At 37.1% G+C, this 144,179-nt stretch overlaps 2 protein-coding genes and 1 pseudogene across 12 annotated transcripts; 2 read left to right on the top strand and 1 right to left on the bottom strand.

Moving 5' to 3' along the window:
- Positions 1-39,308: 39,308 nt before the first annotated feature.
- On the top strand, positions 39,309-81,484 carry MNS1 (meiosis specific nuclear structural 1). Of its 2 annotated transcripts, XM_027570242.1 has the most exons (11): positions 39,309-39,406; positions 40,221-40,442; positions 52,951-53,078; positions 62,600-62,702; positions 65,141-65,370; positions 66,152-66,368; positions 66,468-66,575; positions 72,075-72,332; positions 78,398-78,523; positions 79,837-79,944; positions 81,363-81,484. In XM_027570242.1, the coding sequence occupies exons 1-10, from the start codon at positions 39,404-39,406 to the stop codon at positions 79,927-79,929; spliced, it is 1,488 nt and encodes a 495-aa protein (XP_027426043.1). In that variant the 5' UTR covers positions 39,309-39,403; the 3' UTR covers positions 79,930-79,944; positions 81,363-81,484. The 2 variants fall into 2 exon arrangements, with proteins under 2 accessions (XP_027426043.1, XP_027426042.1); XM_027570241.2 differs by lacking the exon at positions 81,363-81,484 and having other exon boundaries at positions 79,837-80,865.
- On the bottom strand, positions 56,579-143,309 carry TEX9 (testis expressed 9). 10 transcript variants are annotated; one of them, XR_004820128.1, is made up of 14 exons: positions 143,265-143,309; positions 143,070-143,161; positions 135,218-135,281; positions 133,366-133,445; positions 127,288-127,333; positions 126,231-126,313; positions 124,579-124,757; positions 121,065-121,147; positions 120,481-120,654; positions 108,280-108,414; positions 81,285-81,419; positions 80,879-80,990; positions 60,083-60,214; positions 56,579-57,145 (listed from the first exon to the last, which is right to left on the bottom strand). XR_004820128.1 is itself a non-coding variant. In XM_035727973.1 (13 exons), the coding sequence occupies exons 1-12, from the start codon at positions 143,289-143,291 to the stop codon at positions 80,913-80,915; spliced, it is 1,176 nt and encodes a 391-aa protein (XP_035583866.1). In that variant the 5' UTR covers positions 143,292-143,309; the 3' UTR covers positions 56,581-57,145; positions 80,879-80,912. The 10 variants fall into 10 exon arrangements, 8 of the variants coding, with proteins under 8 accessions (XP_035583866.1, XP_027426044.1, XP_035583864.1 ...); XM_035727973.1 differs by lacking the exon at positions 60,083-60,214 and having other exon boundaries at positions 56,581-57,145; XM_027570243.2 differs by lacking the exons at positions 56,579-57,145; positions 60,083-60,214 and adding an exon at positions 72,361-73,069.
- On the top strand, positions 83,656-84,666 carry LOC113909140 (annotated as a pseudogene).
- Positions 143,310-144,179: the final 870 nt, after the last annotated feature.

Below are 144,179 nucleotides of genomic sequence, written 5' to 3'. Positions count from 1 at the left end.
GACAAACTCAGTGTTATTGCCTGAAGATTGTTTTATGGATTTTAGTTTCTTACTTCCCACGAGAGAGTTCAAATGGCCACAGCCGCCGGGCCTATCAAAGTGTAGCTGTAGACATCTGCACAGTGTTTCCTGATGTTCTTGATATTCCCTATGCTTATGTAAATATAATATGACTGACCTTTGGCCCAAACAGTTTAACTTTATGTGGAGAGCATATTGGGGATAGTGGAGGTGAGAAGTGTGAGTTTCATGATGAAAACTCATGCATAGAGGTGAAAATGTGTCTTTTGGGGAGATACTTTGTCAATGAAAATGAAGAAATAGACCAAAGAGAAGAAAAAATTATACCCACCCACAAAGATTGCCCAGGTAAGAATTTCACAATAAGAATGGAAGAACTGTGGAAGACAGGAAATAAATTTGAGAAATGGATAGTGCATCTTTGGTACCATCCTATGCCCATTCAGCAAGCATTTCCTCTACTGCTCTATGTCCTCTCCTGGCTCTCTGTGTTTGGCCCAGGGACACCTTCTCTAACCTCCCCTTCCTATCTGCTATACCCTTAGTCCTCATTAGAATGTACTTCTGGATCTCTGGCCTAGGTGATGGTATTGCTAATGTGATGCCCTCATAATGGGTATAAATATGTTGGCTCTGCAAGCCACTGTCTTTAAAGTCTAAAACAAGGGTTTGGGGGCACCTGGGTGGCTCAGTCATTAAGCATCTGCCTTCGGCTCAGGTCATGATCCCAGGGTCCTGGGATTGAGCCCCGCATCGGGCTCCCTGCTCTGCGGGGAAGCCTGCTTCTCCCTCTCCCACTCCCCCTGCTTGTGTTCCCTCTCTCACTGTCTCTCTTTCTGTCAAATAAATAAATAAATAAATCTTTAAAAAAGTAAAAAAATAAAACAAGGGTTTGGGTAGCCTGGGGCTTGACTGATTCTAATGGAGAGAACATCAGTCTTGAAAGTAGGACATTGGGGAAGACCATTATGGACTGGAAGCTGCGCTGAGAGACCAGAGTCCCTCGAGTCATACCTGCTTCATCTAAGCAATGAGCCAGCTCAAAACATTCATATTAGAATATCAAGTTTAAGTTTGATGAAGATAAAGATGCAAGACTGAGGGAAGGTGGTGAGCATATAAAAAAATATGATCAGAATCTATAATGCACTTGGGGCTTCGAATAATTTTTCCCATTAGTTAATTTATTTTTTCATGGGCAGCGACTGGGGACAGACTAACTTGCCAAGTACTCACTGTGCACCAGGAACTGGACAGAAGCTTTGTAAATATCGTCCCAGTTAATCTTTCCCACAAACCTGCAAAATAGGTAGTGAATCAAAATTCTAGGCTGGAACTCAACAAGGATATATTCCCAAAGCTGCTGTAGGAACTGACATTAGGATTGGTTCTTAAGGAAATCTGTGAATATCTTTCAAAAAGGTGACTTCCCTGAACCCACATGTCTTGGATGAGGTCTGAGACGAGGAGTGAGTGCGGCCACACCTTTCACATGCCCAGTGCACAAGCCAGCTTGCATCCACCTCACGATTCTTCAAAAAGCTTAGTCGTGCTCTTGGTTTTGCCCTAAGTCTTAAGTTCATATGTCTTGTCACATCAGTGAAAAAAAAAGGCTGATGGGAATCTCAGCGGTCCAGTAAGGGAAAATCAAAAGGTCAGAGATGCAAGGAAGGGCCCTTACCCAGTGTCCTTACCCAGGGCCCGCTGCTGTTTATAGTGGTAGGGCTGAATCCTGCAAAAAGGAGGGGGGCAGCGGCAGGATCATTGACATAACTCGGAATTCCTTACATCTTTAGCTTCACAGTCCATCCTCTCTCACTGCTCTAGTCTCCACAACATGACACATTGGTGTTTTCCCAACGCCTCTTGAATAAGAGCTTCTCTGGACACAGATGGATACTTATTAAAAATCTCTACAAATTCTCATGACTGAGTATGCTCTCATTTATTCAATTAACAGTTATAGGAAGGCTGTATATTCTAGGCATGTTCTGGGTGCCAAAATAAGACAGAGTCATGTCCTCAAGGAGCTTGCGATTTAATCCAGGAGAGAGATATGTGGACAAGTAATTGCAGTGCCATGTGATGAGTGCCCTGATAGCTGTATATATGGGGGAAGAGCAGGTGAAGGAGGAGAAAGGTCAAGGAAGGTGTTCGTAGAGGGGGCCATGTTGAATGAGGAGGAGTTTGTGACTAGATACTTGGGGAAAAAAACACCCAAGCAGTGGCAGTAGCAGGTGCAAAGACCCAGGAGAATGAAACAGTCTAGTGCCTTCTTAGGGGACAAATGGATAGAAAAGTTCAACGGGGTTGAAGGAGGAAGGCAGTCAGACGGTGAAAATATTTGAATGTATTGCTGAAGACCTTGGGTTTTATTTGTAAGTTATGGGGAGATTGAGGAATTCCTGACACCTTGAAGCAATGAAGATTTGTCTCAGGCCAGGTCAGGGCTCTGCCCCCTCCCATTCTTTCTTTTTAGGACCCCCTTCTCCTCAGGTGCCAAGGGCTGAGTTAATCACACTTCTGGTTCATGACACTCTTGCTGTTGACATGGGTCTGTGCACAGCCCCTGTTTATTTCGTTATATTTTATTTTTATTTTATTTCATTTTCCCCCTTCAACCATGATTCCCACACACCCGTTCCTTCCTCCCCACAGATGACAATCCGCTCTGATGGATTTGGCAGATGTCCTCAGATATTTATGCATGCTTATAACTTACGCTGTGCTCCTTTGTAGGTGTATGTGTTAATTCACACAAAGGGTGTTGTGATGTAACTTTTTCTCATTCAACACTGTGTTTTATGTTCCATCTCGTGGTTCTATGTATATTTAATTTATAGCTTCTTACTCCTGTATAATATCCCATAGAATCTATTCACATTTTCTGATCCTTTCCCCTAAAGTTGAACAATTCGTGGTTCACTGCTCTTTTGAAAAGACAATGCCCCAATAAACATCCTTGAATATATCCCCTTATGGATCTGGGTAGGATTTTCTTTAGGATATGTAATCAAGACTGGAGTTATGAATATGAGCTTTATAAATCCTTGGTTTACCAATTACTGGCAGATTGCTCTCCAGAACAGCTATATAGTTTACACTCCCACTCATAATACATGAAAATACATGTCCCTTCATCCTCACCAAATATGGTATTTTCTGACTTTTCAAACTTATGTATATCATATGGCATCTCATTTTAATATCTATTTCTCTGCTAATGTGGTTCAGTGATTTGATAACTTCAGATTTCTCTTTATGTGAATTTTTCATTTATATTCTTTATTTTTCTGCCGGGTTTTCTTTCTTTTTCTTATTTGTTTGTAGGTATTCCTTGTGTATTAAGATATAAATCCCTTGGCTTGTTTAATCATTGCAAACATCTTTTCCCAGGGTGTCACTTGTTAATTTTATCCATAGTATTCTTCATTGAACAGAAATACTCAATTTTGATAAAGTCAAAACCATAAAGTTTTTTTTTCTTACCTTATGACATATACCTTTTAGATCTTGTTTAAGAAATTCACTCCAACCCCCAAGTAGGCAAAGATACTCTTTTACATTTTCTTCTTTTGGCTGTATAATTTTAATCTTTTATATTTAGGACTTGTTGATCGGAAATTCACTTTTGTGTATGGTGTAAGGGAGGGATCTACATTTGTTTTTCTCCAAATATCAAGAAAGTTACCCCAACTCTATCTACTAAAGAATCCGTTTCTTCCCACTGACATGAGATGTCACCTTTTTCATTTATCAAGTACCCATATGTCAGTGAGTGTATTTTGGAGGACTCTATTTTGTTTCATTGTTCTCTTTCCCTATTTCTACACCATTACCACAGTGCTTTAGGATAGCTCTTATTTCTAACAGGGTAAATGCCTTGCATTTATGAATTAATTTGGGGAGCGCTGTTATTTTAAAACAAGTAAGTCATTTCATCCATTAACATAAAAAATCTCTACATTTATTCAGATTCTTTTTAATACCCTTTTAAGGGTATAAAGCTTTAGATTTTTCTCCATAGAAGTCTTATGCATGCTTTATTATTTCATTCTTAGACTTTATATAGTTGTTGTTGTTAGTGTGAGTTGTGTCATTTGCAAATTATATTTTCTCTGTAATTGTTAGTGTAATGAAAGTGCCAGCTCTCTTGTTCTGACAGGTTGTTGATTCTGAAGATTTTCCATGTAGGTAATCATACTGTAGCAAATAATTATACAAGAAAGTCTCTTCCCTTTCAATACTTTTACTTCTACTTTCTTTTTCTTTGTTATTCCACTGGCCACAACTTCCAATATTATACTGCACAATAGTGGTGATAACTATTTTCTTGCCTTGTTTTTTAATCTCACAATGGCTGCATTTAAAGTTTCTCTTGTAAGTATGGTGTTTGCTGTAGGTGGCAATGCAGAGCCTTAACACATTTCAGAAGTTCCCTTCTGTTCTTAGTTATCTGAGAGTTTGTATTTTGATATTACAAATAGTTGTTGAATTGTTTCAAATTCTTTTTAGGCTTCTATGAGATAGCTGTATAATTTTTTCCTTTTTAGTTCATCAATATGGTGATTTATATGACAGATTTTCTGTTATAAAACCATTCTCCATTCCTAGGATAAATCTTATTTTATTATATTATTTTTAAAAAACACTGCTAGGTTTAGTTAGCTATTTTTTTTTAGGATTCTATATCTATTTTCACAATGAAATGGGTATAATTTTCTTCTATTACTATATTTTGTATTGTAATCCAGGTTATACTGACTTCATAAAGTAAATTGAGTAACTTTCTCACTTTTTCTACTTTCTGTAACAGCTTGCATATGGTAGGAATCATATATTTCTAAGAATCTGGGAGAATTTACTTGTATAATTGTCTGGGGTTGGAGGATTTTTATTCTTTTTATGCAAAGGTGAATTCTTTCATTATTTTTCTGATTTGAGTAGTGGTTTTAGTCTAGTCACATTTTAGATTTCATCTTGCATCAATTTTGGCATTTGTATACTTTTATAGACATTTATTCATTTTGCCTAGGTTTTCAAATACATTGGTATGTGTGTATATGTGTGTATGTAATTTTAAATTTCTAATTTCTTTCTGCATTTTGCTTATTTGTAATTTCTCTCTCTCATTTTTTTTCTTCTTTATCATTCTTGCCTGAAGCTTGTCTATTTTATTGATCTTAAAAAAATTCAAGTCTTGTGTTAGCTAAATTTCTCTATTTTGGAGGGTTGCTATTGTTCAGTATTTTATTGATTTCTCATGTTTATGACTTCCTTCCTTCATATTTCTTTGGGCTTTCTCAGTTGTTCATTTCCAACTTGCTGAGGTAAGCACTTAACTCATTAGTTTTAAGTCTTTCTTGTTTTCTGATAGATATAAGCTTATTAAATCTATACATTTCTTTCTAAGTAGTTATTTTAACTGGTATATTTTTAAAACCATTTAATTTTAAGGGTTTTTTTTGTTTCAAGTTTTTATTTAAATTCCAGTTAGTCAACATATAGTGTAATATTAGTTTCAGAGGTACAATTTAGTGATTCATCACTTACATATAACACCCAGTGCTCATCACAAGTGCCCTTCTCAATACCCATCACTCATTTAGCCCTCCAGCAACCACCTCCCCTCCAGCAACCCTCAGTTTGTTCTCTATTCTTAAGAGTCTGTTTTATGGTTTGCCCCCCTCTCTCTTTTATTAAGTTTCCTTTTTTTAAGTTTATTTATTTAAGTAATGTCTATGTAGACCCACTGTGGGCCTCAAACTCATGACCCTAAGATCAAGAGTCACACACTCTTCTGACTGAGCCAGCCAGGCACCCCTAAGTTTCCTTTTTAAATAAAGGATTTGGTACATCTTTTCGTTTTCAGACATGTACATTTAAAAAATTTTTTTCTTATTACTGATTTCTTTCTATACTGACTTTTTTTGCATAGAGTCAGGTAATATTGTTTATTTAATTCTTTAGAATTTCTTGTGGCTTCCTCTGTGTCCTATTACATTGTTATTGGTATATATATGTTTCATATGGATTTGAAAAAGAAGTAGTATATTCTCTTTTAAAGATCATAGGTACATGATAGATAGGTAGATAGACTCAAGTTCTTAGTTTTATTATTTAAATCTTCTTTACATTTGATTTTTTAAAAATCTGAACAAAAGTTCGCCATATGGACTTAAAATCTCTTAATCCAGAATTGTCAGTAAAGGAAGATTGGGCATGAGTTGAGTGATGGGGGAGAGAATTGTTTTCCTTCTGTATCCAATATGACTATATTGTGCTGATAACTTATTCTTATAGAGATATGTATTTTATTTACAGTTGTGAGACAAGTAGAAGCAGAGAATGAAGGAGGAAAATGCTTGAGGTTTGGCTGAATGCCTCCTCCCAGTGGAAGGAAAATTAAAGAAAATTTGTCCAGTTTAGGCCCAGTGGATGGCCTATAACCCAGAGAAAGGTAATGTGTATATGTACATGTAAGTGGGAGTATGTGTGCGTGCGTGTGTGTGTGTGTGTGTGTACATGCACGCATACAGTTCATAAATTGCCACACTTGGGCACCAAACTGCTTTGCTTTGGGACATCTTGGATGGTGGAAAAACACAAAGAAGAGAGAAGACTTTACTATCACCTCCAAACTGCTGCTTCCTGAACAAAACAAGAAAGCTCTCTACTGTGGTTGGCAAGAATAAGTAATTTTATTGGAATCACTTTTTTTATAGTTTTTGATTTGTGTGAGTAAATCTCAAATTTACCAGAAATGTAGATGGGGATTCCACATTAATGGAGTCATTGGGCCTGAGACTAATACTTTTTAATGCATGTGAACTCCCCTGGGGCCCTTAGAAATATTTTGGGAAGTGGACTTTTTTAAAAAGACTGGATAATCAAGCAGGAAAAGGACTCAGGGCCATTGTAGTTTGGTCATTTAAATGTTAAAATTACTTAATTTGTATTTACAAATAGTGACATCCTGGTTTTTAGATGTGTGTGTATCTCTGTGTGTGTATTACCATATCACAAGTATCTAGAAAAAAAATATGTGGCATATATATAATTTTTTTTCCTCACAGGTAGTATATAGCTTGGTTAACCTGCTTCATCCATTCAACAATATGCCATTGATATAGTATAGTAATTAAAAATATTACTAGTAATCTGCAGTCAGAAAGAATTAATCCATTTGAAAATTCTAGGTATTCACCCACTACTAGCTTGTCTGATCAGGCTCAATTTACTTAGCAGGGAAGTATCCAAAACATTTAAGTATGCAAATGTGTAAAGCCAAATGAGACATCATTTAATTCCTTTATTGTCTTATAGTGAAAGAGAGCAAATGAGCAAGTTGATGGCTTTATGCCAATTATTTTTACTACGATTTCTTTTATGCTAAGGTATAGCTGAAGGCAAGCCCTCCAATTCTAGCATGAACACGCAGCAGCAATCACATGAATATTTTAGGGGCCATAAGATTCTTTTCATGGCTTATGGTTAGAAATAAAAAATTTAAGTTGCAACTGCTTTGGAAAATACGTCATAAACGACTGGGACTAAATGTAAGTGTGTGTGTGTGTGTGTGTGTGTGTGTGTGTGTGTGTGTGTGGCCTCCACCCCAAACGTGCTTCTAAAAAACTCAAGTCCTAGGTGTTCAAGGCCAACGCAACGCTCTTTCCTCCTATCTTTCTAGATTAGCATTTTACCACTCACCCCACTTAATTCAGCTCCACACCTCCTTCCAGTTGCACAAACTTACTTGAACAGGACACACATTTTCACGTCAAGGAATATGGCCCAAAGACTATCTTCAGATCCCGAGGCCAGCACATAAGCAGTATAATGGCGGCGACCCTGAGAACCTCAGCCAGGCAGAGACCAACCAGCTGAGCTAGAGAGAGCCACGGGCTACCAAGGGTTAGGTCATGACCTCCAGCATGAAAGCTATATTTCCTCCACTCCTTTCCACCAGACTGCACGCACGCTAAACTTCACCTAGTCCTCTTGCAGACTGGGTCTATTGGTTAGAATGGTGACTGCAGCAAGGACCCCATGGAAACCTCTCTCTTCAGCAAACTACAAAGCCCTGTCCCAATGACAGCTTGTCCGGAACATCCATTTGCTCACATCGAGAGGGAGACTTTATTATTAATCTGGAAGAGAGCTAACCAATCAGAGTAGTTAGCCTATTGTTTAAGGATGGTTTTCCCCATCTAGGAAAAAAAAAAGTACAGTGTTTCTGTGTTTAAAGCACATCAAGAATTAATGGAACTCATTCTCTTTCTCTTACCCAAGGCATATCACTGCTTAAAATCACAAAGCGCTGACCCAGCCTGTGGCTCCAGAACCCTGGGCCTCAGCGCAGCATTTTAAAGACTCATCCTCATAATAAATTACTATTTTAGTTACAGTCCTGGTAACATATGGTGAATGGAAAACACTTTCTGTAGATTAAGCAACATAGTTCCCATTAATGGTTTTCTAAACTTGAGACCGTAAAGAGATTTTAACTCACTGTTCATTTGGTGCAGTTTCTGCTGAATTATTTAAAACACCTCCTTACTGCTTTAACTATGCATTTGCATTAGAGAGTACAATGCCCATTAAGATTCCTGCATTGCCTCAAACACTCTAAAAATAAATACAAGCTAAATCCCAACCACAAATACATTTTTCTCTTTGCACTCTGACCTTGTTGTCCTAAGCTTAGGCAAAATACAGAAACGATACACGCAACTTTGCAGAAACAGATAAGCCAGAAGGTTAGGAAATGACAAAGGTAAGAAAAAATTGAAGTCTGAAGGGTGGCTTTTGGGAAGTACTGGAGACACACGGAGTCTTCCACCACATCTAGGTGGAAAACTCAGCATTTACAGCTGACTAGTACGAGTTCTACCGTCTCCAGAATTACATAACATAAAATAGAAACACAAGTTCTTAACTTACATAAAATCAGAGGTTAAAGATGTTGTCTCAGTTGGCTGCTTTGAATTGTATCTACTGTGATAAACAATCAAAAGTGAAAATCAAATACAATCCATAACTTTGGCTATGTTTCATTTGCCTGTTTTATTTTTGCAAAGCTCAGTGTTTCTCTTGCTCTCAACAACCTCCCCTGAACCGTGTCTCACCCTTTCTTCGAAGATTCGCTATTGACTTTAAGCCCGTATCAGATAACGTTCTCACGGTAGACCGAAGTGGTCTATTTCTCATACCACTTCTCGGACTGCTCCGGGCCACGTCTACCTGGGTTTTCTGGGGCTTGCTGCCTCTGCCCCTTCCTCTCCATTCTGAACACTCTCCTTAAGGAAGCGCTTCCATCAAGGAGTTCCTAACTAATCCCTCTGACTCCAGTATTCTGATCACTCTATATCCTTGCACACGTCCGCTTTCCCAAAGTAGCGTGCAAACATGATTTTGAGTTACTTTTGGATTGTCACACATTTTCACTTGGGCACATCCTGGCTGACTAGCACAGGGTCTTCTTCCCGGTCCATGTTCCTGTAGGACCGCGGGAGGGTTCGAGTTTCCATTTGACCCAGAGTGCCATCTACTGGTATAAATGTTGCAATACTATCAACATGCTTACATTCTGCCCCGTGAATATATTCCATGCGTGTGACACACACCAGTTCTCAGAGTTTGATTAAAGAATAAGGAATGTGCTACCTCAAAGCAGTACTTTGTAACATCTATGTTTTCAAAGAAGAAATGGCAATGAAACAAGAAAAGATCCGCGTTTGGATCCTCCAAATAATAAAACCCTCATCTCCAAAAGATGAGTGTGAATTCTAGACTGTGTCCTCTGGCTGTTTTGTAAACTTTGCTTTTTGTTTATTGAAGAAAAATCACATATGAAATGATAAGCTGCAACAATATAGAGTACAATGTCAGAATCCATTAAGGCCTATGGAGATGGCACTGTTTTAGGAGGAAGAGTAGTTTTTGTTTTTGTTTTATTCCAAGAACTCAGCCCTTCCATATGGTGAGCCACCCCTGGAGGACTGAGCACACCTCTGAGTCCTAAACCTCTGAGTTAGCATGGTCTCTTGGCACAAAGTAGAGGGACTGTAGGGAAAAAAAAGCAATATTAAAAATATTTAGCCCCTTGGGGCATCTGGGTGGCTCAGTCCTTGGGCGTCTGACCTCGGCTTAGGTCATGATCCCAGGGTCCTGGAATCGAGCCCCACCCGCATCAGGCTCCCTGCTCGGCAGGAGGCCTGCTTCTCCCTCTCCCACTCCCCCAGCTTGTGTTCCCTCTCTCACTGTGTCTTTCTCTGTCAAAGAAATAGATAAAATCTTTAAAAAAAAAATATTTAGCCCCTGTCTATCAGGCTAACATTTTTTCCTGTTAAATAATTTCTCAAACCCTTTAATAACCCCATCTTTCTACTTCCTCTAAATTCCATCACACTGTGGGTAAATTTAAATTGCACAGAAGTGGGTCTGTAAGTTAACAGAAAACTTTTCTTTCCTTGCCCAGAGGCTAATCTAGATAGCACGGGATCATTAGTGACCAAACAGACGCCCCCCATCTATAACCCAGAGACAGCTCTCAGCCATACAGAGAATATTTCATTTCCTACGTAGAGGTGAACTCAGAACTTGTCACTGATTTTTGCACCCTCTTAATCTTCCTGTTTATTCTGTGCTTCATTAAAGTCAGTCTCCACAGGGCAGACTGTCATCTGAGCTCGGCCTGTCCTGCTGTCTGCTCTCTCCAGAGAGCATCCTTCATCCTGATAAATGGGCTGTGAGCTGAGCACGTGACTGAGCTCCTTCAGGTAAATAGATTAGAGAGAGCTGCTCCTTCCACACTGGCTCAACAGAATTTGATAAGCAGGGCCATTGACGTGAGCATCATGGTGGAGACAATGTTTTCTGAAAGATGGGGTTTCAGATTTACTGTTGTAAAATGAGATAGCAAAGATTTTTTTTTCATTGTGTAATACCATACCTTTAAGGCTGCATTAGCTAGTGTCATTCGTCTGCCAAGTGTCTCCCTCAGGATTTAGCATCAATTATAGGACGTCTTCTGTGTGCCAGCCTCTCTGCTGGGCATTAGAGACCTAGAGATACACACAGGGAGGGAAAGTAGTGGCGGTGGTGGGCGCTGGAGTGAAGCTCCCTGGGAAACCATAAAGCATGCCGCCATGACGTGGCCAGCCCCTGTGCTCAGATTAGTGGGTGCCTGTTTGCTGGACTCACAGGCCATGCTGTGCCAGAGCAATTGTTATATCTCGATGAAAAAGCAATGCTGGGGCCTGAGACTGGTCTCTAGGCAACTCTGTTCCTCCCCTGACTCATGCTGACAGATAAAGCAACAAGTTACACCTGCCTGGAGGGGCCACAACTGTCCTTCCTACCTGACAAACCAGACACAGACCGGACTGTGGAGAAGGCCAGTCTCATATCTCAGGCAGGGGGTGTCGAGTCATCTTGAGTTCCTAAGCTGAGGACATTTGAGTTCAGATGGCCACCAGCTGAGCACCACAGTCACTCCCCAATACTTGGATGCTGGAACCATGTAAAAGACACCCCACATATTGTGGCAAGGGTAAAGGGATGGACAGCCCCAAAAGAAGGTGGAAACTTCCATCCTGGATGATCGGGGCAAGATCTATGTGGAAAGTGTTACAGGGAAGCTCACTCCCTCTTAGCTGAGAAGGGGGATGAAGTCAAGGAGGACTCCCACCCACCTCACACCCCAGTTTTCCCAAGGTCTGGGTAGCAGAAATTGAAGATCCTCCTCAACAATGACTGCAACTTCTGCCTGGGAGACAGAATATCAGCACGAAGACTGGACGGCCAGGCAGATGGTGTCCTGTTCTGCCAGGGGCCGCTCCTGGCTCCCGTCTTGCCTCTAATTTACTCAGTGATAAAACCAGCAATGAAGAGCTCCACGGGCAAGACGTCAAGGGCAAGGGCCGAAACATGCATGGGCTGCTGACCCATGCAAAGCCATCTTCCTCCAAGCTTGGTTCAACTAACTACTCTTCCTGTCAGCCCTCCAAGTTCTCGCTGGACCACGCCCGTCTATCTCTGAGCTCCTCTTGTGATTACAATTTAACATTTTATTATATTCAGTCTCGTAATGTAATTACTCTTCGTATGTTGTGTGACCACAACAAGATCACATTTGTGTCTTCTTTGAAATGAGAGACACACAGTATCACACAGGCAGCAGGTGGCTCATACTTAATCTAAACTGGGAATCTGAAAAGAAGAGCTTGTAGAAAACTTCCTCTAACAGACTAGGAAACAGATCTGGAGAATTGCTGCTTTATTTACTCCACAAGCGTCTCATGAAACTTTCGAGTCACCATGCTGGGCCCGGTGGAGGAGACAGAGAAGGGCTCAGTTCTCACGCACCTGCCAGTGACGTGTGAGAAAGAGGATGTGTGGCCTAATTAGCACGAGTGGAATCCATTAAGAAGGCAAAATGAGCCTGAGGGATCTCACGGGAGGGAGGTAATGGGTCAGCTGAGGAACTGAAGGCTGGTTTGGGGAGTCACTGGACCCTGAACCTGATGAAGGATTCGCTGTGTGGGAATGGGGAAGAGTATACAAGTGGCGATGTATTTTGGCCTTTACCAAACTTCACATCCAGCTCAAAAACAGCCTGCAGGAGTCAGCTGAGAACACTGTCATGGTGGCTACCATCCATGCTGAGCCCCCTGAGGGTTTGCTGAAGGGAACAATTTCATCCACCAGAATGGGAACGCCTCTTGATGTGACTGTCTCAGCTCCTGGCTCATGAAGAGGGTTGTCTCTTTCCTCTCCTTTCTCAGTTTCACTTCCCCCTCCCCACCCCTAAGTGCAGGGAAATTTGCAGTACCCCTTAACCTTTGGCAGTTGGCAGGGGCTCTGACCTTGTCTTGTCCCAGCCCCAGCACAATAGACCAAGGCACTCCTGTGGGCCCAGCTCCCCACTGCCCCCACGTGCTGCACATTGAGCACCCTGCCTTGGGCCTGGCCCTGGTTATCACAGGGTTCAAAAGGTTTCCCTGGAGACACAACAGAGGGCTGCCCACTTCTCTTTCTGCCTCCGGGCTTGGCATTTTCCACGGAGGGAAGCCAGGCTATTTCTGGGAAAAGCTGCAGGTGGCTAAGCAAACTCAGACCACATAGGCAAGAATCTTCTGAGTCCTCTCTGCCAGTCAGCCCCTGCCCAGCCCCCTCATTCTTCCTTCAGATGGCTCTTGGGTGAAAGCCACATCAAGAGGAATTCTGAAAGTGGCATCTGGATGAAAAAGGAGCTTCTTGGACACTCCAGCAGCTGGTGAGGGCCTCATGCCTTCTGATTCCTTAGACTTCTGTCTCACGGCACCAGGGGTAGGTATGTGAGAACAACTTCCAAGTCAGGGTTTCCCAGAGTGTTCTCTCTTGGCCCTCAGGCTTCTCTCTTAGGCGTGGCGAGTTCTAATTCACTATTGCTTTAGAATTGTAATATCCTTTTCACTTCTTATTTAAGTTCCTGTATCCCAAAATTTAGTGCAATAAACATTTATATGCAGCAAAATATATGGTCCAGTTCTAACCCTTTGGTAGATGTGCGATTCCATATTGTTTAATGTCACCCTGTTTGAGGTAGGGCGGCAAATCAGGGCTGTGCCCAATTTACTTTCTCCTACCTTCCAACTCCTCCTCCCTCTTGTCAAGGGCCCATGGTTGGGGCCTTGGCCTCAGCCACCCATCCATCAGGCCAGCATTAACAGGGCTGATGCGGCCAGGCTGAGCTCACACAGCTGCCCCAGGACTTCCAAGTACTTTAAAACACACCTTGCTTAGGACTTTTTGAGGATTTGGACTGAGTGTAGAGGCTAGAGGGGTGACCTCAGTGCCAGAATAGGTCCCAGAGGCCTGGTATTGGGGAATATATACCACAACCTCTAGACCCCTGTTCTGATGATGGGACAGCCCAGAGCTCTGAGAACCAGTAGTCCCATGACAACCCAGCACTGGCCAGTCTGAGGTGGCAGGGAGGTCATTGGAACGTGGTTCCACAGAATCCTTCTCTACTTCTACTTTCAAGACCCCGTTAGGGGTTGTGAAATGTCTTAGATAAGCTCACAGTTAAGATTCAGGAGATAATCACTGGCAAAAATGACACAAAATGCACAGACAATAAGTACTTCATATTTATTTCCTCAAAAGAGGTTTAACACCAGTAAAAAATTGAAAATAGACACAAAATAGTTTTAATTTTGAAAATTGTCCAATGCAAGCATTTGAATGTGTGAGAAAGCATATTCTCCATCTACTAAGCAAATGCTTTAGAATCTGAGAACCAAGGCTGATTGTCAGGAAGCTTTCTCCAGATTTAAGCCTTGGCTCCCTCTAGTGTCTCTGACTCCACCTTTGTTTCAGCCTTAAAATGTCTGGGACCTACCATCTCTATTAAATGAGGATTCAAAGCCCAGTTCAACTAGTTCTCTTCCTTCTACCCTCCAGGGTAACTGTTGATCACATACTTCTCCCTCTATGAGCTCTGTTATCTTCTGTTGCTTACAACTGACATTTTATTATATTCAGTTTATAAGATAATTGTTTCATATGTACTGTTTTCCCTGCCCCCATCACAATTCTTTTTTTAAATTTATTTTTTAAAGATTTCTGTATAAAGATTCCTGTATAGTTAACATTGTATTACTTTCAGGTGTAAAATTAGTTTCAGGTGCCAAGATAAGTGTACCTTTACTCCCCTTCACCTCTTTCATCCATCCCCCCACCCACATCCCTTCTGGCAACCAGCAGTTCTCTGTATTTAAGAGTTTATTTTTTTTTCTCTTTTTCTCTTTGTTTGTTTGCTCTGTTTCTTCAATTCCACATATGAGTGAAATCATCTGGTGTTTGTCCTTCTCTGCTGGTTTATTTCACTTAGAATTAGACCCTCTAGATCCACCCATGCTGTTGCAAATATAGTTGTGTCTTTGAAATGGGAAATCTATATGGGGTGCCTGGGTGGCTCAGTCGGTTAAGCGGCTGCCTTCGGCTCAGGTCATGATCCCAGGGTCCTGGGATCGAGCTCCGCATTGGGCTCCCTGCTCAGCCGGGAGCCTGCTTCTCCCTCTTCCTCTGCCTCTCCCCCTGCTTGTGAACTCTCTCTCTCTTTCTCTGTCAAATAAATAAATAAAATCTTAAAAAAAAAAAAAGAAAATGGGAAACCTATAACATCAGGCACACAATAGGTGCCTAATACTTTAAATTGGGGAATCAGCATATTAGATTCCGTAGCAAAGCTAATATAGTTTCCCCCCTTTCGAAAAATGGGAAAGAGATCCAGAGAATAGCTGCATTATTCATTCCACAATTGTCTACAGAAACTTTTAAGTCCCCGTGCTGGGCGCTGTGGAGGACTCAGAGGTGCTGACCAGATGGGCCCATCTCTCATGCACCTGTCAGTGAGGCGTGAAAAACGACCTGTGCTCCCAACACCAAAAGTGGAAACCATAAAGAAGGTAAAGGTAAGTCTGAGGGATCTCAGGTGAGGGAGGTAGTGTGTGAGCTGGGGGATTCAGGATGGTTTTATGGAGAAGGTAGCACTTGAACCCAATCTTCAAGGATTTGAATAGATGAAATGTATAGTGTTGTGAAAGCACATTTGGGGAAGGAAGCTTGAAGAAGAACATCAGAAGCTGAGTGGATTCCTTAGGTTCCTCTGACAGCAGGCCTTGAATGCCAGCCGGGAAGCTTGCCCTCTAATGGGTGAGCAGGAAGCCCTACTGAAGGAAGAACTTAGAAAAATATCTAACTTCTTGAACATGTATTGAACTCCTTTTTAAAAAGTGAATTCTCCATCCTTGAAGGTGTTGAAGTACACAATGTGCTTTTATCTAGCCATCTACTTATGATTTCTGAGTAAATTTGTGCAGAGGACTCATGCAAGGACTGGATAATTGCTAAGGTCACTTTGAATTGAGATTACCCACCTGGGATTTTTGAACCAGAAACTGGCCCTATGTTCTAGAAGACAAGCCTGTATTTCTTTTTATGCTTAGTAAGTGCTCAATTAATGCTTCCTCAACCAACAAATGACATGAACATACTTGTGCTTTAGGAAGAGGAACTTGGCGGCAAGTTTTAAACAAGAGTGGCAAGGGAGAGACTGCACACAGGGAGACTGGCTAGAACACCATTATCATTTTCAAGGCCTACACCAGGTTAGTGGAAATGGGAATGGAAAGTAGATTGACAATGTGGATGTTGAATCAAGATCACTATTTTGTTGTAATTTATTTGTGACCCTCCTCGATAGATTGAAAATCCTGTGAAAGCAAGAAGCGTACCTTATTTGGCCTTATATCCCCACTGCTTAACAATGACTAGCATATGTAAGTGCTCAGCTTGTTTTAAATGCATTTGTGCAGTAAATGTTGACCAGCTTTATGAGTAGATAGTTGTGATGGTATTACTTGAGGGGTACTGGATATCTCAGCTGCTGGACAAGGGGCAGCCGGAGTCTCTGAACCCAGGACTTGGGTGGTCCTTGTCCTGGGGCAGAGGGAACTCAGGAGATAGCAGCTGCTTCTACTTCCTCACTATGCAGTCCCTGTAACTCATGTGGGCAGGCCCACATCATCACAACCTCATCATGTTTGCATCATTTCCACCCTTCTGCCCTTGTCTCCCCTCTCTTGTTTTACTTCTCATCAGGATTTGACACAGCTCCCCAATTCATTCTTGGAATATTCCCTTCACTTCCAAGACTTGAATTTCTTCCTATCTTGCTGATGGCTCAGTTTATTCTAGTCATTCTGGCTCAACCTCCTCCTCCCAATTTTTAAGTCAATGATTCTCAGCCTTAGCCGCACATTAGAATCACGGGAAGCTTTTTAAAATCTCTTGATACTCAAGTTGCACCCCATACCAATTAAATTAGAATCTTTGAGGGGTGGGTCCAGGTTCAATATTTATTTAAAGCTCTCTTAATGATTCCAGTGGTGTTGTAAACCACTGCTCCAAGTATTAGTGTTCCATGGAGCTTAGTCTTAAATCTCTTCCCGTCTTTGGTTATACCCCTCGGCCGATGGGTTTCAAGAGCACCCTTATTATGTTGACCTATACTTCTAGCCCCAACTTCTCCTCTGAACTATAAACTCACATATATAACTGCCTATTCGAGATCTCCACTAGGGTACAGACATCTCAAATTTAACAGGTGCAAATGGAAATCTTGACTTTTGTCCTCACTTCCCAATCTATTCCTCCCCAGTCTCCTCCATCTCAGTTGAGAGTATCCTGTCCAGTTGTCCTGGCAAAGACAACTTGGCAGCCATCTTTAGCTCCTTTCTTTCTTTTCTTTTTTTTTTTTAAAGATTTTATTTATCTATTTGAGAGAGAGAATGAGATAGAGAGAGAGCACGAGAGGGAAGAGGGTCAGAGGGAGAAGCAGACTCCCTGCTGAGCAGGGAGCCCAACGTGGGACTCGATCCCGGGACTCCAGGATCATGACCTGAGCCGAAGGCAGTCGCTTAACCAACTGAGCCACCCAGGCGCCCCTCCTTTCTTTCTGCCACTCCCCACATCTAATCCACAACCGAATCCAGCTAGTTTTAGTTCTAGAATACATTCTAGACCCAACCACTTCCCACTTCCCGCCACCTTTCTTAACCATTGCCTGCTCTACTGCTATGGCTTCCCAGCCGTTCCTGATTTCACACTTGCTTCCTTACAGGCTTCTCCTCACACAGCTCTTGGAGGGATCTCTAAAATGCCTAAAAAATATGTTACTAAATGCTGATTAAAAACCTATTTCCCTGTTATAATACTTATATTTTAATAACATGTTAGAAACAAAGAATTTGATTTCCCTAGTGTTAAAATTTGGGTTCTCTGGGAAGGAAACTCAGAGATGGAGATTAGCATGCAGAGTATGCTTTAGAAAGTAGGTACCCTTGGGATCAACATTTTGGGAAGGGAAGGAGGCAGAACTGAGCAGCCAGAAAAGCTGAGCTCAGTGCAGTCTCAATGAAGGCCTCAGCTCACCCTTTGGGGAGCTCTTCAGAGGAGCTGAAATGGCCCTTTACAGTCAACCCCCCTTGCAGTGAGGAGGCTAGGCTTTCATATTCTCACATCAACCAGACAGTGGATGCAAGCTGATCCTGGGTGGAGAGGGTGCTCTGGAGCCAAGGGCAATTTCTGGACCAGCCTGACCACTGAGTGCTGCCCGCTGACAGGACTACCTGAAGACAGGTCTGGGCAACACCACACAGAATCCATTACACCTAGTGCTTTCATGTTGATATCACTTTTTGGTTGCTAACATTATTCTTAGTATCTATTGAAAGACAGCTGGATAAATTATGTACTGAGAGTCTCTACTGAATTGGCTTTACTACTGAGAAGTCTTTTCTTGTTAATGCAGTACTTCTGAAATACTTTAACTTTTCTGTTCCTAACATATGTTATAATCATATGTAGATAAGATTGTTGTTTGTCGATGTCATTCTTATTTAACATTTTGTGAAGCATTCACAGGATGCACCAGGGTCCCGGGATTATTTCTTAGCCATCTGCAGTGTCCAGTCTGGCTGATTAGAAAGGTAAAATTCCACTCTCATTAATCCTGCATACTCCACTGAATCCAAGTCCCAGGAGTTTTCCTTAAAATAAATAAACAAACAAGCAAACAAAATAAATCCCTCAGCCTGGATGATGTCAAAGGAACTAATTATTCAGGCTTCTCATTACAGTTTTGTCTATGTAAGGACTATGGATTGGGGTCCTGAGTAAGCATAATTGAGAATTAATGTGTTCTGTGCCTCAGAGGTGGGAAATAAAACTGAAATGGCCCACATGAGGGAAAAAAAAAAGATTTTTATTGTGTAAGTGAGACAATAAGATCCGTGATTGTAGGCTTTATTGCTCAGGCCTAGCCAGCAGATACAAACAAAAGAATCCTCTTTCTATGGTGGTCTTCACGCTGGCAAGATTAGTCTCTGAAATAGGACTAAATTACACCTTATCTTATTCATCTCTCTGCAAAAAACGTGGACATGAAAGAGCAAGGAAGTTATGCTTAGTATATTCTGCATAGGTCTGAGCAAACATTAAGCAAATAATAGATTCTTATCAGAACTGATGTACTTGTCTGGAGCTCCGACATTGTGGTTGGGACTCAGAGTTGGTGCCAATTGGTAAGGCCTTAGGCTCCTCTCCCTCTCCCTGCACTACTTCCAGCACCTGTGGATGATGAGGAACGTTTACTGCTTCCTTGCAGCTCCAGTTTATTGCTGAGGAGGCTATGTTCAATGTTTCATTTGGATGGCAATATGGTCCAATGGCTTGGCATGTAACTCTCAAATCCTGGCTTCATCATTTAAGTTTTTTTTTTTTTATCTTAGGCATCCCAAATTATCTCCTCTGGTCCTTAGGTTCTTCCTCTCTAAATTAACAAGGACCATAGTTCCTACTCCTAGAGTTGTTAAAATCATCACATTAGATAATACATGTGAAGTGTTGATGGTGCATAGTAAAAAAATAATCAACATTAGGTGTTATTATTTGCTAGGAATAAGTTCATAGGTATAAGATGAGGTTAAGAATTACTTGGACATTTCTGGAACAAAGAGAGTGACAGCTAGCCCTGGTTGAGCTGAGAAGTCTCTGAATATGTACAATTAAGTAAATAGCAATAAAGAAGAATGGTTTCCATACAGAGTTGAAACCAATGAGATAGATTCCCTCTTTAAAGTTTGATGTCCCTGGGAGCTGTATTAGACAACTTAGCATGGCAAAGGTAATAAATGTTAAGGTAGGAGTGGCTGTTGCTGTCAATGGAAGTCTAGGAATTGCTATTTCTGTCAATCACAGAAGACACACATCAGTCAAGGAATTGGACTTCCCTACACCAAAAAACCTTCCCTGGCTGAGCAGAACAAGATGTGGACTCACCAAACTCAACAACCTGCTTTTCTCACAAGAAAGTATTAATTATGTAAGTAATAATTCCCTTATTTGTCAAAAAACTCAACAGAATTTCAAATTTTGATCTGGAAGCCAGCTTAGTGAGGTTCTGCTCCACTGAGGTATTAATAATTGGTCAGAAGGAATGTGTCTCTGGACTGCTTCTAGCATTCCTCTTCCATATTTTAGGTATTTAATTTGGAAATCTTAAACTTCTATGTTAGAATGCCTATTGATTTTTTTTTTATGTACTAGAGAGGAGTTTCTTATATACCATATTGCTTTTTCTAGTTGACTATGCTCCATATTTATTCAACAAATATATATTGAATGCTCACTATGAACCAGCTATATAGTAGGTGGATATTCTGAGTGAAGGTAAAAGGAGGATGATTTTAAAAAAAAAAGTTAATAGGCAAATGTCTTTAAAATCTATCAAATATGTGTATTTTTTTCTACTTTGCATTCATGAGTCCAAATGATCTCAACTCTGTTTCCTTAGTGTTGGGAACACATCTCTATGGTGTTTGGTAAAATTTCCACTACCTCTGACACGGTATCGTACATCCCCTTGACACATTTGTCAATTGATGCTAGAAGATTTTTATAGTCAGTAGTGGAGATAATGACTCCCAAGGGCAATGTGATTACCATGACGTAGTTTCTCTTATTTGAAGAAAGTTAGTAACAGATATAAACTCAGTCTGAATAAATGATACAATTCATGGATATTTTTTCCAGCCGTCAAGCTTTAACAAATTTTGAGGAGTTAAACATTATTTCTCATTCATCTACACATTTTTAAAAAGATGTATAAAATAAACAAAATTGACCATCTTAACCATTTTTAAGTGTCCAGTTCAGTGGCATTAACTATATTCACATTGTTATGTAGCCATCACTACCATCTACCTTCAGAACTCTTTTCATCTTGCAGAACTGAAAGTCTGTGCCTGTTAGACAACAGCTCCCCACTCCTCCCATCTCCCCTCTCCCCAGCCCCTGGCAACCACCATTCTACCTTGTCTTTATGATTTTGGTTACTCTAGGTGCCTTATATAAGTGGAATCATATAGTATTTGTCCTTTTGTGACTGGCTTATTTCACTTAGCATAATGTCTTCAAGGTTCATCCATGTTGTGACATTTGTCAGTTTCATTCCTTTTTTTTTTATAAGACTCAATAATATCCATTGTGTGTATATACTATATTTTGTTTATCCATTCATTCATCAATGGACACTTCTACTTTTTGGTTATTGTGACTAATGCTGCTATGAACTTGGGTGTACAGATATCTCTTGAAGACCTTGCTTTTAATTATTTTGGGTACATACTTAGAAGGGGATTGTGGGGTCATATGATAATTCTATTTTTAATTTTTAAGAAAGCACCAAACTCTTTCACAGTGGCTGTACCATCTCACCTTACCATCAAGAGTGCACAAAGTTCTGATTTCTATATATTTTTGCCAACACTTGTTTTCTGGCTTGGATTTTTTTTTTTTTAAATAGAGTGATCATAATGAGTGTGAGGTGACATTGTGGTTTTGATTTGCATTTGTCCTTTGCACAGAACATTTTTATTTTGATGCAGTCTAGTTTGTCTTTTTTTCTTTTGTAGCCTGGGCTTTTGGTGTCCTTTCCAAGAAGTCATTGTCATGTCCCAGTGTCTTGAAACTTTTTCCCTCCTATGTTTTCTTCTAAGAGTTTTATAGTTTTCGCTCTTAGATTTAGGTCTTTGTTTCATCTTGGATTAATTTTTGTATATGGTATATATGATTTGAAGTAAGGATATAACTTCAATCTTTGACATGTAGCAGCTGTACTTAAAGTTCCAGAAATATTTCTGGTGTTTGTGAACCACTGTGTTATGCCAGTGATATCCAGCTAATTCACCCCTTCTCTAAATATCAGGTCATCCATTTGTGGCAAAAAAAAATTAAAAGGGCAAGCACAGAGACAAATACTTGTACAAAATTTACATACACTAATAAGATTATGCTTACTATTTGGGGTAATTTAAAATGTGAAATGACTGCTACCCACAATGATTATATTTTCCTATTTTTTCTTCTTTCACATCTATTGTTCCAGATACCCCAACCCCTTCCCCAAATCAAGCCTAGAAATAAGCATTTAAAAAGTGCTTCTGAGGGACGCCTGGGTGGTTCAGTGGGTTAAGTGTCTGCCTTCGGCTCAGGTCATGGGTCCTGGGATCAAGTCCCGTGTTGGGCTCCCTGCTCAGCAGGGAGTATGCTCCTCCCTCTCCCTCTGTCTTCTGCTCCCCCTGCTCATGCTCTCTCTCCCTGGCAAGTAAATAAATAAAATCTTTAAAAAAAATAAAAAGTGGTTCTTAGTTTCATAGCTGCATCTCTGGAACAAAAATTAAGCCTCCTATTGGGAGACAGATCTGTAACCTAGGTCCCACAGTATGCCCACAAATGAAGTTTCTTTAAAGATACGCTCACAATCCAAAATTATAAATATTCAAGGAAATACTCATCAAGTATAAGTGGTGGCAGAAAAATCTAATCTAGTATACTTTATATAATAAAATTATCAAATACAATACATTTTGTTTAAACTCATGATTTTAATTCCATCTTTTGTTTCTTAATTAAATTTTTTATTGTTATGTTAATCACCATATATTAACATAGTTTGTTTTGGTGTACTGTTCCATGATTCGAATGACATATCAGATAAAGGGCTAGTATCCAAAATCTATAAAGAACTTATCAAACCCATCTTTTGTTTTTTTAATAAGAAAAATAAGATAAAGTGTTTTTGATTTTAACACCATATGTTTTGAATCGGTGTACCCAAGGTTAATTAAACTAGAAAGTTTTCTGTTTAGGTTACAGGCCCACCCACACCGACTTCCACAAAACAATGAAGTAAGAATATTATTAGAAATATTGTGATGAAACTAACTGATTAATGAGGAAAAAACACTTTTTCTCTGAATGTAGAAATTAACTGATAATATTTAAATTTCCATTCAGTATGAAAATTTACAAACAAGGGAATAAAACATCTACAGCACAGAGCCCAACAAGGGGCTCCATCCAGGACCCCAAGATCATGACCCGAGCTGAAGTCAGACGTTTAGCCAACTGAGCCACCCAGGAGCCCCAGGGAAGAAAATTTTTTAAATGGTATAGGGAAAGAGGGGCGCCTTCATGGCTCAGTGGGTTAAGCGTCTGCCTTCAGCTCAGGTCATGATCTCAGGGTTCTGGAATCAAGCCTCATGTCAGGCTCAGGGCTTCTCTCTCTCCCTCTACCCCTCCCCCTCTTCATGCTCTCTCTTGCTCTCGTTCTCGCTCTCAAATAAATGAATAATCTTTTTAAAAATGGCATAAGGAAAGAAAAAGATGTTTATGAACATAGAAAACTCAAGAAGATGTACAGATAAGTGATTAAAATTTAAAATGGAATTCAGCAAGACTAGTGGATATAAAGTCAATATACAGAAATAATTTTCATTTCTATATAGCAGCAATAAACAGAAAATTGTGAAAAAGACACAGTGTTGGACATCTATTTGCCTCTCCAGATTCACTCTTCACCTTTCTCTACACTGGCAGTACCTTGGGATACTGACCTGCTGTAACAGGCTCCCTTATTCTCCCGTTTCTCATTAGGTTCAGTAAGTGGTAGCACCAGCAGGGGATCCAAGGGAGGAGGAAAAGATGATGGGATTATATTACCTCATCTCTCTCCCTGTGGGGTTGTTCTTGGTTGGCTATATCCCTCTATCAAAGGTCACAGCTCCCATAGAGGGCTCTCTCCACATAGCTATTTCTGTCTTTGCGTTCTAGAAAATTGCCTTCTTCCCATCCCTTTAAGTTTAGGAGTAGTAATGGTTCTCTAACCTTACGGTCCCCTAGGTACTGGATAATCCCTGGTAGTTTGCTTAAACCCTGCCTACGTCTTTGTAAATGACCTAATATGAGGGTGTGTTTCCTACTTGGACCTTCAAGATATAGATATTATTTATGACAGCAACAAAGAATTTAACTGGAAATAAATGAAAGGAGGCACAAGATATTTATAGACAAAAATTTAAAGCTTAATTCAAGGACATTTTAGAAAAGCTATTGAGATGTACCATGTACATGCAGACATTGTTTTTTCTCCAAATTGATCCATAGATTTGATGAAATGCCAATCAAATTCCCAATACTTTTTTCTCATGGGATTTGGCAACAGTGATCTAAATTTATATAGAAGAATAGAGGGCAAAGAGTAGCCAAGAAAAATCTGAAGAACAATAAATCAGGTAAAGCCTTGCTCTAGCAGGTAGTGAGTATTACTATAAACATGTAATAATTAAAACTGAAATTGGTACATTACAGATCAATAGGGAAAGATAATGGTACTGGGACAACGATTATTCGTATGGGCAAAAGGATAATAAAATTATACACCTATCTCACATTATACAGAATAGATAAATCCCAGGTGAATTATAGTTGGATCACGAAAAGCTTTATGATCTCACATTTCTAAAAGAGTATTTAAATAAGGCCCCAAACCCCCACATTAGACGTAAAGGAAATATTTGATGAATTTGACTACATTGGATTTTAAAATTCCATGCATTAAAAGTCATTTTAGAGAAAGTAAACATATAAGCCATAGCTTGGAGAAGACAAAGTAGGTGTACATGTAATAGCATGTGGTGATCTCACAAACATGTGGATTGAAAAGCAATTTAGGAAGTATGGTTGAGTCTTACTAAATATGCAAAATATCACATTTTTAGAGATATTAAAAGTATAAAGACAAGCATGGGAATGAGAAATGCTATTAAATATAGAATAGTGTTATCTCAAGAGGGAGAAATGAGACCAGAATATGTACAGTGTGCACAAAAATAGCTTCCGCAGTTTTTCTTAGATCAGTTTTCTTATGGAAACATGGGTGTTCATATTATTCTCTATACCTTTATATTCGAGATAGTACCAATGCAAGTGGACAGGACACAAAAGTAGAAACTAGACATCAGAAATCAAAGTCCAATAACCCAAAATTGTGGGATTTAATTTTTAAAATCTAAGCTAGATATAAATGGCTATATTTAAGGAAAAAATAGGAAAATATCAGCATTGTTGAAATGAATAGGCATTTTTAAAAGAAGATAATGTAAAATACTTCCTTATTAACTGGAAATCAAAACAGATTTTTTTTTGGATAGAAAATTAACCAAGATGTTCTTCTACTAATAATTCAATGTTGACCCAAAATAAGGCAATGTAGCAGGAAAACAAAAGTAAGAAAAACATAATGGAATTAGATGAAGTAGGTGTGGGCAAAACTAGAGTCCCTGGTCACAAATGCCCTTGAGCACTTCAGAAATGGGTAAAGAATTTCACAAAACCACTCTTGATCATTTTATAAAATTCTGGTAGAGTGCCTTGCTGAGGTTCTGAATATAGAAAAAAGTCAGCACAATGACTATGTTTTAAATGGAAAAGAATGGTTTTGGTATTATAATACATCTATCAGGTCAAAATCCTTGCCCAGAAAGCTATTGAAACTTTTGTGAAAGCATTACTTTGCAAATCATAAAAAATAATGTTGGACTTCAATTCAACATGAGTTGGTGAAGATTAAAATCTGTCGGTTGAATCTAATTTTCTTCTGTGATGGGTCTGTTAAAGGGCAGCGACAGTGTAATTAATTGCTCGAGGCTCAGAAACCCAATTAATCTCTAAGTTGACTTTTATTTCATAGAATGTTAGTACTTCAGAGGCCTCAAGGATTATCTAGTCCACCCTCTTCATTTTATAGAGGAAGAAACAGATATCAGGGAGGTCGAATAACTTGTTCAAGGTCAAAGATTCTGTCTTTGCCAGTGCATCTTGTAAATAGGTTCAGAATTGCATCCTTTAAGCTTTTATGGGCTTCTTTGCATTGGATCGTGAAATATTATTTGAACACAGGTTTTTTTTATTTCATAAAATACCTGGGAACTCATCTCATGAATGTCTCCTTGCAAAGGTTTCTAAGCCTCAAAGTTTTTAAAATTTGGAGCTTGTTCCATAATGATTATGCAGCCAAGGGGGAGTGGGGAGGGCAGTGTCCTTGTCTGCACACTCAACAGGGCCACTCTGGAAACAAAGGAGCAGCCTTGTGTGGACTTGTGGAAAAACTAGGAGTCCCAGTTTGGCAGGTTAGGAGTGACCCGGAATGCTGGTGGTACCATGCAGGCTATATCATCTCTTAGGAATCAATGTGCCTGGTTCCAAGATGTAAGTAGAAAAAAGTCGGCACGTAGAGTCTTTTTAGAGAAGATGTCAGCAGCAGACGTCAGTGATAACAAAGGTGACACATGAGAAGATCAGAGTCCACGAGACAGCCGCTGTAACTGTGGGAAGCAGAGTGGCCCTCCACGTGTCAATGCAGCAGTCATGGGGGTGCTCTGCTCCCTCTCTCTTTCAGGGAAGCTGCTTCAAGGAAAGCAATGGTGCGAGAACCTCCAGTAGCTGCACATTGGGGTCTGCGGCCCTCTTTGTGCAGAGGCCATACTCTGCCAGAGCTGCTCCAAGCCAATGCCTGAACATGACCAGGGGATTAGAGCCAGGACTTTTGGGCCCCACATGGGACATCTCTAATGGGAAGGCTTTGCTGGAGACTCCCCACTGGCCTGGCAGAGACTTCCTCAGTTGTGCTGCAGTTTGGGGCTCTTCCTCTTTTCCTCTCTCACTTTAAAGGTGTCAGACCAGTGTCAGTTCCAAAGGCTCTCCATGCCTCCCTCTACTTCTCCCTCCCCCTTTCTCCTTTAGAGACCTTTCCCCAAATAAACCTGTTGACCGGCCGGTTTGGTCTTGGCATCTGTGTCACACAAGACCCTAGCTGATGTAGAGTATAGCAATCGCCCTGCTTGACGTCTGGGAGGGATTAAAAAATGACTTGAGAAAAAAATTCGTCTCCTGCTTTGCTGAGGGGTGGTTTAATAGCAATGGTTTCTGTTTGGTTGTGATCATTACTACAATTTCTTCACTGTGCTCCTTTATGATGGCACGCCTTAGGCTATATGTACTGTAGGGAAATTTACTTCCGGGGGGGAAAATCCAGGTTTCATAGACTCTAAAATATACTTTTTTAAAATTTTATTTTAGTCTTTCTGAGTTTGGGATGGGTCTTAAAATAGATAATGTGCCACAGTTAAATTGAAGGGTTTTTTTTTCCCCCTTTACTGATGAATGAAATACTTGGGCATCCTACCACTGATGGTGTGATAGATTCAATAAGAAACATTAGCTCAATTCAGGCCATCAGATACTATAGATCCTAAAGGTCTAAGGGGCTAGATTAGCTTTTGTGGGTTATTATTTGGCTATTTCTTAGATACATCTACTAGGAAAGGAAAGAAAATTCTAAGGAACAGAATTATGTGATGGAGAGGTACACTGTAGATAACTATTGTTATGGGTAAATCACTACAGAAATAACTAGAGATCCAAAGAGGGATAAAAAAATGTCAGGGGAGGGGCGCCTGGGTGGCTCAGTCGCTTAAACATCCAACTCTTGATTTTGGCTCAGGTCATGAGATCAAGCCCAAAGTTGGGCTGCTGCTCAGTGGGGAGTCTGCTTCTCTCCCTCTGCCCAGCCCCCTGCTTGCACACACACACTCTCTCAAAATGAATAAATAAATCTTAAAAAAAAAAAGTCAGAGGACACAAGAATATATGCTCTTGTCACTTCTGGCTCTATTTACTATTTTACTCTTCCCCTTCCTTCGTTTCGTTTCTTTCTTTCTTTCTTTCTTTCTTTCTTTCTTTCTTTCTTTCTTTCTTTCTTTCTTTCTTTCTTTCTTTCTTTCTTTCTTTCTTTGGTTGTTTCTTTCTTTCTTTCTTTCTTTCTTTCTTTCTTTCTTTTCTTTCTTTTCTTTCTTTCTTTCTTTTTCTTTCTTTCGTTCTTCCGGCTACTTTTACAACTGATGTTCCCTTACAGGAAACATTACAGGCCAGAGCTGACTTGTGGTTATTCTGTCATTCTCCCAGTAGTGTCTTGTATAATGAGACCTATGTGTTCGACACTCAATGTGTTGAACCCCGCATTGACACATGGTCAGAGATCCCAAGTGAAGGACCAAGCAAATTCAATAAGCTTACCAACAGTCTCCAGGGAGAGAGGTTAGATGTAAGGATCTGTAGTCTGGGTTCCCCATAAATGTATCCGCTTACCTAAAACTGGATTCTCTGGCACTGACTGCCTCCAAAGTTAGGATTGAAACCTTTGTTTCCTTTCTCTCTCCATGTAGACTTTATGCTTGGATCAGTTTCCCCTAACATTCCCCATATTTCCCAAATTCCCCATATTTCCAAAATCCTAGGAAAGAATAAATGGGGATCACTTTGATATACTACACCATAATTATTGGAAGGATGGGTATAGTTTATGGAAAATACTTCAAACATCTTAGATTCAGTGATTATTTGGAAAAAAAAAGATTTTTGTATGGAATGATGCCCTAGACATTGTGGAAAATATTCCATAAAATGAGAAATTTGCTGTAATTCAGAAGTTAGAAGCATCTCCCTAAGATTGGGAAAGAGAGGCAATGTGATTAATTCAGTAGTTTTTAAATTTTTTGACCTTGACCCATAGTAAGAAACACATTTTCATCATGATTCAATAATTTCTTCTCCCCTTCCTTCCTTCCTTGCTTCCTTCCTTCCATTTTTCTATCTTTCTTATCTTATTTGTGATCCACAATTTGAAAAATACTGGACTTTATGAAAGACCATGAGCTGGGGAGGCAGACTTGATACGAAATTCTGTCCCACGACTGACCCCTTCCATGAATTTGGCAAGTTGCTTCTTTTGAATCTTGTTTTCTTCATACGTAAAATGAACTGGTTTGTCCTGATGATTATATTATATATGAGGTTACTGGCATATGGTAGATGCTAAATAGATACAAGGCAGCAGGAAAATGCTTTCTAAATGGTTTGCACTGTATTTCCTTTCTACCCTTTGTCATCTGTCATGTCAAGGTAAGGTTGTTACAAGATTTCTGGACCATTCTTGTCTGTTAGCTCTATTAGTTAATTGATAAAGCCTCTCTTTCTGTCTCTCTCCCCCTACCTTCCTCTTCTCCCTTATTCCCTGTCTTCCTCTTCCTACGGCCCCATAATTCCTCTCTGTTTTCTGGCAATGGACCAAACAGGGCTGGGTCTTAAGACAATCTAAATAGCCTTGCACCAATACGCTTTGCCTTGCTTCAAGTGTTCACAGCCAGCTCGGGTTCTCTGCTCTCCCTGCTAAAGTAACTGTCGTCTTCATCTGCCATTCCTCCTGAAGTTTATTGTGTGCCTCTTTGTCTCCAGGATCTAGAGTGGGTGCTCAGGTTCCGAGTGCCTAGTCATTCTCCTTTCCTACCAGCTTGCTCAGGCTCTCTGCAAATCACCACTTCTGGGGCTGCTCCTCTAGCCCTCCAGACATACACACATTTCTCTAGGTACATAGCTGATTTGTTATTATTTATTTAATCATTTCCTTATCATTGCATATTTGCATTGCTCCCCCACCTTTTTTTTTTGCTAAATTGGAAAATTCCACAATGAATGAAATAATGCATTTTGTGGTTTACAATTTTTGGTTTAATTAATTTTCCATTAGAAAAAAATGACACAAATATACCAAATTTGGTCAAATTAGGTAGTTTTTCCAAAGTTAAGAAGTGAAAAAAAAAACCTTTCTAAATGTAGTTTACATATATATACTTATGTATTAATACGCACATACATATTTTCTAAAATCAGTAAGAGCTTTATAATTCAGAAAGAGACTCCTCTGTTCTTTACAATGAATTGAACGTGGTCATCTTTGCTTCACCACTAACCAAATTACAGTCTCTCTGCACCAAATGACAAACCCCTAAGCAATTATTACTTGCTGTTGCATATCCTGTTTATATATACATGATATGTATGTGCCAACCCCCTGTTTTAATACTAATTTGTATCACTTCTCATTCAGTTCTGTTCCTGTACCTGTTGTGTCTGAATTGTTTTTCTCCTATGCTTAGAATGTGACAAAATGCACAAGAATGGGCGATTGAGACAATTATCTAGATGAAGGTTATAATTTTTTTCAAATATACAGTATTTTATTTCATTTTTTTAAGTAATCACTCTGCTGAATATGGGGCTCAAACTCAGGACCCCGAGATCAGGAGTCACAGGCCTTACCAACTGAGTCAGCCAGGTGCCCCTGAACTACATGGTATTTTAAATAAAAGTGGCTTTTAAAAAAATTACCCAGACAAAATTTTATTCATATCCACAATGAATAAGCATTCCTTCTGTGAGGTGTTCCCCAGCCTTGGAAATGCATGTATAACATGTCTATAGTTACTTTCGAATTCACCAAGTCAGCAATTTCCTATTTCCAATGGAATTGGTGAGGATGCAAGAGCAAGGATGAAAAGTGAGAGAGCAGGGAAGGAAGGGACCCACTGATCTAGGTTTAAATGGGGTGACAAAAAAGGCATTTAACCGTGTCCTTTTCCTCCCCCACAAACAATTATTTAGCTCTGGATCCCATCATCACCTAGTCAATGTGATTCCCAGATTATGGTGGCTACAATATCCAGAAACAGATTTTACTGTCTTAATGAAACAATCAGACTCAACATATGGAAACTGGCTTATTCTGAATCAACCCGAAATAGTCACTTCCTAACTGCATATCACAGAGAGACAAAGTAAGAAAGGAAGTTATATACAATGAAACCATTAAATGCAGATTTGCCACAAGGCAAGATGGTAATGCTTGAACATTATGAAGTGCGAAAACTGCACAAACACATTATATTTTAAACACTTCATCTATTTAACAAACTATGTACACTCTTCAACTAAATAAGATGAATTGAGATTCAAGAGGCAGCACCGTACTGGCAAATCTCATCCTAAAGGCATCCATTAATATAAATCAACAGTAGCAATTTGGTTTGATCATTTATTTGCAAGAATCATTATGGTTTATTAGCATAATTATTCCCTGTGGGATTTCATGTCAAGGAAATGAAAAATGGCATTATCAATATTTAAAAGATAAGTGTGTAATGTTCAGAGTACTTAAACAGTCATCTGCAGGTGGTGTCCAGCTGCAGCAAATTAGATTAGATTTGGGCATTTTTCTGAATGAAAGAAAAATTGCTTTGTTTTAATTGCTTTGTTTTATAAAGCAATACAATTTTGTAAATAATTTCTCCTGTACAGTTTGAACTTATAGTGTATACCTTTTAACATGCCTTCTTTCAGATCAGGAACTATGTTATGTTCAATCCTGTTATAACTATTAGGAAATATTAATCATATAACCCATCATTTATTATTAGGAAAAGCTCTTTCCCTTCCATACACTAGACCTTAGTCTAGACCTGTGGGTGAAAAGCTATATTCCAAGGGGAAATAATGCTGGGAGGGCATAAATCCTTCCTCAACAATAAAATAGCATTTATGATAATAATTTATCAGGAAAAATAATCTTCAAATATAATGATTTTTTAAGCCATACAATGGAATATTTAGTGATAAAAATAAATGAGCTATCAAAATATATAAAGTATACAAAAATACATGAAGGAATCTTAAATGCTTAGATTAAGGGAAAGAAGTCAGTCTGAAAAGGCTACATACTGTGTGATTTCAACTGTATGACATTCTGGAAAAGAAAAAAAGAGCTGTAGAGACAGTGAAAAGATTAGTGGTTTCCAGGGCCTTGGGAGGAGGGAGGGAGGGATAAATAGGTGGACCACGGGGGAGTTTTTGAGCAATGTAAATATTCTGTATGAAACTGTAATGGTGCATACATGACATTGTGCATTTGTCAAAACCCATAGACCTGTACAAATAGAGGGAACCTGAATGTCAACTATGGACTTCAGTTAATGTATCAATATTGGTTCATCAGTTGTAACAAATGTACTGCACTTCTGTATGATGTTAACGATAGAGACTGCCTGAGTGTGCAGTGGGGAGAGGACATATTGCAACTCTCTGTAGTCTATCAACTTTTCTGTAAATCTAAAACTGTTCTAAAAAGCAAAGTATTAATTGAAAAAACAGTCTAATTTTTCAGGTAAAACCAGCTAATTGTTGCAATTTATTAAATTTGTCTTTAATTTAGATGAACATTCGGGCCAAAAATCTTTCTCTCTGACTAAATTACATAAATTATTGTAGAATCTTTCTACAATACCCATGTGTGGACTGGAAATAAGAAGTTATAACTAAAATTCCCCTTAGAACCAATAGTCCTCAGAGAAGCAAAAATAATGAAAAGCGCACATTTGTTAAAATACTTTCCAATGCCACATGACATTTTGCTATTAGGAATTAGCAAATTCTACTCTGATAAATCTGTTATACCCTGAACTTGTCCTCATCTACCCTCACACTCTGGGAAGCCTAACCTTTTGGGGAAGTGGTTATATCTAGAAATGTGCAGCAGGCTGTCTGCTTTCTTCCTTCCAGGTCAATTCACACAGAACACCAAGAGGAAAAACTTGTGTCTTCTGTACCTCGGACAATATTGCCAACCAGTAGAGCAGGAGAGATAATATTGATATGCAGCCATGTGATCAATAACCCAAGGACAGTGAGAGGAGAAAAAGGTTTGCAGTTCCCAGAAGTTCTTTCAAGGCTCAAGTGAACCTTTTTACTTGAGTTTCGTATTCTTTTCCTCACCATCTCCGTCTTTACCACATACATATCTTTCTTAAACTCCTCACCAGAATTTCCTTCAACATGAATGTCGTAACAAAACAAAACAAAACAAAAACCCCACAAACAAAAAACTACAAAAAAACCCCATGAATCTTGCATATTTTAGTTTGTTTGTGTATGGCCCTACCTTTCATCACTGTTTTCTTCATCAGCACACAGTGTTCTTACTATAATGCCATACTTTAAGGTAGGGGATCCCTTTGCCAGGGCAACAGGGAGTGCAGTGTGAATACTCTTAGACCAAGAACTTGGATTCTTCCAGTTCGAATCCTGTTGGTTTTTCAGCATCCCCACCCCCACCTCTTGTGATTAAAAGCCTGCCAACCATTCCACAAAATTCTTCTTTTCTCTCTCATCTCATAACTTTTGGTCACCTATATGGTTTCACCTTAGTTTATTTCTGCTGACTAAATGCAAAGCTTTTCCCTCCTCTGACACACTAGATTCCCCATCTGAATTATCCTTTTGAAAATTCTAACACTCAAAATATACTGCATTCTAAAAATATTGTCCACCCTTCAATGTATATTTATTAACCTATATGTTCAGGGCTCTGTGCTAGCCACATTGAGGTGAATTTAGACAATTAGTAATGCACTTAAACTATTGCTTACGTATGTTTGGTGTTCTGAAATATTAATTGTATGTTTTAAGAAGCAAATGGGATTCATTGATTTATTTAGCTGCCTAACTAAACAGATAATCTGTGTATTGATGAATGAAATACTTTGTGTGTTGGTTAATGAAGTAGTCTTTAACTTACAAATATTTCCTTGCAAAAACTAACATATTGGTGTGATTTAGAAGTCCATTGCATATGAGAGAGTTTATATTTAGTTTTACCACGTAACTAAACATTTAATGATCAGCTTTGTACCCTGATAATGTTTTTAAGACATTTATATTTATTGATCTGTAAGCAGTTCACATAAATAATGTTAACCTGAATCTGTCTATACAACCAAAAAATCATTTGTTTGCTAAGCAGTCCATTGGATTGTGTTAGATAAGGGAAATGAAGAAATCATAATGTATCTACACTTTAGTGGAGTCTTTTTGGAGAATTCTCCCAGTAAAATCTTACAGAAAGGTATGGAAATATTGGTAGCATATTAGTAAACTTGATGCATTGGGAACTAGTTGATCATACTCAAAGTTTGCTGATCTAGTTTCACTCAGAAAGCTGCTTCAGTGGTGTATGTCAGGTTTTGTGTTCTTGCAGCCTTGTCTACATTTTTATCCTTGAAGTATTTGAAAATACAGAAGCCACGATTATCCAATGTGTAAAAGACATGACTCTGGGAGTTATTACACATGTTACATGGGTATTTTGGAAATCAAAACTAAGAATTAAAAGTTGTGATAAGACTCTGAGAGCACAGGGATTATGGAAAGGGAACTGGCTAGAAGCTTCTAGAAATTAAAGAAGAGAGAGAGGAAAATGTGAGAAAGGAAATCAGAGGTTTTCTACTCTACCTTCTAATCTATAAAATCAAATACTGATTTAAAAAGGCAATTAATGCTACAAAAAGCTTTGGTTTTTTTTTTAAAGATTTTATTTATTTATTTGATAAAGAGAGCGAGCACAAGCAGGGGGAGGGGCAGAGGGAGACTCATACTCCCTGCTGAGCAAGAAGCCCAATTTGGGGCTCAATCCTAGGACCCTGGGATCATGACCTGAGCCGAAGGCAGCCTCTTAAACCAACTGAGCCACCCAGGTGCTCCTGTTATTCTTAATCATTTTCACCCATGAGATTAAACAGAGATGGTGGTTTGTTAGGAATTGTACTTGGCTAATAATAATAGAAACCTGAGTAAAGAAGAGGACACAGAGGTTTAGGTAAATTAGGAACTTATTCTTCTTTCATACAGCGTGAGGTCAGGGGTTATGCAGTCCAGGGCTGGGGTGGTAGCTCTGTAGTCATGAAAAACTGAGGTTCCTTCTATTTTTCTTCCATCCAGAACATGCATTGAGAAAACTCCATACCATTTTCCATAGTGGCTGCACCAATTGCATTCCCACCAACAGTCCACCAACAAGTTTCCTTTTTCTCCACATCCTCACCAACACTTGTTATTTCTTGTGGTTTTTTTTAATGTTAGCTATTCTGACAGGTGTAAAGTGATATCTCATTGTGGTTTTGATTTGCATTTCCCTGATGATTAGTGATGAAACAAAACAAATGAACAAAGAAAAAAAAAAACCCAAACACCAGACTCTTAAATACACAGAACAAACTAGTGGTTGCCAGAAGGGAGGTGGGTGGGGCATGGGTGAACTAGATAAAGGGGGGAGTACACTTATCTTGATGAGCACTGAGAAATGTATGGAATTGTTGAGTCACTATATTCTAAACCTGAAACTAATATAACACTGCATGCTAATTATACTTTAAAAAGATGGAGATTATCAGATCAAATAAGAAAACAATACCCAACTATATGCTATCTATAGGAAAGCCATTTTAAATGTAAAGATGCAGATAATTTAAATAGAAAGATAATTAGATAGAGAAGTAAAAGCATAGAGAAATATATGCCATGTAAACATTAGTTAAGAGAAAGCTGGGGTGGTTACATTGATATCAAATAGACTTCAGAACTAAGAATAGTACCAGGGAAAAAGAGGCGGTGTTTCAAATGTTAATGTCAAAACGTTATCAGGACATAATAATCCTACAGGTGTATATACCTAACAGTAGTACTTTAAAAGATGCAGCAAAAAAAGAACTGAAAAGAAATAAGCAAATCCACAATGATGCTTGATGACCTCAACACTTTTCTCAGTATTGACAAAGCAAATAGAAGTACTTTAAGGACATGGAATACCTGAATAGCACTCTCTCTCATTCTTTTTTTTTTTTAAATATTTTATTTATTTATTTGACAGAGAGAGAGAACACAAGTAGGGGGGGCAGCAGAGGGAGAGAGAGAAGCAGGCTCCCCTCTGAGCAAGGCGCCCGAAGTGGGACTTGATCCCAGGACCCCAGAACGATGACCTGAGCCAAAGGCAGACGCTTAACTGATGGAGCCACCCAGGCGCCCACCTGAATAGCATTCTCAAACAATTTGACCTTAGTGATCTTTAGAGGATACCTCACCCAAAGTACCTGAATACATATTCTTTTCAAGGACATGTGAAACATTTACCAAGACAGACCATATTCTGCAGATTAAAACAAACCTCTACAACTTAAAAGATTTGAAGTCATACAGAGTATGTTTTTTGACCAAAATGGAATTAACTAGAAATCAGTAACAAAAGACACCTGGAAATGTGAAATAGTTGGAAAATTAACAAATGCTTCTAAATAATTCATGGGTCAAAGAACAAGTCTTTGATATTTTGAATTGAATGAATGAGAAAGGACAATATATTAAAATCTGTGGGAGGCAGCTAAAGCAGGGCTTAGAGGGAAATTTATATTAAACATTTATATTTGAAAAGAAGAATTGTCTTAAATGAAGATTTAAGCTTCCACATTATGAAACTATAAAGAGAAGAGCAAATTAAACCCAAAGCAAACAGGGAAGAAAATAATGATGGTAAGAGCAGCAAACAGTGGAATTGGAAACAAAAAAATATATATAGAAAAAAACTAATAAAACCAAAAGTTTGCTCTTTGAAAATATAAGTAAATTTGATAAAACTCTAAATGATGAAAAACAATACTTCTTCAAAGAGACTTCTGGGTAGAGCTTTTTCCTATGTGCATAACAGTAATATAATTTCAATCATTTGTTCATTTAACAAATATTTATCACTTATGATATACTAGGCACTAATCAGTGTTCAAACCAAAACAAAAATTCCTGCTAACAGCTCAACTAGCAAAATTTCAATTAGAGGCTACTTTATAAGAAGCTATACATAAATCATGTTTTTTGTAGAGTTCTTGTCAAAATTGCTAGCGAAATGGGAGTAAATGCTTTCAAAATGTTTTGCACTGTATCCATATGATCAATTTGACTTTTGTGGTAACTGGATTTATATGATCTCCCAGGACAGAAACCTTGACAATTACCATGGCCCCCAACACACACACACACACACACACACACACACACATTCTCTTCTAATGTAGAAAACAATTTGATTCTAAGGTGAAGTCCACAAACCCAATAGGATTATCTATTTACTGCTAATTTCCTTGTATTTCAGTTTGGGAAGTTTCTCTTGACATAGCTTCAAGCTCACTGATTCTCTCCACAGTGTTGTCCAGTCTCCTATAAGCCGGCAAGGGCATTCTTCATTTGTTACAGTATTTCTTAGTTTTAGAATTTCCTTTGGATTCTTTCAGTTTCCATTTCCCTGCATACATTATCCATCCGTGTCCCCATTTTCCATCAGATCCTTTAGCATATTAAGTATAGTTATTTTATATTACTGTTTAATAATCCTCCAATCTGTGTCATAGCTCAGTCTAGATCTAATGCTTTACTTCGCCTTTCAGACTGAGTTTTTTTCTTGCCTTTAGCCTTGCTGTTTTTTGTTGAAAACTGGCTGCGGTATCTTGGGTGGCAGGGCTTGAGGTAAATAGTGCTTTAATGTGAGGGGTTTTATTCTGCAACTAGGAGTTGGGTTGTGTTTAATATTTGCTGTAGCTGTTCATTCTAGAAGCTTTAAATTCCTCTAGTGTTTGTGTTTTTGCCTCCTGTTGTCTTTGGATTTCCCCAAGCATTCCTTGTTAGTGTGTGTCTGCAGGGCTTGCAGCTGTCCTCCACTGTTACTATACGGAAGCACTGTTGGTGCAGTGGGAAAGTGGGGGAAGAAAAGTATTCTACCTCTGTTAGTGTCCTTGGGCTGTGACCTTCACAAGTGTTTCTTCGCTCCCTCCTCTCTACTTAGGAGAGACAGGAAGGCTGGAGGAGGCTGTGGTCAGAGAACTGTCCTTGCCCTGGATGGGATATAGTTTTGCTGAAGTCTTTTCTTCTGGAAAGTAGGCCTTTATTAAGGAGAAGGCTCTGGATATATTTGACAATAATTATTAATCTTATCCCCTTACTAGAGCCACAAGAGATCTTTCTTGGTTTTTCATGGTAAGAACTTGCTGGAGTTCCTGGAAACAAAACCCACGGAAGTGTTGGAGCCCCCCACGACTGCAGCCCCCAGTAGCTTCACTCACACTAGCCTCACTCAATCTCCAGGAGTTCATCAAATTTACCATTCAAGTATTCCTCCTTTCTGGCTTCAGAGGCTTCTGCTCTAGGTTACTAGGTCCCAGATGTGACTCCCTGGATTCACTTCTCCAGATTTCGGGGTTGTGGTATGTCCTGTGACTTCAGTTCAACAATGACTCCAAGAAAAATCAGTAGTTTTTAGTTTGTTCAGCTTCTTCTGGTAGTGAGGATGGAAGTGATAACTTCAAGCTTTTACATTTTAGAGCTAAAACTGGAAGTCCTCTTGGTTATTAATCTTTAAGCAGACATATTGCTGCATATGGACTTCAAATTAGGTAACACGAACTAAGTCAAGTTGTCACACTTTTTTTTTTTTTTAAGATTTTATTTATTTATTTCACAGAGAGACAGCGAGAGAGGGAACACAAGCAGGGGGAGTGGGAAAGGGAGAAGCAGGCTTCCTCCCGAGCACGGAGCCCGATGCGGGGCTCGATCCCAGGACCCTGAGATCATGACCCGAGCCGAAGGCAGTTGCTTAACCAGCTGAGCCACCCAGGCGCCCCTGTCACACTATCTTTAATTTTGTTGTTTTTAAAGGATTTCTCTGTCATCTCTAAAATCAACGTATTTGACTAATTTCTCTGACCCATTCCTATTCTTAAATACTCCCATTTAAAATGGACTTTAGCATCTACCTGCCAATAAAATACACCTGATCACATCCTGCCACCATCTGTCTGCCCTCTCATTGGTACCTGGACCATGTATTCCACAGCAGAAGATCCGGTGACCCATACATTTTATTACCAGAGTTTACCAACAGCATCTGTTAGGGGTTGAGGTGAAGGCGGCTGCAAGCACCCACTACCCAAAAAGCCTCCCAGTTACCCAGTTAGGGGGACGATGACCGTGCCTCCTACAGCTAAACATGAAACCAGTCTGGAACTCATGCAAAACCAGCATTGAGGGCACAGGATGTTCTGTGAGTGGAAAGTGACTTTGGCCCCATGTACTAGACAGGAATTTGCGTATTTTTTTAAAGATTTTATTTATTTATTTGACAGAGAGACAGTGAGAGAGGGAACACAAGCAGGAGGAGTGGGAGAGGGAGAAGCAGGCCTCCCGCTGAGCAGGGAGCCCGATGCGGGGCTCGATTCCGAGACCCTGCGATCGTGACCTGAGCCAAGGCCGACCCTCAACGACTGAGCCACCCAGGCGCCCCAGGAGTTTGCGTATTTCTGTGTAAACCGTTTCCGCAGACCTTCCCTTGACTCCCAACCCCACCCAAATCACAGAATTCAGCAGCTTGTGGGAAATCGCGAGCGCCCTAAAGGACTGCAAAGACCTCGCGCCAGGATACGGGATCTGAACGTCCCGTCTAATCTCTTAGATCCGGAGAAGCCGCCTCCCTGCCAGCCTCCCAAGAAGCTCAGTGCCGATTGGCTCTTGCTGCGCCCAATGAGATGCGCCGGCGGCCCTTGAACCCGCTAGGGCAGCGGCAGTTGCCAGGAAACCGCGTAAACATCGGAGCTCTCAGCCCGCCACTGGTTTTGCAGCGGGAGGTGGTGGCCGCTGGATCCCGAGAGGGGGATTTTCCTCTGCCAAGATGGTGAGTCCGTCGGCGGTCTCCAAACTACTTGTTTATCTATTGATTTAATTGTAGTTTGGAGCCACCCTGCATCAAAAAAAAAAAAAAAAGGATTTGGAGTGCCTAATCTGAGAATTAAGTGGGAGACTCGTTCAATTTGCTTTCAGAGGCCTCATGTGCTGTTGTTGAAGCAACGCTCACGGTGGCTTCCAGCCGTTTTCAAATTCTCCCCAGACTCTATTAGTTCTGCCTGGCGAAAATTTTGTTTGCCATATTTCTGGAAATTTGGGAAAAGATTAAGAACGTTGAAAAAATAAATGGGCAAAAGAGTCCAGGAGAGAGCAAATGAATTAAGTAGCAGCGGATTGACCTATTAAATCTGTATTAGGAAAACCTGACCAGCTTTTTTCAGAATGGCACTTTCTGGCCTAGGGGTAAGCGAGGCGCAGGGGTTGGGGGGAGGGAATGAGGAGAGGAGGAATTACCTGTGTTGTGGTTGAGAGCTAGGTCTTTGGAGCTCGTCTGCCGGTCTTTGAATCCTAGTACTGCTATTTATTTAAGCCAAGGAACCTTGGATAAAGTTGCTTTTACTTTTCATGTCTCATCTATAAGATGGGGAATAATAAAAGTAATTTATTGATATACTAATATATTTATCTACCGTGTGTACTTTTTTTTTATTATGTTACAGTTCTCTGAATTTAGGAAGGAAGCCAAAAGCCCTTTGTTTATTACTGTTACCTATTTTTGTACCTGGGGCTTGCAGCGGTATACTTTTAAAAATTAAATTTTGGAATACCAAAGTATGCGTACTTTTTTTTTTCTCTCATTATAGGCTTCTAAAAGGCGAACTTTGAGCTTCAGTGAAAGGCATCAGAAACGAGTTGATATAAATTACTGCAAACAACTGCATGTCCAATCAATAAGAAAGATACAAAATCAAATCAGGGATCAAATGGTGCAGAATGAAAATAATGACCTCGTGGAGCGCAAGAGATTCCTCAGATTATTACAGAATGAACAATTTGAGTTGGATATGGAAGAGGCCATTCAAAAGGTACATTTTACTATTCATTCTGACATTTTTTTCTTCATTTTCTCGTTGGAAATGAGATCCAGCTGCTGATACTGGAATTGAGTAGATAGATAATAACATCAGGTAAAGGATGTCTCATCATAAGTCAGCCCAGTGTAGTGGTAAAGAGGTGGGTTTTTGGCGTTAGACTGTATGAATTTAAATCCTAGTACCGCTGTATGTAAGCAAGCTCTGGAACCCTGGGTAAGTTGATTTTACTTTTCTGCCTCATCTATAAAATGGCAATTATTAATAGTACCCACTTTGTAGGAGTTTTAATAATTAATGAGTTAGTACATGCAAAGCACTTAATAGTGCCTGTAACAGAGTAAGACTCAGGGTTTTGTTTTGTTTTCATAAATATGAAATCCGTAATTACTGACTTCCACAGTTTTATTCATGTCAGTGAAATTAGGTTGCTTTCCATAAAATTCAAAAGACAAAAATTTAAGTGTACCTTTTTTGAATTTACTGAGATTAAACATGTATGTTATTCAGTGGTAGAAAATGAACATGTATTATTAGGTATGAATATACTCATAGTTTTGATTTTGAAATGCTGCCTTGAAGAATTCAGGTACAGTATGTATATATTCCTAAAATATGGTGATAATTTTTCTGTGGAAACTTCTAAATATTTTAAAGGTTGAGGGTAGTAAAAAGGGGAAACCAATAAGAAATGAGTTCTCATAAATGTGAAAAGGGTTTTCTGATATTTCAAAATTATTTGAGTTCCTGCTGTATGTTCATCATTTTGTAGGATATTGTGAGGAATGGCAAAAGCAACTTTTAAAAGTGGTGTCCATCCCTCTGAGTTCTAAATTCATAAGGCTTAGACATGATTTTTCAACTCTGAGCAATAAGATCATAGGGATTAGATTTTTTTTCCCATTCTTTTTATTCTTATTTTTTCTTTAATTTTAAAGAAAATCCCAGATATCATGGCACCTATTTTCTGTATACTTCAGTATGTATCTTACAAAATGTAGACATTTTCTTACATAGTAGTAGAATAATGCCAGTGTCTCAACTAATAGATTTAACAGTAAATTCTAGGCATTATTTAATGCCATTCCATAATCAAGTTTTCGTGATTGTGTCAAAATCTGCTTTTACAGTTGGTTTGTTTTAATCAAGATCCAAATATAAGGTTCATACAATATATTTGGTTGTCATGTCTGTTCGGTACCTCTTAATCTAAAAAGTCCCTCCCTCCTTCATCCTTTTTTTTTTTTTTTTTTCTTCTTAAGAGTGGGAGAAAGAGGCTGGAGGGAGGGGCAGAAGGAGAAGGTGAGAGAGAATCTTAAGCAGGCTCATGCCTAATATGGAGCTGATGTGGGGCTCAATCTCACAACCCTGAGATCATGACCCAAGCCAAAATCAAGAGTCAGATAGATGCTTAACCAATTGAGCCACCCAGGTGCCCCCACATCCTTTATTTTTTTAACTTCATGTTTTTAACTTGTCAAATTAGGCCAGTTTTATAGGATATCCTGTATCTGAATTTACCTGTTTGCTTGTTTCCCTAATTTTTATATTTCCTCAAAATGTAAGTTAATCCTAAAGGCATGATTAGATTTAGGTACAGTGTTTTGGCAATCACTCCATAGGTAATGCTATCCTTGATATTGTACCACATCTGCAGGCACATGATGTCTGCTTGGTCCACTTGTAGTGATGCTAGTGTTGATAAACATGTACATTCTGGTACCTCTGGTGAGGCATTCTGGTTCCTCTGTTGTAAAATTCCGAATCAGCCTTTCATCTGTGGTTTTGCTAATGAATCTTTCCTTTTGTTAGGGGTTGCAAGACACTGATTTTCTAATTTTGTTATTCCTTTCACATTTAATTAGCTGAAATTCCTTTGTAAAGAACTTTCCTCCATCAACTAGGGTTATTTGGTACCCTGAAATATAGTTATTACTGGAAAGGGAGATATATACTTAATTTTCAGAGTTGGTGCCCTGGTCACTTCCACTGGTGCCTGTCAATGTTGTTTTTTAAACTTTTCTTTAGTTTTTGACTTTTTCCTTTTTAAAAAAATCTTTATGGACTCATGGGTCTTTAATACTTGAATTAATTGCATTTATTATCCTTTTTGAGGCTCACGTTGCCCCATCTTTGGCCAATGGATGCCTTTATTGGTTCTGTGTCCTTCTGACAAGATTCCCTTAATCTGTGATAGCTTCCTTGCTTTCTGTCAGAACAAAATGTTCCCGGCTAGTGATGGTTAATTTTGTGCGTTGACTTTGACTGGGCCATGGGGTGCCCAGATAGTTTGTCAGACATTATCCTGGGTGTTTTGGGATGAGGTTAACATTTAAACTGGCACACTGAGTAAAGCAGATTGTCCTCTCTAATGCGGGTGATGAAGGCCTGAATAGTACAAAATGGCTGAATGAAAGGAAACTGCTCCTTCCTGACTGCCTTCTAATTTGGGACATCAGCTTTGTTCCTGCCTTCACATCTGAACTGAAATATCGGCTTGTTTTGAGTCTCAAGCCTGTCAGCTTTCGGACAGGAACTCTACACCATTGGTTCTCTTGTTTCTCAGGCCTTTGTGCTTAGACTGGAACTAAGCCGCTGGCTCTCCTGGGCCTCTGGCTTTCTGACTCACCCTTCAGATCTTGGGAATCACTTGAGCTGATTCATTATCCTATTTATTCTTTTTCTCTGGCTAATGCAAGGCTCATCTTGTAAATTTCTTGCTTCACACCTGGAGTCAGCCATCATACCAAAGAGCTCTATTATCGTCTAGTGGGAATAATATTTAGAGACAATTTCTGAGATAAATTTAGATTTATAATTAAGTTGCAAAAAATAGTATAGAGAATTCCTGTATACCCTTCACCTGATTTCCCCTTATGTTAACATCTTACATAATCATAGAACAATTATCAAAATGAAGAAATTTGCCGTGGTACAATATGTTAACTATAGGATTTATTCAGATCTCATCAGTTTTTTCCATTAACATCTGTTTTCTGTTCCAAGAATACAAGCTACCTTTAGTTGTCATGTCTCCATAGTCTCCTTCAGTCTGTAAGTTTTTCACTTTTTCCTGTCTTTCATGACCTTGACAATTTTAATACTAGTTTTCTGTTGCTGTGTAACAAATTACCACAAATCTAGTGGCTAAAAACATCCATTTATTACCTCACAGTTTCTGTAGGTCAGAAATCTAGACATGGTATGTAGCTGGATTGACTGCTTGATCTCACAAGGCCGAAATCCAGGTGTTGTCTAGAATGCATTCTCATCTGAATCTTGGGGTCCTCTACTAAGCTTATTTAAGTTGGCAGAATTCATGTTCTCATAGTTGTAAAACTGAGGCCCATATCTCTCAGAGATTGCTGACGTTCCTTGCCACATGATCCTCTCCACAACATGGCAGTCTGCTTCTGGTTTTCTGGTTTTCTTCTTGGTGTTGATTTCTAGTTTATACCATTGTGGTTGGAAAAGGTGCTTGATACGATATCAATCTTGATTTTATTGAGACTTTTTTGTGGGCTAACATGTGTTCTGTCCTGGAAAATGTTCCATGTGTACTTGAGAAGAATGTGTATTCTGCTGCTTTTGGATGAAATGTTCTGTATATATCTCTTAGGTCCACCTGGTCTAAGGTGTTGTTTAAGACTGATGTTTCCTTCTTGATTTTCTTATTTCTGTCAGATGTTGTAAGTAGGGTGTTAAAGTCCCCTACCGTTATTGTATTGCTGTCAATCCTCCCCTTTCAGTGTGTTTATATTTGCTTTATATATTTTGGTGCTCCTCTTATTGGGTACATATATATTTATAAACTTTATATCTTCTTGTTTGATTGACTCCTTAATCATTATGTAATGCCCTTCTTTGTCTTTTATTACCGTCTTTGTTTTAAAGCTTTCTGTGTTTGATAAGGGTATAGCTACACCAGTTTTCTTTTCCATGGATATCGTTTCTCTTGTGGTTTGTTGTCTTTCTTTAGTGTTGTGTTTAGATTCCTTTCTCATTTTCTTTATTTACTGTAAGTTTTTGCTTTGTGGTTACCATGAGGTAATATATATATAACATATATAACATGCTATGTATAGAACAGTCTATTTTAGGTTGATACCAAATTAACTTGAACTCATTCCAGAACTCTACATTTTTACCACCCCCCCACATTTTATGTTTTTGATGTCACATTTTACCTCTTATTTTATATATCCTTTAATTAATTATTGTAGTTCCAGTTTATTTTACTATTTTTGTCTTTTCATACTAGCTTTATAGGTTGATTTATCCACTACCTTCACTACATAATTTACCTTTTCCAAAGAGATTTTTACTTTCATATGTTTTCTTGTTGTTAATTAGAGCCATTTCTTTTCGGATTAAAAGGTCCCTTTAACATTTCTTGAAAAAACAGTTTAGTGGTGATGAACTCCTTTAGCTTTTGCTTTTCTGAAAAACTCTTTCCTTCAATTCTGAGTGTTAACTTAGGTAGAGTATTCTTGGTTGGAAGTTCTTTCCTTTCAGTACTTTATATATGTCATGTTACTCCCTTCTGGCCTGCACAGTTTTTGCTGCAAAATCTGCTGATAGCCCTGTGGGGTTTTTTTTTTTTTTTTTTTTTTGGTATGTAACAAATTGCTTGTATTGCTTTTAAGATTTTCTCTTTAACTTTTGACATTTCAATTATAATGTGTCTTGGTGTGGATCTCTTTGGGTTCATTTTATTTGGAACTCTGGGCTTTTTGGACCTGGATGTCTGTTTCCTTTCCCAGGTTAGGTAAGTTTTCAGCCATTATTTCTTCAAATAAGTTTTCTGCCCCTTTCCTTTCTCATCTCCTTTGGGAACCCTATAATGCAAATACTATTTCACTTGATGATGTCCCATAGGTCTCTTAATTTATCTTCATTTTTTTAGAATTCCTTTTTCTTTTTGCTGCTCTGTCTGGGTGAGTTCCAGGGCTTTGTTTTCTAGCTCTCTAAATCCATCCTTCTGTTTTATCCAGTCTGCTGTAGAATCCCCCAGTGTATTTTTCAGTTCAGTTATTATATTCTTCGGCTCTGGTTTCTGTTTTGTACTTTCTTATATTTTATATTTCTTTGTTAAAGTTCTCACTGTGTTCATTCTTCTCCTGAGTTCAGTGAGCATCTTTATGCCTATTTGAATTCTTTATCCAGTAGATTACTTATCTCTGTATCAAGGTATTTTTCTGATGTTCTGTCTTATTCTCTCATTTGGAACATATTTCTCTGTTTCCTCATATTGTTTGGCTGTGTTTGTTTCCCTTTGTTAGGCAAAACAGCTACTTCTTCCAGTCTTGAAGAAGTGGCCTTGTGTAGGTGATGAAACTTCTCATTCACCATTGATTAGTTCTTGGTTGTCTCTTGAACCTTTGTGATTGTCTAAACAGCCTGATTTATTCTTGATCTGTCTCTGTTGTTGAGGGTGTGCCAAGACCTGGCAATCTTCCAAGGGGAGGAATCTTATTCAGTACCTAATTTCAGGCTGAATGGAAGCCAGACCTTCAGGCAGCAGCTTTTATTATATGCAAATATATACAGTCCTGTGGGGCCACAATTGTAAACCCTGCTGGCCTCCAGATCTAGAGATGGAGGTGTTCTCTTGGCAACAGTTGGAAAACTCAGGACCCCAGATGAGTATATAAGCTCCTTTCTGGGAGGTCTTGTTGAACTGCAATGAGGCCAAGGGGATGCATAAGGATAGTGCCTCCCTACTTATGATCCCTGGAGGAGTGCCTTTGTAGCTTTTGCTTGTGTGGGAAACCTGAAGCCTGTTTCTTAGGCTAGAGCTCCAGGTTAAGTAGGCCTTTTTCACAGGAAGACTGGGTGTGTCTTTCATTGTCTGGGTAGTGCCCTGAGGGTGTTGGCCTGCCAAGAACTGTCTTTCTGATTGTTACGGTCCCTTGGAGCTCAGGAACTCCAGCCCCCTTGGCCACCAGGGCCAGGTGAACAAGGGGCATCCCCGGTGTACTTTGCACGCGCCTGCTCCGAAAGCTGCACTCACTGGCTTCAGCAAGGCAGCGGGAAGATGCCTGGACTGCATGTGTCCGAGGCTTTGGTGGTCCTGTTGGAAAGTGCCCTGTCTCTGTGCTTATACTGGCCCCAGGTTGGTGGCAGGAGAATGCCACGACCGCTCCTACATGTCAGCCCCAGCCAGGGAGTGGGGGGATTGCTCTGACTGCCCCCACTGTCCAGCCTTGGGACAGTGCTGAGACCATTTGCCCTCACCAGCCTCAGTGTGCCCTCCTATTCTAGTAGGATAGGTAGAGAGCACACAGAAGGAGTCTGCCTTTCCTCTGTCCTTGGTAGAGCACCAACTGTCCCTTGCTTCTTCAGCAGATTCCCCCAGACCAGCAAATGAATTTCCTTCACATAAACACCAAGTGCTTTTCAAATTGGTGCTTTTGTGCTTGATCCTGGGATGAGTGAGACTGCAAGTGAGTCTTTAAAAGGAGAATCTCAGTTTCCTATAGTACTTTGGGTTCTTTGGATGTCAGCCCTCTTTGTTTTCTAAGCCAGACATTTTTTTGGTGTAGCTCTGAGGTGTTGGGGTGCCTAATGTGGGGCAGCAACTCCTCTCTCCTCTAGCAGAAGTGCTAGACTGGTGAGATCCCTCTCTGTTGTATTTCCCTGCTTATTGGGGGTGGGTTTTTGTTTTTTTTTTTTGCCAAGACTGTGTCTCTTGTCTCTCTACCCCTCTCCATGTGGTCCTTTTATCCTTTGTTGTAAAGAAGCAGTTCATTTAGTTTTCAGATGCTTTTCAGAAGGAAATTGTTAGAAGATGCAGGAGAGACCTAAAGTGTCCCCCAAAGTGAGAAGGCACTTTGAGACTGGAAAATGAAGTAGGCCGCTCCATCCAGTTTACATAGTTTGATTTGAGGTAACTTACTGAAGGGGGATTTGGGTGGAAGACTATCCACAGCAACTACATAGTTACTCTCTGCCAAATCCAGACCTTAGTCCACAAATTTTATAGAGCAAAGGACATACAGAAGGGCACTGTAAGATCAAAGAGTTCACACACACCTCAAAGGGCTTGTATTCATCTAACTGACAGCTAACTTTTAATTAGATCTTGCGGCCCCACCTGTGCATCAGAAAAGGAAAGACTATGTTATCTCTAACAGATTCTTGGGAGGCCAAAACAAGCCTCTCCCCATCTCGGCCTTTGTGGGTATTTCTAAGGTATGTATATTCATTTCCAAGGGGCCAGAACACCAAGAGAGGTCATTGAGCAACCAACAAGATGGAGGGCCAAAGATGGAGTCAGTATTGTTAGCATTCCTAAAGAAATGATCCATAGGTAGCTGTAGATTTTGTGTGTCCATGAGAGGAGATGAATTCAGGATCTTCCTATGCTGCCATCTTGGACCCCCTGATTTTAATAAAGTTAATTTGACATAGTCTGTATTCTCTTATTCCCCCCACATCTAGTTGATTTCTTTCCATTTTTTTTTTTGGTTGAAATAATTACAAATTCTTGGGAAATTGCAAAAATAGTATGGAGAGGTCCTGTGCCCTTCTGCAGAAAATTCCCCCAGTGGTTACATCTTGCATAACTGTACTATGATATCAAACCCTAGAAAATGACATTTGTACAATATGCGTTTATACCTCTGTCATTTTAGCACATGTGTAGATTTGTGCGACAGCCACCTCATTCAAGATACAGAACTATTCCATCACCACCAAGACCTCATTCATGCTACCCCACCGTAGTCATATACTTATTTCAGCCACCACTATGCCTGATTTGTTCTCCATCTCTATAATTTTGTTCTTTCCAGAATGTTATATAAATGTAATCGTGTGTGATTCCATACATATGTGGAATTAATATGTCTGTGACCTTTAGAGCAGGTTTTTTCCACTCAGCATGATTTGGAGAGTCATCCAAGTTGCTGGATTTAATCAATAGTTAATTGTTTTTTATTATTGAGTAGTAGTGCATGGTATGAATGTACTTGTTGATTTCTTTTTATTTTTTTATTTTTTTAATTTTTTTAAAGATTTTATTTATTTGACAGAGAGAGACACAGTGAGAGCAGGAACACAAGCAGGGGGAGTGGGAGAGGGAGAAGCAGGCTTCCCGCTGAGCAGGGAGCCCGATGCGGGGCTCGATCCCAGGACCCTGGGATCATGACCTGAGCCGAAGGCAGATGCTTAACGACTGAGCCACCCAGGTGCCCATGTTGATTTCTTTTTAAATTTGCATATTATAAAATTATTAATTCTCTTTGGTCTATATTTCTATGGATTTTGACAAATGCATAGATTTCAGTTTCCACCATCACAGTGTCATTCAAACAATTCTATCACCTCAAAAGTCCCCTCATGCTGCCCCTTTGTAGTCAATCACTCACCCTTCTCCCCAGTCCCTGGAAACCATTGATTTCTTTTTTGTCCCAAGAGGTTCACCTTTTCCATAGTGTCATATAATTGGAATTATGCAGTATGTCACCTTTCGGTTCTGCCTTCTTTCACTTAGCAAACCAAATATAAGATTCCATGTTGTTGCAGGAATTATTGTCTTATTCTAGTATATGGATGCACCACAGTTGTTTATCCATCTTCATGTTGAAAAAAGAATTTGTTTCCAGTTTATGGCAACTGTGTCTGAAACTGCTATAAGCATTTTATTACAAACTTTTATATGAACATAAATTTTCATTTCCCTTGGGTAGATATCTGGGTTTAGTAGGATGGTTGGGTCATGTGGTAGGTGTTTGCTTCATTTGATAAGAAACTGTTAAACCATTTTGCAAAGTTGCTGCATTATTTTGCATTTCCTCAAGTAATGTATGAGAATTCCAGTTGCTTTGTGTCATCACTAGTACTTGCAGTTGCTTTTTGTTAATTGAAAGTATTATGTAGGGGCGCCTGGGTGGCTCAGTTGTTAAGCGTCTGCCTTCCGCTCAGGTCATGATCCCAGGACCCTGGGATCGAGCCCTGCATCAGGCTCCCTGCTCCGTGGGAAGCCTGCTTCTCCCTCCCCCACCCCCCCTGCTTGTGTTCCCTCTCTCGCTGTGTCTCTCTCTGTCCAACAAATAAATAAAATCTTTAAAAAAAAAAGAAATTATTTAGATAATTATGGATTCATCTGCAATTGTAAGAAATAATACAGAGAGACCTAATATACCCTGTACCTAATTTTTCCTAATGGTACATCTTGTAAAACTGTAGTATAATATCGGAAGCAAGATATTAGCAATGATACAATCCACCCATCTTGTTCAGGTTTCCCTTGTACTTGTGCTCATTTGTGTGTGTTGCATGCATGTGTGTGTGTGTCTGTGTGTGTTTAGTTCTGTACAGTTTATCACATGAGGTTTGTATATCCAACACCACAGTCAAGATCCAGGGTAGTTCCTTGACCACAAGGATCCCTCATTTTCGTCCTTTCATAAACATCACCATCTCTTTCTTGGATACACCTACCTCATCCCAGACTCTGGCAACCACTGATATGTTCTCCATTTCTATAATTTCGTCATTTCAAGAATGTTGTCTATACAACTCAACAATAAAAGGCAAAAAATTCTTTAATGGGTAAATGACTTCAATAGCCATTTCTCCAAAGAAGACATACAAATGAGCAATAAGCACAAAAAAATATGCTCAACATCATTAGTCATTAGGGAGATACAAATCAAAATCACAATTAGGTACCCCTTCGGAACAATGAAGATTGCTATATTTTTTTAAAAAAGGACATTAAGTGTTGACAAAGAAGTAGAGAACCTGGAAGCCTTGTACATTGCTGGTGGAAATGGAAAATGCTGTGGTGGCCTTGGAAAACCATTGGGCAGTTCCTCAAAAAGTTAAATGTAATTGTTATATTACCCAGCAGTTCTCCTAAACATATACCCAAGACAACTGAAAACACGTTCACACAAGAACTTGTACATGAATATTCAAAACAACGTTATTCATGATAGCCAGAAGTTGGTTGAACACAACGCAAGTGCCCATCAGCTGATGCCTGGATAGACAAAATGTGTTCTGTCTATACAGTGAATATCATACAGTCATAAAAGGGAATGAATTGCTGCTACGTGCTGCAACATGGATGAACCTTGAAAACATTACACTAAATGAAAGAAGCCAAACACAAAAAGGCTACATATTGTATGGTTTCATTTAAATGAATTATCTAGAGTAGCCAATCCATAGAGATAGAAAGTTAGTGGTTGCCAGAGGCTGGGAGGTAAGTGGAATGGTGAGTGACTGCTAACAGGTTTGGAGTTTTTCTGGGGAGTGATGAAACCATGTGTAATGTTAAAAACTTACACACAAAAACCTGCACATGGACGTTTATAGCAGCTTTATTCATAATTGCCAAAACTTGTAAGCTACTAAGATGTCTTTCAGTAGATGAATGGATCAGTAATCTAGACTATAGAATATTCTGTGCTAAAAGAAACAAACTATCAAGCAATGAAAAGACATGGAGAAACCTTAACTGTGTATTACTAAGTGAAGCCAACCTGAAAAGCCTTCAGACTGCATGATTCCAACTATATACCATCCTGGAAAAGGCAAAACTTTAGAGATCATAAGATCAGAGGTTGTCAGGGATTTGGGGGAGGGAAGGATGAATAGGCAGAGCACAGAGGATTTTTAGGGCAGTAAAACTACTCTGTATGAAGACTCTAATGGTGGATACATGTTATACGTTTCTCATACCCATAGACTATCCATCACCAAGGTAACCCCAATGTAAACTATGTACTTTGGGTGATTGTATCAATGTAGGTTAGTTGATTGTAACAAATGTACCACTTAGTGGGGGATATTGATAGTGAGGTGGGGCAGTGCACATGTGTGGGCAGCGGGTATATGGGAACTCTGTTAATTATGCTCAGTTTTGCTATGAACCCAAAACTGCTCCAAAATATAGTCTGTTCAAAAAAAGTCCTGAAACTAGATAGTAATGATTGTTGCACAACACTGTGAATATACTAAAAAACCACTGAGTTGTGAATTGTGAAAGGTGAATTTATGCTATGTGAATTAAAGCTCAATTTTAAAGAACATGTTCCAAGAACATTATATAAATGGGATCGAACAGTCTGTAACCTTTTGGGATTGTGTTGTTTCACTCAGCTTAATTCCTAGGAATTCATCCAGGTTATTGCTAAGTGTCAGTACTTCATTCCGTTGTGTTGCTGAGTAGTAATCCATGGTATGGAGGTACCACAGTTTATCTGCCTATTCACCTGTTGAAGTATGTCTGTTTATTTCCATTGTTGGCTGTTTTGAATAAATCTGTAAACATTTGGGTATAGGTTTTTAAATAAACAAGGTTTCATTTCTCTGGGCTAAATGCAGAAGAGTGCAGTTATCGAGTCCTATGGTAATTGCATGTTACCTTTAGAGGGAGTGGGGGAGGGAGAAGCAGGCTTGCCGCTGAGTAGGGAGCCCGATGTGGGGCTCCATCCCAGGACCCCGAGACCATGACCCAAGCTGAAGGCAGACGCTTAACCATCTGAGCCACCCAGGCGCCCCTGCATGTTTGTTACCTTTGTAACAAACTACCGAACTGTTTTCCAGAGTGGCACTACCATTTTACATTCCCACCCAGCTATATGTGAGAAATGCAGTTTCTCACCAACATTTGCTTTGCCACTATTTTTTATTTAAGCCATTCTAATAGGTCTGTAGTGATCTATCATTTTAATTTGTATTTGCTGATGGCTAGTGATGTTGAACATCTTCTCATTTGCTTATTCTTTCTAAATAGAGAATTTAGGTAAGCCTCTAGATCTTTCTACCATTTTATAGGAGATAGAAAAGAGAAACAAGTTGAATGGTATCCTGGGGAAACAGTCAAGTTCAGAATGTTTTGGGACATTGTATAGTCCACATATACTAATTTCTACAACAAGTCAATGGTTTGAGGAAAGAAGTGTGTATATGGGATGACTGTTATGGAATGAAAGAGACATAAGAGAAATAATAGCTAGATGCAACATGTGGAACTTGTTTGAGTTTTGATTTGAAAAAGCAAACAAAAGTATCTTTGAGACAATTGGGAAAACCTGAAAATGGACAAGGTATTAGACCATACTAAGGAATTGCTGTTATTTAGACACGGTAATGGCATGGTTGTTACATAAGACAAAATTCTTTTCAGGTAGAGATCAATACTGAATTATTTATATGGTAATGACGTATCTAGGATATGTTTTAAAATAGTCGAGCAAAAAAGAACAAAGAAAAAAATGAAATTGGAGTGGAAGAGTAGAGAAAGATTGGAAAAGTATGATAGCTACTGAAAGTGAATGATGGATAGCTGAGGGTGTATTTTAATATTCTTCTTACTACTGATGATGTTTGAAATTTTCCGGGATAAAATGTTTGGAAAAGTACTTATTGAAGTAGTATTTTGTATTTTAAAATAAAACACAAATGTTTGTTGCTCTGAAGCTTTGATGAAAAATATCTGATTGTGAAGGACAAATAACTGAAGTTACTTTTAAAAAAAATTCAGGCAGAAGAAAACAAAAGATTGAGGGAACTCCAGCTTGAACAAGAAGAAAAATTGGCTATGGAATTGGCAAAACTAAAACATGAAAGTCTAAAGGATGAAAAGATGAGGCAACAAGTAAGAGAAAACAGGTATCTTGGTTTTTATAAATTTCATTTATTTTGTCTTTGCCTTTAAACTTTTTTGTCTAATGCTTAGCACCTGAGAGTGAAATTTCTTTCTTTGTATCATTGCACTTAGTTAATATTTTGTCTGGAAATACTTATTGCTTTAAATGCCATATATATTCATTTGGGAAAAGAAGTCGTGTTCAAAGAAGTAAAGTATTTAAGGTGAAAATAAAGAGCAATTTCTTCTCTTTTTTTAAAATGACCTAAAAAATAGACTCATGAGGGGCGCCTGGGTGGCTCAGTCATCTAAGTGTCTGACTTTGGCTCAGGTCATGATCTCGGGGTCCTGGGATATAGCCCCACTTTGGTCTCCCGGCTCAACAGGGAGTCTCTCTGCCCCTTCCTTACAGGGTTCTTGCGCTCTCTGTCTCTCTTTCAAATAAAAAAATAAAATCTTAAAAAAAAAGGACGCATGAATCCTACTCTTAAGTGAAACCTTAGGGGATATGTAATTTAATTTTCTACACTGACAAATTTCCTACAGTATTTCTGGAAAGTGGCTGGTCACCTATGGCTCAATACCTCTAGCGATTGGGATAGAAACTTCTTTTTTCATTCAGCCCTAACTTTGAATAATATTTTTTCCCCTGTTGTTTCAAAATTAATTTCCCTGTAACTTTCATGCATTTATCTCAGTTTTGCTATCTGATGAAAAACATTTAGTTCTTATTTAGAATATCCTTTCATATTTATGAATCCCCTAAATGTTTTCTTCTATAAGTTAAATATCCTTTATTTGTTCCATATATAATATGATTTCAAGCTCCTTCACCATCCTGGTTTTCTTCTGTAGATGTAATTTACAAAATTATTGTTCTAAAATATTGCCCTCACAATTGTGTATAATGAATGTTTTAGGGTACTGCTTAATACTCCTAGTAGTGGGACTGTTAACCACATTGTTCTAGAATATGTTTCTTAATATTGCTTAAGATGGAATTGCTTTTTTGGAGCAGGCATGCCACACTGTTGACTATAACTCAGGGCTAACTAAATGCTCATCCTATAGTTATATAGTTTGAATATATTAGAAATTTACTTTGATAATTGTTACATATTATCTTAACTGAGCTGGACTTCCTTAGGATATTATATAACCCCTGAGTGAGCTTCAGGGATTTTGAGCTTCATTAAATTATATTTATATGTTTGACAGATGTACCCATTGTATTTTTCTGGGTCCACAACTTTTATCAGATTCTCTAAGGGATTACTAATGCTTAAAGATTTAAAATTGCCACTAATCATATTGTTCTAGTTGCAAACTATCTTTTTGGACATTAATTCTCCAATCATTGTTAGCTATCCCTCATGGGTTTATGTTTATCTGGAGACGAAATAAATATTTTATCATGTATTTGTCTAATTCACTGATCTAAAAATTAAATAGAGGAACTTTCCACTTCTAGCAATTTTTAGACAAGGTGATTCAAATAAATGCTCTCTCTGAGAACATAATATCTGGAGAAAGTATAAAAGTAAGATCTGAGAGAGGAAGGAAACCAGAATGGTGAGCTTGGCATTTGTAGCTACACTTCTCCTGGAGGTTCTGCTGATTCCAAAATGATGGCTGAGAGGCCAATAAGCATATTGCAAGGTGTTCAATATTACTTTGCAAGTTTTATGCTTAAGATTTGTACACTTTAGTATATGTTTTACTTCACTAATATAGAATTCAATTAGATTAAAAAAATTTTTTTTAAGATCTTATTTATTTATTTGACAGAGAGAGAGAGACATCGAGAGAGGGAACACAAGCAGGGGGAGTGGAGAGGGAGAAGCAGGCTTCCTGTGGAGCAGGGAGCCCTATGCGGGGCTCGATCCCAGGACCCTGGGATCATGACCTGAGCTGAAGGCAGAAGGCAGACACTTAATGACTGAGCCACCCAGGCGCCCCTTCAATTAGATTTTATTAGATAGAAACAGATGAAGAGATAATGTGCAAGCAGGTTAGTGGAAAATATCCAGAATAAAGCACAGAGAGACAAAAGGATAGAAAGATACAAAAGAAAACTTAAAAGAGATAAGGGCTATGATGGAAAGTTCTAACAGATGTATAATTTCAGTTCTGGTAGTAGAAATAAAAGAGGATGATGCAGAAGCATTATTTGAAAAGATACTGGCCAAGAATTTCCAAACATGATAAAAGACATAAAGCCACAGGTTAAAACACAACAAATGATGAAAACTATACCTATACTTATCCTAGTCAAACTTGTGAAAGCCAACAATAAAGAAAACCATGAAAAATCACAAAAGCAGCCCCACAAAAGACTATTACCTTCAAAGGAGTAGCAATAAGAAGTATGACTGGATTTTGAAAGCCAAGAGTGAAAATGAGAAGACCATGGATTTAAAGGGCCATAATAAAATAATGGCCCATATAGAATTCTATACTTGGTGAAAATTTTCTTCAAACTTAAGGCAAAAGTTATTCAGTTGAGCACTTATTCAAATAGGGTATGCTGTTTCTCAGCAGTGTCAAAAATTCTAAGAGTTTTTCACTTTTTGCATAAGCCATGGTAGAATTTTGATGCAGAAATGGACCATTATTCTGATCAGTGTTTTCATCTGCTAATTGGCAGGTCTAAATTCAAGGAAATGTTTGCTGTGGTACTCAAAATATATCCTAAGTTATTAAAAATAAATCTATAGTAAGATTAAGCTCCTTAAATTTAAAAGAAATGAATTTTTAAAACCCAGGGTGAATTTGGAAAGTTCATTGAAATTTATTTTGAAAATAACTGAGTTTGAAAGTCATGAGATTGTTTTGTTATTTGATTTTTGAACACCTGAGGGTTTTGTTTTTTTTTTTGCACTGCTTTAAAAAATTTTATTTCAGTGCAACCGTAACAGACCAGAGTAGGTGTGAAACCCAAAGATGGGAGCACCATATCTTATCATTGCTTCCCCAGAAGCCGAAGCAAAGATACAGCACTGAGAACACATAGACTGATCTTTCCTATTTCTGAGACTACATGAGAAAAAGGCATTTTTCTAACTAAAGTCCGATCATAACATTTTCATTTAAAGTCACTGTCTCAAATTGCAACCTGCAGGTGAACCACAAAACTGCTATGATGCCTCTAAGCCTCGTATTTCTTAAGGACACGGGCCAAAATGTCCAATTTAAAGAAAGAGTGGTATTTCACAGATGTCATGAGGCACTTGCTTAAACAGAAAGGAGAGCTTTAAAATGCAAATGATACTTTGTGAAATTTTTTTTAAGCACTAAAAAGAAGGCTGAGGGAGGAAATTACAAAGATTATAGAACACATGATTTTTTTAATCCAAGAAAATATTTAAAAGGCAGTTTATCACTGCTTTTTTTTTTTTTTAGATTTTATTTATTTATTTGACAGAGACACAGCGAGAGAGGGAACATAAGCAGGGGGAGTGGGAGAGGGAAAGGAAGAGGGAAAGCAGGCTCCCTACCGAGCAGGGAGCCCGATGTGGGGCTCGATCCCAGGACCCTGGGACCATGACCTGAGCTAAAGGCAGACGCTTAACGACTGAGCCACCCAGGCGCCCCAGTTTATCACTGCTTTTAACTTGAGATGGGACAGTTATTCCCTATTTTTAGAAGTCCTTTTTAAATTATAGCATGAATCAATTAATAATTACATGTGTGATTAGAATTATGATTAATTGTATAATTATCATTATACAATTTATAATTACATAATTAGCAACTATACATTATTACATAGTTAACACACAGGTATATGAAAGCAAAAAGAATTACCTCATATATAATTTGTATTTAAGTTCAGCAAAAACTAGCCCAAAGAAGAGATCAAAGATAGTCTTCCCTTATTAAATACATAACCAGTTCCTTGCTGGTGCCAGTACAATTACAACAATCAAAGGTTTATAGCAACCAAGTGAATGCTGAATCAAGAAAAAGGCAACTTAGAAATGGTAGCAAAGTTTTCGGTATTATTTTTTACTTGTCCTTGCTCCATCTCTTCCCAGCTCTGAGGCAGTCTTGAAGTAGTAGCCCATATTGTGAGTATCTATCCCTGGATCTAGAGAGAGCAGAGCAGATCTTAATTAGAAAATTATTGTATATTTATGTTTTAACCTACTTGGGAGCTACCTGGAGGATTGACACAATATGCTCATCTCTGTTTCACTTAATTCCTAACTCACTCAGGTCAGAAAAGCAAATTATATCTCTGATAAGAATTTAAATCCAGAATATATAAGGGAGTCCTACAATTTAACAACAAAAGACAACCCAATTCAAAAATAGGCAAAGTATTAGAGATTTATTCAAAGAAGATAGACAGTAGGCAATAAGCACATGAGAAAAACACTTAACATCATTAGTCATTAGGGAAATTGCTAGGACAGCTATAATAAAAATAATGGAAAATAAATGTTAGTGAACATGGAAACAAATTGGAACCCTTAGACATTGCTGGTAGGAATGTAAAATGGTGCAAGCACTGTGGAAAACAGTTTGGCGATTCTCAAAAAGTTATACAATTACCATATGATTTAGTAATTCCACCCCTTGCTAGATACCCACAAGGATTGAAAACTGAGACTTAATCAAATATTTGTACACTAGTGTTTAATGCAGCATTATTCATTATTCATAATAGCCAAAAGGTGGAAACAATCCAAATGTCCATCAACAGATGAACAGATAAACTTTGGTGTGTGTGTGTGTGTATATATATATATACACACACACACATATATATGTATACATAATATATGTTATAATATATATGTATATATATATAATTGTATATATAATAACATACATACATATATATATACATAATATATATATATAGTGGAATATCATTCAGTTATGAAAAGGAATGAAGTTCTGATACATGCTACAATATGGTTGAACCTTGAAAACAATATGTTAAGGAAGTAAGCCAGACACAAGAGGATAAATACTGTATAATTCCACTTATGTGAAATAACTAGTACAGGTAAATTTATAGAGACAAAAAGTAGTTAGAGGTTACCAGGTATTAGGGAAAGGGAGGAATGAATGGTGAGTTATTACTTAAATGAGTACAACATTTCTGTTTAGAATGATGAAAAGTTTCTGGAAATAGTGATAGATGGTTGTAAAACATTGTGAATGTAATTAACACCACTGAATTATATACTTAAAATAGTTAAAAATGAGAAATTTTTGTTTTATGTAATTTACCACAATAAAAAAGTTAAAGGATTAAAAAAACCCAAACTTACAGGGTTTAGCTAAAGCTGTTACTCAAGAGTAACTTATAATCTGAAATGACTAATAGAAATGAAGGCTCCATCTGGAATTATTAGAAAATGAACAGCAAATTTCCACTTGGAATGATTACAAAAAGAATGAAGAAGAACAATAAGAGCAGAAACAAATACATTAGAATGTTAGCATAAAGTGGAATCAAAGCCAAGAATTGCGCCTTTAAAAAGGCTAATAAAATTGACAACCCCTGACAAGAATGATAAAGTATAAGAGAGAATGCATGAATAACCAATTTTAGGAATGGATGATAGTACATCACTATAGATCATACAAATATTTGCTAGATTGTAGGATATTGTGAAAAATTTGATACAAATAAATTTGGAAATTTAGATAAATTCGTAAATAGAACATTTTACCAAACTGACTGGCACAAGTAGTAACAGAAACCTGTAACTTTATAATTAACCTTGTTCACAAAGAAACCTTCATGGCTAGTTGGTTGGTGAATTTTACCAAACGCTCAAATAATAACACCAGTCTCACATAGGTTTGCAGAGTGGAAAAAGAGGGAACAACTTCCCAGTTGATTTTAATAAGATCATTACCTAAATAAGATAAAAAAAATTATAGACTAATGTTTCTCTTGAATTTAGCTACTATAATTTGAAATTAGTATCAAATCCAGTGGCATGTGAGAAAGATATTACATCTGACTAAATTTAACTTATCCTAGGAATACAAAGTTGGTTTAACTAGAAAATCAATAAATGTAATGCATCACATTAACAGAACATAATAAAAAAACTATATGAGAAGAAGCCAATTGATATAAATCAACATCACTCTAAGATTAAAAAAAAGGATTAGGAATAAAATGGCGTTTACAGTAACATCATACTTAATGGCAAACGTTAAACACTTTATTAAGAAGACAGGGATGTTTGCTATAACACCTTCTACTAATCTTTGTATTGGACATAGTAGCCAGTGCAGTAATGCAGGAAAAGTAAATGAAAGGTGTTAGGATTGGCAGTAAAGAAATAAAACTTTAATTATTCCCAGATTATATGATTGTGTATGTAGAAAATCCCAAAGAATCTATGTATAAATTATAAGTTCAGCAGTGTTGTTGGATGTGAAGTCAATATGCATTAACTGTATTTCTGTAAATTAGCAACAATTAGAGAATGAAATTTTTAAAATAATTTGTACAAGAGCATAAAAAATAAATACCTAATGAAAGAGGTATAAAACCTCGACACTGAAAGAAAACAAAAACAAACCATTATTAATAGTTTTTAAAGACAAATAATTGGAAGGATATACCATGTTTATTGAAGACTCAGTATTGTGAACATGTCAGTACTCTCCCAACTGATTTATAAATTCAGTATAATCCTAATCAGAATCTCAGCCATTATTGTTTATTGTGACACTTGACAAGCTGATTCTAAAATGTATATGGAAATGCAAAGTACCAAGAATGGCTAAGATGATCTTTAAGAAGACCAAAATTGGAGACTTACTCTCTAGGAGATGAAAAATTATTATAGAGCTACAATAATTATGATAGTGTGGTTTTAGCACAGAATAAACAAATGGGTCATTGGAATAGAATGGAGCAGATCTTCTCACCCAGAAAATTTAAACCCTAATGGCCTAAGGCATCTGTTATCTGTAGTGAGTTAACTAACCTCCTATCGATCTAGAACAATACCAACTATATACTATGAGAAGATTAAAATATAGTTACTCAGTCTTCTGTGCGGCTTAATTCTCTTATGGAACCCCAGTTGAGGAAGGATGGATATATTCAAAAACAGATCCATGCATAGATGCACACTTCAACTTCATGACACTGCAGGGCACTGTCACTGGCCTGGTGCTGCAGAGCATTCAGAAATGGACAGTTTTATAAAATGGTACTGGATCAATTCAATAGCCATATGTATAAAAATGAACTTGATTTTCACCTCACACTACACACAGAAATCAATTCTTGAATGACTATAGTCTAAAAGTCAATGGTGAAACGAAGTTTTGAGAGACTAATAAAAGAAAATACCTTTATGTCTGTGCAGTAGGCAACCTTTCTTAAAACATGACACAGAAGTCATTGACAATGAAGAAAAAGATTGGTGAATTAGAATACTTCTCTTTATCTAAAGAAACCACGGTGAGAGTGAGTACAGACTGGAATGAAATATTTCCAATGCATATAAGCAACAAAAGACTTGTATCAAGAATATATAAAGAACTTTTATGCAACAATAAGAAGTAGACAATTTAGTCTAAAGATGGGCAAAAAAATATTGAACAAAAACTTCACAGAAGATGTAGAAATGACTCAAACATATGAAAAGGTCTCAGTTTCATTCTAATAATAGGGAAACAAATTAAAACCCCAATGATATATTACACACCACAAGAGTGGTTAAATTGAAAAAGAATGACAAGACTACAGAGTGCTGCTGGGAGTGTAGCGGTGTAAGCACTCTGAGTGCAAAGCTGTGCAAAGCATTGGAAAGGTGGTATTTTCTTCTACATTTGAACACAGCCTACCTGTGACTCAGAAATTTCACTCCTAGGTATATAACCAATAGAAATGGGTGTACTTGTCCTTCAAATGAAGGTCGTTTATTTGCATGTTAGTTATTTGGAATTTGATGCACTTTGTTTTGGAGAGGTAATATATATTGTGATTGGGTTCGTACATTGGTTTACAAATATTAATACCTAACTCTAACAAAAACCCTTGTAAATATATCGCAGCCTATCAGAGTAAAATATATAGACTAACCTAGAAACTTAATCCTCATTTATTATTTTTATGAAAGAAAGCAATCTTGTGTCATATATATATACATTTACATCTACAACAGGAAGGGCAAGAAGGACACATCACAACACCAAGAATAGCTCTCCTCTTACCCATGATGACTGTCTCTTTGGAGGTATAGGGTACTTGTAAGTTGTTTATAATTAGGTGAGTGCCTCTTCTAGTAAGAATTAAGATGTGTTCGGGGCACCTGGGTGGCGCAGTTGGTTAAGCATTCGACTCAGCTCAGCTCAACCCTGTTATCTCAGGGTTGTGAGCTCAAGCCCTGCATTGGGCTCCAGGCTCAGTGCAGAGTCTGCTTCAGACTCCCTCTACTCCCCCCAGCCACTCTCTCTCTCTCTAAAATAAATAATAAACCTTAAAAAAAAAAAAAAAGAATTTGTGCATCCAAGTAACATCTAAGGACCCTTCCAACTCAGAATTCTCATATTCAGAATTCTGGCACATTAAAATGCAAAGTTGTATACGGTGTTTTGTTTTCCACTGTAGCTAGGGAAGGGATAGATTCAAAAGCAGTTTAGAGATTATCTGAGGGCAATCCTCATTTTTAACAGATAAGCAAACAAGCCCAGAAAAGTGAAGCAAACTTGTCCATGGTCATTCCTCTTCATCATCATCATCAAAAAATAGTTACCATTTATAGTGTTTACTATGTAACAGGTGCTTTTCTAAGCTTTTTATATGCATTAACTAATTCCCATAGCTAACCCTTCTACAGATCACAAAACCGAGGTATAAAATTTAAGCAACTCGCTTTAAACCACTCCACTCCAGTTCTTTTAGCTCGATAGCATTGGTAGCTGGACAGAAGTTTTAACCAATATTGATAAACCATCTTCTCTCTGAGTCATACTCTGGCAAAAATGTTTTTAGTGATGATTATTGGAAATAAAAGGGTTGTTTTGTGGAAAATTAATTATGCCTCATTTCATATGCATTCTGATTTTTCTTTGTGTGAAGGGAGGAAAAGATATTGTTTTCAAGGTATTTAATAATATCACAGACCTGTACCTCTGAAACAAATAATACATTATATGTTAAAAAAAAAAAAGATAGCAGGAAGGGAAGAATGAAGGGGGGAAATCGGAGGGGGAGACGAACCATGAGAGACTATGGACTCTGAGAAACAAAGTGAGGGTTCTAGAGCGGAGGGGGGTGGGGGGATGGGTTAGCCCAGTGATGGGTATTAAGGAGGGCACGTATTGAATGGAGCACTGGGTGTTATGCACAAACAATTAATCATGGAACACTACATCAAAAACTACTGATGTGTAATGTATGGTGATTAACATAACATAATAAAAAAAAAAAACCAAAAAAAATATCTTTTACATTTAGGAAAAAGTTCTTTTAAATTTTAGATATAGACCTTTAAAATAGTAAGAAATATGGTCCTCAATCATAAATTTCTGTCTTTTTTTTTTTAAACAGTATTGAGCTCAGGGAATTGGAGAAGAAATTAAAAGCAGCTTACATGAATAAAGAAAGGGCAGCTCAGATTGCAGAGAAGGATGCCATTAAATACGAGCAAATGGTAATCATGTTTCTGGTCATTATGTTTTCTATATTCTTAGCTTCATTTAGAAAACCAAAAATAGACCAATTTTGTGAAAATTGTCACATACTATAAAGAATTTACACTGCTAGGTTTCTTAAATACTTTTATACTTTTAAGATCCTTAAGGCACAGGAACTCATAGATTATTTAATAGTAATTTAATATTAGAGCCTTTCGGAGGCACAGAGAATGAGGTTCCTGTTTAGAATGAATAGCTATTCTCAGTAAGTCTAAGCATTACTTGTGGTCTCTTACTGATTATTCTTTGACAAATCAATACAGTATAAGTTGTTAGTGTGATCAATAATATTTGAGAATGTTATTAAATTTTGTAGTTGTTAAATGTTTTAAAAATTAAAATATTTTATAATTTTAGGCAGGAAACTTGCCTGTGTTTTAAGTAGCTACCTCTTCTTCTCCTGTTTCTATTTTTATCCCCTTTTCTAACTCCTGACATAACTGCCAAGTTCAGGGCAAGAGTTATTCTTGGGCAAAGGAGTTTCAGACACATTTACCAGTGGTGTTATACAGTAAATGTAGAATTGGGTTTATTGAGTTAACACTTTAAACCATCATACCATCACGTGAGCCCTCATGGTCCCATGGAAAGGCTAGATGTAGATGAAAAGGTCTGACTGCAATATTACATGGTCTTGTAAGTTCTTTTCTCTTGTTTCTCTATTATTATGTAGAGCATTTTGGTGGTAGAGTTTCCTCTTTCCTAGATCCCTTTCAAAGATGTCTGTCATACAGCTATTAAAGGGAAGAGGTAGAGGTAAATGTTCTGGCTTTTAAAGTTGGTCTGAATATATTATAGGTTAAAAAGAAAAAAGCAAGCTGCAGAAAAATCAAGTTGGAGAGTAATACGTATCACGGACCATTTTTATTTTTTAAACCTGTATGTGTATATCAACCTATGTGTAGATATCAACACACACACATGTTCACACACACATACAATTAGAGGAATAATATCAAAATACTTAACCAGTGCAGTGTGATAGAGGCATCTAATATGATGAGATGCTGGCCCTAGCGATCTGTGTATGCGTGTGTGTTAGTATAGGAAAACTCTGGGGGATTGCACAGCCGGCTACTGACTGGGATTGCCTTTGGTGAGACGGGTTGTCGGACAGAATGAGGAGACTTCATTTCCTAAGCCATGTAGTTCTTTTCTAAGCTTGCAAAAATAAAGTAGAACATAAACAATGTACTCTTTGGCTAGTAGCTTGCAGTTTTACCCTGATACTTGAGGTTTCTCAAAGCAATTGTACATTTTAATCTGACTCCTTAAAGAATTGCTGCTATTTTCTAAATAAAATTGGTCCATAAAAGTTAAACTGAAATAGTCCTAGCTCTTGACTAGGTGTCGAGATATCTAGGTGCCAGTTTGGGTTCTGTCTTTCTGAGCTTTAGCCTTATCTGTGAAATGAGAATATTGTATTTCTATGTGTACAGCAATGTGTACATAAATGTTTTTATCATTTCACATTTTTTTAAAGAACCTAGTACAGCATGTGATAAGAAAATAGAAGCAGAGAAAAGTGTTTTGGTCAAGTCATATTAATAGTGTATGTGGTAAAGGCTTCAATTAGATCAGGAATGGCATTCAGCATTCATATTTTAATCTGTTTCTTCTTGTCTGATGCTATTAACCATTCTAGTGTTTGAATTGTGATCATAATGGTAAAAGGTAATAAAAATTGCCTCGATATATTTAATTTACAACTTATTTGGTTAATGATTTCAAAATGCTCAAAACAAATAAGGGGTTTAACCTAGTTAAGAAGCAAGATTGTCTCTAACTCAGAGGAAATGGTCTTGAATGAGTGAATTAAAAGCCACAGAAAACAGACACGGTGGTATATATGACTCTTTTAAGTTGAAGTGATTATAAAGGGCATTTAATAAATGAGAAATGACAGACTTCAAAGGCCAGTGGCAAGAAAAAGTTTAGGCTGGGAGAGACATAAGAGTTGCTCAGAGCTGTTTAATAGTAGACCTATCTGAAAAAGAGTACCATCCTTGCTGTAAATGGCAGCTGATACACAGTGGAGCTAAGAATTGCCTATATCAACTTTTAAATAAAAGAAAAAGAGGACTGCTGCTTTTTAAACATAGTATTAATAAAGTACTTCTAATTTTATTTGCTGTTTTTCAAATGTGGAGTTATCAGTTATCTTTATCCTGTATTTCCTTGAGACCTACTTGAAGGAATGGGAAAGCCTCTTTAGGGTTTGGACTCATCATTCAAACCCTTCAGGTGACAGTACCTTTCCTTAGCTTTTTATCTTGACAGATGAAAATATTTTATGCAGTAGGCTGTATGATATTCCATTACATATTAATAGAAATATTCTATTATACTGTGCTCACATTTGAAAACAGAAAGATGAATTTTGTTTTAATAACAGAAACGTGATGCTGAAATAGCTAAAACCATGATGGAAGAACACGAGAGAGCAATTAAGGAAGAAAGTGCTGCAGAAGACAAACGGAATAAAGTAAAAGCACAGTATTACCTTGATTTAGAGAAACAACTTGAAGAACAAGAAAAGAAAAAGCAGGAAGCGTATGAGCAGTTACTAAAAGAGAAACTCATGATTGATGAAATTGTTAGGAAAATCTATGAAGAAGATCAATTGTAAGTTTATCCCAGCTTCTTTACATGCCTAAACATTGAGATTCGATTTATCTTAAGCTTGTTTGAAGACGTAAAGCAACTGAACAGTGCCTAGTACATAGTAAGTCCTCAATAAATGTTACAGTCATATAAACTGAGATCAACTCCTGTTTATCTTTGTAAGCATAATTACCTGATAACAAATGCTTATTAAGTAACAGAATGATTAAACCTTTGTTTTGTTAAATATGCCCATATCGTGCCAGAGGACTTGTATTCTGATCATTTCTTTGCCAGACAGCTGAAGTGGAGAGTGCTGCTAGGCTTGTGTAAACAGGTTGTTGGCCTTTCTGAAATGAGATGCATAAAACTTCTTTAACAGTTTAGAGGAGAGGTATAAGTAGTATTTTACTCAGAATATTCATACCTGTCGTTATATTTAGTGGCACATAGTGGATCCTCAAAATGTTTGTGGTGTTAATGAATGAATAAACTGTAAGTAGAAAAGCTGTGGGGCGCCTGGGTGGCTCTGTCAGTTGAGCATCCGACTCCTGATTTTGGCTCAGGTCATGATCTCAGGGTCGTGAGACTGAGCCCCATGTCAGGCTCCACGCTCAGTGGGGAGTCTGCTCGAGATTCTCCTCCCCTGTCCCTCCCCGCCTTGTGCTCCCTCCCTCTCTCTCTCTCAAATAAATAAATAATAAAAGCTATTTTTGCCCACATTATTATCAACTGAAGGAAATGACACATTTTTCAATATTATTTCTGTTACTATAAAACGGCACTCACTATTGCTTTTTAGGGAAAGACAACAAAAGTTAGAAAAAATGAATGTAACTCGAAGGTATATAGAAGAGTTTCAGAAAGAGCAGGCTCTCTGGAGAAAGAAGAAACGTGAGGAGATGGAAGAAGAAAACAGAAAAATCATCGAATTCACCAACATGCAGCAACAAAGAGAAGAAGATCGGATGACAAAAGTTCAAGAAAATGAGGAAAGAAAGCTACAGCTTCAGAACATGGTATTAAAATAACCACTTTAACACTAGAGAAATTCTGAAATACTTGTTATAGAATTTGTTTCCGATTAATGTTTGTGTGTTTCTTTAAAAATTTAATAGCTGACTCAGAAATTGGAAGAAATGCTGCGGCAACGTGAAGATTTGGAACAAGTACGACAAGAATTATACCAGGAAGAACAAGCTGAAATACATAAGATGAAACTAAAAGTAAGTTTTGGAAATGGAAAGAATGATTAACATAGAGAAGAATATCATTTTGAGATGAAGCAGTAGAAAAACGGTAGATCTAAACCCCACCATATTGGTAATTACATTATGTATAAATAGTATAAACACTAAAATTAGGAGTGCCTGGGTGGCTCAGTCGGTTAAGCATCTGCCTTTGGCTCAGGTCATGATCCCGGGGTCCTGGGATTGAGCCCCACATCGGGTTCCTTGCTCAGTGGAGAGCCTGCGTCTCCCCTTCCTTCTGCCCCTCCCCCTGCTTGTGCTCTCTCTCCCTCTCTCTCTCTAAGTAAATAAAAGCTTTTAAAACAAAACAAAACAAAAACCCACTAAAATTAGAAGAAAAATTTTCAGGCTGGATAAAAAAAGCTAGACCTAGGCAGCAGTTAACAGCATAAAAGGCGTGATTCAACTGTTTTATCTATAAGAAACACAATTTAAAGGAAGACATATAGTTTAAAAACAAAAGGCTGGAGAGAGATATACTAAACACTAATCAAAAGCAAGTTAGGGTGGAAATCATGATGCTAATAAGGGTAGATTCATCTAGAGGATATAACAGCCCTAAAGGTGGATGAACCTAAATAAAGCTTCAAAATGGATGAAATAAAACTGAAAAGAGAAAGAAACAAATCTGTAATTATAGTTGAGGATTTCAATATTCCTTCTCATTAGTATATAGAATAAGTAGAAAACCACAGAATATAGTGTTGAATAATACCATATCCTGACCTCAAGTCAGGATGACTTGCCAGTTTTCTAATTGGGTTGCTTATTCATTTATTGTGGAGTTTTGAGAGTTCTTTATTCTAGATGCTAGTCCTTTGTCAGGTGTGTAGGTTTACATATATTTTCTCTTAGTCTGTAGCTCGTCTTTTCATCTTCTTAACAGGGTCTTTCTCCAAGCAAATGTTTTCAGTTTCTGTGAGGTCCAGTTTACCAATTTTAATTTTTATAGATTATAATTTGACATCAGTTCTAGGAAGTTTTTGCCTAAATCCTGAAGAATTTTTTTTCTAAAACCTTTTTACTTTTACATTTATATGTGTGATCTGCTTTTGGTTTTTCTAGTTCACCGACTTTTAATATCAGCTTTCTTGAAGTATAATTGACATATAAAATTGTAAGATATTTAAAGTATACATTATGGTGATTTATGTTTACATTGGGAAATGATTCTCTCCATCTAGTTAATTAACATCTTCTATCACCTCACATATTTATCTTTTTGATGAGAGCATTTAAGTTCTACTCTTAGCAAATTTCAGTTATACAATACAGTATTATTAACTATAGTCACTATGTTTTACATTAGATCCTCAGACCTTACTCATCTTATAGCTGAACTTTGTACCCTTTTACCAACCTCTTCCTATTTCCCCTGCCCTCCAGCTTATTATTTCTGTCTTATTATATACAAAAATTAAATGAATGAGACAAAAAAACTGAAACTACAAAATTTCTAGAAGAAAACAGCAGAAAGACTTTATGACCTTGAGAAGGGTGAAGATTTTTTAGTAGGCTAAAAAAGGCATGACCCATAAAGGAAAAAGTTAGAAATTGGGTTTCATCAAAACTAATAACTTCCTAACACTTAGGAAAATGTAAATGTAAGCTACAGTCTGGGAAACAGTATTCCCTACATGTATCTTTTTTTTTTTAATTTTATTATGTTATGTTAATCACCATACATCATTAGTTTTTTTATTATGTTAATCACCATACATTACATCATTAGTTTTCGATGTAGTGTTCCACGATTCATTGTTTGCGTATAACACCCAGTGCTCCATGCAGTATGTGCCTTCTTTAATACCCATTCCCTACATGTATCTTACAAAAACTTTTTATTCAGAATATAGAAAGAATGTGTATAACTCAATAATAGGATATAAAGAACCCAGTTTTTATCATGAACAAGAAGTCAACAAACATTTCATAAAACAAATATATGAATAGCCAATATACAGTAAATTGTTAGCTATTAGTATTTTCAATATTTTTCAGCTGTATCAAAACAGATTTTAGATATACTGTTTTATCAGGAGGAAATAGATACCATAGTATTGATATCAAAGCCAATTGCATGTATATTCTTAATGATTAACTGCATATAAGAATGTAAAATATGTACATTTCTTTTTAAGAACAACTTAATGTAATCAATTTATATATATCTAATATCAAATTACCCAAAACAGTTAAGAATAAAATGATGGATGAAGGCATAACAGGTATATATGAACAAATGAAGCAGACAGGCAAGGTCATCATCACATAAGGAGAACATCAAATGAATCCCAGATATCACAGATGAAAGGTATAATTGATAATGAAGGTTTTACAGAGTAAACATTTAATTTTCTATGAAACATTGCATTGAAGTATATAACTTTAAAAGCTATTAAATCTCCAAGGAAAATTTACTAGAATAACACAAGGGGAAATTGTGTTTAACACCACTATATTTTCATCTTTTAACTGAAAATCTAAAAATACTCTTTTCAATTATTGGTTGAAGAGGAAATCTGCAGGTAATTAAGAGGATGAGATTACTACATATCAAAATCTTATCAGATTTATAAAACTGATCTCTGAGGCAATTATTAAACAAGAAACATTGGTAAAACTTATCTAGGCAGCCAACTCAGTAACTTAGATAAACAATACAAATTCAAATATGAGGCAAGAATATGGAAGGAAATCATAAAGATTCAAGAGGAAATTTCCTAAAAGCCAGGAAAACACATTAGCATTAATTAATCCAATTACTTAGTATTGGGGGGCAAAGCTTATACTCTGGAAAAACATACTAAAAGAGAAAAGCAAAACCAAAACGAGAAGGACTAAAGGGTCTATAAAGGAAAAAGATTAGAAAATAGTGAAAGGTGGGGCGCGACTCTTGGTTTCAGCTCATGTCGTGGTCTCAGGGTTGTGAGATCGTGGGATGGAGCCCCACATTGGGCTTCATGCATAGTGTGGAGTCTGCTCAAGATTCTCTCTCCCTCTCTCTCTGCCCTCCCCCCTCCACTCTCTCTAAAATAAATAAATCTTTTTAAACAAATAGTGAAAGGGTCATTCAACTGTATACTCCTAAAATGGGGAAAATATTCATGGCACAATCTTCTGCATTAAAAATATAGTGATTTCAAAAAATGTGGAAAAAGCAGACAAAATAAGATCAACAAGGATATATCCTCTATGAAAAGCTTTTCTTGGCCTGCCTCATACCCTCTTAGCCCCACGTTTGGTTTCAGTGACAGCTGTGGAGAACACTTGTGGGGGCTTACACTGACTCTGCTGACAGTTTCCTCAAGTGTGGTGGTGGGGGTTGGTGGGAGTTAACACCCTCTGGGGCATCCCTCAGCCAATAGGGGACAGAAATTAAGGGCTGAATGCTGCTTCCTGTCAACCTTTGGGACAGACTTGAAAGGTGCTCCACACATTCCTCACAAGGTCCTGGCAGGATTAAGCCACAGCTGCCCACACAGTAACCAGGTCAGTGATGCCCCCATGTGTTGACTTTTCTTCCTTCCCTATTTCTGTCTGCTTGTCCCTCGCTGCTGCTTCCTGAGATCTTCTTCTCTCATGAAATATGTATACACAAATATTTGTCTAAGGCTCTGCTTTCAGAGGAGAACCCAGACCAAGATACCTCTAAAAGTTTACAGATCAGAGTTAGTTTTATAGCAAATTATTTCAAACCTTCAGTGAATAGCTATTTCTTAAACCATAATATGGGTTGTAAAATTATGTAGTCCATATTACATATATATATAAAATCCCGATCCAGACAGATCAAAGAGTTCAGGAATATTTTTCTAGTAGAAAAAAAAAATAATGAATTGTGTTTTGTTTTGCTAACACTTCCCTGAGTTTTAGCCAGATGTCTTTACCACTGATTGCATCAGACTAAAATTTGTATGGGAGATGGATGCCAGGAGATGTGCACAGTTCATTTGGTTCAGTGTGTGTTTTCTGTGTGCAAGGTACTGTGCTAAGCTCTGGAGGAATTCTAAGCTGAGACCGTATCTGCCTTCACTGAGCCCTCTGACTTGTATAGCTTACATGGCAGATGAACACAAAATATAATATCATAAAAACACTGTGGCCAGCATCCCAAAGTAAAATAATAGATATGATATATAAAATAATAAAAAAATATCCCCTGTAGGAATTTATTCTTCCTGAGGAGATAAGGCATGGGCATATGAAATAAAATTAAATGTTGGGAAAATTAAATGGTATCAAAGGTCCAAAAGACAGATATGTAGGAATTAGAGTGATTGGAAAAGGCTTTCTGGAGGTGGGATTTGAACCAATTAGATAGAGATAAGTGAGGAAAAAGAGGTTGAATATTCAAGATAATGAGAAGGTTACTATAACTGATATTCCAGATTGACTCACTTAAAATCCACTCCTATCCTTTTTGTCTTACTTTATTATAAAGACTATAAAGTTGAAACCACATTTCTCTTCTTTTAGCTAGAATTCTTCATAGGACCTAAGTTATCTCCTAAGTTATCCCTCCACCTCAAGGTGTGAAGATAGAAGTGGACAAAGTGAAGTTGCCATCACACGTAGAAGACCGATCATGGGGTGTAGTTTTGGTAGAGTTACCATCATGGAATTTGAGCCATGATGGTTAACTCTACCAAAAATAGATGGTAACCAAGATGGCAGCTGGTTCCCTGGCCCTCTTGGAGGTTCTCTATGCCTCCTGCTGGCCTGTGGTAAATCCCTTATAGTTTGTGTTACCTATAAAAGCCCTGCCCATACAGCTGTTGTTAAGGCAATATTTTGAATGCCCTGAGGATACGGCTTACCTCCTGGAAATTGTGTTAGAATTAGGCATGGCTGGTTACAGTTGAGAAGGAATTAAAATTTACATCAGTCCTAATCGGATAGACAATAAAGCAGAGTAGTAAAATGTTATCCATAGAATGTAGGTGTTAGATGGGTGGTCATTGTAAACATTTTTCCAATATGTTTGAAATTTTTTATTAATGAAATGTTAGGAAAATTAAAGCTTGTAGGAAAAGACCTTAACTGCGCCAAGTAAATTTGAATTTTCCCAAGAAACTTGTGATTGTCATTTCTAGGTTCTTATTCTGAAAAATATTTACCTGTGATCGGAACCACAGTTTCAGGCAAGATTCTAGAATGATTCTAGGGGGTACAAATTTCACAGACCACAGATTTAATAACTTCAGGTGTGCAAAAAAGTTTTTATATCAGCTCCTTCCAAAATATATACAAATTAAAATTTAAAAATAAAAGAAGGCAATCCAGAGGTAACATGTCCTTTATCCCAACGAGTCTTAAAAGGACAGGGAAAAGTGTCATCCTGAAAAGGCTTAATTTTTCAGTTTTATTTCATCTTGTAACACTGCACTCAAGCAAATTCTATTCACCCTTTCTTTATAAATCTGCTGTAAAGAAACAGTTACAGAATTAATCTTTATATGGATTGTTGTTTAGGAGGAAGCAGAAGAGAAATTGAGAAAGCAAAAGGAGTTGAAGCAAAATTTTATAGAACAAATGGCCCTGAAGGAATTAGTACTCCAGGCTGCAAAAGAGGAAGAGGAGACCTTTAGAAAGGCAATGCTAGCTAAGCTTGCTGAGGATGATCGGATAGAACTGATGAATGCTCAGAAACAAAGAATGAAGCAACTAGAACACAGGAGGGCTGTGGAAAAACTCATTGAAGAGCGTCGCAACCAGTTCCTTGCAGACAAAGTAAGAAAAAGTGTTGTCTTTTTTGTTATTGTCACTGAACCAACAATCAGCTGCTCATCTGTTTCTCCACTAAACATTTAACTGAGACCCTTGTATGTGCCAGATGCTGTTAGATATCTGTTGACTAATTATATGGTGTAGATATTTTCTGACCAATCATTTATTAATGCATCTAGAATATATTTATTGATGCTTTCTATGTGCTACACACTGGTTGGCTGGTGTTGAGAACATAAGTACAACTAAGTCCACGATATCTAGGAGTTTATGGTCTTGGTTAAAGAAAATATATAAAAGCAGTCATTAGAAAGACAGGCCAAGTACACGTGATAAGAATCACACAGGTATGGGCATCTTGGTGTGGTAGAGAGGACACAGGTCATGAATGCACTGGGTGCTATTTTAAGGAAAGTGACTTTATCCAGAGGTACCCACTGAAGAATTAGGTAAGCTACACAGTAAGTTCTGCCCTTGGAAAGATGACTTGAGGAGGGGTACTGGGGGGAGACATGAGGGGAGTAAGACCGGAGACCGGGAGACCAGTTAGGACATTACCATGGTAAGTCTGTGATAAGTGGGGAAAGGCCGTGCAGATGGAGAAGGGTGCCATCTGAGATGCGAGGGAGATAGACTCAATGGTGCTTGGTGGCCAGTTAGGTCCAGAGTGGGGAGAGGATTATGGCTGCTGCTTCTGCTAAATAATACTGTTGCTCCAGCTTCAGTGAGGGGGTAAGGTCCTAGCGAAAACAAAGAGAAATAGATTTCAAGGGGGGAGATAATTCCATCTTGTGTGTATTGATTCTGAGGCCCCAGGGGGAGATTTCTTAGTTGGTAATGTAGATTTCGGAGTTGGAGAGGGAACTAGGTTTGTGCCTTTGGACACATTGATTTTTCTATTTTATGTTTCATTCATAAACCTGAAATAATACTTATATAATCTGCCTCACTAGTTCGTTGAGCTTTGAGAACCAAATAAGATAATATATAAGTGGTTTGTAAACATGAACAGCTCTAAATATGAAGAGTGCAGATTAGGCATATGTATCTATTTTTAATTAATAGAAGTGGGAGCGGTAACAACGAACATTTATTGAGCGTTTAACATGTGTCATTCGCTATTCTAAGCTCATTACAAGCAAAGTGATAACTTTAAACTTTCAGCCTGTGAGTTAGGTACTGTTCTACCCCTATTTTAAGGATGTGGAAAATGAGCATAGAGAGATGATACATATATTGCTCAAGGTTTCACAGCAAGTGGCAGAGTGGGGATTAATAAGTTAACTATCGTAATGATGACCTTTTTCTGTATGGGTGGACAGGAAGAAATCTCGAGATATTCTTGTAATCAACAGATACTGACCTGCTAGGCATTCTGCTGAGTGTTGGTGAGGGCACCAAAATAAATAAAAGTTAATTCTAGTAGCTTCTAGGGTAGTGCAAAAAATAGGGTATAGATTCCCAAAAGACTCGATTATATATAAAATTATACTAAGAATACATTTCTTAAATGTACAATGTAAACATATATAGAATTTGCTAGTTGTAATTTACTAATTGTGCAATACAGTTGACCCATGAACAGCACAGGGCTTGGGGTGCTGACCCCTCCCCCAGTCAGAAATCCACATTTAACTTTTGACTCCCCCAAAACTTAACTAATAGCCTACTGAGGAGCAGAAGCCTTACTGATAACATAAAGATTCAATTAGCACTTATTTTATATATGTATTACATCCTGCTTTCTTAAAGTAAGCTAGAGAAAACATTTTTAAGAAAATCATAAGAGAAAATACATTTATAGTACTGTATTTATTGAAAAAAAAATTACAGGTAAGGGAACCTGTGCAGTTCAAACCTGTGTTGTTCACGGGTCAACTGTACATTTATGGTAGAACCATGTGGGTTTACTTGGAAATACATAAAAGATGAATAAAAGCAGAAGGCTTTTCTAAGTTGGCAACATATGGAATTACCACAATGAGAAATTTGAATGATAGGCAAAGGAGTTTAGATATGATACAATAGGAAATTAGTGATCATAACATGGTCTTTAGCAAGAGGAGAAGGTAGTAATTCAAGAAAGAGGTGATGAGGACCTGGAATAGGTTCACAGAGCAGTGGAAGAAGCAAGAAAGGGAAGAGTTTAATATTTTGAAAGGAAGAGGAGACTGGTATGACTTTTTTGGACCATGTAGGGTAGAGTGGAGGAAGGAGTCAAAATAACTCTAAGGTTTCAAATATGAGAAACTCAAATACCAAGTGCTGTTATGTTCTGAGGTGGAACAAAAAGATAAAATTACTTCAGTTTTAATCATGGTGGGTTTGAAACAGAAATGCAAATTGAAAATATCCTGAAGGCAGTTGACCCAGAGGAGCAAAGCTTAGATCAAATTTTCCTAGAAATACATATCTGGCATTAAGTAGCACAGAGAGAGAGGTTCAAGCTAAAATGATCCCTCCAAAGAATATATTATGAGAAACAATAAGGGGACCAATCAAGTCTTGGCGAACATTCTTATTTGGGAGGAGGAGGAGGAGGAAAAAAACAATGACAAGACCAAGAGATGGTTAGAAAGGCAAAAGAATCTGGATGGTATATCACAGAAAACCAAGAGAGATCAGCTCTGTCTTTTGCCTGCTCCGTGAGGTGTTGGGATACTTTGGCTCTCCTCTATTCTTACTTATTTCACGCCATAGTTCTGTTGCCATACTTCCAGATGTCTAAATGACATAGTTGGAAATCTTGTAGGTGCCTTAGAATTTAGATTTCCAAAAGTGAACATTCCAGACAAACCTTTTCCAATTTGTGTAGCCTGAGTCTTGGTTAAAGACCACATATTCAGTTGGTCACCCGTGTCTATGACCTTGGAATCATTCCTGGATTTTTACTCATTCCTATCTAGTAATTTTTAGTCAGCCACCAAATTCTATTGACTTCACCTCAGCAATAAGTCTTACATCCAGTTTCTTTTCTTCATAACTTAGTTCAGACATTTAATACCATTCCTGTGGACTACTGAAATGGTCATCTACTGTTCTCCAGTCCATCTGCCACTAGTTACTATGGGTTTAAAAAAACTCATTATGTCTTCCTCCTGCTTAAACTTAAGTGGATTGCGGCATTAAATCCCAATTCCTTAGCTTTGATATAAACCAATCATGATTTACTCTAACCTTTAAGGGTTAACCTATAAACACCTAGCATTTTGCCTAGCATGTGGAAAATAATGTTTGTTGATTCAGTGAGGGTGAACAACACTGTCAAGCAGAGCAGTCAAGGAGGATGAAAATTAGAAGGCTTTTGAAACTGATCAGAAGGCTTTGAATACTCTTTGCCTAGAAAGAGGTAGAAACAGTGACGAACCATCCCATCTCACGGCTTACAGAGCTAATTAGAAAGCTCCTAGAAAAGTTAGCAAGACAACTGTAAATGGAAATCAGATAAAACTACCTAAAGCATAGATACTTCAAACAATTTATCTTAATTTTCTCTAATGTAAATATTCCTAGTATGAAGCTGTGTGCTTCAAGCGTCCGTGAGATTGGGTCACGTCCCAAGGGCAAGGGTGGATTTTTACGATTTTAATCCCCCATTCCTTTCTAATCCTATAAGGCTGTAACTGTTTTTTTAGATTTTAGAGATACTTTTTTTTTTTTAAAGGTTTTATTCATTTGACAGAGAGAGACACAGCAAGAGAGGGAACACAAGCAGGGGGAGTGGGAGAGGGAGAAGCAGACTCCTGCTGAGCAGGGAGCCCCATGCAGGGCTCGATCCTAGGACCCTGGGACCACGACCCAAGCTGAAGGCAGACGCTGAACAACTCAGCCACCCAGGCGCCCCTTTAGAGATATTCCTAAAGTAGTATCTACAATTCTGTCTAGCTCTAAAAAATTCATATGGTTAGTCAGACAAAAATCTGAAACTCCCCAGGAAATAGTTTCCTACTACCAGCTATGCAGAATTTGTTCTAAATGGACAAATTGATTCAGACTTTTCCATACTCTTTATCCTAATTTACTATAAAAATGTTTATTAGGATATTTAATGTGTTTACCACATCCTAAGAAGAGAAATCTTGTATTCTACCCAAATTAGAGACTGTACATCATTGGACAAAAACCTAACAAGTGAGCTTTCCTCCAAACACCATAGAACTTTCTTGCATCTCCTTTTTGTAAGGAACAGATCAGTTAGGATTAGGTTTGGCTACAGGTACAGAGTACCAAATTAATAGTGGCTTAGTAGATAGGGGGAGTTTATTCTCCCACATAAAAGTCTAAAGATAGATAGGCAATTCAGGGCTGGATGGAGGCTTTTTCAGTCTTCAGGAACCAGGTTCAGCCTAGCTTTTCACTGTGGCTTCTACAGGGTATAGTCTTTATCTTCATGGTCTAAGTTGGATCTTCACCCTTCATGTTTCAAGCGGCAGATGGAAAAGGTAAAGAAGGGACAAAGTGAGTATATGAGATTGATTCTCAGAATCTGCATATGATACTTCTGCTTATATTCCATTGGCAGAAACCAAGTCCTATTTGACCACACCTGACTGTAAGGTAGACTTAGAATGTAGTTTCAGAAAAAAATTCAGGTATAACAATTCCATGGCAGATTCTATTACCCTATTTAATCTTAGAGATAACATAAATAAGAGCTGATAACGCTGATTCAGGAACAAGATGGGTGAGAGTGTCTTTTCTCAATTAGCTGTATCAATGCTGTTTCTGATTCTGTAATGCCGATCATATCAGTCTACAAAATATTCTTATGAGAAGCACTTACAGGTTTAAGTGGCGTTGGATATGGATGTGTCCTAGCATCCTTCTTTAGCTTCATCTGGTAACTATGAAGAGTTATTAGGTAATGTAAAAGCTTGCCTCCCATTGTAGAAAAATAGACATACTCTTTTCTAGTTTGCAAGACTTTGACAAGGAGTGGTCTGAAGAAATGGACCCTAAGAAACTATGGTTATTGCAAAAACAAGCTTAGCATTAATACTACTTTAATTCTAGGTAGAAATTCACTGCTTCAATGGTCTGCCCTTAGCACCCTTCCCTTTCCAATAGGATTATTTGGGTACAGCGCTGTAAGAGTTCTTTTAAGCCCTAGAACTTTTTTTAAAAAATATTTTTTAAAGCTTTTATTTGAGAGAGAGAATGAGACAGAGAGCATGAGAGGGGGGAGGGTCAGAGGGAGAAGCAGACTCCCTGCTGAGCAGGGAGCCCGATGCGGGACTCGATCCCGGGACTCCGGAATCACGACCTGAGCCGAAGGCAGTCACTTAACCGACTGAGCCACCCAGGTGCCCCTAAGCCCTAAAATTTTTTAAAGCTGGTCCTCTCTTCCATAGTATATGGCACAGAAGCTTGGTGTGGTTATATAAGAGCATTCAGAACTCTCTCCTGAGAAACACTGATTCTTCTGTTGGAACTCCTGCTGCTACTCTTGTGCTTCATACAGGCTCTTAAAAATCTTAACATATATGGAAATATTTACCTTTTAGATATCCCTATTCTGTTTTATCCAGCTTTTGTTTTATACTGTAAGCGGCCTTCAGCACTTGGCATATGGTAAACATTACATAAATATGTGAATTAATTAGGAAATCCTTTCTTTGAAAATTTTTTCCTTGGTGATGAAGATATTGTCCTAAAAATATATACTTGCCTCCCTGAAATCCCAGGCATGACTATTTTTTTTTAAAGATTTTTTTAATTTATTTGACAGACACAGCGAGAGCAGGAACACATGCAGAGGGAGTGGGAGAGGGCAGGCTTCCCGCCAAGCAGGGAGCCCGATGCGGGGTTCGATCTCAGGACCCTGGGATCATGACGTGAGCCGAAGGCAGACTCTTAACGACTGAGCCACTATTGTTTTTGTAACTTCAAGGGAATAGTGACTGTAAAAGATAGAAATATGTTATATATATACTATGTAGTATTTTCTGAAGTTAGCATAAAAAATAGTTCATCAATTTTATCTAATTCACTGCGAGAATAGTTTTATTTGATGACTTCTTAAAAGATTAATGTATTCTGTGACAATAAAATTTTATTTACATTTCCAGCAACGTGAACTGGAAGAATGGCAGTTGCAGCAAAGAAGACAAGGATGTATTAATGCAATTATTGAAGAAGAAAGACTAAAACTTCTCAAAGAACATGCAACAAAGTTACTAGGATATCTCCCTAAAGTAAGTGAGATTTAACTCAAGGTATAATCTTCTTGACCTCCAATAGTGGGGATAATACATGCTAATTAGGATTTCAGAGGGCCTGGGTTTCACTTACTTCTGGCTGTTAAAAGCAGTAGTGGGATCTTAGGCAATCAGTGACACCTGTCTTTAAAATGAGAGAGTTGGTCTTGGCACATTCTTAGAAGTAGGAGCTAGATTTCCTGAATTTAAATTTTGGAAGTCTAAAACTAAAGTACCCTAAAGCAGTAGTGATACTTTGTACACTAAAGCTGATGACATACAGGAAAATCTTGTAATTGGTAACACTGCTAACAGACATGTGCTTGAACCGAGTCCCAGACAGATCTGCTTTCTAATGGGAGGTTATAAATAAGTACTAGGTAACCTGTTTTTTAAAAGTACTTCCAAAAGATAACATTTTCATGTATAAGTGAGATACATTCTGACTCTAAATGAAGTAACAATTGAGTTTCATAAGCCATATAAACATCTGGATGCATGTAAATAAAATTTCCATCCTTCAGATATAGAAATGTCATTTGATTGATTTGGAAGAATCAAGTGTGTATTTTGTTTTCAGTGCAGTGCTAAGGAGAAAGGGAAATGAGTAATTATTGCTTGTCCACAGGATGTTATAGTCTAATTGGTTGATAGGATTAATATGAAGTGATGTATTAATTTTAAAAAGACTATAAATTCTGGAGAGTTTGGGATTTAGATATTTTTAAAAGTAAATAATTGTGGAGATGGGGAGAGCCTAAAAACCTGATATAGCCCCAAATGACCTAAATTATTCTTTAGCTCCTTTAAATTATATAAGTAAATATTTAACAGCCTTTTACTGTATAAGAGAAAAGAAAAGTAAATAAAAGCATGGAGAATTTCAAAGGGCTTGCTTAGATGGCATAACTCCAAACCTGGAGCCTTTCATGCAAGATTGAAGGTTTGCTGATCAGCCATGGAAGGAGGCAAGAGCCGGTGCCTTTACCCTGACCTTGTTAAATTCTTTCTCATTCAGCCAATCCTAGCAGTGGTGACCTGCAGTAGTAAGGTAGAAGAGCCCAGATTCCTATTACAAATTCTTATACTGGAGCTGATAGATAAGTCAGGGAATCAGTCAAAGAATATTCAGTATACCTATTGAGTCATAATTTTAGAGAACAGTGATATTTTTCATAAACCTATTAAATAGATTTCATTATCTTGGAGATAATTTCACAAATATGTAGTCTATATCTTTTGTTAGTCTTACAAGCATTTGGTGAAATACTCTGGCATTTGAAGTAACCCACAAAATATTTTTCTTGTAGGGAGTATTTAAAAAAGAGGATGATATCGATATGCTTGGTGAAGAGTTTAGGAAAGTGTATCAGAAAAGGAGTGAAATTTGTGAAGCTAAGTGACACCATCAAGATTTGGTAAAACCTGGATTGTTTTTACCACTAGATGTCACTGTAACTTTTGTTTTACTAATCTATTTAGATTTTCTAAAGTGTCTCTAATTCATAATATTTTTCTGATAAAAAATTAAGCTACAAAATTGCTTTTAGTTAAACTCGTTCTTGTACTGATGATAATTTGAAGATCTGAGTTCTACACCACATCAGGACAGTCTATATAAATATAAATACATTAGAGGCCAAACCCAGGAGACTAACTTCTCCATACTACTCCTGCTGCTCAGAGCTTTTTCTAAAGTGTCTCTAATTCATAATATTTTTCTGATAAAAAATTAAGCTACAAAATTGCTTTTAGTTAAACTCGTTCTTGTACTGATGATAATTTGAAGATCTGAGTTCTACACCACATCAGGACAGTCTATATAAATATAAATACATTAGAGGCCAAACCCAGGAGACTAACTTCTCCATACTACTCCTGCTGCTCAGAGCTTTTTCTGCATTGCCATTCAGACTACAGTTCCGTTGGTATTTGTGTTTTAGGAACTTTACTTCCGGGATTTGGCCAGCCAAAGTATCTTTTTCTTTCTACTATAAGGAAAGAGAATAGTTAAGAGTGAGGAATTTCAAAGTGCTTTATTGTCAATAAAAACTTAGAATTTGTATCAAATAAATTTATCATTTATGAACTAGAGCTGAATCTCCAGAACATAAAGTAGTTTACATTAGAGTGTAAGTGGGTCATAAGAATCAAAAGTTAAATCCTATTATTTTACAAAATATTACTTTTCTAATAATTACATATCAATTTTGTATCCCCTAAATCTGAACAGGGAATTCACTGGAGTTGCTTTGATTTCATTACCAAATATCTTCATTACTTATAAAGAGTAAAAATGTCATTAAAACTATAGTAAAATAAAATGTATATGGATCATACAGTTATACATACAAATTCTGTATACTTTAATTATAAAGTAGATCATTTATGAATTTCCCCATTCAATTGCCTTCATAAATTCCTCTTCGGTGAAGGACAGCATCTTGGCAGCTTCAATATGCATCTGCATTTGTAACAAACCAAAATTGTTTTAGTATTAAGAGTAGACTACAGAACAACAGGAAATCGATAAAAGTGTATGTATAAATATGCTGTCAAATTAATAAGCTCTGTTGGAATGTATACTCGAATTCTAGCTTGGATGACACTTTATATATAAATCTTATTATGTAATATAGATAAAATTTTGTGCCTGAGCATGTCAAAATACTAAACATATCTAAAGTACAAATAACTATTTTAGTAGAGTGGCCCAAATAATATCTATGATTTAACTGTTTTTTAAGGATAGACTCACCTTCTGCCTTTTTAAAACATCAATTAATTTTAATTGTTTCTTGAACCCTATCACTAATTCTCCTTTCTGTTTTTCTAGCTTCTTGTTTTCTGATTTTAATGCTTCAATTTTTTTGTGTTCCTCATTGGCTATATCCTGCAAAAAGAAAATCCCATATAGTCATCAGTCTTTATTGGAAAAAATTATAAAGAATATTGTCATATTAGTAATAACTATCTTTAACTGAAATATAAAATTTTATATTTTATTCTTTGCATTACTGAATAACTTTAACATTGATAACTTTTAATAATGTTCATATCTCACAGATTTTAAACATTTTAGAAATCATTCAGTTCTAATTCCAGTAATGGCAGTTTGCAGTAGACCAACTCTTCTAGGGGTAGCAAAAACATACTTGAAGGTATAGATGAGTAATCAGTAGTAAGCAGAAACTGGAGGTGATATGATCCTTGAAAAAAGGGAAGTATACTAGCTGAAGTCCACATTTCAGATGGCTTCTGAAAGCATTTTCTACTTCATGGGTTCACAGGAGATAGACCTTGAGGAAAAAGTAGCAGTCTTCCCGGTCTGAGGAATAAGACAACAGGGTTGCCAGAGTGGTAGAAATCCTAGAAAGAATGGAGCCCTCAAAATTCCCTCAAATCCTTGGCAGACGCCTAAATACCCCATGTGCAGGGTGAGACCCCCTAGAAACACATGAAAGACAACAGCTGCGGTCTAAAGAGCTGAGCAGAGAATTCAGCCACAGGCCTGACAAGGGAGAGTTTGTAATCTTGGCAAAAATTATCTGAATGAGCTCTGCATCAATTTGGACAATGCAGAAAAAGGACCAGTGAACTTTGACAGGTTAGTAGAATTTAAGTACAGGAAGATCTTAAAGAAATGTTAAAGGAAGCCTTTCTTGCAAAAGGGCAATGATACCAGAAGGAAATCTGAATCTACATACACACATATAAAAAAAGTACCAGAAATAATAACATAAATATCAGTAGACTTCTTTTTTAAATAAATCTCTTTAAAAGATAATTCATAGTGATGTCACCAAGATGGCAGATTAGGAAGTTCAGGCCCTTGTCCCCCAACAAACACACATGGAAACAGTGAAGATACAGTGTAGTGTTGTGAGAAGTATAGCAGCAGTAACAACCAAGCAAACACCTAACCAAGAAATAGCCACATTCAAAATGACAGGAAACTTCATGGCATTTATGCTCATCCTTTTCCCTTACCCTCCTGGCATAATGGAAGGAAGACTTTCAATTTGTAGAAAGAAGAGTAGAACTTGCTGGTAATGTTCTGACTTGTGTGGGGAATGCTTGAGGGACTGTCTCGCCTGACTCAGAGCACTGATGGAATGGTGGCACAGTTTATATATAAGGTTGGAGGCTGCTGGAAGCAGTGGTGAGAACTGCTGCACATGGGGCCTAGAGGGGGTCTGCAGAACCATGAATGCCTAGGGACAAGAGATTATCAGGATTATTTATTGAGAAGTAAAATACAACATCTAAGGCCCTGAGAAGAAGCAGGGCTGAGATTCCTAGGAAATTAAGACATTTAAATGACAGACAAAAGAGCTTTAAGACAGAAAATACAAAATGGTAATAGGAAGTTATTCCCCATCAGTAATAACTTGAAATGTAAATAAATGAAACTTCCCCTAGATTGGATTTAAAAAATAAGATTGAACTGTATACTGTCTACAAAAGACTCACTTTAGATCTAAGGACATATATTGAAAACTGAAAGGATGAAAAAAAATACTGCATGCAAATGGTACCCAAAGGAGGACAGGGGTGGCTATAATATCAGACAAAATAGACTTTAAGTCAAAACAGTTATGAGAGACAAAAGCCATTATATAATAAAATGCTCGATTCACCAAGGAATTATAACAATTATATATGCACCAAACATCAGTTCCTAAATATACTGACAGAACTGGTGGAAGAAAAAAAAAAAAACTCTGCAATTATAGTAGACTTCAATACCTCACCTATGGATATAACAACCAGAAAGAAGAGCAATGAGAACAGTACTTGAACAACCCAACAGACCAACTGGACCCAAAAGACATATAGTACATTCCACCCAACAAAATCAAAATACATTTTTCCCCTAAAGATTTATTTATTTATATTAGAGAGGGAGAGAGAAACTCAAGCAGACTCTGTGCTGAGTGTACAGCCCGAGCCGATGGGGGCCCAATCTCACCATGCTGAGACTACAACCTGAGCTAAAATCATGAGTCGGCGCTCAACCGACTGTACCACCCAGGTGTGCCCAAGTACACATTTTTCTTATACATGGAACATTCTCCAAAATAAATCATGTTAGGCCACAAGTCTTAGTAAATTTTAAATGATTGAAGCCCTACAAATGGTCTTTCCTGTTCCCACTGAAATGAAACTAGAAATCAACAGAATGAAAATTGGAAAATCCATAAATATGTGGGAATTAAACAACATACTCTTAACCAATGGGTCAAAAAAGAAATCACAAGGGAAATTGAAGATATTAGAAAATATCTTCAGATAAATGACAATGAAAACACAACGTACCAAAACTTATGGGATGTAGTCAAAGCAATGCTAAGGGGAAAATGTATAGCTATAAATGCTTACATTAAAAAAGAATAAAGAGTTGTGTGCGGTTGCGCGGGCTTCCCATCCCTCACACCAGTGGCTCACTCCATATTTTACCATGCCTTTCACCCGAGACCCCTTCCAGCACCCTATGTTGGATAACGATGATAGCTTCCTGGGAAAACTCAGGGCTTCCAAGAAACTGCCATATAAGAACCCAGCTCACCTTGCTCAGCCAACAGGAACCCTGGAGTTGGCTCAGCTCAGCTCCCACAATCACCTCCATGAGGCGGGATATTTATTTTTTTGATCCTGAGATACCAAAGGATGACCTGGATTTCCGCTTAGCAGCCTTGTACAACCACCACACAGGGACATTCAAGAACAAAAGTGAGATACTCTTACACCAGGAGACCACCCAGGATACCCATGGAATCATCAAGACCCAATTCCCTGGAGAACTTTTACCCCCTCCTCCGCCACCTTCCATCACTTCCCGAGCTAACATCAGACACTGGATCAACCCTAAGAAGGAGTCTATCCACAGCATCCAGGGATCCATAGTGTCCCCTCACACTGCAGCCACCATTGGAGGCTACTCCCAAAAGAATGATGGTGGCTTCTTCTCTACCGAATGTTGACAGGTCCCTGGACTAAATTAATCATAGTGGAACATCCTGCTGCCCACCTCCATTAAATAGAATTGTGCTGGATGAAAAAAAAATAAAAGAATAAAGATCTCAAATCGTAACCCAACTTTATAACTAGAGAACTAAACCTAAAGCTAGTTGAAAATAGGAAATACTAAAGATTAGAGCAGAGATAAATGAAATAGAGAATAAAATAACAGTAGAGAAAAATCAATGAAACCAGGAGTTGGTTCTTTGAAAAGACAACAAAATTGACTTCACCCAGACTAAGAAAAAAAAAAAAGACTCAAATAACTAACAGAAATGAAAGGGGATATTACAACTGACTTTACAGAAATAAAATTGTAAATGGAAGAGTAGACATTACAACTGAAACCACAGAAATAAAGAGGATAAGAGAATGAACAATGGTACACCAATAGACTGGATAACCTAGGCGAAATAAATTCCTAGACACTCCCAATCTACTAAAACTGAATGATGAAGAAATAGGAAATCAGTTCAGGCAATCCAAACAACTATGTAACTCATTAAGAGATTTAAGGAGTACTCAAAAACCTCTCAACAAGGAAATCCCTGAACCAGATGGCTTCACTGGAGAATTCTACCAAATATTTAAAGAAAAATTAACACCGAGAAGAGTCCAAGATGGCAGAGGAGGAGGAGACCTTAATTCCATCTGGTCCCAAGAATTCAGCTACATAGCTATCAGATCATTCTGAACACCTACAAACTCAACTGGAGATCGAAGAAAAGAATAGAAAGGCGACCACTTTTTGGAAGGTAGGACGTGCGGAGAAGTGAATTGGAGGCAACATATGGGAAGATAGACTGCGGGGGGAGGGAGCCTCCTCAGCCGGCTACTGGCAAATGATAGAGCAGCAGAGCACAAAATTGGAACTTTTAGAAGTCGGCTCCGCTGAGGGACGTCGCTCCAGTGGCTAAGCAGGGGGTTGGAACCCTCACTGGGACAGTGTGGTCTCAGGACCCTCGGGGTCACAGAAAGACCGGGGGTGACTGAGTGCAGCAGAGCTCCCAGGTGTCGGAGCGGGAAAGCCGGCTGCAGAGACAGAGCTGAGGAGTGGGCTCTCAGCTCGGGGTTGCCATAAACTGTGATCCGCGGCCCAGTGCTCCTCCAGCAGGGACCCAACAAGCGGCAGATCCAGGGAGACTCCACTTCCTCCCCCAGGGAGGAGCAGCACGGGAGTGCACCGCAGGGATCTGCTGGGTTTGGAGACTCCACATGCAGTCGGGTGCCAGAGATAGAAACGCTCGGTCACAGGCGAGCACGGAGTGCTGCTGGAGACCAGGGAGATGGGAGTGATTGACTGCATTTCTCTGGGGGCTCTCTGAGGAGTGGGGACCCGAGTTCTCGGCTCCTCCGGGGCACAGATTGGGAGGCCACCATTTTCACTCTCGTCCTCCAAAGTTGTACAGAAACGTTGGAGGGAACAAAAGCTCCAGAGAGCAAACCTGAGCAGATTATTTAGCCCGGACCAGCAAGTGCAAGGCAATTCCACCTCTGGCAAAGACATTTGGGAACCATGGCAACAGTCCCCTCCCCCAGAAGATCAGCAAGAACAGCCAGCCAAGACGAAGTACCGATCAATGAGAATGGCAGAACTCCAGAGCTAGGGGAATACAGCACATAGAATTCATGGCTTTTCCCCCATGATTCTTTAGTCTTTCAACTTTAATTTTTTTTTCTTTAAAATTTTTCGTCTTTCCCTTTCCAACCAACTTCTTACCAATTCCTTTTAAAAAAATCTTAATTTTCATTTTTACAGTCATATTCTATCCCTTTGTTGTATTTAACCTTATTTTTGTATATATATTTCTTTCTTTAAAATTTTGGGATACGTTTCTTCTAGCAGACCAATACACCCAAAATCTATTGTATGGCTCTGTTCTATTAAGACACCTGATCATACTCTCTTTTCTTTTTTTTTTTCATTTTTTAAAGTCTTTTTAAATTTTCATCTTTACAGTTACATTCTATCCTCTCAATGTATTTATTTTTGTATATATAAATTATTTCTTTACAATTTTGAGATGTGGCTTCCTCTAATAAACTGACCAAAATACACTCAAAGATAGTGTATTGCTCTGTTCTGTTCACATTTATATCCCTTCCTTTTTTGTTGTTTTTTGTTTTTTTACTTCTATTTTTATAGTTATATTCTATCCTTTCATTGTATTTAATTTTATTTTTGTACATATACAAGTTTTTCTTTACTCACAATTTTGGGATCTAGTTTTCTAAAAAACAGACTAAAATACACACAGAATCCAGTGTATAGCTCTATTCTGCTCATCTGTCTGATTATATTCTTTTTTTTTCTCTTTTCTCTTTTCCCCCCAGTTTTGGGTCTCTTCTGATTTGTTTAGTGTATATTTCTCTGGGGTCCTTGTTGCCCTTTTAGTATTTTGTTCTCTCGTTCATCTATTCTTCTCTGGACAGAATGACAAGAAGGAAAAACTCACCCCAAAAAAGAGAACAAGAGGCAGTACTGACTGCCAGGGATCTAATCAATATGGACATTAGTAAGATGTCAGAACTAGAGTTCAGAATAACGATTATAAAGATACTAGCTGGGCTTGAAAAAAGCAGAGAAGACACCAGAGAATCCCTTTCTGGGGAAATAAAAAAACTAAAATCTAACCAAGCCGAAATCAAAAAGGCTATTAATGAGATGTAATAAAAAATGTAGGCTCTAACTGCTAGGATAAATGAGGCAGAAGAGAGAATTAGTGATATGGAAGACCAAATGATGGAGAATAAAGGAGCTGAGAAAAAGAGATAAACAACTATTGGATCACAAAGGGAGAATTCGAGAGATAAGTGATACCATAAAGAAAAACAACATTAGAATAATTGGGATCCCAGAAGAAGAAGAGACAGAGGAGCAGAGGTATATTGAAACAAATTATAGTGGAGAACTTCCCTAATCTGGGGAAGGAAACAGGCATCAAAATCCAGGAAGCACAGAGAACCATCCCCTCAGAAATCAATAAAAATAGGTCAACATCCCAACATCTAATAGTGAAACTTACAAATCTCAGAGACAAAGAAAATCCTGAAAGCAGCTCAGGACAGGAGGTCTGTAACCTACAAGGGTAGAAACATTAGGTTGGAAGCAGACCTATCCACAGAGACCTGGCAGGCCAGAAAAGACTGGCATGATATATTCAGAGCACTAAACGAGAAAAATATGCAGCCAATAATACTACACCCAGCTAGGCTGTCATTGAAAATAGAAGGAGAGATAAAAATTTCCAGGACAAACAAAACCTAAAAGAATCTGCAAACACCAAACCAGCCCTACAAGAAATATTGAAGGGGGTCCTTTAAGCAAAGAGAGCCCCAAAGCAACATAGACCAGAAAGGAACAGAGACAATATACAGTAACAGTCCTCACAGGCAATACAATGTCACTAAATTCATATCTTTAAATAGTTATCCTGAATGTAAATGTTAGCCCATTCAAAAGACAGGGTATCAGATTAGATAAAAAATCGAGACCCATCAATATGCTGTTCCGTAAGAGACTCATTTTAGACCCAAAAACACCTCCAGATTGAAAGTGGGGGGTGAAAAAACATTTTTCATGCTAATGATCATCAAAAGAAAGCTGGGGTAACAATACTTATATCAGACAAATTAGATTTTAAACCAGACGCAGAAAAGGCATTTGACAAAGTACACCGTCCTTTCTTGATTAAAACTCTTCAGAGTGTAGGGATAGAAGGTACCTACTTAAATATCATAAAAGCCATCTATGGGATCGAGCCCTGCATCGGGCTCCCTGCTCGGTGGGGAGCCTGCTTCTCCCTCTCCCACTTGCCCTGCTTGTGTTCCCTCTCTCACTGTGTCTCTCTGTCGAATAAATTAAAAAAAAAAAAAATCAGGCTCAGCTATGGGAGAGCCCAGAGAACAACAGGAAGCTGAGTTCCCACCCTTGACAGTACAACAAACAGCCCCAGAGAGAGATACTGCCTAGAAGCAGCAGTTTGAAAAAACATCTGGGGGCGCCTGGGTGGCTCAGTCAAACGTCTACCTTTGGCTCAAGTCATGATCCCAGGCTCTGGGATCAAGCCCCACATCAAGTTCCCCACTCAGTAGGGAGTCTGCTGCTTCCTCTGCCTCTGCTCCTCCCCCGATTTGTGCTCTCTCTTGCTTGCTCACTCAAATAAATAAAATCTTAAATTAAAAAAAAACAACAACACACAATTGGGAGAGTTAGTTACTAATTTCAGAGTTCCCTGAGGAATGTCTCTAGGAACAAAGGTGCTGGCAGGCTCCATGTCCCTCCCCTGCCCCCAAGCATTATCACATGGCCACCTGTGGGAACCAGCTCAGCATATGCATTCACTACCGAACTTGCTTACACTGTGCCCTGCTGCCTCCAGCCATGACTGGAGTCCCTACTTTGCAGGTCCCCTCCCCAGAAGAACAGTGCAGTGCAAACTGCCAACACTGCATCTTCCAACCTCCCATGGAGGACACACACACTAGTAAAACTGCACCCCTCACTTGCCTGCCCCTTTGCAACTTGCAGAGCAACCCAGATGCCTGGTCTCCCCAGTAGCAGCACATCCCCTGTAGAAGAGGACTGGCACCACTTTATTAAAAGTACACACCCTGACTACTACATTCAAGAGCAATAGAGGCAGCTTTCCTAACACACAAGAACAAAGAGTTAGGCAAAATGAGGAGACAGAGGAATATGTCCCAAATGAAACTACAGGACAAAAATCACAGCAAGACACCTAAACAAAATGGAGATACATATGCCTGACAGAATTTAATAAAAGATACTCACTGGACTTGAGAAGACTGAAGGACATTAGTGAGATCCGTAACACAGAGATAAAAAAAAAAAATCAGAAATGAAGAACAAATAAATGAATGTAAAAATACACTTGATGGGGGCACCTGGGTGGCTCAGTTGGTTAAGCGACTGCCTTCGGCTCAGGTCATGATCCTGGAGTCCCGGGATCGAGTCCCACATCGGGCTCCCTGCTCATCAGGGAGTCTGCTTCTCCCTCTGACCCTCTTCCCTCTCGTGCTCTCTGTCTCTCATTCTCTCTCTCTCAAATAAATAAAAAAAAACAAAATCTTTAAAAAAAATACACTTGATGGAAGAAATAACAGGCTAGAGGAAGCAGAGGAACAAATTAATGACCTGGAAGACAGAGTAGTGGAAAGTAATCAAGCAGAGCAAAGAAGAGAAAAAAAAATATGCAAAATGAGAATAGACTTAGGGAACCCAGTGACTCCCCACATATAAATCATTTGCATTATAGGGATCCAGAAGAAGAAGAGAGAAAAAACGGAGCAGAATATTTAATTAAAGAGATAATAGCTGAAAACTTCCCTAATCTGGGGAAGGAAACAGATAACCAGATCCTGGAGGCACAGATATTGCCCAATAAAATTGACCCAAGGAGGTCCACACCAAAACACATAGTAATTAAAATGGCAAAAAGTAGGGGCGCCTGGGTGGCTCAGTCAGTTAAGCGTCTGCCTTTGGCTTGGGTTATGGTCCCAGGATCCTGGGATCAAGCCCTGCATCAGGCTCCTTGCTCAGTGGGGAAGTCTGCCTCTCCCCCCACTCATGCTCTCTTTTGCTCTTTCTCTCTTAAATAAAATCTTTTAAAAAATAAAATAAAATGGCAAAAAGTAGTAATAAAAAAAAAGCAGCAAGAGAAAAGAAGACAGTTACATACAAGGGGAAATCCCGTAAGGCTATCAGCAGATTTTTCGGCAGAAACTTAGCAGACCACAAGAGAACAGCATGATATAATCAAAGTGCTGAAAAGGAAATATGTACAGCCAAGAATAGTCAATCCAGTAAAGCTATCATTCAGAACAGGAGAGGTAAAGAGTTTCTCAGACAAAAACCAAAGGAGTTCATAACTCCTAAACCAGCCCTACAAAAAATATTTAAGGGGACTCTTTGAATGGAAAGGAAAGACCATTTGTGAGAGTATGAAAAGTAGGAAACACAAAAGCAGTAAAAATAAGTGTATCTGTAAAAATCAGTCAAGGGATTCACAACATAAAAGAATGTAAAATATGACACCATAAACCTAAAACGGTAGGAGAAAAGAATGGATTCAAACGTAAGTGACCATCAACTTCATATAGACTGTTATATGCTGAAGATGTTACATACACACCTAATGGTAACCATAAATCAGAGAACACTAATATGCAAAGAATAAAGAGAAAGAATCCAAGTACATCACTAAAGAAAGCAAACCATGGAAAGGAGCAAGACAAAGAATCAGACAAAAACTACAAAAACAGCCACAAAACAAGTAACAAAATGTTAATAAATACATATCTATCAATAATTACTCTGAATGTAGATAGACTAACTGCTCCAATTGAAACACAGGGTGACAGAGTGGATTAAAAAAACAAAACCCATCTATATGCTGCCTAAAACAGACTTAATTTAGGGGACGCCTGGGTGGCTCAGTTGGTTAAGTATCTGCCTTTGGCTGAGGTCATGATCCCAGGGTCCTGGGATCGAGTCCCACATTGGGCTCCTTGCTCAGCGGGGAGCCTGCTTCTCCCTCTGCCTGCTGCTCCCCCTGCTTGTGATTTCTCTAATAAATAAATAAAATCTTAAAAAAAAAGAGAGATTTAATTTAGAACTAAAGACACCTGCAGATGGAGAGTGAGAGGATGGAGAAACATTTATTGCACAAATGGATGTCAAAAGAAAGCTGGGTAACTATTTATATTGGACAAAACAGACTTTAAAACACTGTAACAAGACAAAGGACAATATATAATAAAGGGGACAATCCAACAAGAAGATACAATTATAAATATTTATATGCCCAACATGGCAGCACCCAAATACATAAAACAGTTAATAACAAACATAAAGGACTAATCAATAGTAACACAATAATAGTAGGGGACTTTAACACCCTGCTTACATCAATGGACAGATCATCTAAACAAAATCACCAAGGAAACTGGCTTTGAATGACACAATGGACCAAATTACTTAATGGATACGTTCAGAACATCCTAAAAGAGCCAAATACACATTCTTTTTAAGCACATATGGAACATTCTCCAGAACAGACTACATTTAGGCCACAAAACAAGTCTCAACAAATTAAAAAAGATTGAAGTCATACCATGCATCTTTTCTGACCACGGTGCTATGAAACTAGAAATCACCCACAAGAAAAAATCTGGAAAGAGCACAAACACATTGAAGTTAAAAAACATGCTACTAAAAAATGAATGGGTCAACCAAGAAATCAAAGGAGAAATAAAAAAATCACATGTAAACAAATGAAAATGAAAACACAACAGTCCAAAATCTCTGGGATGCAGCAATAGCAGTCCTAAATGGCAAGTTTATGGCAATACAGGCCTACCTGAAGAAACAAGAAAAATCTCAAATAAACAACCTAACCTTACACCAAAAGGAGCTAGAGAAAGAACAAACAAAACCCCAAATCAGCAGAAGAAAGGAAATAATAAAGATTACAGCAGAAATAAACAACATAGAAACTAAAAACAATAGAACAGATCAATGCACCAGGAGCTGGTTCTTGAAAAGATCAACAAAATTGATAAACCTCTAGCCAGACCCAGCCAAAAAAAAAAAGGGGGGGGGGGGAGAGAGAATGAATGAAGTTATTTTGTTTGTTTTGTTTTTGTGGTACCTTTATCTGGTGTTGGTATCAGAGTAATGCTGGCCTCACAGAATGAATATAAAATAAACAAAATCACAAATGAAAGGAGAATTAACAACCAACACCAAATAAACAAAATCACAAATGAAAGGAGAATTAACAACCAACACCACATAAATAATAGAATTTTAAGAGACTATTATGAAAAATTATATGCCAACAAATTGGACGACCTGGAAGAAATGGATAAGTTCCTAGAAACATATAACCTACCAAAATTGAAACAGAAAGAAATAGAAAATTTCAACAGACTAATTACCAGCAATGAAATTGAATCAGTAATCAAAAAACTCCCAACAAACAAAAGTCCAGTACCAGAGAGCTTCACAGGAAAATTCTACCAAACTTTTAGAAAAAGAGTTAGTACCTATTCTTCTCAAACTATTCCAAAAATAGAAAAGGAAGGAAAACTTCCAAATTCATTCTGTGAGGCCAGCATTACTCTGATACCAACACCAGATAAAGGTACCACAAAAACAAAACAAACAAAATAACTATAGGCCAGTATGTCTGATGAACATATATGCAAAAATCCTCAACAAAATATTAGCAAACCAAATCCAAAAATCCATTAAAAAATGATCATTCATCACAATCAACTGGGATTTATCCCTGGGATGTAAGGATGGTTCACTATTCATGAATCACTCAACATGACAGATCACATTACTAAGAGAAAGGATACAAACCAAATAATAATTTCAATAGATGAAGAAAAAAGCATTTGACAAAATACAACATCCATTCATGATTAAAACAAAACAAAACAAAACAACACCTCAGCAAATTTAGGTTTAGAGGGAACATACCTAAACATAATAAAGGCCATGTATGAAATCCCGCATCATACGCAATGGTGAAAAACAGAGCTTTTCCCCTAAGGTCAAGAACAAGGATGTCTACTCTCATCACTCTTATTCACTATAGAACTAGAAGTCCTAGCCACAGCATTCAGACAACAAAAAGAAACAAAAGGCATCCAAATTGCTAGGAAAGAAATAAAACTTTCACTATGCACAGATGACACAATACCCTATATAGAAAACCCTAAAGACTCTGCCAAACAACTACTAGCACTGATAAATGAATTAAGTAAAGTCAAAGGATAAAACCAGCATTTTTCACAGAGCTAAAACAAGCAATCCTAAAATCTGTATGGAACCACAAAAGACCCCAATAGCCAAAGTAATCCTGAAAAAGAAAAAGAAAACTAGAGGTATCACAATTGAAGACTTCACGTTATATTGTAAAGCTGTAGTAATCAAAACAGAACAGTACTGGCATAAAAATAGACACACAGATCAACAGAACGGATGAGGCAAGGGAAATAAAAGCAAAAATAAACTACTGGGACTACATCAAGATAAAAAGCTTTTGCACAGTGAAGGAAACAGTAAACAAAACTAAAATGCAAACTACTGAATGGGAGAAGATATTTGCAAATGACATATCTTATAAAGGGTTAGTATCCAAAATATATACAGAAATTCTACAATTCAAAACCCAAAAACCAAATGAGCAGAAGACAAGAACAGACATTTCTCCAAAGAAGACATACAGATGGCCAACAGAACATGAGAAGATGCTCAACATCAATCATCATCCAGGATATACAAATCAAAACCACAGGAGGTATCACCTCATACATACTAGAATGGCTAAAATTAAAAAACACAAGAAACAACAAGTGTTGCCGAGGATGTGGTAAAGAAGGAATACTTGTGCACTGTTGGTGAGAATGCAAACTGGTGCAGCCACTGTGGAAAACAGTATGAAATTTCCTCAAAAATTGAAAAATAGAAATATATGATTCAGTAATTCCACTACTCAGTATTTACCTAAAGAATATAAAAAGAGTAATTCAAAAAGATATATATCCATCTCTGTTTATTGTTGCATTACTTAAAATAACCAAATATAGAAACAGACTAAGTATCCATCAACTGATGAAGGATAAAGAAGAAGTGGTATGGGGTGCCCGGGTGGCTCAGTTGGTTAAGCATCAGCCTTCATTCAGCTCAGGGCCTAATCCCACTCATTGGGCTCCCCCGCTGAGCGGGGAGCCTGCTTCTCCCTCTGCCTGCCGCTCCCCTTGCTTGTACTCATTCTCTGTCAAATAAATAAATAAAATAAAATAAAAACCTTTTTAAAAAAGTGGCATATATACACAATGAAATATTATTCAGCCATAAAAAGAATGAAATCTTGCCATCTTCAACAATATGGATAGAGCTAAGAAAGTACAATGGTAAGTGAAATAAGTCAGTCAGAGAAAGACAAATACCGTATGATTTCACTCAAATGTGGAAAGAAATAAAATGAGCATAGGAAAAAAAGAGAGAGTGACGGAAAGAGAGAGAGAGAGAGAAGTCAAGAGTTAACTATAGAGAACTGATGGTTACCGGAGGGGAGGTAAGGTGATGGGTGAAATAAGTAATGGGGATTAAAAAATATACTTTTCATGATGAGCAAAGAGTAATGTATAGAATTGTTCAATCACTATACTGTATACCTGTTAACTAATATAACCCTGTATGTTAACTATGTTGGAATTTAAAAAAAAAAAAAAACTTAAAAAAAGAACAAATGCATTATATGTCCATATGGAATTAATAGTAAGGCTCTAGTAAGACTGAACAGGAAAAGATGATACAAATGACCAATATCAAGAACGAGGGAGAAAAGGAAACCCATGAGAATGGGGGAGGAACATCACTACAGATTCTAAAGTTATTCAAAGGACAACAAGGGAATAACAAGTAAAAAAAAAAGTGAGACATAAAACCATAAAAATAAATCTGACAACAGATAAAATGGACAGATTCCTTGAAAGACATAATAAGGTATAGATAGCCTCTATATAGAATACTTCTGTATCTGTTAAAGAAATTGAATGTGAAATTCAAAATATTTTCACATGACCTAAGGATGATTTTCCTTTATTTTGACAAGGTTAAATAAATTAAAAAAAGAAAAAGAAATCTGGTGAAGAATATGCCACAGGGACCATATGTAGCCCACAAAACTTAAAATAGTTATTAGCTGGCCCTTTACAGAAAAAGTATGTCTACCTTTGGCCTATGTAGAATCCTAAGGATTCCAGAAAAAGTGACATTAGCAAAGTTTCAAGATACAATTAATATATAAAAATAAACTGTATTTCTCTATTCTAGCAACAAATAATTGGAAATTGAAATTTTAAGAATTTATAATAACATGAAGAAAAGGGCTAAGTTTGAAAAAAATGTACAAGATGTGTATACTGAAAACTACAAAAACTGCCTAGTAAAAATGAAGAAGGCTTAAAAAGTAGATATGCTCTATTCATGATATGAAAAACAAAGTAATGTTATGATGTCACTTTTCCCCAAATTGATCCACAGATTCAATGCTACTCCAATCAAAACTCCAACAGGATTTCTTGCAGAAATAGGTAAGGTGATTCTAAAATTTAGATGGATATGTGCAGGACCTAGAATAGGCAAAGCAATTTCTGGAAAGACAAAATCATACTACATGCTTTCAAGATTTTATTATAAAGATTTAATAACCAAGACTGTGTTGTTAGCGTAAAGACAGATACAGAGATCAATGGAAGAGAAGAGAGATTCTAGAAATAGTGCCACGTTTATCTGGGCAACTAATTTTCAAGAAAGGTGTCAGGGCAATTCAATGGTAAAGGACAGTCATCAAAAAAATAGTGCTCCACATATGCCAATAATGAAACTGACCCTTATATTATAAACAAAAATTCTCCTAAAAGCTCAAGCTATGCTACTTCTATAAGAAAACATAAGAGCAAATCTTAGTGACCTTAGATTTATTAGCAAAGAATTCTTTAATAGGACACAAGAAGCACAAATTACAAAAGAAGAAACAAGTGATTAGACTTCATCAAAATATAAAACTTCACTCTTTAAAACAAATGTTACAAAAATAAAATGCAAGGGATAAGATACTTGCAAAGCATGTATCTGACTAAAAGAATTTGCGAACACCAAACCAACCCTACAAGAAATATTGAAAGGGGTCCTCTAAGCAAAGAGCGAGCCTAAAAGTACCAGACCAGAAAGGAACAGAGACAATATATAGTAACAGTCACCATACAGGCAATACAATGGCACTAAATTCATATCTTTCAATAGTTACCCTGAATATAAATGGGCTAAAAGCCTCAATCAAAAGACACAGGGTATCAGATTGGATAAAAAAACAAGACCCATTGATATGCTGTCTGCAAGAGATCCATTTTGGACCAAAAGGCACCTCCAGATTGAAAGTGAGGGGATGGAAACCCAATTACCATGCTAATGGACATCAAAAGAAAGCTGGGGGGCAATCCTTATATCAGAAAAATTAGATTTTAAACCAAAGACTAGGGGCGCCTGGGTGGCTCAGTTGGTTAAGTGACTGCCTTCGGCTCAGGTCATGATCCTGGAGTCCCAGGATCAAGTCTCACATTGGACTCCCTGCTCAGCAGGGAGTCTGCTTCTCCCTCTGACCCTCCCCCCTCTCGTGTTCTCTTATTCTCTCTCTCAAATAAATAAAATCTTTAAAAAATAAATAAATGTTCAAAACAAAACAAAAAGACTATAATAAGAGATGAGGAAGGACACTATATCATACTTAAAGGGTCTATCCAACAAGAAGATCTAAAAACTGTAAATATCTATGCCCCTAACATGGGAGCAGCAAATTATATAAGCCAATTAATAACAAAATCAAAGAAACATATTGACAATAATACAATAATAGTAAGGGACTTTAACACCCCTCTCACTGAAATGGACAGATCATCTGAGCAAATGATCAACAAGGAAATAAAGGCTTTAAATGACACGCTGGACCAGATGGACTTCACAGATATATTCAGAGCATTCCATCCCAAAGCAACAGAATACACATTCTTCTCTAGTGCACATGGAACATTCTCCAGAATTGATCACATCTTGGGTCACAAATCCGGTCTCAACCAGTACCAAAAGACTGGGATCATTCCCTGCCTATTTTCAGACCACAATGCTTTGAAACATGAACTCAATCACAAGAGGAAAGTTGGAAAGAACGCAAATACATGGGAGGCTAAAGAGTATCCTACTAAAGAATGAATGGGTCAACCAGGAAATTACAGAATTTTAAAAATTCATGGAAACAAATGAAAATGAAAACACAACGTTCAAAATCTTTGGGATGCAGCAAAGGCGGTCCTAAGAGGAAAGTATATAGCACTACAAGCCTTTCTCAAGAAACAAGAAAGGTCTCAAATACACAACCTAATACTACACCTAAAGGAGCTGGAGAAAGAACAGCAAATAAAGCCTAAACCCAGCAGGAGAAGAGAAATAATAAAGATCAGAGCAGAAATCAATGAAACAGAAACCAAAAGACAGTAAAAGAGATCAATGAAACTAGAAGCTGGTTCTTTGAAAGAATTAATAAGATAGATAAACCCCTGGCAAGACTTATCAAAAAGAAAAAAGAAAGGACCCAAATTAATAAAATCATGAATGAAAGAGGAAAGATCACAACCAACACCAAAGAAATACAATTAAAAGAAAATATTACGAGCACCTATATGCCAACAAATTAGGCAATCTGGAAGAAAAGGATGCATTCCTAGAGACGAACTAACAACCAAAAAAAAAAAAAAAAAACTGAACCAAGAAGAAATAGAAAACCTGAACAGACCCATAACCAACAAGGAAATTGAAGCAGTAATCAAAAATCTCCCAACAACAGCCCATGGCCAGATGGCTTCCCAGGGGAATTCTACCCAACATATAAAGAAGAATTAATACCTATTCTTCTGAAGCTGTTTCAAAAAATAGAAATGGAAGGAAAAGTTCCAAACTCATTTTATGAGGCCAGCATTACCTTGATCCCAAAACCAGACAAAGACCCCATCAAAAAGGAGAACTATAGACCAATATCTCTGATGAGCAAGGATGCAAAAATTCTCACCAAAATACTAGACAATGGATCCAAGAGTACATTAAAAGGATTATTCACCACAACCAAGTGGGATTTATTCCTGGGCTGCAAGGTTAGTTCAACATCTGCAAATCAATCAATGTGATACAATACACTAATAAAATTAAGAACGAGAACCATGTAATCCTCTCAATAGATGCAGAAAAAGCATTTGACAAAGTATAGCATCCTTTCTTGATTAAAACTCTTCAGAGTGTAGGGATAGAGGGTACATTCCTCAATATGTATCTATGAAAAACCCACAGTGAATAGCATTCTCAATGGGGAAGAACTGAGAGCTTTTCCCCTAAGGTCAACCACTGCTATTCAACATAGTACTAGAAGTCCTAGCCTCAGCAATCAGACAACAAAAAGAAATAAAAGGCATCCGAATCAGCAAAGAAGAAGTCAAACTCTCAATTTTTGTATATGATATGATACTTTATGTGGAAAACCCAAAAGACTCCACCTCAAAATGGCTAGAACTCATACAGGAATTCAGCAATGTGACAGGATATAAAATCAATGCACAGAAATCAGTTGCATCTATACACCAACAAGACAGAAGAAAGAGAAATTAAGGAGTCGATCCCATTTATAATGCACCCCAAACCATAAGATACCTAGGAATAAATCTAATCAAAGAGGCAAAGGATCTGTACTCAGAAAACTATAGAATATTCAAGAAAGAAATTTAGGAAGACACAAAGAAATGGAAAAACGTTCCATGCTCATGGATTGGAAGAACAAATATTGTGAAAATGTCTATGGTACCTAGAGCAATCTACACATTTAATGCAATTCCTATCAAAATGCCACCAACTTTTTTTCAAAGAAATGGAACAAATAATCCTACAATTTGTACGGAACCAGAAAAGACCCCAAATAGCCAGAGGAAGGTTGAAAAAGAAAACCAAAGCTGGTGGCATCACAATTCTGGAGTTCAAGCTCTATTACAAAGCTGTAATCATCAGGACAGTGTGGTACTGGTACAAAAACAGACACACAGATCAATGGAACAGAATAGAGAGCCCAGAAATGGACCCTTAACTCTAGGGTCAACTAATTTTCGACAAAGCAGGAAAAATATACAATGGAAAAAAAACAGTCTCTTCAACAATGTTGGGAAAATGGGACAGCTGCATGCACAAGAATGAAACTGGACCCTTTCCTTACACCACACACAAAAATAGACTCAAAATGGATGAAAGACCTAAATGTGAGACAGGAGTCCATCAAAATCCTTGAGGAGAACACAGGCAGCAACCTCTTCGACCTCAGCCGCAGCAACTTCTTCCTAGAAACATTGCCGAAGGCAAGGGAAGCAAGGGCAAAAATGAACTATTGGGACTTCATCAAGTTAAAAAGCTTTTGCACAGCAAAAGAAACAGTCCACAAAACCAAAAGACAACCGACAGAATGGGAGAAGATATTTGCAAATGACATATCAGATAAAGGGCTAGTATCCAAAATCTATAAAGAACTTATCAAACACCCTAAGAACAAATAATCCAATCAAGAAATGGGCAGAAGACATGAACAGACTTTGTGCAAAGAAGACATCCAAATGGCCAAAAGACACATGAAAAAGTGCTCAACATCACTTGGCATCAGGGAAATACAAATCAAAACCTCAATGAGATACTACCTCACTCCAGTCAGAGTGGGTAAAATTAACAAGTCAGGAAACGACAGATGTTGGCAAGGATGTAGAGAAAGGGGAACCCTCCTACACTGTTGGTGGGAATGCAAGCTGGCATAGCCACTCTGGAAAACAGTATGGAGGTTCCTCAAAAAGTTGAAAATAGAGCTACCCTAAAACCCAGCAATTGTACTACTGGGTATTTACCCCAAAGATACAAATGTAGTGATCTGAAGGGGCACATACACCCCAATGTTTATAGCAGCAATGTCCACAATAGTCAAACTATGAAAAGAGCCTAGATGTCCATCGGCAGATGAATGGATAAAGAAGATGTGGTGTGTGTGTATATGTGTGTGTGTGTGTGTGTGTGTGTGTGTGTGTGTGTGTGTGTGTGTGTGTGTGTGTGTGTGTGTGTATAAAATGGACTATTACTCAGACATCAAAAAAGTGAAATCTTGCCATTTGCAACAACATGGATGGAACTAGAGGGTATTATGCTAAGCAAAATAAGTCAATCAGAGAAAGGTATCATATGATCTCACTGATATGAGGAATTTGAGAAACAAGACAGAGGATCATAGGGTAAGGGAGGGGAAAAATGAAACAAGGTGAAATCAGAGAGGGAGATAAACCATAAAAGACTCTTCATCTCAGGAAACAAACAGGGTTGCTGGAGTGGAGGGGAGTGGGAGGGATGGGGTGGCTGGGTAATGGACATTGGACAGGGTATGTACTATGGTGAGCGCTGTGAATTGTGTAAGACTGATGAATCACAGACCGGTACCCCTGAAACAAATACATTATATGTTAATTAAAAAAATATTAAAAAAAAGAAAAAAAATTGAGAAACTTTTAGCTAGACTAACCAAGGAAAAGAGAGGTCCTCAAATCAGCAAAATTATAAATGACAAAGGAAACAATTGATATGTCAAAAATACAAAGGATCATAAGAAAATACTGTGAACAACTATATACCAACAAACTGGATGATCTAGATGAAATGGGAGACAGTCTTATAAACATACCACCTACCAAGACTGAATCAGGAAGAAATAGAAAATTTGAACAGATCAATTACTCGTAAGGAGATTGAATCAGTAATCAAAAATTTCCCAACAAAAGCAAAGCTCAGGTTCAGATGGCTTCACTGGTGAATTTTACCAAACGTTTAAAGAATTATGCCAACCTTCTCAAACTCTTCCAAAAAATCAAAAAGGGTTTATTTTAACAAGGCCAGGATTATTCTGATACCAAAACCAGGAAAGGACACTATAAGAAAACTACATACCAATGTCCCTGATGAATACAAATGCAAAAATTCTCAATATAATAGTAGCAGACCAAATTCAGCAGCACATAAAAGGATTATTCACCATGATCAAGTGGGATTTAACCCTGGGATGTAAGGATGGTTCAACATAAACAAATCCATCAATGTGATACATCACAACAGAATGAAAGAAAAAAGCACATGATCATCTTAACACAGAAAAAGCATTTGACAAAATTCAACATCCATTCATGATAAAAACTCTTAATAAATTAGGTTTAGAAGGAATGTACCTTAACATATTATAGGCCATATATGATAAGCTGACACAGCTAACATCATACTTATGGTAAAAGGATAAAAGGGTTTCCTTTAAGACTAAGAACAAGACAAGGGTGCCCATTCTCACTACTCCTATTCAACAAAGTACTAGAAGTCCTAGCCAGAGCAGTCAGGCAGGAAAAAGAAATAAAAACCATCAGAATTGGAAAGGAAGAAGTAAAATTGTCTCTATTTGCATATGACATGATTTTATATATAGCAGCTTTATTTATAAAAGCCAAATTATGGAAGCAATCTAAGTGTCCATTGATAAATGAATGGATAAAGGAGATGTTGTACATGTATACATGACAGAATATTATTCAGCCATAAAAAAACAAAATCTTGCCATTTGCAATCACATGGATGGAGCTAGAGAGTGTAACACTAAGTGAAACAAGTCGGTCAGAGAAAGACAAATACTATATGATTTCACTCATATGTGGAACTTAAGAAACAAAACCAAAAAAATGAGCAAAGGAAAAAAGAGAGCGACAAACCGAGAAGCAGACTTTTAACTTTAGAGAACAAACTGATGGTTACCATAAGGGAGGTAGATGGGGGGATGGGTAAAATAGGCAATGGGGATTAAGGAGTACACTGTGATGAGCACTGGATGATGTATGGAATTACTGAATCACTATATTGTAACTATCACCTGTAACTAGTATAACTATGTTAACTATACAGGAATTAAAAATAAAAAAGAAAGAGGGGAAAAAAGAAAATCCTAAAGACTCCACCAAGCAACTGTTAGATGTAATCAATAAATTCAGTAAAGTTGCAGGATACAAAATTAACATTCAAAAATCAGTAGTGTTTCTATACACCAACAAAGAATTATCTGAAAAAGAAATGATCTCATTTATACTATCAAAAACAATAAACTTAGGAATAAACACAACTAAGGAGGTGAAACACATGTACAATGAAAACTAAGATATTGATGAAGGAAATCAAAGAAGATACACATGAATGGAAAGGTATCTTGTGTTCATGGATTAGAAGAATATTGTTAAAATTTCCATACTACCAAAACGATCTATAAATTGAATGCAATCCCTCTCTATCAAGATTCCAATAGCACTTATTACAGAAGTAGGCAAAACAATCCTAACATTTATATAGAACAAAAGATTCCAAATAGCCAAAACAATCCCGAGAAAAAAGAACACAGTGGGAGGTATCACACTTCCTGATTTCAAGCTATATCGAAAAGCTGTAGTAATTAAAATAGTATGGCACTGGCTTAAAAGCAGACACACAGACCACTGGAACAGAATTAAGAGCCCAGAAATTAACCCACGCACATACAGTCAACTAATATTTCACAAGGGAGCCAAGAATACTCAATGGGAAAAGGATAGTCTTCTCAATAAATGGTACTGGGGAAACTGGATAGTCACATGTTAAAGAATGAAACTTGGTTCCTATCTTACACCGCTCACAAAAATTAAATTGAAATGGATTAAAGACTTAAATGTAAGACCAGAAACTCCTAGAAAAAAATATAGGAAAACAACTCCTTGACATGGTCTTGACTATGAGTTTTTAGATATGACACATAAAGCACCAGTAACAAAATAAAAAAAAACAAGGGGAACTACATCAAACTAAAAAGCTTCTGCACAGCAAAAGAAATGATCAACAAAATGAAATTGCAACCTACAGAATGGGAAAAAGTAGTTGCAAACCATATAGCTGATAAGGGGTTAATATTTAAAATATGTCCAGAAATCATACAACTCAATAATAAAAAACTCCACAAATAATCCAATTAAAAAATGGGCAAAGGACTTGAAGATATTTTCCAAAGACGATAGACTACAAATGGCTAACAGGTACATGAAAAGGTGCTCAACATCACTAATCATCAGGGAAATGCACATTAAAACCACAATGAGAAATCACCTCATGCCTGTTTGAATGGCTATCATCAGAAAGCAAGAGATAACAAATGATGGAGAGGATGTGGAGAAAAGGGAACACTTGCGCACTATTAGTGGGATTGTACATTGGTAAAACCACTATGGAAAACAGTTTAGAGGTTCCTCAAAAAATTTAAAATACAACTATCATATAATCCAGTAATTCCACTTCTGTGGATATATCCAAAGGAAATGAAAATACCACATCCAAGAGATATCTGCAACCCCATTTTCATGGCAACATTATTTACAATAGCCAAGACATGGAAACAACCTAAGTGTCCATCAATGGATAAATGGATGAAGATGTTGTGGTATCACTGGAATATTATTCAGCCACAAAAAGGAAATCCTGCCATTCACAACATGGATAGACCTTGAGGGCATTATGCTAAGTGAAGTAAGTCAGACAGAGAAAGACAAATACTGTATGATCTTACTCATACTTAAAAAAAAATCTTTTAATTTCAAAAAATGCATAGCAAAACAGAAGGAAGGTGGTCAAAAGGTACAAACTTCCAGTTATAAAATAAAAAAGAACTAGAAATGTAATATACAACATGATAACTACACGTAACTGTTGTATGGTATATTTGAAAGTTGTTAAGAGAGTAGATCCTAAGAATTTTCAATACCAGGAAAAAAGCTTTTCTTTTTTATATCACAATGAGATGATGGATATTAAATAAACTTACTGTGGTAATAATTTCACAATATATGCAAAGCAAATCATTATGCTCTATATCTTAAACTTACACAGTGCTGTATGTCAATTATATCTCAATAAAACTGGGGGAAAAGATATCAAGATAGCAAATAAGCATACGAGGATGCTCAGTATCATTCACTGGTCATTAGGCATATGTAAAGCAACCACAATAAGGGGCGCCTGGGTGGTTCAGTTGGTTAAGTGACTGCCTTCAGCTCAGGTCATGATCCTGGAGTCCTGGGATCGAGTCCCACGTCGGGCTCCCTGCTGAGCAGGGAGTCTGCTTCTCCCTCTGACTCTCCTCCCTCTCATGCTCTCTCTCATTCTCTCTCTCAAATAAATAAATAAAATCTTAAAAAAAAAAAAGTAACCACAATAAGATACAATTAGTCACCCACTGGCACAGTGAAATGTAAAAGCCTGACTATATCAAACGCTGGTGAAGATATGGTACAGCTAAAACTTTCAAATGCTGCTGTGGGGAATATAAACTGTTAGAGCCATTTTGGAAAACAGGCAGTTGAATGTACATCTATAATAAAACTCAGAATTTAAATCTAGGTATTTACCCAAGAGAAATGAAAACGGATGTCTACACAAAGACTTATATGTGAATGTGCACTGCAGCTTTATCTGTAATAGCGATCACTGGAAACAACCCTAAGTCCATCAATAAGGTGGCATTGTTTGGTATATTTATACCAAGTGGAAAATTATTAAAAGTGAACTACTGTCACATGCAGCAATGGGATGAACTTCAAGATGTTCTAAAATAACTCAAGCTTCTTTCCCAACCTATTCCAGGGAATGGCACGATCTATCTGGTTCTGAAAATTAAAAATCAAAATGTCCTCTTGAAAGCTTCCCTTTCCCACAATCCCATATCCAGTCCATCACCATGTCCTAGTGATTTTTCTCTCTTCAGTGTATTTTGATACTTGGTTTCTCTCCATTTTTACCACTATCAGTTTAGGCGAAGCTACCTCATCATCTCTCACACCGCTATTCTTAACCAGCATTCATTCTTGCCTCCCTCCAATGAATTCTCCACACAACAAACAAAAACACTTTCTAGGTGCTCATATGATCATAGCATGGTCTCCCCCAACCTTGTTCAAAATAACCATGCAGTGGCTTTGTACTACTCTTTGGATAAAAGCCAAAATATTTAACACAGCCTATAGGATCTAGATGGTTTGGCCTCTACCACCTATGTTTGAGGCTCATTTGACAATACTCCCTTCACTTCCATCCCTGACTTTCATGACCTTGTCTTTTTTCCTGCCACAGAGCCATTTTTTACATAGGATTCCTTTTGTCCATAATCTCTTCCTAGCATATAACTTGTTAATATTATTCAGATCTTAGCTTAGAATTACATTTTTAAAAAAACATTCCTTGACCTGGTTACCTGCTCAAAGCACAGCTGCACCTCAGTTTTACTTGATGAATTGTCTAAATAACACACAGCTTCTCCACTACAAAATGCATGATTACACAGACCACATTTATTTTTTTATCACCTTTACACCTCCAGCCTCTAGTAAAGATCTAGCAGGTACCTAGAAGGTCCTCATAAATATTTCTAAATGAATGAAGAATTAGAAATTATCTGTTCCTAAATGAAGTAACATGGGCTTGGTGACATTTTAAATGGACTACAAGCAAACCATCTAATCAAATCCTCTGTTTTTAAGAAGCATTCCAATTAAAGCATCACACAGTTGTCTTTCCACATTCCTTCCTGCAGTGTGTTTCAGAGGCAATTACTACCTTCAAGGCACTGAGACACAGCAGTGAATGAGACAGTCAGAGTCCCCGCACTCAGGCAGCATCTGGTTTAACTTGACTGACTTTTCATTTCAAAAGTTACTCTAAGGGCAGATTACATGTTTCCTAACCTCTGTGGAGAATACATCATTTTTTAAAATAAATCTTTAACTTTCTGATCACTATGAGGCAATCTTGTTCTATTTTATGAAGACTTAGTATTTCTTAAACATACAGACCTGAATAATTTTAATTATCTACCTAATTATATGTCTAATCAGAATGAGAAGCAAGGTACAAAGAATTAAAATGGAAAAAAGTATACCTCCTCACAAAAAACTTATATACAGACTAGACTACAAGGAAAAACTTAACCACATATGGCCAAAACATCCTTCAAAGACAAAAGTTAGAAATGAAGCAAAATAATTGAAAAATTAAAAACTTAAGACTCGGGCGCCTGGGTGGCTCAGTTGGTTAAGCGACTGCCTTCGGCTCAGGTCATGATCCTGGAGTCCCGGGATCGAGTCCCGCTTCAGGCTCCCTGCTCAGCGGGGAGTCTGCTTCTCCCTCTGACCCTCTGACCCTCTTCCCTCTCGTGCTCTCTATCTCTCATTCTCTCTCTCTCAAATAAATAAATAAAATCTTTAAAAAAAAAAAAAAAAAACTTAAGACTCATACATATTTTTTCAGAAATTTGACAAAGTTACATCTTAGAACTCTGATCTCAAAATGTCTACTTGATAGCAAATAGTTACACAAAATGTTCTCCCACTATGTTTAAACTGATCATCCATAATATAGACTTGGGATCAGAAATTTGTCTTCAACATATTTGTTTTTACAGTGTTGATGGTTTTAAACTATATAATGAGGACTTGGTATGTCAATTTGCAAAATGGCTGATTAGGATTACTGTTGTCATGGAAACAAGTTTTTCCTTCTACTTCTCTAATGTGTGTGCTAAAACAGAGATCACATCTACAACCAAGAATTAGCAAATCCTGACATATACACGGTTATTCCATTTTATTTTCTTCAAAATCCCTTCAGAGTGAACCAAATTGGAAATAATATTCCAATAGCATGCTAATTATTGGCAAGCTGTAAAGATGACTTCCTAACTTGTTCATTTAATAACTTCTATTCTAAATCCCCATCATCATACCATCATTGATGTCTCTTGAACATGAACAGTCTGATCACACAGCATAAACTATCTCACAGAGAAGATCTTAAAACTCTGTAGTCTCTGTAACATATCTGCCTTTGTTAAACGTGTTGGAGGATTTATCAAGTTCAGTTTAGTTCTATGTCCTATTAAGTGTTATTAGTTTAATCGAAAATGTATCATCTGTGTATGTAATGAAGGTAGCTCCTAACTTCATCATCCGAGCCACTGTTAAATTATTCAATATTGTCCTAAGGGAGAGATTCCAATGGAGCATCACTTTTAGGTTGACATAGAACCAAAAACTAATAGCCAAAATGTATAGAGTATACAAAAGGTTTTCACACACAATGATACTTGAGCCTTCATTTATTCAACAAATATTTCAGGAATTGAGTGCTAATTCTATGCCAATCATTGGTTAGATACTGGGATACAAGAGTGATCCTTACAACTCTATAACAGTGATTATCAAAATGTCATCTCAGAACCAGTGGCTTCAGCATCACCCAGGGAACTGCTATTAAAACAAGTAAAAACAGGTCTCACCCCAGATCTACTAAATCTGAAACTCTGGGGGTGGGGCCCAGCAATCTATGTTTTAACAAGTCTTCCAGGTAATTCTGATACATGCTCAAGTTTGAGAACCACTGCCCTGTAAAGTAGCCCTTTGCATTTATATTAGAAAAGTGGGGCTAAAGGGCGCCTGGGTGGCTCAGTCATTCAGCGTCTGCCTTCGGCTCAGGTCATGATCCCAGGGTCCTAGGGTCGAGCCCCGCATCGGGCTCCCTGCTCTGCAGGAAGCCTGCTTCTCCCTCTCCTGCTCCCCCTGCTTGTGTCCCCTTCTCTCGCTGTCTCTCTCTCTGTCAAATACACAAATAAAATCTTAAAAAAAAAAAAAGAAAGAAAAGTGGGGCTCAGAGAAGGAAACAGACTTGAGATACCAAAGAGGCTTTTTCCTACCACTTATCCCCAGAGATTAGAAAAATGTCTGGCACATAATATAGGCACACAATAAAGATTTGTTGGATGAAAAAATGACTGAATCCTCCCAATTATGGCAATAGCCCAGGCAATATAATCCTAACTTGAAGATATACATATCAATAATGAACACACTTCTTCTGAAAAGAGAAATGTTAACCATGACATCAAGAATTATAACTTAAAAACTAATTATTTTTGACTCTTGTATAAAAGAAGTTACCAAAGGTGACCACTTTCAAAACTTCAATTTTTCCATACCTTGTTATTTTGCCTTGATTTACTTAACTCCAGTTTATACTTTTCTGCCTCTTCTAGAGCTCTATTCAACCGAACTTCTGTAGCACTTTGGTTACTGGCAGCCTGTTTTTGTAGTCTTCTTTTATTTTCTAATTCCTATATGGTAAAAGATAATATGGAACATTTATAAATATATCATTAGTTCCCTCTATTATTCTGTAACATTTTCCATTTCCATATTCCTTGCTTTCTCCCAAATTTTACATACACAACCCCCCCCCCCCCGCCAAAGTTTGGGGGCCGAGCACCGAGTGACAGAGGGCTTAGAGAATTCTTACCCTGAATTGGTATTAGAAAGATATATCCTTAAAGATGTAGTCATGAATTAGGCTTTCAAATTACTTTTTGTTTGGAATTTTCTATCTCTTTTTATATAGTATAGAGGTCCTCTATACTTATTTTATAAGCAACTCTTTGTCACTATAGTTCTTCCTTTGGGAACCTCCCCAAAACAGTTATGTAAGTCACAAACGCTCATAAATACTGTGTTTGTATAAACCTAACAAAGTATATCATATAAGAAATATTTGTTAAGAACAGAGCATTCTACATTAGCCTTACAGGGAAAGTCCCAACTCTTAGCAAAAACAACAGATCTTATGGATTCAGGTTCTACATCTTGGGGTAGGTTCAGACTTGCATTTCTGCAAATATTCTAAGAGATGCTGTTGCAGAGAGTCTACAGAAGAAACATGAACATGTAGGATAAACTCCAAACTCTACCATAACCTGGCACTATAATCTCATCTCCTGCAAGATATTACCTTCAGATATATCTCCCAAACAGCTATGTTTCTTGCCTCTGAACGTTTTCTCATCTCATGCTCTTCCTTTGCTCTTCCTTCTGCCCTGATCCCTCCCCCCTGCTCATTTTTACGTAGCCAGCACCTATCCATCCTTTAAGACTCAAACGAGGAGTGTACATGAGGGTTTTACCTCCTCCAAGAAGCCTCCCCTCATTATCTTCCTCATTCTCCTCCCAGGCTGGATTAGGTACCCTTTCTTCAGAGCTTCTACAACACATTGACACACATATAGCATATGTGTGCTGTGCAGAACTGAAACTATCCATTTACTTCATTTTCCCCACAATTAATGTAAGCTCATTGAGGATAGAAATAGTCTTAATTTCTGTATTCCCGGAACTTTAGTGGCACAGAAGAGGCACTAACGACATGTTTATTCAACTGAATTTATTTTGTAATATTTAACTCACTCTTCTTTGCATCCCCTACAATACCTAGTACAGAGCCTTATATACAACAGATATTCAATAAATATCATGGAATTAAAATGATGCAGTTAAAAATACAGTTGTCTGTTTTCTTCTTCTATAAACTTTTTTCTCCTGGCTGTATCACTGTGTTTTATTTGAAAACTGATCTCCCTGACCCTAAGTAATTAAGGGCAAAACAAAACACAACAAAACACATGCTGCTCTTTATGTGGGTTTTTAAACAAACCAAACTGTATGAGTACCATCTGCTATCACCAGCCTTCTTCACAGCTTTGTGGGTGGTAGCTACAGTAAGAGCAAGCTTGATTTATCTGACTGTTCACATGGAAAAGGCAAAAATTTTCCTTAGCTACAAAGTCCACAATTCTAGTTGCCTCATTTCAGCCTCCACCTATAAGAATATGAAAATAAATCTTTGCCCTTCTCTTTCCTGCTGGCAACTTTGTAACCTACTTCACAGAAAAATGAAAACCATCCAATACCACATTATGTTCCTCTACCCATGAATCAATACGGCCCCCTTCTTGGGAGAAGTGAAAAACAAAAAACATTAGAAAAGTAATATACAAAATAAAGTATTCCTATATGAGCAAATCCACTAAGGAAAGGAAAAACCTTACCAAAAACTTGAAAACATTTCTGTTTTCAATCACACTCAAGTACTTTTTACAAAGTGCAGACAAGATACCAATATTTTTTATGAGAGAGCTTATAAGCTGAAAATAATAAAGTTAAAATACTGTTACCAAAAAAAAAAAAATTAAGCAGTTTACATGTTAGAGAAAAATTTTAGGGAAGATTTCAAACCTTGAATTTTACATTAGCTTTAAAAGAAAAATCTAGATAGCTTAAAGGAATTAAAATCTCACTTTAAAACTTAATTACTATGAGCTCCAATGAGAAATAATTTGCCATCCTCTCTTAACTTTTAAAGCATTCCTAAGGAACTGGGAGAAGGCAAGAAAATAGAGAGCTATGTATTAGTAGCCACAGCACTGACAAAATGGTAGCAAATGCTTTAAGAGTAACATAAATTGCCACAGTAAGTCAGAAGAGGAGTAATGAGATGAGGACAAATAAATGATAAGGTTCTAGAAACAAGTGGCTAAGGTACAAAAAGCAATAAACTTGGAGTCAGAGAACCTACGAGCTGTGGTAGTCTGTTTCCATATCTGAAATTGGTAGTAATGATATCTATGCCGAGTTACGTGTTGATATTTATTGAGCACTTACTATGTGCCAGGTACTATTCTACATGAATGATGGGCACACAAAATTAATATATACAATGGATAATTAAGTAGTACACCATGAAACCTAAGCTGGGGGAGAAGGGAATAAAAAACTGGGGGGAGGTGCAGATCTATAGAATAAAAACACATGACTACACACAACTATCATATGTATGTGATAACAATTTGTAAACTATATACTATTAAACAAAGGTAAGGACCATTAATATCATGGCTTTGCAGGATACATATAGGCAAAAATTTAAAAGCTTTCTTTGCAAGATAAGGATGTGAAAAAATTAAGAAAATGCTTTTGAGGAGTTTTGCTATAGAAACAAAAAAGAACAAAAACATCTTTAGGAAATGATACAAACCTCAATTTTAGCTGGAGTGAAAGATAAAAAGAGAGCAGACTTTTTTTTTAAATGAGTTACTAATATTAATAAGCATGTTTGCGTGACATAATCCATGGTCAGAGAAACTTGTGAAGTGTACCTACTGACTTTAATTTGACCAAAAAAAACAAAACAGAGATTAAGGCTTCCACCCTTGACGAAACAATAAGAACCTAACATAAAAACACACTGTAAACAACTAAAAAAAATGTTAAATAACTATTTAGAGATAAAGGAAAACGGTAGGATTATGACTACTGAAAGAAGAGAAATAAATGGAGTAGTCCTACAATCACCCCAGCATTCTGCCTGGAGGCAATATCCACACTGTGGGTATAAGGAGGAGAAAATACAAACAGAACCAAGGTCTGCTGAGCTGAGGAGACAGAGATGGAAGTTGGAGGAGATTGAAGCAGCTGGAATTTCTGAGAAGGGTTCAAAAAAGGAGGAACTCCATTAGGAGGGAACTTCAGAAATCTACACAGGATATCTTTTGAATATACTGAGGACTAGGCCACACCTAGTGGCTACTCTAGACCAACCCCGGCCAAACTTAAAAACAGGCCTTAAAGGTACTAAACTGACAAATAACTACTTGTGTTTAAAGAGTACATTAAATACAGATACTCAACAATATAATATTCGCAATGTCTAGCATCCAGTATAAAATCACTAACTAAACCAAGAAGCAGGAAAATGTGATTGATATCCAGAAGAAAGATTCAATAGAAACAATCCATAAATGAGAAATATGATGAATACAGCAGACGAGACTGTCAAAACAGCTATTTTAATTATATATGTTAATATAATGAGGACATAAATTCAGAATATAAAAAAATCAAATGGAACTTCTACAGATGAATAATATATCAAAATGAACATTTCACTTGGTTAAGAGCGTATTAGACACTGCAAAGAAAAGATCAGTGAACTAATGAAGATAGCAACAGAATCTATCCAAATAAAAAATATAGGTGAAAAAAGGCTAAAAACATCAGTGACCTAATATCACTGATACATTATCAGTGGGATAATATCAAGTGGCCTAACAAAAGTATAATTGAAGTTACAGGTTGGGGGAGGGAGAGAAGGGGCACAGAAAAAATACTGGAAGAAATAATAGCCAAACTTTTACAAATTTGATGAACACTATAAACCCACAGATTCAAAAAGTTCAACAAACTTCAAGCCAAATAAACACTCCCCACACAAAACATATCATTATGAAATTACTGAAAACCAGTAACAAAGAGAATGCCTTAAGAGCAAAGATAAAAGATACAAATATACAAGGGTAGAAAGAAAAGAATTACTGTGAACTTTTTGTCAGAAATAACATAACCCAGAGGACAATGGGATGATATCTTCAAAGTACTAAAAGAAGACAGAAACTGGGGCGCCTGGGTGGCTCAGTTGGTTAAGTGGCTGCCTTCAGCTCAGGTCCTGATCCCAGGGTACTGGGATTGAGCCCCACATCGGGCTCCCTGCTCAGCGGGAAGCCTGCTTCTCCCTCTCCCACTCCCCCTGCTTGTGTACCCTCTCATGCTGTCTCTCTCTCTGTGTCAATTAAATAAATAAATAAATAATCTTAAAAAAAAAAAAAAGACAGAAACTTTCAATTGGTAATTCTCTAACTAGTGAAAATATCCTTCAAAAATTTAAGGGGGTCCAAACACACACAAGTGCATACAGAACTGGTGAAATCTGAGTAATGCCTGTGGATTATACCAATGTCAATTTCCAGGTTTTAATACTGTCCTATTATTATGTTAGATGCTCTTAATGAGGGATACTGAGTGAAGGGTCCACAGGACCTCTATCATTTTTGCAGCTTCCTGTGAATCTGTAATTTTCAAAATAAAAAAAAATTAAGGAAAAACACAGTCTTTTTTCAAAGAAACAAAAACAAGGAATCAGTGACTAGCAAACTGGCACCACAAAGATTGAAAGGGTAGTTATTTCAAGCAGGCATATAGAAAAACAGATTGAAAGAATGAAGAATACAAGAAATAGCAAATATAAAAGGCATTTTCATATGTTAAGCTCTTTAAAATATAACTATTTAAAGAAACACTGTGGGATTTATGACATTTAAAAGTAAAAGCATAAAGGAAAGGGGCAGAAATAGAATATACTGTTGTGAGGATCTTATATGTGAAAGAATATAACATGATTTGAAGGTAGACTGTGGTATGGTAAATATGTTTTTTTGTGTTTTAATGTAATTTATGCATATAAATATGTTTTATGTTTTTTGAGTTAAATGTAACATAAAAATATAAGAGACATAGCAATGTCTCTTGGCTAAATACTAAAAAATATTCAATTCAGAACAGGAAAAAAGCAACAAGGAATGGTTAGAAAAAACAAGACACGAACAGCAAGATGATAAACTTAACCCGAACATCAAAAATTGCATTAATCTAATTGGTCTGAACATGCCAGTAAGAGAGAGAGACCATCGTAGTGGATGAAAAAGCAACACCCAATTATATACTGGCTACAACAAACCCATTTTCAATATAAAGACAGATGAAAAGTAAAAAGTTGAAGAAAGATATATCAAGCAAACATGAAGTATAATAAAGCTGGAATCACTACACTAATATCAGACAAAGTAAGCAGACTTTGGAACAAGGAATGTTACTAGAGATTTTAAAAAGTATTTCATAATTATAAAGAAGTGTTAATCAAAAACACTATACTCCTAAATGTGCAGGCATCCAAAACAGAGACTAAAAATACATAAAGCCAAAACTGATATAACAGAAAGGAGAAATAGACAAATCCACAATTCTAGTCAGAGATTACAGCACCTCTCTCAATAACTGACAGAAAACTTGAACAACACTATCAACAAATTTGCCCTAATATTTATAGAACACTCCATTCAACACAGCATACTATATATTCTTTTCAAATTACATGAAGTATTCACCAAAAGAGGCCAAATGCTGGTCCGTAAAACTAGTCAAGATAAATTTTAAAAGAATGAAATCATGAAGTGTAGGTTCTCACACCACAGAATTAAATTAGAAATTAACAGAAAGACATGAAAAATCCCCAATTATTTAGAAATTAAACAGTATACTTCTAAATAATCCAAATGGTCAAGAGAAATTGAAGTAGAAAACACTTTGAATTTAATGAAAATAAAAAGACAACATCAAAATTTGTGGAATGAAGATAAAGCAGCACTTAGAGGAAAATTTATAGCTTTAAAATGCTTATGTAAGAAGAAAAGTAGAAAATCAATTATCTAAACTTCTACCTTAAGAATCCTGAAAAGAAATTAAACCCAAATAAGAATGAAGGAAATGCTAAAGGGTAAAAATCAATGAAATAGAAAACTGACAAAAAGAGCAAAGTCAATGAAGCTAACTCCTGACTCATGGAAAAGTTCAATGAAATTGGTATGTATCTAGCTAGATTGATAAAGAATAAAAGAGAAAAGAGACAAATTATTAATATCAAGAGTGAGACAGGTGTCAGTGCAGATAATGCAGGCATTATAAATATCATAAAGGAATATTAAGGACAAATTTATGCCAATAAATTTGATAACTTAGATGAGATGGAAAAATTTCTTAAAAAACATAAATTATCAAAACTAACTCAAAAAGTAATAAAAAATCAAAAGACTCATCCACTAAATAAATTGATCATTAGAATCCTTCCAAAAAGAAAATTCCACTCCACATGGTTTTATTGATGACATATCAAAATATAGATCAATGAACATAGATCAATGTAGCAGAATAAACAGTCTAGAAATAGACCCATATATATGGTCAAAATTCATTTTCTAAAAAAAAAAAAATTTCATTTTCTACACAGGTGCCATGGTAATTAAATTGAGAAAGAATAGTATTTTCAACAAATGCTGACTGTATGAAAAATAAACTTTGACCTTTATTCTCATATAAACAAAATTAACTTGAAATAGATTACAGATCTATTTATATACTATATAAATGTATGTATACATACACATACACATACACACACACACACACACACACACACACACACACACGGCTAAAACCATAAAACTCCTGTATGAATACATGAAGATTTTCTCCCATGGGGTGGGCAAAGATTTCTTGAATAAGATGAAAAAAGCACAAACTAGAAATAAAATAAAATATTGGAATTCATCAAAATTTAAAACTCTTTTGAAAAACACTGTTAAGAAAATAAAAAAGCCAAGTAAGATTGGACGAAACTATTCACTATATATTCTAGTAAAAGAATTATATAAGGAACTCCTACCTCAACTCAATACATTTTTATTTTTTTTTTAAAGATTTTATTTATTTATTTGAGAGAGAGAGAGAGAGAATGAGAGATAGAGAGCACGAGAGGGAAGAGGGTCAGAGGGAGAAGCAGACTCCCCACTGAGCGGGGAGCCCGATGCGGGACTCAATCCCAGGACTCCAGGATCATGACCTGAGCCGAAGGCAGTCGCTTAACCAACTGAGCCACCCAGGCGCCCTCAATACGTTTTTAAATGGGCAAAAGGTTTGAACAGACAAAAGAAGATATATGAGTGGCCAATATACTTATGAAAAGATGCTCAAGATCAATAGTCATAAAGGAAATACAAATTTAGCCATAATGAGATGCTAATCTTCTGCCCCTCTAAAAGGATTAAAATTCAAAAGACTGACAATACCAAGTGCTGCTAAAGATACAGACTAACTGGAACTTTCATATATTGCTGGTGGGAATGAAGGATGGTACAATTACTTTGGAACAGTTTGGCTGTTTCTTATTAAGTTAAACACCAGTTTCTGTAATACCCAGAAATTCTACTCTTAGGTATTTATCCAACATCACGAGTGATGTTGGATGCGCCTGTATAAAAACAAGTGTCTATATAAAAATTTGTATATGAAAATTCATAGTGGCTTTATTTCTAACAGTCCAAAGTTAGAAATAACTCAATGCCTACCAACTGATGAATAAACAAAATGCAGTACATCCATAAACAAACACTACTCAGCAATATAAGGGAATGAACCACAAAATATGCAACATTAATGAATCTCAAAATCATTATGCTGACCAAAAGAAGCCAGCCATAAAAAGTACATACTTAGGAGTCCATCTATATGAAATTCTAGAACACGGAAAACTAGTCTGTAACGAAGGAATGCAGATCAGTGGTTGGGCCATGGTTGGAGATTGAAATTTTAAGGGAAGGGAGACAAAGGAAATTTTGGGAAGGTGATAGAAATTTTATCTTGATTGCAGTGGTGGTTATAAGGATATACTATTTTGTCAAAGCACAGTGAATTGCACAATTAAAACAAGTATATTTAATTGTATTTATTTCTTGATAAAGTTGATTTTAAAACAGATCATTAATTGAAAAACAAAATTCAGTGCTGAAATAAATTGTTTTCTGCATAAATATGTTTTAGAAATGGCTCTACCTGTTAGTGTAAGTTAATATGTATAGTGTTTTTTTAAACAGCTGGCTTTTATAGGTTTATAGAAGAAACTCCATCAAACTCAAGCTCTGTTTTGCATTTCTATCAACTACACTGAGGTTGGTTTTTAGAAACAGATAGTGAGCAGAATTGGCAAAAAAAAAAAAAGATTCAATCTTGAGTTCCACATAACCCATGAGAGTTGTTACACCTCTCTTCCTGGTAGGTAGATAAGGACTCAAAATGGGAAGTTCAGAGCTAATCAAAGTCATAAAAATCTTCAGATAGTCTATGTATCCTAACAGCTCAGAACACTCATTGTGACTCAAAGGTTTCAAATATTTAACTCTAAACAGCAATGAGATTTTGGAATAGTTGTGTGTTTAGGACCACTTAATTTTGAGGGGTTGGAGAGTCTACATGATCTGTAGGAAGAACACAGACTTTGGAGTCAGACAAACATGGTTTGAGTCCTGCGCTGCCACTACCTGAATGACCCTGGGCAATGAGATTTTGGAATAGCTGTGTGTTTAAGACCACTTAATTTTGAGGGGTTGGAGAATCTACATGATTTGTAGGAAGAACACAGACTTTGGAGTCAGACAAACATGGTTTGAATCCTGCACTGCCACTACCTGTATGACCCTGGGCACTTTGTTTAACCTCTCAGACTCAGTTTCTCTTTCTGTAAAATGTTTTGACTGACACATAGTACTCAAAAAAATGTTAGTTCCATTTCTGCCCATACAAAGGTAGAGTTATAATCAATGTAGTCTTTTGAGAACAATAATCTATTGATAGAGTACAAGATACAATGGATAAGAAAAAGAGAAAGGAGATAAAATAACCAGTGAGGAGGATTCAGAAATAATAATAGCTTGAACCAAGAAGGGGCAATGGAAATTGAAAAGAAAAAATGAATGCAAAACATTTGAAGAATGCATAGGATGGGTATAAAGGCCGGGAACAAGAAGAGAATCAAAGATGTAGGCAGGGTTTCAAGATTATGTAAAATGATAATGATATGACCAGAAACTTGGTAGCATATGACAAATGATAAAGTATCATGACAAATAAAAATACTGGTGTCCCAGATACAACAGGTTTTTTCTTAGAACACTTGTCTAACAGATGTAGTGAAAAGAAGGGCCATATGCACCCCAATGTTCATAGCAGCAATGTCCACAATAGCCAAACTGTGGAAAGAGCCAAGATGCCCTTCAACAGACGAATGGATAAAGAAGATGTGGTCCATATATACAATGGAATATTACTCAGCCATCAGAAAGGATGAATACCCAACTTTTACATCAACATGGATGGGACTGGAGGAAATTATGCTAAGTGAAATAAGTCAAGCAGAGAAAGTCAATTATATGGTTTCACTTATTTGTGGAACATAAGGAATAGCAGGGAGGACATCAGGAGAAGGAAGGGAACAATGAAGGGGGAGGGAGTTGGAGGGAGAAAGAGCCATGAGAGACTATGGACTCTGGGAAACAGAGGGTTTTAGAGGGGAGGGGGGTAGGGGGATGGGCTAGCCTGGTGATGGGTATTAAGGAGGGCACATACTGCATGGAACACTGGGTGTTATTTGAAAACAATGAATCATGGAACACTACATCAAAAACTAATCATAGTATGGTAACTAACATAATAAAATAAATAAAATTAAAAAAAAGAACATTTGTCTATATTTTTTAGACCAACATATGAACCACATAATGTGAACCACATATGTAATTTTAAATTTTCTAGTAGCTACTTTAAAAAGAAACAAGTGAAATTAATTATAATGCTATAGTTCACTTATCCCAATATATCCAAAATATTTTAATATGTAATCAATATAAAAATATTCTCTTTTATTCTTTATTAAGGCTTCGAAATCTGGTATTTATTTTAAACTTACAGCATGTCACAATTTGGACTAGCCACATATAGTGAGCTACCATATTGGATAGTACTGGCTTACACTATTAGATACTATAATTAATTTTGATTTCCAGATATATAGGTAATCAAAATGTGGTATATCCATTCAATGTTACACTACTCAGTAATGAAAAGGAACAGACTACAACATGGATTAACCTCAATTGCCTTTTGCAAATGAAAAAAACAGACTCAAAAGCCTACTAAGTAACTCTATGTGATTCTAATTACATGACATGCTGGAAAAGGTCAAAATATAAGAACCGAAACCAGATCAGTGGTTGCCTTAGACTGGAAGGAGGAGGAGGACTTGACTAAATTCACAAGGGAATTTTTAGGGACAGTGGAACTGTTCTGTATCTCAATTATGGCATTAGTTATATGACTATGTATTTGTCAAAACTCACAGAACTGTATACTTAAAAAGGGTGATTACTGTACACAAATTTTATCTCAATAAAGCCAATGTTAAGAAATTTATTATCAGAAGATAATGCTAATTATACAAGATGAAAATGGTCAAAAATATGCTTTTACAGGAACACACTAAAGAAAAATATAGAAACGAAGGCATAATTTCTTACTACCTAAATCTCTTATTTTACATAATTTTTATCATAAGTCTTACAAAGTAATACCATACAGTATGTTTTATTTTTATTATCTCAGTGGTACATTAATATAAGTTTTTTAATGGGATAGCTTATTTAAAATGTATTATCCCATTAGATTTGACACCAAAAGCACAAACAACCAAAGGAAAATTAGATACACTGGGCTTCAAAAATAAAAAATTTTTGTGCTTCAAAGGACACTGTAAAGAAAATGAAGAGACAACCCAAAGAATAGGAGAGATATTTAGAAATCATGTATCTGATAAGGGACTTCACTCTAAAATATATAAAAAACATTTACTACTCAATAATTTAAAAATTCCAACTTAAACAATGGGCAGAGGATTTGATCAGACATTTCTCCAAAGAAGATATACAAATGGCCAATAAACATATGAAAAGATGCTCAACATCTTTAGTTATCAGAGAAATGCAAATCAAAATGATGAGCTAACCACATCACATGATTAGAATGGCTATAATCAAAAAGATAATCTAACATGTGTTGGTGAGGATGTGTAGAAAATGGAACCCTTACACACTACTGGTGGAAATGTACAAATGGCATAGCTAGCTGGAAAATAGTTGACAGTTCTCAAAAGGTTAAACACAGGGTTCCCATATGATCCAGTGATTCTACTCTTAGGTGTATACCCAAGACAAATGAAAATATATGTTCACACAAAAACTTGTATGTTAATGTTCATAGCAGCATTATTCAAAATAGCCCAAAAGTGGAAATAACACAAATGTCCATCAACTGATAAACAGATGTGTTATATCCATATAACAGAATATTACTTTATAAAAAGGAATGAAGTACTGATATGTACTACAACGTGGATAAACCTCTAAAACATTCTTAAACAAAAGACGTCAGTCACAAAATACCTCATATTGTATGATTCTATATATAGAACATCCAAATGTCCAAAATAGGCAAATCTGTCAACAGAAAATAGAAGTTGCCTAGAGCTGGAAGGGACTGGGGGAAGAGGGTTGTGGTACAGTGGCTAAAGGGTATGGAGTGTCTTTTTTGGGGTGATGAAAATGTCCTAACATTGATCATGGTGACAGCCACACAACTCCCGAATATATTAATAAGCCACTGAACTGTATACTTTAAAAGGGTGATTTGTATTATATGTGAATTGTATTTCAATAAAGCTATTAAAAAATATCCTTATATGGTGGAAGACTTTTTAGTAAATACTAACAAAATAACTGAACAAGCAAAAGTGGTCCCACACAAATATGTAACTTTGTTTTATAGTATCTTTAACATTAGGTCCAGAAAAATAGCAAAATTACCTTTTCTACTGAAGACAGCTGTTGCTGTAATCCATCACATTTTTTATTTAGCTCTTCAAAAAGAGTTTTATATTTTTCTGTTTGAGACTGTTGCAAATTAATTGTTCGCTGCTGTCTCACACAATCTTCTTCAGAGTTTTTTATCTGAGACTTTAAATCCTGAATTTCATTTTCCTATAGTTAGGAAATTAGAGATTATGTGAAAAAATGCACAAGGTTTGGTATCACAACATAAAGCAGAAAACAAAAAGGAGCTTCATATGATTTGAGATACTTATATTCACCTCACAAAGAAAAACAAACTACATTCCATTTTCATCTTCAAAAATGGAAGTCAGATGTTTTATTTTTATTTAAGAGCTTACATTTGTAAATCTTATACAGAAAACTCTAACTGCTAACAAGTATTTAATATTCTTTAGCTCAATGAAAATTCAACATCTCAAAATACAATAAAATTTAGTATTTACATATAATTCAAAATTTAACTGTAAATTAATCTCAATGAATATATTTTAAAAATAACTGAAACTGCTCCTAAAATATCTTGGAATATTAATGCATTTATTTTGATATGTTTTTACCTTTTTATTGCATTCATATACAACATTATCCAATTCCTCCTGCATAACACGGAGTTTGGCCTTTAAAAATCTGTTCTGGGCTTCTGTGGATTTAAATAAAATTACATATATTGTCTTTCACTGAATCTAAGATGCCATCAGTTGCAAGACAGACCATTATTTTATGAGGAAAAAATGTTCAAGATGGGGAATTTAACAGGAGATCCCTGTCTGAGAACACTAAAGACACTAAATACCCATACTATAAAGATAAATGAAAAACAAATCCACCCAACAGAAAGGAACTCTTCACATCTCAACCCGGAACTGAGGAAAGAAGGGAAAAACAACAAAAACCTCTCCTGAGAATCTGAACCACAAGCCAGTACTCAGGTTAAGTCTGCAGACTGTATTTGTCTTTACCAACAAGATCCAAAATACCTCGGTCAGAATTTAAAGTGGTTTCAGGTTGGTAACGTCCCCAGGTGTTTGGCAGAAACAAAGATAAAACCTCTCTAGTAAAACTCAACTTCAATCTCAGCCACTGTGATTATAAATTACTAGTGATTGTAATACATATCCCGATTTCACAGAAGTTAAAACGTAGTCTATGTGCCTTAGAAGCAGAGAAACACACTAATACCTTACTGCTGAAGCTTTCTCCCACAATCCCTAAGCTCTGCCTTTGATATTTCATTGCTACCTAAAATTCTTTATTCAATGATATCAGCAGCAAATCTTTGATGTTTCTAGAACTATGTAAGTAAATAGAGTGAAAAGTGAACTTAGAACTCATTCCATAATTCATTTGATCATTTATCCACAAAATATACATTAAGTCTCTATAGTGTTCCAGGCATAGTAGGGATAAGACAAGCTTTGCCTTCATGGATCTTATCTTGAATAAACACCCTGAACTGTCTCTGAGGAGTCATTAGGATATATCCCAACAGAGCACAAACATCTCCATATATGCTTTCCACTCCAAAGCTCTTCTTACTAAATGCTCCCAGTGTTACCATGGAGGTGATTAACGATGACTGGCTCTAACCCACCTAGACCTGTCTAGCCTCAAATCTCCTTCAAGCCTCTCATGTCACTCCAGGTTAGCACAGGATAGAAGGGAAATGATATATTTAAAAATGTGAAGTTTGCAGTAGTTGGTCTCTAAGGAGAAAGAAGGAAGAATGGGAGAGCATGACTTCGTCCATCTCTTTCTCTCCCCCAACTAACCTCAGTGTAACCAAGGAGCCGAATGCTCTCACCTGTGTAGGCACATAGTATTAACCTCCCATCCCCATCTCCCTCTGACTTTAGTCTTACAGAGCAGTATGTGCTACTAAGCTACTTTTTTTTTTTAATCTTTTCCTCTTGCCTGTATAGCCATTCAGGCAATCATCTGGAATAAGAGAAAGCTCCCCCAGAAGGGGAGATACCTTGGCCAAAGAGTCTGGAAAGGGAAGGTAGGGAGAGAGGCAAAGTGGCAGAGAGGTGATTCAGCAATAAAAAGAAAGTAGCAATTTAAGGCAGTCTGTTTGTACCGGTTCTATGTATCTAAGAGCAGGAATATTCTAACAGGGCCATGGGTGAAGAACAGTCAACGTGTGACCACTGTGTCCTTGAAGGCATCGTGACAGAGACATAAAGGCAACTTCCTGCTTCACTTACCTTCTCGTCTGAAAAGTACCCCCAGAAAGCTTAGATAGGTCAGTAAATGTAATAAATTCATAAATGAATTTTTCATTTATGACTAAGTAGCATGCAGCACAATAATCATTACACATATAAATTATTACGGTTTTCACAAAATCAAGAGAATTTTAAAGATACATCTTATGACCATCTCATACAAACTGCTAAATTTTGAAATGAATAATTGCTATTACAGAGAGGCTAAGTGGCTTGCCTGAAGTCACAACTATAGTTCAGTATTGACCATGTTCAAATACACTCAGTTGTCTTATTCTTTGTTTATAAATGCTTAGGTAGCGCCTCATAAATTCAACAGTTCTAGAGGCATTACTGGTAACTAAATTCTGTTTTTAGATGATCTAAACTTAGTATTATTTTTCAAAGTGATATGCGGAGAACAAGCTTATAAGAAAGAAAATTATATTCATTAGAAAACTGATTATTTTAACTGATGCCACATTAATCATTCATTTATACTTTTAACATGCAGTAAGTAGAATACAGTATTAATAGATGAAAGGAATTCAAAGAAACATTGGGGTTTTTAAGATTTTATTTATTTATTTGACACAGAGAGAGAGAGAGAGAGTGAGGGAACACAAGCAGGGGGAGTGGGAGACGGAGAAGCAGGCTTCCCGCCGAGCAGGGAGCCCGACGCAGGGCTCGATCCCAGGACCCCGGGATCATGACCTGAGCCGAAGGCAGACGCTTAACGACTGAGCCACCCAGGTGCCCCGAAACATTGGGTTTTAAAAATTATTTTAATGTGGGGCGCCTGGGTGGCTCGGTTGGTTAACCGTCCGACTCTTGATTTTGGTTCTGGCCATGATCTCAGGGTTGTGAGATGGAGCCCCGCATTGGGCTCTGCACTGGGCATGAATCCTGCTTAAAAAAAAAAGAGAGTGTATGGTATTGGTTTCATTGACCACATTTCAACTAAGTTTAAAATGCCCCATAGATTGGGGCACCTCGGTGGCTCAGTCGTTAAGCATCTGCCTTCGGCTCAGGTCATGATCCCAGGACTCTGGGATCGAGCCCTGCATCGGGCTCCCCGCTCCGCGGGAAGCCTACTTCTCCCTCTCCCACTCCCCCTGCTTGTGTTCCCTCTCTCACTGTGTCTCTCTCTGTCAAATAAATAAAATCTTAAAAAAAATAAATTAAATAAAATGCCCCATAGCTTATCGTTAAAACATTAAAATAATCTGGGGGGGGGGGGCAAAGAGAGAAGGAGAGAGAATCCTTCACTTTTAACTGTGATCATGACCTGAGCCGAAGTCAGACGCTTAACGACTGAGCAACCCAGGTGCCCCAATCTATGGGGCATTTTAAACTTAGTTGAAATGTGGTCAATGAAACCAATACCATACACTCTCTTTTTTTTAAGATTTATTTATTGAGGGGGAGTGGCCACGGGAGAGGGAGATAATCTCAACCAGACTCCCTGATGAGTGGGGAATCTGACACAGGGCTCAATCCCACCACCCTGAGATCATGACCTGAGCTGAAATCAAGAGTTGGTCGCTTAACTGACTGAGCCATCCAGGCACCCTCCATATAGTCTTTTTCATTTTTACTTTTTATAATGGAAAATGTCAAACATATATATAGAGATGATGTCAATGAAAAACCACTTTCCCATCACCCATTTTCAACAATTATTGACTCAAAACCAACTTTATTTCATCTATAATTCCACTCACTCCTCCTACCATCATGTCCCACTAGATGATTTTGAAACAAATGCAAGATATCATAACACATTTTTTAAATGCAAGAAAAATCATTCCCAAATATCTTTTTCTAAGTAAATGTGATATAAGGATAAAAATAAAAGAAAACTTACCTGTTCCAATGTCATTACTAACACCACAAAAAATATCATCATCTATATAATCAGGCAAACCTTCTTCCTCCAGTTGCCCTTCAAGTTTGCTAATTGTTTTTGCAAGAGAAAAGTCTGAAAAATCCTCTGGAATAGCAACATCATTGGCAGTCTGTACATCAGAGTATTTCAATTTTATACTATAAATGAATAAATAAACACACACATATATACACATTCATATTACATACAATGTCAATATACAAAGGAGATGTGACTTTTTTACTCAAATAACAAAGCAGATCAAAATTATTAATTTTAAATTTATAATGAAATCTACAATTGATACTTCCAAGGATGATATTATAAAAGACTTAACTGACTTTCAATTTTTATGAATCACACAGTTACAGAGTTAAGAGAAGGCTTATGAGGCTAGTTTGTCTAGACATTGCCTCCAAACAAGAAACATCAAAACTAAGAGTGCTGAGCTTAGCCTCCCAGGTCAAATCCATACTGTGGCTTTTAAATTACATGCTGATGAAGAAGAACTGTATAAAGTGATATTGCTTCCAGCCATAATTCTGCAAACACTAAAGAATAATACCTCTTAAGAAAAAAATTAGAGTGAAGTTATTAGCTCAATCAAAATCAACTCCTTTTTTCTACCTAAAGAAACACATTCTAACCAGAATCAAAGTCAACCAAAAAATTAGATTTGATTTTAACAAGGGAAGAAATATGAAATAAAAGTCACTAGTAAAGGCATTAAGGAATGGGCCAGCCCAAACCAATTAAATTTATGGTTCTGAAAGCTTATTTTTAACTTTTTACTTAAAGCCTGACTTACCTTTTACCACATAAGCAAATTCTACTTAGAAAAACAACCTTTTCTTTAAAAAGTAATTTTGAAGTCTGAAATTAAGATAACCAGTTACGTTATGTATGCAGGATATGTTCTCTTTTCTTTTTTAGATTTATTTTCTCTTCGTTATCCCTTCATTCTATTTTTTCTTTTATTCAAAAAGCAAAAAAGTTATTTAGCCAATTAAGGGACACAAATATTAACAAAGATTTTTCTAGGTTTATAATGCAATTATCATTTTGGGTAACACATATTTAATAAAAAGAAGCTGGTTTGTACAATCTACTGCAGGTGTGACCTTCCTTTTCTAGGTCTCCTATCCCAGAGAGCCTTAGTCCCCTTGTCTAGCTTAAAACACTAAGAACAGTCTGGAATTCTTTCTCACCAAAAACAACAGAATGTAAATTACAATGATACTACAGTCTTACTTTGAGCACACCAAATCATTTTGTATGTCAAGATACACAATAATGTATAGTGTTCTATTAAATGCTCAAAAAGGTAGACTAGTTTGAGAGAACTAGGCAGAGAAAGACACCTATGTTCTAGTCTTAGCTCTCAGAAAATACCTCATTAACACTTAAAAATTTGAAATGTGGCGATTTTGCTTGAGAGAACATATAATGTTTAGTAATTGCTGCAAGACATTTCTGAGAACATATTTTAAATTATTGAATGTAGATAAGATATAGACAATGTAAGGTATAAAAAAATCTGGAAAAAGAGAAAGAGCTTAATAATTAAAATGATGGTACTGTGAATCATAAAACTAAAAAAGGAAAGTAATACTTTTAAAACCGTGCTATACCTTGAATTTGTTTTCCTTCCTTTATTTGCAGAGCGCAGTTTGTTTTGAACCTTGTTTACTGCATCAACATTTTTGGTTTTCGGCTACATCAAAAGAATTTAAATTATTGATTAATTAGATTCTAATCGTTTGTCATGGAAAGCAATTTTGTAATACACAGAATTGCTAGTTTACTACACAGAAGAATTGCTATTTTCATGGAATTAATCAAATTATATTTTAAAGAATCCCAGGATTGTATATATCTAGGAAAAGACCTAGATATCACTAGCACTAACAGATTCAAAGATAAGGAAAATGAGCCTCCAAAATTCAGGATAATCAGCTAGCTAGTGGAACATTAAACTGGATGTTCTGGCTCACAGAATTTAGTTCTCCTCACTGATTATTCCCCAGACAGATCTTCACATATACCGTTCCCTTGGCCTAGATTCCAGTAGGTGGGGAACTTGTAGATTCCAATTCACCCAGCACCTGCAGTAAGTGATCCACACACTATAAATATTTAAATGAATGAATAAACCTCTCAAATTACCTCCTTTGTATATAAATACTTTTCTTTTTTGGGTGGTATTTCTAGTAAATTTGGGCTTCAGAGAGGAAACTAAAAATGCTTAGGTTACAGATTCATTTTACTTAGAATTTTTTCCAATATATATCCAGATTGTTCAGTGAAATTATGAAACAAAAAAGGATTCAACTTATTTTATGAGCAACATTTTATGAAGGCATCTTTTCTAAGTATCAAGGCTTATATTCTATTTCTATAGTCATACTCCTCTGTTTTATTCTAAGAAAATTCTAAAAAATAACCTAAATTCTACAGAAAGTAATTATATTTACAGAAAGTTTTATTTTTTTTAAACGTTTTATTTATTTATTTGAGAGCACACAAGCAGGGGGAGACCAGGCATAGGAACAGGGAGAAGCAGGCTCTCCGCTGAGCAGGGAGCCCGATGCAGGGCTTGATCCCAAGACCCCAGGATCATGACCTGAGCCGAAGACCGCTGCTTAACCAACTGAGCCACCCAGGCACCCCAAAAGTTTGATTTCATACCTTAGTTTCTGAATGTAGATGAACTATCCCTTCAGACAACACACCTCTACAGATCAAAAATAAATATTACACATTAATAGATGATACTAAAGTGAGACACAATAAAATTGAACAGTAATTATATCTGAAAGGGAAAACAGACAACTATCAAGTAGATTTGCTATGATTCTAGTCATGCACCTGTTAGTTTATTCTGATAAGTGTCACAAACAACAAAAGTTCTTCGGTTAAATAATTCACCTTTGAGAAGATATACTATAATACCAATATTTTTTGTAGGGAAATATAGCACAAATTTTAACAAATGAAAATCATAAGGCATGATTATTGGTAATACACATTATCAATTTTACAAAATGATTCACCACAAGGCTTTTTAGTGTGAGCCCATCCAGTGTTATCCTTTGTAAATGCATTTAAATACTTGGTCAGTGTCTGTTTTACCCATTACACTGTGAACTCCATGAGGGTAGGAATCATGTCTGCCTTGTTCATTGCTCTATGCCTAGCACATGGCATAGTACCTAGCATATGAGCTCTTAAACTGTCACTAAATAAGTATTTGTTAAATGCATGAATAAATACATCTAAAATACAACTCTTTTTTTTAACATTTTAACTTCACATTTTTTTTATTGAAGTGTAATTGACATACAATAGCCTGTTAGTTTCAGGTGTACATCATAGTGATTCAATATTTTTATACATTACAAAATGGCCCCCACAATAGGTCTGGTTAACATCTGTTACCATACAAAGTTGTTATAATATTATAGACTATTTCCCTATGCTGTACATTACATTGCCACAACTAACTCATTTTATTATTGGAAGTTTGACCTCTAAAATACAACTCATTTTTATGCACAGTTTTCAAAATTTGTTTTTATTTAAAACAAAGAGTGTTTATGGGGTCTGCACTTTATGGCCCATGGGCTGAATTCACCCACATCCATTCATTTCACATTCTCTATGGCTGTTTTCTCACTACAACGGCAAAGTTGAGTAGTTATGACAAAGACTGTAAAGCCCACAAATACAAAAATTTTGTAAATTTTATTGGATGAGTTTGCCTACCCCTGATCAATTGTCTAGATCATCCCCATTACATATATTAATATTTCTGAAAATCTACCATGTTACTATCTATTGTTGCTATTAAAAACCAAAAAACCAAAAAAAAGAAAACAAAAACCCTCCATCATATCCCCTGAGAATTCCTAACCGTAAGGACACAAAAACAAAATTACTTTCTGTCATATGCCACCTACTCAACTAGTCATATGTAAGTTATTTCAATATTAAACACAAAAATATACTTAGATAATATTATATACAAACTTTTAAAGAACTAGAAATAGCTCTGGGAAGAAAAAAGGCAGCTTTCAAAATACCTTAAAATTATAGAGACTAAAGAATCATTCTCACATACGACATTAAAATGTTACCAAGTTTTATTCAAATTTTAAGTGTTCTCTTTAACGGCTTTCATATCAAATCAATATTTGCCATTTCCTTACATTTTCTACATCTTCCATCTCTGCTCCCCTGATACACATAGGTATCAGCCAAAAGACAGTTAAGGGTTATTGGTCTCCCTCAGGTTTAGCAGAGCGACATTATTTTGCTAGTGTATTTCCATGAAAAATGAACTAAAACACAGTATTCTAGCTATTTTTGTTACACTTCTCCATGAAAGGTAACATAACTGAAATGATTTGTGTGGTAAATCTTGCTTCCAGCAGAATGAAGGACATGTATGCTATACTATTAGGAAACTAAATTCTGGTTTCCTGACCATATTGTTTGGCAGAGTAACTTTGGATGTTGAAGATCTATTACAATATATACTGCCTGACCACCATCATTTACAGGAATGATTGTTCCAAGCCAAAATGGATTGTCTCTTTACAGAATTACCTCCCATCTTCAGCAATTTCCAAATAATAGTCAAGGGGCATGTTTCACGTGGTAAAAACCATCTGTTCAAACAGTAGCATTTTTTTAAAAAGCCACCTGATCAAGGTAAACAGAGGTGTCATCACCACTTTGCACTTAAGGAAAATTTAGTAAAAGGAAACCGACAGATTTATTTTTATGCTTGTGAAATCAGTCTCTCACTTGCTTCAACAGAATCTAGGGATTAGCTGTTGTTACCATCATTTCAGTCTTTTAGTTTACTTGATAAAACCTGTGTCTAATCTTTGTAATACAAATTTTGGAATTTTGATAACTGCTAAACATCATTTTCCATAAAATATCAGAAAGCATTACACATAAGGATATGTAGTTTCATGTGTGTATATCAAATGATATAAAAAAATTTAAAATTCACTCTTCTTAGATTTATAGTTCTATAAATTTTTTTAAAGATTTATTCATTTTTAGGGAGGGAGCATGTAAGCAGGGGGAGGGGCAGAGGGACAGAATCTTTCAAGCAGACTCCCCACTGAGCAAGAAGCCCAATGCGGGGCTCAATCCCACAAGCCATGAGATCATGTCTGAGCAGAAACCAAGAGTCAGACATCCAACCGACTGAACCACCCAGGCACCTCTACAGTTCTATAAATTTTTTTTTTTAGATTTTATTTATTTGTCAGAGAGACAGAAAGAGAAAAAGAGCACAAGCAGGGGGAGCGGCAGGCAGAGGGAGAAGCAGGCTCCCCGTTGAGCAAGGAGCCCGATGCAGGACTCGATCCCAGGACCCTGGGATCATGACCTGAGCCGAAGGCAGATGCTTAACCGACTGAGCCACCCAGGTGTCCCAAACAGTTCTATAAATTTTAACAAATTTTATGGTCATGTAGCCACCACAACTAAGATAGAGACAATTTCCATCATCACCAAAATTTCCATTGTGACTCTTTGTAGTTAATTCCCTCCCCTCCATAACACACAAACACTAATCAGATTCTGTGGCTATAGTTTTACCTTTTTCAGAATGTCAAATAAATGGAATATGGGGGCGGGGGAGAAAAGAGAGGGAAACCAACCAGAAAACAGACTCCTAACTCTAGAGAACAAACTGATGGTTACTAGAGAGGAGGTAGGCAAGAGGAGGGACTAGATGGGGGATGGGCATTGAGGATGGCACTGGTGATAAGCACTGGGTGTTGTATATAAGTGATGAATCACTGAGTTCTACACCTGAAATTAATATTACACTGTATGTTAACTAGATTTTAAATAACTCGAAAATAATGGAATCATACAGTATACATATGTTTTAATCTGGCTTCTTTCACTTAGTTTCCATGTTGTTGCTGCATCAAGAGTTCACTGCTTTTTACTGCCAAGTAGTATTCCATTGCATGGATATACCATGATCTGCTTATCCTACTGGTTCACCACTTGATATGTGAGCTGTTCCCAGTTTTTGGCAATTATGAATAAAAGTGCTATAAACATTTGCATACAGGTTTTCACTTGGACATGTGTCTTCATTTCTCTTGGGTAAATAACTAAAGGGGAATTGCTGGATCATATGCAGTATTTTTGAGTAAATAAATAATGTCCCAATATTTCCAGTATGAGATAAATATACTGCTAATTAAGTAACACATTTCTTTTTTGTTTGTAAGTCCTCTAAGGTTTTTAAACATTCTACCCTGTTAGGGCTGTGCTGCTCTCACAGCCTGCTTCTTCATCTTAGAAGACTGGGAGGACGTACAGCTGTTTTGAGATTTAAACAGTCACAGTTTTAGTCTACCATTCAGTTTCTTAGCTGGTACAATTCCACCCCCCCCAAAACTAGTGGATTTCATATCTGTTTGATTCCAGTCAGTTCCATGTGCCATTACCACATCCACTGTTCTTTCCAAGAGTATATTTCTTTACTGAACACCTCACCCTCTTCCCCAGCCCCCCACCTTAATAATGGCTTACTTTGAAGTTGTCAGGCTTCTATAGGGAGACTTATACCTTTAGTCAGAGCTTTGTCCGGAGCCATTTTATCTAATTGGAAGTTTCACTAGGTGCCATTCAAAATGATCCTCGCCCTGAAGAACCTTAATCCATTATAAAGTCTTATCAATAGCATGGAGACCACATCTTTAGTCTGATCTTTGCTTCAAGGCTGAGCTTTAATAGGCTTTGTTCCTCAAAGACTTCCTCAATTTTATCTCATAATTTTTTGGTCTAAAAGCAGCTAACCCGGGGCACCTGGGTGGCTCAGTTGGTTAAGCGTCTGCCTTCAGCTCAGGTCATGATCCCAGGGTCCTGGGATGGAGTCCCACATCGCAGGGAGCCTGCTTCTCCCTCTCTCTGCCTGCCTCTCCCCCTGTTCGTGCTCTCTCTTTCTCTCTATCTCTGTGTCTCAAATGAATAAATAAAATCTTAAAAAATAAATAAAAAAATAAAAGCAGCTAACCCTACAAAGCAAGGGTAATCAAGACAGTGTGGTACTGGCATAAGAACAGATATATAGATCAATGGAATAGAATTGACAGTCCACAAATGAAACCATGTGCCTCCAGTCAGCTGATTTTTGACAAGACTGACAAGACCATTCAGTGGGGAAAGAATACAACTAATAGTAACAGCATATACTACTAATGTTCTGTTTTCCAACCTCTCCCCCCACACCCCCTGCCCGAGAGCACAAGTTCATTTGACACCTGTTCTGCCTTCCAATTTACCAAAGGTGGCAGTTTTACTAAATCCATTGCCACTACCTTAATAGTACCTCCTACCTTTCCAGCCTCCAGGATCAGTTTCCTTGCTGGCTACCATCTAACTACAAAGCTAAAGACACACTTTCTTAGTTTCTGTCATATGGCACCTAATTCTCAATACCAATTGCTGTATTCGTTAGGATAAGCTAGGAGATCAACCCCAAAATTTCAGTGGCTTAACACAAAGTAGCAGTAGAGAGGGATAGAGAGCCCTTTTTTCCCCTAAGTTCCACATGGTCACCCAGAGACCAGGCTGGGAGGTTTCATCAACTGGATTTTTACTGATCATGGAAGAGAAAGAGTCAGCTGGAGGTTCAAAATACAACTCCTATCTGTTGGCTTGGAAGAGAATAATCTGACTTCTGATCATAGCAAGACTTGGAATGTTGGGTGAACACCATTGCCTCTGCTATACAATTTTATAGTTTTATTCACACAGATCCTTTATTTCCTGTTAAGTTTATTCCTAAATACATCTCCATTCCCTGTTTTTTTTAAAGATTTTATTTATTTGTCAGAGAGAGAGAAAGAGACAGCACAAGCAGCGGGGGAGTGGCAAGCAGAGGGAGAAGCAGGCAGAGGGAGAAGCAGGCTCCCCATTGAGCAAGGAGCCCGATGTGGGACTCGATCGCAGGATCCTGGGATCATGACCTGAGCCAAAGGCAGACGCTTAACTGACTGAGCCACCCAAGCGTCCCGATTCCCCATTTTTTTGACATACCTGAAGTTCACGTGAAATTCAAGGAAAAAAAGACCTATTTTATTTTTACGAACTTATTTTTATCTAATTTTCATATGGAATTTTAAAAAAAGAAAGAGTATACTATGTAAGAACAGGTTCAGAAAGCTTACCAACTGTGGTTTGCATCTAAGTGAAATCACATATTATCTATATATCCTTGGGCAAGCTACTGAACTTTGCTAAGCTCCAATTTCCTCATTTTTAAAATGAGGACAATATTTATTTCAAAATAATACTTTAAGGACTAAATGACATAAAGTAGGTAAAGGGTTTACATCATGTCTGGTTCATATAAGCCTCCATTTTATTAGTGTATATATATATATATATACATTTTTTTTTTAAGATTTTATTTATTTATTTGACAGAGAGAGAGAGACAGCGAGAGAGGGAACACAAGCAGGGGAATGGGAGAGAGAGAAGCAGACTCCCCGCTGAACAGGGAGCCCGATGTGGGGCTCGATCCCAGGACCCTAAGATCATGACCTGAGCCAAAGGCAGCCGCTTAACGACTGAGCCACCCAGGCGCCACTTTATTAGTATATTATATATTACATTATTTTTCAAATTATAGATTTCTAATACATGCAAAAAAGATTTTACGTAACAAAAGATCTACATACATCATCAAAAAAATGGTGTTTGAGAATATAAGTTACTTACCTTAAACTGCAATCGTCTTCCTTTTCATATGATATAATTTGTGTTGAGACCGGCCTTGATTGTATTTCTCGCTGATCTCTCTAGTTAAATGAATAAAGACAGGTCATATAGAGAAAAACCACAAAACCAGGATATAGTCAAGTACCTTTCTGATCATTAATCATTTCAGAGTTGTCCACAGTTTCCATGAAATCAAGGCACAGAACTCAAATGCTATGGTATGAATATAAGGTCTGTAACAATGTAGTTTCACCTTTCATTCATTCTGGATTAAGAAAGTCAATTCTAAGGGAAAAAATGTATCAATGCCTTTATCTGATTTTATCTACCTCCTGCTTCCCCACTACATTAGGCTTCCAACTTGTGTAACATGCAAAGGAAATTAGGCTCACAGGAAATTAAAGCATAAATTCATTTGAGGGGTAGAAAAACTTGTCTCAAATCAGGCAAAGCTTCAATTTTTTTTTTTTTTTTTTTTTTTTTAGAGAGAGAGAGTGCATGAGGGGCGGTGGAGGAGGAGGGGCAGAGGGAGAGAAAGAATCTTAAGCATGCTTCATGCCCAGGGCAGAGCCCAACATGGGGCTTGATGTCCCAACCCTGAGATCATGACCTGAGTAGAAATCAAGAGTCAGATGCTTAACCGACTGAGCCACCCATGCCCCAGAGCTTCAACGTGAAGACCATGAAGCACTAAAGCACTAAGAGTAAAAACTTTTGGCAATGATATATCAAGAAGTGAAAATGAGTGAACAAAAATTCAATGCAGCAAAAGTTATATCCATTAGCTTCCATGGGGCAGGAATATCCTCTCCCCTTTTCTAGTCGTTCCCAGGCTTCTGCTCTACTCTTTCAGGGTGGGGGGGGGGCAGGGAATCATCCTTATTAGAGGATTCTTGGAGCAGAATGTATAATGAATCCTTCATTCTTCTCTAACACTAGGTTTGTTAATTATTTTCCTGCTCTTTAGACACTGGCAAAAACTAAAAGATACAATAAAAATTTATTTTTAGTAAAATATTTAATTATAAATGAAACTAACAAATCTATAACCATTATCTAAATATTACCTGAAATATTATATATGTTTCTTATTCCAAAACTAACAAATAATGATAGATCTGTATAAGGCATTAAAACAAATTATTTCCTATTTTTCACTACCACCCCCAAGGAGGATGGGTGAATTTAAAAGAAAAAAGTATACAGTAAAAACTGAAAAACGTTTGAAAGCAGCTACTTTATTCGTCTAAGGAATACTACTATATCCTAATATCCTATCAATAAATAATGGGAATGCTAATGCTTAAGTTGCTGCTTAAAGTAGGAATAACCAATTTGGTAGCCAGAATGGAGCAAAATACGCTTACTTTGTCTAGTGATACAACCACTACATTTTTTTCTAACTATAAATCTGACTAGACTAGCCCTAAGAATTTGAATTACATCCAACTGGAGAATTTAAGAAACAAATTATCATCTGAGTATTAGTGATGATTGCTATCCGTTATTCAACTTTTGTCCTGAGCCCATTTTATTTCTATCCTTACTGAATTACCAGCATTAATTCTATATATCTACTCTCAAACATTAATTTTAAAGTAGTGGGAAAGATTATTAAATATCAATGTTCTTACTAATTAGATGGTTGGAACATCTAAATGGAAAACGCTTTTTCAGTGGCTTTTAGAAAACGTGTGCATATCAAAAACATACGTTCATATATACAAACATATATTCATATATTCGTATTCAATCTGTAATAATTCATTGATGTAAAAATTTATGCTTTGGGCACTTTAGAAAGTTAAAAAACTAGCACTCACATGAAATTAATAAATGCACATTCACTTACTATTACTTCCTCAGCTTGACGAACCAGATCAGCTGTTTTTGCCTCTAATTCTGCATTCAAACGCCTAAAAGCAAAAAATAATTTCATATTTGGGATATACTGAAGATTCTAACAAAAATAAAAGTAATTAAGTTTCAATAACTACACTTTAGCTAATCAAGAATACCAAAACATACAAATGACATTTTTACTCTAAAATTACCATTACTATTAGAACACTTACCTCCAACTCTTCATGATTCCTCATCTTTTGTGGTAGAAATTCAAACAGTAACTCTTGGCCTGTCTCTGGCCCTCATTCAGGTGTAATGACTTATATGGGTAGAATAAATTGTGTGGGTTCAATTCAGTTCCACTATTCATCTTCTTGGGATCAACTCCAAATGGGGGCAGGAGTGGGACAGGATGAGGGAGAAGCCTGCTTTGGTCTGGGGGTATTGCTGCAACTGGGGAGGTAAATCTGGAGTTTAGTGAACAGGCCTAACGTGGCTCACATCTCAGTTACACACTTCAATATCAGCTTTCAGAAACAAAGGTGCTTATTTTGACGTCTACCTGCCACTCCTTTTTTTCCCCCAACCAATTTGGAATCTGGCAAAGAATAGGAGTACTATTTGACCCAATTTAGAATGGAAGAATGGCAGTATCACTGAAGGAAACTGTTTTTAAAGGTAAAATTGCTCATAATCCTACCATCATCCAATTGTTTCTATTTTTCATATTTCCTTCCAATTTTCACCTATATACACAATTTCATACTATGTTTTCCCATAAAAATATAGAATGAGTATGTTTAGCTCTACATAATTTTTATAATTCATGCCTTAAATGGCTACACAATATTGTAATGAGTTGCACTTAACATAATGTACTGAACTGTTCGTACTGTTAAAGTCCTTTTTTCACTTTTAAAGGTTAACACTATAATAAACATCTTCAAAAGCATAAAATTTTTTAATTTTATTCATAGCTCACATTTCTAAGCCAACTAGGCTCTTTTGAAATTATATAAAGGGAATATGTTGAGCAATTTTTAAAATATCTTGTTGTTTCAGTTAGATGTGATTCAGAAGTAACAAAAATCACTGACAATCCCCACTCCCAGAAAAAAAAGGTAGTACTATATCTCTTCTTAAAACAGTAGTGTTTTAAGAAATATCTGTATATCTTAGGATGAATTAATCAAAAGAAAAATATCTAATAAAGACTTGAAGTTGCAGTTAAGATACCATTACTTGATTTTTCATATTTCCTTAACAAGAATCATGAGAACTTAAATAGAAGCTTCTGGTCAGTATAGTATTCTGAGATGACTCAGAACACTATTCTGCTCCAAACCGATGGACATGTTGGATAAAATGTAATGAAGGAAATATTGCTAAGCTCCAGCGCAGGCAAGGGAAATACCCTGGCACTAAAAATAAAGCAGCAACTCAAAGTGAGAGCAGTAAACAGGAACAGAAGCCAAAACAGTCTAACAGCTAAAAACTGATGCATGTGTGGGAGTCACGAAGGGCTACACCTGTGAAACACAGACTACAAAAACACTACCCCTAACCTTAGGTGAACAGAAATGAAACTGAGCCATGGGCGGAAAAGATTCTCTTGTGAGTAAACACAGCAAATTCATCTAACCCAAATGGTAGAGGGACCCTATGCCAAATTTTAGTACAGAAAGCTGCACCAAAACCAGCGAAAACTCTGATAAGCTAGGAAAAGTAAATGTGCAATCAACCTACAAGGATATTTACTTATCTAGGATATACAGAACTCTCTCAGAAAGCAAACCCTGCTAAAAATGACTTCACAAAGATAACAAATTGCATAAAGAAAGGAGTCGCCAAGAAAGAGAATCAGTAGACACAACAAAATTTATACCATAAGAACAGGATTATCTAAATCTAAAATCTATTTTTAAAAGATTTTTAAATCAGCATTTTTCATTTGCCCACTCCCCCAAAAGCAGGAATAGAAACCATTAGGCAAGAACAAGTATTTATTACAAAAGAACACTGAATTTAGAAAAGAACCAAATAGAAATTACATAAATGAAAAACAGTCATTGCATTTAAAACCTCACTCAATGGCTACACTGAACAATACCGTGAACTGAAAAGGAAACGAATGAGAAGACAGATATGAGAAAATTCACCTAAAAGGAGACAGAGAAACAGATAAAAATACAAAAGAGAGGTTAACATGCATTGAAGAGAGACTACAGGACAAAGACAGATGTGTAGTTACTTAAGTTGCAGAAGGAAATTCCAGAGAAGGAGGGAATGTCAATATTTGAATACTGAGAATTTTCTTAAATTGAGGAAAGACATGAATCTCAAGTAGAATTAAGAAAACAGGGGTGCCTGGCTGGCTCAGTTGGTAGAGCATTGCAATTCGATCTCGGGGTTGTGGGTTTGAACCCCACACTGGGTGTAGAGATTACTTAAAAATTAAATCTTTAAAAAAAGAGAGAAAGAAAGAAAACAAGCCCATACTGTATACATTATAGTGAAATTGCAGAACTTCAAAGACAAAAATGACCTTTAAATTACCAAAGCAATTATTTTAAAAGAACCAAGAAAAATAGTCTACCAGCATTATGTCCTAAAAAGCTAAAATGGCTTTTCAACATCTCTAGATTCCAATGGACAATGAAGTGTTATCTTTAATGGACTGAGGAGAAAGAAAGCAGACCATTTAGAATTCCATGCGCAGCTAAACTGTCATTGAAGAATAAATGTCATGTAATAAAAATTTCAGAAAAGATGAGACTCAGAAGTAATGAAGGGTCTACACTTCAGAAAGGAAGAAACTGAACCTAGAAAAAAATCATGATGAGGAAAAAAATTAGAAAATATGATGATAAATCTAACTTAGTACAGAATATAAAAATAACACTAATGATAACCTGGAGAGTAGAATTCAAAACAAAGAGGAAGTAAAGTATTATCTAACTTAACAGACAGGAAACCAAGTTAAAGCATTTTAAGGTCTTGCCAAACCAGAAAAAGAAAAATAAAGACAACAAAAATCCCTTCAATCCAACAGAAGACAGAAAACAACAAAGAAAAGGGATAGTAAAAAAAAAAAAAAGAAAATACAAAAAATAAGATGGTTCATACAACTTTAAGTTAATAACCCAATAATATAAATAAATTCACTTATCAGGAGGCAGAAATGATTACAGAGGACATAAAAATAATACTGTTAAAGCTAAACGACATAAAAAGCTTGGAAATAAGGGAATAAAAAATGGCACTGAATAATAATGAAAGAATTCATCTAGAAGATTTAAGTAAATCAAACAATATAGCATCCAAGCAAAAATGGACACAATTATAAGGAGAATTTTTTAAACTACAGTTACAGTTTATTTAATACACCTCTAACAGAAATCAACAAAGCTAGCAGGGGAAAAAAATGGTGAGGATACTGATGTTATGGACAGCCAAATTAATTAGCTTGAGCTAAGAGATTCATCAACAAATAGTAAATATCCTTCCTATCATTATGTGAACATTTCCAAAAATTGAATATGTACTGCTCACAAGTTTCAATATATTTTTAAAAATCAGTAGTATATAATTCTCTGACCATAGTGCAATTAAAAATAAATTTAAAATAAGAAAAATAAAACAAGCAAATACCCTATATGCTTGGGAACTAAAAAACTCCTGAATAACCACTATGAAAATCATAAAATATTTAAAACTAAATAACCACAAAAGAAATACAAATAAGCTGTAGTTGGAGAGAAGTTTACAGAAATTAAATGTATTAAAAAATAGAAAAAAATCTAAAAAACAAAATTAAACTAAAAGTAAACTAAATATAAATTAAATTAGAACTAAACTAAAAAGTAAAAAAAAAAATCCACCACAATTAGAAGAGCTAGAATAAAGACCAATGAAATTTTTAAAAACTACATAGATTAGCAACAAAATCAAAATCTAGTTCTCTGAACAGACCAATAATATAGATAAACCTCCCAGCAAGATTGATAAAAAGACAAAATAATACTGGAAAGCTTCGAAAAGATGTATAAGGTTACAGACAAGACTCAAAACGTGTGTGCACACACATACACCCAATGGAGTATTATTCAGCCAAAAAAGAATGAAATCTTGCTGTTTGCAAGATGTGGGTGGAGCTAGTATTATACTAAGTGAAATAAGTCAGTTAGAGAAAGACAAATACCACGATTTCTCTCATATGTGGAATTTAAGAAACAAAACAAACAAGCAAAGGGGAAAAAAAGAGAGAGAGAGAAACCGAGAAACAGATTCTTAACTGTAGAGAATAAACTGAGGGTTACCAGAGGGGAGGGGGTGGGGGGATGGGTGAAACAGGTGATGGCGATGAAAGAGTGCAATTATTGTGATGAGCACCAGGTGATGTATGGAATTGCTGAATCACTATATTGTATACCTGAAACAAATTTAACACTGCTAACTATACTGGAATTTTATTAAATTAACTGTTATTAAAATACAAAAATAAGCATATTAGAACATATTTATGCTATTACTTTTTTTTTTAGATTTTATTTATTTATTTGAGAGAGAGAGACAGAGACAGCGAGAGAGAGCACGAGTGGGGAGGAGAGGGAGAAGCAGGCTTCCTGACGAGCAGGGAGCCCAGTTCAGGACTTGATCCCAGGACCCTGGGGAACATGATCTAGGCCGAAGGCAGCAGCTTAACCGACTGAGCCACCCAGGTGCCCCAATGCTATCAACTTTTAAAACATACATGAAGTGGACACTTTTCTAGAAAACTATCAGATAACCAAAATTTATTCTGGAAGCACTACATCTAAATAAATGAATAATCATTAACGAAACTGAATTGATAGGCAAAAAAATTCCATAAAAAAAGATACATCACACTCAATTTCCCAATTTTAACCAAAGGGTAGATGATCCCTGATTACAAAAAGCTTCCAAGAACAGAAAAAAACAAAAAGGAAAGCTATTCAGTTATTTCATGTGGCTAATACTGATATCAAAATCAGGAAGGAAAAGAACTAGAAAGAAGTATAAGGCCAATCTCACTTTTGTTCAAAGATGCAAAACACCTAGTTGAACAAAATTAATCCAGCAGTCTTTAAAGGAAAATAAATCTGCTTGGTAGTTCAATATGTTAAAACATTAAATGTGCGTGTGTGTGTGTGTGTGTGTGTGTGTGTGTGGGAGCGGACATTTAATCACCTAAATTAATTTGGGAAAAAAAGTTCTGATAAGATTTAACATTCATTCAAAATAGGAATTAAAGGAAACAATATCCTTAAACCTGATAAAAGAATCTAGTAAAACTCTACATCAAACTTCAAATACAGTGATAAATTAAGTGGGCTCCTTAAAATCATAACTAAGATAAGGATGCTCACCATCACTTTTTCTATTCCATACTGTTAGCTTTCTGGTTTTATAACATAGGCATGAAACGTGGAAAACCTACTGACTTGAGCCATTAGCATATTCTGTAGTCTATCCTCTCGGATAGTGATTATTTCCTCCAAATATTCGACAGGAGCTGATTATAGAAGATTGTGGATTGGGAACCCCAGGAAGTGCTGTGTTCTGTTGATTGAAGACATCCCATATATGATTAATACCAAGAACATGTGGCATAATACTCTGTTATTAACTCATATTCTTGCCTACAAGAACGGCCAGACATTTTACTCTTCTGCATGGCACAGAAGTAATCTACAACTTCAGGCTGAGCCTGGGAGCTACTCTGTTCATATATGCCTAGATTTGCACACTGGAGTAAAGATAACAGAACGAGTAACAACTGGCCATCTTTAGCACAAAATGATTTCTGCTGAAATAGAATAGCTCCTGCAGATGTCTTTAAGAAGATTTTAAGCAGGGCCATAACAACATACCAGAGCCAGGTGCAAAATATACTCTTAAGTAAATGAATTAACCTAACCAATGCAGGTATTTGGTGATATCTGGTATATGGTAATGAAAATAACCATTTGGGGTTGAGCACAGCTAATTCAGACCTGTGTAAGGACAAGAGATCAGTTGCTTAAGTACACTCTGGAACTGGATTAATAGACCCATTTCATTAAATAGAGGAGAATGATTACCTTCCTACATGCTATGGCAAATTAACAAGTGCCTAGTTCATCAAAAGATAGTACAGTTCCGGGGCACCTGGGTGGCTCAGATGGTTGGGCTTCTGCCTTTGGCTCAGGTCATGATCCCAGTGTCCTGGGATTGAGTCCCGCATCAGGCTCCCTGCTTGGTGGGGAGCCTGCTTCTCCCTCTGCCTCCATCTCTCTCTCTATCTCTAAAATAAAAAATTAAAAAAAAAAAGATAGTACAGTTCCATTTTAACTTTAAATATGCTTTAATTTTATAAAATAAGATAAAAACAGAGAGAGAGGCAAACCATAAGAGACTCTTAAATATACAGAACAACCAGGTTTGCTGGAGGGGACAGGCTAGGTGGGGGATGGGCATTAAGGAGGGCACTTGTTGGGATGAGCACTGTGTGTTATATGTAAGTGATGAATCACTAAATTCTATTCCTGAAAGCAATACTACACTATATGTTAACTAACTTGAATTAAAAAAAAGAATAAACTAGTCAGAAAGTAAAAATAAATAAATATGCTTTAATTTTTTTTAAAAGATTTTATATATTTATTTGACAGAGAGACAGCGAGAAAGGGAACACAAGGGGGAGTGGGAGAGGGAGAAGCAGGCTTCCCGCGGAGCAGGGAGACTGACGCAGGGCTCGATCCCAGGACCCCGGGATTATGACCTGAGCCAAAGGCAGACGCTCAACGACTGAGCCACCCAGGCGCCCCTAAATATGCTTTAATTTTAAGTACAGACCATATGGTATCTCAAGGTTTAACAATTTGAATCAGTGCTATGTTTCCCAAATTTTAATTTAAATTAGGTAAATTATAAAGAAAATGAGTTGTTCTAATATAATTTTGTAAGGGTATATGCAATGACAAAAGACTTGGCCTCTGACTTTAAAGAATTTACAGACCAGTGGAGGAAACAGACAAAAAGTACACTAACAAATGAATGTGGAACCATTATGCTAACTACAAAGAATAAGTGAGTAAAAAAGAGTAACTGGGAAGCTTAACATAATTCAGGAAGACCACGCTTAGCATTACAGGTGGAAGGCATGTGTATGATTGCCCTCAAGGGAAAATCTTGAGAAACTTAAAGGCCAATGAGGCTGGAGGCTGGTAGGCAAAAAAGAGAAGGCACCAGATCTAACAGACTTTCTAAAGTGCAACGGGGAACCACTGCAAAGTTTCAGGCAAAGTACTGACTTGATCAAATTAAATGATTACTCTGGCTTCTGTGTGAAAACTGGGGGATGAAGAGTGAAATGGTCCAAGAATGAAAGCACGTGTTGTCAGAATAGGTTTGATTACACTGGGAGCAGATAAGGAAAGGAAATCCTCCTAACTCCACCAAAGGTAGATGAGAACGGGAATTCCAACTGCACTGAGAGGAAACATGCTTTCAATTTAGAAACCAAGCCTATGAGAAATTTACATAAACTCCAAGAGCTCCAAATTAAGTGGATATTCTTAAACTAGAAACTGAACTATTGACAATTTCTGCTATCCAAATCACCTCTAGCAGTATCATTTTGCTGACGAACATGTTTACCTGGGATAAATTTTCACCCATTTCAAACAGGTAAGAAGTTAGCGGAGAAAAGACGAGGACTAGCGAACAGGATGTTGAAAAGAGAATGGTGAACAGGGAGTGATCCCAAAGATCCAGTCAATCACCAGGAAAGTACTTGCAAGCAACCTCATTTGGGTAAAAGAAAGAAGGAAAAACTAAACAGCCTAATTTCTTACTTATATTCTTCCTCCCTGGCAAGGAGGTCCGGTCGAGACGCAGCAGATTGCTGAACTCGCGGCGGGAGCGGAGTGCCTGAAACGTTCCGTCTCTGTAAAAGAGAAAGAGACTTTCAGACCCGAAGTTAAATGAGGTTTCGCGTTCTCTGGCCGGCTGAGAAGCTAGTCGGCACCCCGGAGTCTGTTTGAACTGACCCGGGGACCAACACTTCGCCCCGCCATCTTTCGCGACCGCAACGCTGTTACCGAGGCAACGAATGCATCTTCCCGCGAGACTTACCACATCCCGTACAGCATAACGCCCTGAGCGCAGACTCCGTGCACCCCTCGGCTCTCCGCGGACAGCAGGCTCGGGCTGGGGTGGGGCTTGAGGGCTGAGGAGGGGCCGGACCGCGGCTCTAAGTGTGGGCCGAAAGGGCGACCCCCGCTCTGAACTGCCCCAGTAGCCAGAGGAGCCAACCTGTGGCTCCTTTATAATTTATAAACCAAGATTTATAAATTCTTAAGTTGGGGTTGGAAAGGTTTCAACAAAGGAAGGATGGTCCGTTTCTTAAAACTCAATAAGCAAGCTAGTAAAGCCCCTACTCTTGTGCTTTTCCAAACTTACTGGCCACTTCGACCTCCACCTGCTTTTTGTTGTTGTTTTTTTTTTTTAATGAATTCTTCGTTGGAATTCTAAGTTCTAATTTCTCACCTTTATTTATAGCATGATTAAAGGTTTGGTCTCTCAAATCAATCAGCCTAAGTTCAGGTCCTGGCTCTGCCTCTTACTAGTTGTATGATCTGGGTAAATCACTCTGTATCTTGGCTACTTCACCTATAAAATGGGAGTAAGAATAGTACCCATCTTATAGAGTTACTATGAGAAGTGAATTCGTGATTAGGATTGTGGCTGAAACAGTAAGTAGTTAAATTTCCCAACTCTTTTGGAAGAAAATTAAAAGAGTTCAGAAATAAACCTGCACATTTAGTGTGTTAGCCTTAAAAAAAAAAACTGCCAGTTATTTTACCAGCAAAAATGGGTTTATTTGGAAATAGCAGAGAATTGCAATCTGGAACAAGCCTGCTGCAACAGAACTATAGGGAAGTCCACAGAACAAAGGCGAGAAC

Source organism: Zalophus californianus, chromosome 6, assembly GCF_009762305.2.
Source record: "Zalophus californianus isolate mZalCal1 chromosome 6, mZalCal1.pri.v2, whole genome shotgun sequence".
NCBI lineage: Eukaryota > Metazoa > Chordata > Mammalia > Carnivora > Otariidae > Zalophus > Zalophus californianus.
The sequence above is the reverse complement of the archived record's forward strand: the minus strand, read 5'-3'. Positions and strand labels throughout refer to the sequence as shown.

Bases quoted from the DNA above. Each gene is read 5' to 3' on its own strand.
- TEX9 (XM_035727973.1), bottom strand. From the start codon at position 143,291: ATGGCGGGGCGAAGTGTTGGTCCCCGG. The intron at 124,758-126,230 runs GTATAGCACGGT...ATTCATTTATAG, and splicing joins GGAAGGAAAACAAATTCAAG to TATAAAATTGAAATACTCTG. The intron at 121,148-124,578 runs GTAAGTTTTCTT...TTAAATCCACAG, and splicing joins TAGTAATGACATTGGAACAG to AAGCCCAGAACAGATTTTTA.
- MNS1 (XM_027570242.1), top strand. The intron at 62,703-65,140 runs GTAATCATGTTT...TTTTAATAACAG, and splicing joins CCATTAAATACGAGCAAATG to AAACGTGATGCTGAAATAGC. The intron at 72,333-78,397 runs GTAAGAAAAAGT...TTACATTTCCAG, and splicing joins ACCAGTTCCTTGCAGACAAA to CAACGTGAACTGGAAGAATG.